This window comes from Macaca mulatta, chromosome 17, assembly GCF_049350105.2.
Source record: "Macaca mulatta isolate MMU2019108-1 chromosome 17, T2T-MMU8v2.0, whole genome shotgun sequence".
NCBI classification, from domain to species: Eukaryota; Metazoa; Chordata; class Mammalia; order Primates; family Cercopithecidae; genus Macaca; species Macaca mulatta.
In genome coordinates this window covers 7,428,740-7,558,523 of record NC_133422.1, presented here as the reverse complement: position 1 = coordinate 7,558,523, position 129,784 = coordinate 7,428,740, and the positions used below count along the sequence as shown (strand labels likewise).

Below are 129,784 nucleotides of genomic sequence, written 5' to 3'. Positions count from 1 at the left end.
GGCAGTTGAATGTCGGCGCAGGTTTTACTTCAAACGAGTGTGCTTAGAGCCCTGGGGGCTCTCCAGGAAGACTGAGGGGGCTCTTGCCTAGCGCTCCCCTGCCCTGGGCACCGTCCTCTACTCCAGCTTGGTGTGTCTCCCATACACACAAAGGCAGGATCCTTGTGTTTTCATCTTTGTATTCCCAGCACTTAGAACAGCCTGGTACATTGTAGCTGCTGAGTAAAACCGGTGACTGGAGAAATTTATTCTGGGGTCTTTAAAAATGGTCCAGAGACTTATACTCTCTTCTCATAAGGCATCCGCACAGAGCTGCCGCTGTTCTTCTAACTTTGTCTGCCAAGCCTGGGAATACCTTCGTTTGCAATTTGTCTCCTCTTGCTTTTCATTGAATTCTGTAAAGGTCATAGTAACTTGTGTGTTTATTAATCGGATATTGTTGAGCAGCTCCTGTGTGCCAGGCACTCTGCTAGGTGTTGAGGATGTGGCCTTTGAAGGGTGGCTGCGCACAGTCGTGTGGATTGTACACTGCACTGTCCCAGGGCACACCATTCACAGCACAGCCTTTCCCTAAGGCATCACTGTGTGCTCCAGGCCTGAGGACAGAGGAGCAGATCAGACATAACACCCTTCCCCCAAGCTGGGAAATGTTCACTTCCATCAAATCTGGTGCTTTCGTGCCTGGGAGGCTTATTTAGGTGAGGAACGGGGTGGGGCTTGAGTCTCTCCAGCATCATGACTCCTAAATCACCCAGCCTTGGCCTTTGAGGACCACAGTGCCTCTGGGGAGATTCCTTCCCTTCAGTTCCCCACCTGGTACTAACTTTCAGCCCCAGCCAAATTTTTCCAGATGGATTTCTAACCATGGAAATGGAGGTTTCTAATGGAAATCCCTGCAACCCTTTACTTAGAGCCACTCTGGGAGGCACCACTCTAATTATTCAATTGCCTAATTCCATTTATCTTTCATGATCCATTATGCACCACTGACAGGCTGCGTCGTCCTTAGCAGATACATAACCTAGTCTAATGGACTCTGGGTGAAGCCAACTACATTGACTAACGGATCTAGCTGGTACCTAATTCCCCTAAACTATTATTTTATAAATGAACAAGGCAGACAGACACATTTTCTGCTTTAGGATAAATATTTTATGAATTGCCCCGCTGATACATTACATTATTAGTACATTATCCTTCATCCCTCCCTGAGGTTTGAAGAGCCTGGGTACACACTCAGGAGTACATTTGGGTGATTTTATTGAATAGGCTGCTTTTAAAATCTGTTTGTATTAGTGGAAAAAGAAGAATAATTTTGTCTCATGAAAAGAAAAGTTCTTTAAACGCTGATTTGCTGTTTCAGTGTGAAAGTCGTCATCCAGGGACTTTTAGGTTGATGGAAATGTCTAAGGTCTACTTAAAAAAAAATCAGCAGTGGGGTGCGGTGGCTCACACCTGAAATCCCAGCACTTTGGGAGGCCGAGGCAGGAGGATCACTTGAGGCCAGGAGTTTGAGACCAGCCTGGGCAACATAGCAAGACCTCATCTCTTAAAAGAAAAGTAAAAAAATAGAAATAGAAATAGAAATAGCTAATCTTTCCTCCTTGGCATTCCCCAATAGGACCAGACAATACCGGGAAGAATTTTGCACAATTCCAGAAAGGAGACTCTTCCTTTTTCAGAGAGCAAGGCATCCTAAGAAAGTCAACCTTTCTTTTTTCTTTTTTCTTTTTTTTCTTTGAGATGGAGTCTTGCTCTGTCACCCAGGCTGGAATGCAATGGTGTGATTTCCACTCACTGCAAGCTCCGCCTCCTGGGTTCATGCCATTCTCCTGCCTCAGCCTCCCGAGTAGCTGGGACTACAGGTGCCTGCCACCATGCCCGGCTAATTTTTTGTATTTTTAGTAGAGACTGGGTTTCACCATATTAGCCAGGACGGTCTCCATCTCCTGACCTCATGATCCACCCGCCTCGGCCTCCCAAAGCGCTGGGATTACAGGCGTGACCCACTGCGCCCGGCCTCCTTTCTCTTAAGATGCCTATTTCTCCCCACATATGCTTGTGTTTTCTTTATACCCTAGATGGGCATTTGAACCTGGAGTGAAAGTGGGGTGGATTGTGCCAGTCTAAGAATTAATGTAGATAAGCCCTGAGCTTTCAACATCATTCTACCCAAATTGTAGAAAGAAACTGAATTTGGGTCTCAATGTCCATTCCTTTGTACAGGATAGACATTGCACACATTGTTTTCTTGTTCGTAATTTATATGTTTTACATACATTATTTAATTGACATAAAGCTGTAGTCAGCCTCTTTATTGTTTGGTAGCCTTCATAGGACAACACGAAAGAAAGTAGAGGAGATGCTTAGAAACTGCAGAAAGACTGAATCAACCGATGATGCGGCCTCTCCCAACCATAATGAATGAAAGACAAAGATGTGGAACTGAAAGTAAACATACTAAATTCTGGGGGTTTTTCTAGTAAGAAAGAGTCCTCATATTTGTTCCAGATATTATGTCAATATATCTGCTTACAGAAATGAAATTAGTCACCATATTTCTTAGGGATTAATTAGAATCAAATTTATAGAGAACGCTGAATAATAACCTTTGATAAAATGCCATGTGAAGTTGAAATAGGAGTAACATGAAAGGGAGGAATGAATGTTATTAATGCATTTACACCTTCTTTGATTCTCCCTGGAGTGTGTTTTACCTTTGCCATGAAATGAAAACATTTAAATTTCTTTAAAATTACATTTGACTTAATTATACCCAATCCCTGATACCAGTAAGCCCCATTTTGCCTGCTTTTCTCTCAGATAGAGCAACCAGGCTCATCATTTCATAAAGAGTTGTTTTTCTACAGGATGTTCGCTATGTGCAGAATGTTAATAGCCGGCTGAATATGAATAGGCTCTGTGGCTCCACTTGAAATATAGAAAAATGGCCCAGACATTAAAAAAGATAAAAGGGAAAAGGGCAGTAATGAATTTAGAGGAAAATGAACATTAATGGTACTAGCATTACTCATGTTCCACATAACAAATTATTGGAAATTTGTCAAGCACACCAAATTATCTACTCGTCGGCTGCTGTGGGGCCCTCTTCTGCCATCCAAAACCAGCAAAAGCAAGACAATTTAAGCTAATTTTACTATTTATAACAATAGAACAGGCCATTAAGATAAATTAATGTCATTATCAAGTTTCTATGAAAATGACAAATACCACTATTTCGAGCAGCTTAGAGGCTGTTGACTATAATGAAATCTGCTGCACAGGTACTAAAGAGAAACACTCCAAGTAATTATTTTCTAGTAGCCTGTTTGTTTCCTGACCATTCATTTGCTTTCACCACAATTAGTTCTGTACACAATATGGTAGTGACTAAACAGTCAACACTACGCAGCATTAGGACTAATTGGGCCATTAGGATGCAGTTTCCAGCCTTTTCCTCCCTAAAGAGAGCTGGGAGTAAACAGACCAGGGGCAACAATGAGAGCGCCACACTGGCATGGATTGTCTTAATTTAAAGGAGCTCCAAACAGGATAATAAACCATAAATCACCCAGAGGGAAAGCTCTGCATAGAACCTTCTTGAATGAGCGGGATGATCACAAGCTAGATAGTGCCGGACTGTGTGCCCTGGTCCCCCGGGGGATGCCGTGATGGGAGTGACGCCTGAGCAGCGGTTCTGGGCTTGGAGTGGTGCCATCCAAAGGTGTTAAGAATTCCTTGTTGGTCTGAATCTGGAAATTCTTCTTCCATCACTTACGTCAGTGATTTCTGAGTTGTTCATGGGAAGGCACTGTCTCCCCAACAGAGCTGTGCCTTTGATTGCTTCTGGGTTATTGTTTTAAGATCAAATTACTCAGAGACTGTTTACAGCAGCTGTCGGGTTTCTCTAACTCAGATATCGATGGGAAAGAACTGTCCCAGACAAGCCAGTGAATGATTTATAAGGAATAAATAGTCACACGATTACACTCTTTTGAGATCCTCATTTCATAAAGTAAGCGGGAAACTGCATCAGGCTGCTGCATGGCCAGGAGCTGGGTACACTCAGCTGGTAAATGGCTGGGCATGCGTGAGGCCCTCAGTGTGGCACACGGCGCTCCCAAAGCCACATCGCCTTCCACCTCTGAGGACAGCATTCACAAACTGCCCCTTGGCCAGTCCCTCCCCTCTCTCCACTTCTCCAGCTGAGACGAGATACCATTTGTATTCTCAAGGGATACAAAACTCAAGTACACACATTAGATCACCAAAAAACCCAGAGTGTGTAAGGAGTTCAGGCGACAGCAGAGCTCTCAAGAAGCAGTAAGGTGATGATGACCCCATCTGATCATTGTGACTGTTAAGATAAATTAGTTCCCATTCCACAGCCAACACAGAGCCTCTTTGACCCGGTCTGGTTGATTTCAGGGCTTCTGGTGCTGCCCGAACCGATTACTGGCTGCAAGAGTCTCATTCTGCAAAAATCACACTGGCTTTTACAGGTCTTTACGGGAAGGAAATAGGCTAATGCACTGTTTCCCATGTGTGTCAGCAGCCCAATCTCTCCCTAATGGGCTCCAATTGCAGTTTTACTATGAACTTAAACTCTCCTACACACACGCACAGGACAGGCATCCTCACTTCTTATGCTTCTAGTGAAAATCAAGACAGAGAACAACATCTGGTGCTGCCTTCCTCTGAATAGTTGGGCTGAAAAACAGTTGCATCACGGTGCATGTGACCTCAATTGAGCTTGTTCTTCCTAAAGGTGAGCAAGAGGGAAAGTTTCAGTTTAACCTTCTGATTTTAAAACCTAAAACAGCATTAAACATAAGTCTGTCTCCCCTTCACACTCCTGGCCTCCCTGTTCTGCTGCAACCCCTATCTCGATGCCTCAGGAAATGCAAAGCAGAGCCTTCGGGTCAGCCTGGGGGTCAAGGGCCACATCTGTTCACAGCAGGCTGTTGGCCACGTCGCCTTCCAGCTCTGAGGACAACTCTCGCAAACTGCCTGTTGGTCAGTCCGGTGTCACCTTCCTGCCTGACACCAGCCTCATTTTTGAACTCTGCTATTTTGTTTTTTTTTTTTTTTTTGAGTTGGAGTCTTGCTGTGTCACCCCGAGTGCAGTGCAGTGGTGCGATCTCAGCTCACTGCAACCTCCACCTCCCGGATTCAAGCAATTCTCCTGCCTCAACCTCCCAAGTAGCTGGGACTACAGGGACCCAGCTACTTTTTGTATTTTTAGTAGAGACGGGGTTTCACCATGATGCCCAGGCTGGTCTCAAACTCCTGACCTCAGGTGATCCACCCGCCTCGGCCTCCCAAAGTGCTGGGATAACAGGTGTGAGCCATCATGCCCGGCCAAACTCTGCTACTATGAATATATTCCCGTGACACACCCCAGGCCCTCTGTGCTGCTTAGATTAGTGTTATTGTTAATCTTGCTTTCAACAAACTGCATTTCTGGCCGTGAACTCTTGGTGCGCTAACAGCCAACACTCCTCATGTGCCAGGCTCTGTGTAAGAGCATCAGTTCATTGGAGGCTCACAGCAGTCCTACAAAGGAGACATTACCCTCCATTCCACAACCGCAAAGACAGACCAGGACATGCTCAGTTACCTGCCCAAGTCTCCTGCTCACAAAACTGGACAGCGACAGGGACACAACAGTGACCAGAGCGGTCTTACTCCAGAAGTCACCCTCTGAATCTCTGCTGTCTAAGCCTCCAGCCTAGATGGATTTCACTCCTGGTCTCAACTAAGCTGACCCATCCTGTTAGTGCCCACGTGGGCATATTGGCTAGATTGGCTAGGCAAGGCAAAGGGAACACTTGTCACCTAATCCATTCACTGTGGAGATGATTTTTCTTGCTCTCCACCGCTGGATTGAATGCTCCTTGAGGACAGAAATTGCATTCACTTTCTTCATCATTTTATCCCCAGCCCAAGTACCTGGCACAGAAAAGGTGGCCAGTTAAAGGCTTATGGAGTAAATGGACGAATTGCTGAAGGGTGAAAATCACCAACTGGGCACAATAATGGAGTCGTGGGCAGGGTTTGTGCATTCTCCTGGGAGTTTTGAACATGGTCCAGGAGTAGACCTGTAGTCTCCCTCTTAATGCTCATGTGTCCCAGGGACTTTTCAAAATAGACCCCATGACACTGACCACCAATGGTCCTTACTTTCTCATAACAGCAAAGCAGAGGCCACTCCTGGTTCCAGCCAGAGCCCCTGAACTTGGTATGGCTGGAGTGAGAAGGCGTCAACATGCTCCTGGCTATTCGCACACTGTTTCTTCTAACTCATAGCAAGAATTTTCTTTTTTCTTCTTCCTTTTGTTTTTTTGGTTTTTTTTTTTTTTTTTTTTTTTTGAGATGGAGTCTCACTCTTGTCACCCAGGCTGGAGTGCAATGGCACGATCTCGGCTCACTGCAACCTCTGCCTCCTGGGTTCAAGCGATTCCCCTGCCTCAGCCTCCCAAGTAGCTGGGATTACAGGCACCCGCCATCATGCCCAGCTAATTTTTGTATTTTTTTTTTAAGTAGAGACTAAAAATACAACATGGTTTCACCATGTTCATGGCCTCATGGCCATGAACCATGGCCAGGCTCCTCTCAAACTCCTGACCTCAGATGATCTGCCCGCCTTGGTCTCCCAAAGTGTTGGGATTACAGGCGTGAGCCACCGCACCTGGCCAATAATTTTCTAAACACTTTTTCAAAAATTATCCAACTCCCAGTAACCAATGTCATGGAGTGGAGACCGGCACATATTTCTCTTCTCAGCTTTATTATGAAATGAGACATGGTTTGCTGTTTCCTGCCTTCCCAGGACCGGTGAATTAGGAAGGAGTCCCCGGCAGACACAGGGATTGCATCTGGTGAAGCTGTGGTGTGTCCCGACGTGGCAATGCTGGTTCTTCATTTTGCTAGCTCTGCTCCACTTATCTGAATTTAGCAGCCTGTTGACTCCAAAGACTAGAATCCAGCCAAGCCTAGGGCGATGGTGTCAGGGCATTCATGCCCGGGTCCCAGAAGCGTGCACACCAGCAGACTGGCAAGAAAAACGCAAGCGGGCGAATCTCCCTTCCCTCTTGGGTCATGGGGCCCCTGCACGTTAGGAGCTGGGTCTGGACATCAGTCTGTTGTAGCCACCTGGCTCGGAGCAAATATCCCAACTCGTCCATGCCTGGGTTTTCTCATCTGGGAGATGAATACTTGATAATCCCAAATTTCATTCCGGTTCTTAAAAAGAAAAACAAAAATTGTGATTTTAAGACTATGTAAATTCTGTGGTTATACTGGATTTCTGTGCCGCATTTAGAATCTATCAGAATATCACACCCCATTAACTTGGTTTTTGAGTCATCATGGGCTGAGGGGGGAAATTCCACCTTATGTATAAAAAAGTGTCCCTGGAATGTGATGATTTGCCTCCCCCGAAAAGATGTTATAGGAAGATGAGGTGGGTGGGATCTGCTTTGAGAATTGTGCAATTCCTCTGAGTCATATTCTGATATCAATGCAGATTTATAAGGTACGTGATGGTGACAGAGTCCGTGGTGAGTGCGGCCGACACCCAATGAGGATGGAGTTTGCCCCAGGCACAAACAGGTCATCTTGACCTTCATCTTTGTGTCTCTTAGGCAATAGCAACAAATGTGGAGCGCGTTTCCATTTTGATTCTTAAAACATTGAGTGACAGGCCAGGGCATTTCCATTTAACTGGATTTTTCAATTATTTTGAGTCCAGCTAATACATTAGTTAGATTGAGATTTTATTGTCAAGATAATGGTTGTAATGAACCTGGACTTGATGGAATTGCTAAAGTTTGTTGATCCAGAGCAGTTTGATTTTGTTGTCACATAACTCCCCCTCAATAGGTTTGCACAAGCAAGTGCTCAATAAATCTCTTTGCACCAGGTACAAATCGATGATCTTGTCCTTTATCTCTTCTTCCCAAAGCGATAGCAACAATTGTGGTGTACTTTCCAATTTAATTCTTCAAACATCGCGATGAGCCCATCTGGAAAGCCTGGAAATATGTTTTCAAATCGCAGCCCAGCTTCTCACCCCGTCCCTTGTTCGCCTGACTCTGAAGGAGGAAGATAACACTGACCCAGAGGGTTGGTTAAAACAACAGAACTTCTCTTAGCTCCCTATCATGACTGGTGTTTTTAAAAGTCTGTAACCAGGCCGGGCACGGTGGCTCACGCCTGTAATCCCAGCACTTTGGGAGGCCGAGGCAGGCGGATCACAAGGTCAGGAGATTGAAACCATCCTGGCTAACACGGTGAAACCCCGTCTCTACTAAAAATACAAAAAAATGAGCCGGGCGTGGTGGCGGGCACCTGTAGTCCCAGCTACTCGGGAGGCTGAGGTAGGAGAATGGCGTGAACCCGGGAGGTGGAGCTTGCAGTGAGCCGAGATGGCACCACCGCACCCCAGCCTGGGGACAGAGCGAGACTCCGTCTCAAAATAAATAAATAAAAATAAAAGTCTGTAACCAACTATCAGCAAATTATTTCCCAAAGAAATGATGACTTTGGGGCATTACATTTCCTAGCGTAGAAGGCACTTTCTTTTAAACGGTGTCATTGATCTTGCTTGGGCAACATTCTGTACCTTTCTGTCTACTCAGAGAGAAAGTCGAAGGCACTCAGCTTCCCTCCGGATTAGAAACTGGTGGAGAGAGCGAGCCCCCAGTCCTCCAGAGGGAGAGGTCTTCCCATTTCGGGACAATAGGAGCAACAAAGAGCCTCAGGACACGGGGAGGTGGGGAAGGATGTGGAGTTCTTGGGCTGAGAAGAGATGAATAATACATTGGAAAGCAAACACAAGCATTATTTCTCTTCTAATCAGGATCATGAAACATTTTACAAATTAACCACTTTCCTCCGACACTTACCACGTTGAGTGGCTCTAGGTAGAGCCATCAGGGCGGACTCTGCCATCTGCATTTAGAAAATTGCCTATACATTTATTAAAGTGAAATTCACCCATTAATTAATGCTGTTCTCCCTGAAGACTCTCATTAGCACATTGAGCTAATTACTGAAAACACAGGCCCAAGGGTTGGGTGGGTTTTTTTTGGTTTTTTTTTCTATTATGGTAAAATTTGCTCCAGCCTTACCTTTGTAGGATTTAAAAAGAGAAACAGCAGAGTCAGAATAACCTTTGGATGCAGGAATTGAATCAACTTTCAGACGACTTTTCTTGCTGGTCGTCTTTTCCTTCTCCGTGGGAGGCATACGCAGCTGCTATTTCAGCAAGAAATATTTCCAGTCTAGGAAAGGCCTAAACATCTAGCCATCACCAGAGTCTTCTGATAACTCAGCTGCTGGGCGTCGATGTGTTAGGAAATACATTTGGAATGAGACCCAGGCCAGTGTCTATGTAGCGTGTCCCCTTACACATTTATTTTCTCTTCTCCGCCATCAATGTGGTTCCTGCATGGCCTTTTCCTCCAGCAGAAAACAAGAGGGACCCAATAGATATAAAAGGGTTAGAGAGATTTGTAAGACTTTCAACTGAAAGCATCTTAAACTGTTCTGGGATTGAGCCATCAGGGGAGTGGGGAGCAGGGCCTGTGTTGGGGGAAGAATTGTGGCACAGACCTGGCCCAGGAAACACAGGCACAGCCTTGTGCACATCTGTTAACCTTAGTGGGTCTTTGGTGCTTAAAGGAAGCCTCTTACATCACCCTCTTTTACATTGAAGAAAAATTTAACATGAGTTCTGAGTTGCAATTATGACTAGTTTAAAATATATGTGGGCCGGGCACAGTGCCTCACACCCGTAATCCCAGCGCTTTGGGAGACTGAGACGGGCAGATCACCAGAGGTCAGGAGTTCGAGACCAGCCTGGCCAACACGGTGAAACCCCATCTCTACTAAAAATACGAAAAAAAATATATTAGCTGGGTGCGGTGGCACGCGCCTGTAATCCCAGATACTCAGGAGGCTAAGGCAGGAGAATCATTTGAACCCAGGAGGTGGAGGTTACAGCGGGCCAAGATTGCACCACTGCGCTCCAACCTGGGTGACAGACTGAGACTCCATTAAAAAAAAAAAAAAAAGTGATATTAAGTGAAAAAAGCATAACAGAAAATTGTATTAATCCTATCATTGCAATTAGATAAAATTACCTCTGCATTTAGCCAAGAACAGGAAGGGAAACAGGAAAAATAGAAATGGTCAGTTCATTCAAGTTGCAGTGGGATGATTTTTCTCTTCTATCCTTAAACAAGTGAAATGTCGATATTTCCATTTCCAAGCGCATTCTCTTCCTGGCATTTTGGCCGTGCTCCTAGGCCTGCCCACACCAGATCCTTGTGGTGGTGCTGAAGGTGGTCGGCTGAGTGAGGGCCCCCATAGGATGCCCCTGGCCTAATCCCCAGAACTTCAAATGTTGCCTCATACAGCAAAATGGACTTTGCAGATGGGACTGAGTACAGATCCTGCGTTATCCACGTGCGCCCCCATCATCACAAGGGTCCTCTTGAGAGGGAAGCAGAGGAGATTAGACTACAGAAGTAAGAGAGGGGGCAAGGGAAGCAAGGGGTAGAAGGGTGTAAGGCAGGGGGATCAGCCAAGGAATTCAGCAGCTTCTAGAAGTTGGAATAAGCAAGGAAATGGAATCCCCCGAGAGCCTCCAGGAAATACCAGTTGGCTGACAACTGGATGTTCACTGAGCGAAACCGAGCTTGAACTTCTGGCTTCCAGAACGTAAGAGAAGACATATATGTTGTTTCCAGCCACTTGGTTGGTGTTCATTTGTGACGATGGCAATATGACACCAACACACTGGGTGTCCTTGAGTGTATGGTAAGGGGGCTACGCGTCACCCTGCAGCCTGGCCTGCAGCTCCACTTTCTTGCCTTATACAGCCTGGCTGACTGTAGGATGAAATTTTTTTGACATCCAAGAAGTAGCTGCAACATAATAGTAACTGAGCTTGGGGACAGGAGTGATTCAGTGTCCTCAATGTGCTGAGGGCTTTGGCCCTGAGGATTAGATATCTTAGTGAGGTTATACACTTTCTTATCTCCAAGCAGAACCACACTCCAAGCCTCTGTTTCCTTGTCTGTTAAATGGGGCTACTAATTCTCACTAAGTAGTTTGTGAAGGTAAAAGGAGATCATGTACATCAAAACACTAGCACATAGCATGGGGTAAACATTCTTCTGTCTCCTAGACAGTGTTATTTCAATACCCATGGGAGATACCTCCATAGCCACCGGCAAAGGGGTCCAATCCAGTCCCAGCCTGCAGTGGCTGCTGATGTTCTGCTGGGGGTCTGGAAGCACCTGCAGACCCCATGCGTGCACCACACTCAGCTGCCTCACTCCCAGACATCACCATTCCACAACAGCTATGGAGTGCTGCCCGGGTGATGGGGTTAATGGCGTGGAAAACAGTGCGAAGCTTGCCTTAACCAGGCAGGCCATTAACGGGTGGAAGATTTATATTTGTAAAAGCAATAACAACTGCAATGTATGAGGAGTGACAGTGCCCAGGGGTGCCTTAGGGGGCCTCTGCCACCCCCGCTAAGCAACTCCAAATACATCTGTGATCTAAATAAAAACCAACACAGCTTCTCGACAAGGCCCCTGAGCCCTTTCCCAGGTAGCAATTCTGAAGCTGCCCTCAGGGATGGGAAACGAGACAGAACATGGGACAGGACAGGCTCCAGGAGGCTGTATGGTCCACCTTGCTTTGAGTAACTGCCTCTCAGTAAATACAGACTGCTTAATTCCATCCTACAGTCAGCCAGGTTGCATAAGGCAAGAAAGTAGAGCTGCAGGCCGGGCTGCAGGGCGATGCGTAGCTTTCAACTGGAGACTGGTTTTCTGGAGGTACATCTCAGAATGCATTTTTTTCCTTTGAAACGATGTTACACGTTTTCACTCGAAGTAGGTCACCATATTTAGTGGCTGATCTGGAAACTTTACCACTAAGAAGAAATTCAAGAAATCCAAACAAGTGACAAATGAATCTTTGGAGCATGATCCATTTATATAAATTGGGTCCTGCCTATGATATACTTTTTTTTTTAAGTTTTTTTATAGGTTATTGCAACAATCATTTATTCGTTTCATTCTTCTGTTAATTCATAATTCATTTATTCAGTCACCAAACATTTGGTGAGCACCCACTCTGAGCAGGCTGTTGGGCTGGAGGACAGGCACACTCGAGAGTGGCCATCTCGAGTCGGATTGCACATTGAGGAGCCTGCTCTTGGGCCCCCTGTCCGATGATGGAGATGCTCACGGTTACAATACTAAGTTCTGGTCCCGTGATGCCAGAAGGCAGCAGAAGGCTGCTTTTCCAGGTCTTTCTCTGAGAAGAGCCTTGGAGAGAGGAGATGCAAACTGAAAACCCAGTGTGGCATGAAAGAGAAGGGAGAAATTCTTTTTGAACAGTTTTTAGTTGTAGAAAATCTCAAACATACAAAATAAACAGAATGAACATACAAAATAAACAGAATGAACCCCATGTTCCAAGTTCTCATCCACCAGCTCCAACAATTAGCAACATTCTGTCATTCTTGTTTCATCTCTATAGCTCCCTCATTCTCCACTTCCCGCACTCCACTATTATTGTAAAAGGTGCATACACTCAAATGCACTGACAGCTTAGCAGTATGATTTTGACACATAGACACACCCTTGTAATCCACACATTACACAAAACAGAACATTGCCCTTCTCCCAGAAAGCTTTCTTGGCTCCTTTCCCAGGTAATCTCCGCACCCCTCAGAGGTTGTGATTTTTTTTCCACCTTGGATTATTTTTGCCTGTTCTATTTATCGCCATATAAAGGCAATCATACAGTATATACTCTTTGCAGTATGCTACAAAAAAAAGTACTATGCTGGCCGTGTTCACTCAGCATGATATCATTGGTGACATTCATCCATGTTGTTTCACGTGCCAGTGATTTGTCCTTTTAGTTGCTGAGTAGTACTCCATGAGAACACATATTTTTTAATCTCCTTTTGGACAGGCCACTCTAGTGGATTCTAAGAGGGGATCATGAAGACACAGAAGACAGGACCTCTGCCACTCTAAGGAACAAGCACCAAGGAAACGGACTCAGAGCTGAGGGGACAATGGCAGGTGCTGTTGGTTTTTCTACCCAATAACCATCCTTCCTTTCTCTTGCTCTTGGAATCCCCTTTTGTCTGGTCAGTAGTATGCTCAGCCATGCGGGTTGACTTGTAATTGGTCTCAGCCATGCAGGTTGATTTGTGATTGGTCTCAGCCATACAGGCTGTTTTGTGACTGGCCTCAGCCATGCAGGTTGACTTGTAATTGGTCTCAGCCATGCAGATTGACTTGTAATTGGTCTCAGTCATGCAGGTTGATTTGTGATTGGCCTCAGCCATGCAGGTTGACTTGTAATTGGTCTCAGCCATGCAGGTTGACTTGTAATTGGTCTCAGTCATGCAGGTTGATTTGTGATTAGGCTCAGCCATACAGGTTGATTTGTGATTGGTCTCAGCCATGTGGGTTGATTTGTGATTGGTCTCAGCCATGCAGGTTGATCCATGATTGGTCTCAGCAGTGTAGGTTGATTTGGGATTGGCCAGTCCCCTCTTCTTGTTGACATCCTTTAATCTAAGGCTGGGCTGTGGCCCAATTCTGGCAGAGAGGCATATGGAGAAATATGTTGGGGGCTCCTTCTCTAAGAGAGGTGCAGGGAGAGAAAGGTTTTGACAAACATCCCTTTCCTTCATGGGTGTTGTCAGGAGAAGTCAATGCTTGTGTCCATGAAGAAAAAAGACACCTGACCTATGGAGGGTGGCAGAAAAGAGTCGGGGTCTCAGTAACATTGTGGAGTTGCCAAACTCACCCTCGGGATGCCCACCTCCCAACTTTTTGTTAAGTAAACAATACATATTCTCCTGCTTAAGGGCCACTAGCAAAGTATTCTATTATTTGCAGCCAAAGTACCTACGGGCCAGGTAGAGAGAATGGTTAAACGTGTTTCAGGGAATATACCTGGAGTTACGGCAAAGGCAGTCTAGAGACCACTGTTCCATCACACCGTATGTGTCTCAGTCACAAGAAGTAAAGCAAAGTAGAAATAGAGCATGGGCTCGAGCACAAAAGGACGGGGGAACTCGAGGGCCCAGGGAAAGCCAGAGCTGGGCCTGGGCAGAGAGAAAGCTTTGTGAGGGATTGGAAACATTTTTTAAATATCCACACTAATCCAAAAATACGGAGCTTTGTGGTTTTGGCCAGTGCTAGGGTGTCTTGTCACCCTGTCACAATTACTCACAGGATGCAAAAAGAAGCCCTTATTTTTGGTGGAGAAACTACAATTTGAAGTGTCAACTCCCACTTCCTGGGAAGTACCAGAATAAGAGTGTCACACCATGTTAAAAAAAAACATTTTAAGAATGCTCTATTTATGAAGCATTTTGCAATCAAAGTTTAGAATATGTATTTAATGAAAACCAGGTTTTCCATGGTGGCTGGGAGTTTTCATGCCATAAGAATATTAAAGATACAGTCCCTGAGTCTGTACACATGTAAAGGAGCTCGTTCTGTCCTACAACCTTCTTCCTTGCCTGTTTGACTCCAGGGTGGAGCTTTCCAATCAGTGTCTGCAAATGGGTTACAGGTGTGACCGATAAATTGCTCCCTTCCACCTTTGCGGCAGCCAGGTAGGACTTGGGCCAGCCATTGCCCCGAAGCCAGTTGGCAGTAAGTAACATCAAACATGTACCCCTATTTTCTACGCATCTCATGGCATGAAAATGTTTGGGGGGCCCTGCTCCAAAGGCTGTAAATGTTAATAGATGCTCAGACATCCAACTGTCTTTGCAGCTAGGGGTAGTCATGTGACACAGCTCTGGCCATTAAGCTTTAAGCTGAAGGTGCTGCCTCCAGCCCTTGCTTCCTCCTCCTCCTGGATATACAACAGGGATCCGCAAACTGTGGCCCACAGGCCCAGTTCCACCTGCTGCCTAGTTTCATAAATAGTGTTTTGGAATGCAGCTATGCCCATTTATATAACATGTGTGTGACTATTTCATGCTGCAATGGCAGAGGTGAGTAGCTGTAGCAAAGACCTACGGCCCACACTTCACGGATTGGAGTAGGGCTCTTAAACAAGGGCTTGGGAATGGGTTTGCCCTTTTCTGTTCTTCGCCACGTGAGGGCACAGCGTTCATCATCATTTGGCCCCTTCAAAGTCTGCTGACGCCTGATACAGAAGATGCAACAGGCAACTTATGGCCGTAAGGACAGAAGTCCCACAGGGAGGACAGCAGAGCAGGTAAGAAAGGAGCCTGAGTCCCTCATCAAACCCCTTGTACCCGCCTGGCCAGCCCAAGTCAAGGATGCCTGGAGCATGACACAAACTTTCCTTATATTTAAGACACTGCAGTCAGGTTTTCTGCAATACTGTCTTCTACAGAAAATTACTGTATCAATTGGGGGTGTTAGGTGCAAATAACAGCGGTGTTTAAGCAGAAAAGGAACTTCCGATAGGATGTTAGGTAACGCAAGGGTCTCTGGCAGGGCTGGAAATCCAGGCTCTGGAGCTACACAACCAGGGACGAGGCCCAGCGACGTCACAGGGTCTATTTTAGCAAAAGCACCACTGCTTCTTGTTCACTGATGATATCCAGAACCAGGTCCCAACTCTGCACCATTGCTGTCCCCCAAATAAATAGATGCCTCTGTCAGCATGTGGCACAGACTGTGTGGCTTAAAACACAGAGATTTAGGCCGGGCGTGGAGGCTCATGCCTGTAATCCCACCACTTTGGGAGGCTAAGGTGGGTGGATCACCTGAGGTCAGGAGTTCGAGACCAGCCTGACCAGCATGGCGAAACCCCATCTCTACTAAAAATACAAAATTAGCCAGGCATGTTGTCGCATGCCTATAATCCCAGCTACTCAGGAAGCTGAGGCAGGAAAATCGCTTGAACTTGGGAGCTGGAGGTTGCCGTGAGCTGAGATTGTGCCATTGCACTCTAGCCTGGCAACAAGAGCAAGACTCCATCTCAAAAAACAAACAACAACAACAACCCAGAAATTTATTTATCACAGTTCTGCAGGCTGGATGGCCTAGATCAAGGCACCAATAGGTTCAGTTTTCTGGTGAGGGCCTGGTCTCTCTGCCCGGTCTCCTCCGGAGGGGATTAACCCTGTGTCCTCACACAGCGGAAGAACAGAATAGGGCGAACCCATTCCCTCAACAGCCCTAGTCCAATCCATGAGAACTTTGCCCTCATGTCTTAATCACCTCCAAAAGGCCCCATTTCTTAATACTGTCACACTAGCCATGAAGTTTCAATGTATGAATCTGGGGGGAAGTGTTCAGATCACAGCAGCAGGCCTCTCTCCTTGGCTTGCAGACAGTGCGTTCTTGCCGTGTCCTCACATGGCCTTTCCTCTGTGTGTCCACATCCCTCGTGCTTCTTCCTCTTCCTGTAAGGACATTCGTCCTACTGAATTAGGCCCCATCCTTATGTTCTTGTTTAACCTTAATTGCTTACTTAAAGGCTTTATCTTTACTAGGGCTTCAACATAGATTTTTAGGGGAACACAATCAGTCCCTAACACCTTGCTTACTCAAGTCCACGTCTCATGGGAATACACCTGATTAGCAGAGACAAGGTCCCATGCCTGGAGCCTAGTTTCAGGGAATTCCTGGAATGCACATTTTCTGGTTTCTGCTATAGGAAGAAACCTAGAAATACGGAGAATTACCACAATCAGGGCAACGTGGTTGTCTTGGTCTGTTTTTCTGCAGGTATAACAGAATACAGACTGGGTAATTTACAATGAAAAAATATTTCTTTGGCTCATGGCTATGCAGGCTGGGAAGGTGAAAACCAGGGGGCCACATCTGGCAAGGGTCTTCTTGCTGCATCATAACATGGAAGGCATCACATGGCAACAGGCCAGAGCAAGCGAGACTGAGAGGGAAAGGGGGCCCAACTCTCGCAGTAACAAACCCACTCCCATGGCAATACCGTTGCTCCATTCATGAGAGCACAGCCTGCATGACTAATCACCTCTTAATAGCGTGACAGTGGCAATTACATTTCAATATGAGTTTCAGAGGCATCATTCAAACCATGGCAGTGCTCAAAACATTAAGCAGCCACAAATGACCAATGTTCACTCCAGCAGACATGCAGCTCCATACCAACAGAGTCCGGATCAGTAGCGTTCTCAACTTTGTCACACTGTTTTCTAGGCTGCTTTATGAGTGAAACAGGTTCCAGATCCCTCCCTCCAGTGGAGCTGTGCTCCAGGAGAGGTTATTCACATAGATAACAATGCATCTCTCCTGTTTTTTCTAAAGAGAAAAATAGAAATATATTTTTTAAAAACCCAGCAATGTGAATGCTGCCCCTATGGTAGTGTAATGTGGCAGCCCTGTGGCCAATTTTGCCTGCTTCTAGATCTGGAGCCCAGTAGACTTGTGGTTTTATGTAATAATGCCTTCACGTTTCTATCCTGACTCTGGTTCCCAGACATGTTTATCTTGTTTTTAAGAGTTATGTCTTTCACATGTTGCTAAAGATGTTTTGTCTATCATTGTTATGTATTCAGAGCACAAAAGGAAGTGGGGGATGACTTCCATGTGAACCAATTTTTCTACCATAACCAAAACCATATATAGCAAAGTTGTTTAACTTTGCTATATACGACGTTATTTAAATTCGTCATCTGTTCAGCTTTTATATAAAAGTAATTTTTTTAATTAACATAGATTTTTCTCATGGAACATAAGATTACATAAACATAGTGCTGATAAAATAAAAGAGAATAGAAAGCCCAGAGACTGTATACAGTAATTTAGTAGATAATAACAAACACGGTTCCATTAATTGAACATTGTCTACATGCAGGTGTTGGGAGACAATTCTCCTTGGGTCTTTCACTTTTCTGCAAGTCTTGTGGGGGACTAACCCTCCTTTGTTTTAGATTATCTTTTTATGGCTCTTCATTTAGCAAACATCCTTGGAAAATAGAAAGAGGTGCTCCCACAGAACAAAGGGCAGGCATGCTTACTGAATGCTTTAGAAAATTTGGATAAGCTAAACTCAGAGTTCCTCTCCTATAATGCAACCCACTGCATGTTTAGGTAATTATCTGTACTGATCCTTTCACCACCATGGGACTTCAGTCAAGGAAAACTGATGCACATATGGTGATACTCTTGCTGCCTGCTGTGCATTAAATAATAATAAAGTCCTTTGTTTCTGATCCAGGAGTCTCGTGTCTTCTGCCAACATCTGTGAAACTGGCAGGCTAACTTGTCAGCTGGCAAGTAGAGTAAAATCTCAGGCTCTTCACAGTTATTCAACAGGATCCTTATTAGGAATTTTGCATTTATTATATTATTTAATCATTATAACTCTACAAAGTAGCTGTTATTATCTCCATTTTACAGATGATAAAAGCAATGTTTAAAGAGATTAAGTAACTTGTCCAAGGTCAAACAAGAATTCATCTCGGCCGGGCACAATGGCTCACGCCTGTAATCCCAGCACTTTGGGAGGCTGAGGCGGATGGATCACAAGGTCAAGAGATCGAGACCATGCTGGCTAACATGGTGAAACCCCGTCTCTACTAAAAATACAAAAAAGTAGCAGGGCGTGGTGGCGGGTGCCTGTAGTCCCAGCTACTTGGGAGGCTGAGGCAGGAGAATGGCCGGAACCCGGGAGGCAGAGCTTACCGTGAGTCAAGATCACGCCACTGCACTCCAGCCTGGGAGACAGAGCAAGACTCTGTCTCCAAAAAAAAAAAAAAAAAAGAATTCATCTCTGGGCCAGGATTTGAGTTCAGGACTGTTTCAGTGTTGTACAGATTATGACTTATTAGGGGAAATAAAGTTAAATTCCTATCTCATAATATAGGTTAAAATTTCACATGGAATATAGAGTAAAATATAAACAAACAAAACCCAGCAAATATGCATATCTGATTTTTAGATGCATAAGAACTTATCTAAGCACAAATAAATTTTAAGACCAAATTGAATCATTCTGAATATGTCAAAGGGCACTATTGAAAGGCAAATGAAAAACTGGGAAAATATTTGAACGAAATAGGGTAAGGAATTAATATCTTTAACATGTGAAAAGTTTATGAAGATCAACAAGAAAAATATTAAGTCTGCCTTAGAAAAATGAGTAAAAGACTTACAAAGCAACTTATAAAGTTATATAAATAGTAAAAACAAAAACTATCTCCCCCAATTCCATATATGTTCTACAGTTTCAAATAAATTGAATCATAATGGACAAAAATAAGCATATAGAAAAAATGTTCGACTTCAACATTAATGAAGTGCTACCCCTAAATACTCTTCTTTTTAACAAATTGGCTAATTTGTTTTGTTTTGTTTTGAGACGGAGTCTCGCTCTGTTGCCCAGGCTGGGGTGCAGTGGCTGAATCTCAGCTCACTGCAAGCTCTGCCTCCCGGGTTCCTGCCATTCTCCTGCCTCAGCCTCCCAAGTAGCTGGGACTACAGGCGCCCGCCAACACACCCGGCTCATTTTTTTGTATTTTTAGTAGAGACGGGATTTCACCGTGTTAGCCAGGATGGTCTTGATCTCCTGACTTCGTGATCCACCCACCTCGGCCTCCCAAAGCGCTGGGATTACAGGCATGAGCCACCGCGCCCGGCCACTAATTTTTTTAAATTAAAATATGCTGTATTGCTGCAGTTACAATGAAATGGTTATTGTGCACGACTGATGAAAGTGTACATTATACAACTGTTCTAGAGCAGGGATCCCTGTACCGGTCCGTGACCTGTTAGGAACTGGCCCACATAGCAGGAGACTTGCTATAAACCTACTAATATAATGTTTCAGAAGAATACTTACTGATACATGCTATATAACATAATGTTAATTTTTAAAAGCAGAATTTAAAACTATACATATGTATGATCCATTTGTATTACACTTACCTATCAAAAATAGAACCATCTGAGGAACTGGGAATAAATGTAAACATGAGGCTAAATGAGGTTTATGAGAGATAAACAGATTATCTCTCAGTTGTCAGGTATGGGTAGGTTTATTTTGTCCTACTCAATTTGCTCCAGGTAGCCTTTTTTTCTATCATGACTAAAATTTCAATGCTGAGGCAGTCCCCAAATGCCTCAAGTTATCTTCACAGTTGAGGGTGGAGGTGTGGGTGGGAGGAGGCTTCCCTCCTGTTTCATTTCTTTAATTCCTGCCTTGGCTCATAAAATAGGATTTTCTATGTACATTTGTACCACTCAGAGAAATCTTATAGAAGGAGCTTCAGATGCCTCACCTCCTTTTTCACTCCTCGTCCTAATCTGTTTTCTGTTGCTTATAACAGAACACCTGAAGCTGGGTAATTTATAAAGAAAAGAAATTTCTTTTTTACACTCATGAAGGTTTAGAAGGTCAAGGTCGAGGGGCTGCATCTGATGAGGGCCTTCCTGCTGGTGGGGATTCTCTGCAGAGTCCCCAGGCAGTGCAGGGCATCACATGTCAGGGGCTGAGCAAGCTCACATGCTAGTTCAGATCTCTCTTCCACTTCCTATAAAGCAGCCAGTAGCCAGTCCTATTATCATGATAGCCCATTAATTCACTAGTCCATCAATAGTTTAATCCATTCATGAGGGTAGAGCCCTGTCATGATCCAGTCATCCTGTGAAGGCCCCACCTCTCAATACTGCCCCTTTGGGGATTAAATTTCAACATGAGTTTTGGATGGGATGGACATTCAAAGCATAGCACTCCCCTACAAGGGAGCAGTAGTAATCTAACTGGTGAGACCCTCCGTCTATTGGACCACAGTGGCAGAGGTAAGACCACTGTGCCAAAAAAGCAACACCAGCCCCAGCTCTCCTCTCCTGTTTGCCCTTGGGGATGCCCCTCCTGAGTTACAGGACTTCCCCTTCCTGCTTCTCGACCTGCTGGCAATCAGGACTTTCAGTTGATGACTTTGGGAAAGGGAGAAGAAAGCTCCTACCTTGCCAGGGGCAGCCCAGTTTTCATATGAGCTTCAGTTGTAAAGCTGATCCTCTCTGGCCCCTGAAGTTGTTCTCAGTTTGGTGGAACTTGGAAGCAAGCAAGGGCTGAGAGGGACTGCCATTCTGAAACTTCAGTTCCCTCATTTATGAAAATGACTACAAAGTCGTTTTTAACTAATGTAACATTTTCATCTTTGTAATCTGGCAGGTGATATTAGACTAGGAAAAAATTACCTGGCATGGGCCGGGCGCGGTGGCTCACGTCTGTAGTCCCAGCACTTTGGGAGGCCAAGGTGGGTGGATCACAAGGTCAGGAGATCCAGACCATCCTGGCCAACACGGTGAAACCCCGTCTCTACTAAAAATACAAAAAATTAGCCGGACGTGGTGGCAGGCGCCTGTAGTCCCAGCTACTCAGGAGGTTGAGGCAGGAGAATGGCGTGAACCCAGGAGGCGGAGCTTGCAGTGAGCCAAGATCGAGCCACTGCACTCCAGCCTGGGTGACAGAGCGAGACTCCATCTCAGAAAACAACAACAACAACAACAAATTACCTGGTATGATTCAAGTGCATCCTGCTAACAGGCAGGGGGGTAGGGTGGGAGGGAAAGGGATAAGCTGGCAGCCCACAGGCTCTTTAACCCAGTGATAGGTGGTGTCCTGTCTGTGACTTCCCTGCCCTCAGACCTACTACTCCTCCCTCCTCTGCCCTGCTTGGTATCACAGTGGGCTTCAGGGGCAGCTACTGCCAGCCGAGTTTGGTGTAGGAGGTGCTGGTACAAGACAAGAGGAAGGAAGGGAGAAGTCAGGACATTCCTCGCCACCCCTGTGGTTTCTTTAGCCTTAGATTCACCAGAAACGCTCAGTCCAAGTGTATGGAGTGGCTTCCCGCTGGTACTAATCTCTCAGTGGCTTCATGGTCCTGGTTGGCCTCTTAGCTCTTCCTTCACTTATGAAGCCAATTCCTAAATTTATTTTCCTCATTTTAAATATTTGGAGATATTTTTATTTTCCTGGTTGGACCTTGACTGCTAATATCTGCTATGATCTGAATGTGTCCCTCAAAATCCATATGTTGGAAACTTAATCCCTATGCAACAGTTTTGGGAGGTATTTGGGTCACAAGGGCTCTGTTCTTTCGGATAGATTAATACTGTTTTAAAAGGGCTTGACGACAGAAGGTGGGTTCTTTTTTGCCCTTCCATCTTTCGCCATGTGAGGACTCAGCAAGAAGGCCCTTGCCAGATGACAGTGTCTTGATCTTGAACTACTCAGCCTCCAGAGCTGTGAGAAACAAGTTTATGTTCTTTATAAATTACCCAGTGTTAGATATTCTGATATAGCAGCACAAAATGGACTAAGACAATATTAGTTTGATTGTGGCCTTAAAGCCTGGTCATGGAGGTATTCCAACTGCTTGGATTGAGGGCTGCTCAGGGCTGAGTGTCAGACCTAGGAGGTGTTAGAAGAAGAGGCTGTGTGTATGTGTGTGTCCCAGATAAGTATCAGTAAGAAAGCCATGGCACTGGTAAGATTATCCTGCATGACCATGCTCCTCTCCTCTTCCCTGTCACCATTCTATCTTTCCCTCAACCTGGAATATTAATGTCATGTTCTATTTCTCCAATGCCTTGCTCTAAGCTAGCTGTTAATTAATTCCTCTGAAAAATTTGTCTGATGACTACTTAAGAATCAGTTTCCAGGGTATTTTTATAGAGGGAAAAAAAAGATTTTATGGAAGAAACAAAATAAAAGATTACTCTTGTAACCTTTTTTGATTATAAGAGTAATAAAGGCTTCTATAGACATTTTGAAAGAAAAAATAAAAAAGCTAAAAACCAATGATAATCCCAGCCACTCAGAAGAAGCTCGCTTAACATTATGATGTATCAGCATGAAGTCTTTTTTTATTTTATTTTATTTTATTTTTTGATACGGAGTTTCACGCTGTCACCCAGGCTGGAGTGCAATGGCACGATCCTGGCTCACTGCAACCACCACTTCCTGGGTTCAAGTGATCCTCCTGCCTCAGCCTCCCAAGTAGCTGGGACTACAGGTGCATGCCACTGCACCCAGCTAATTTTTTGTATTTTTAGTAGAGATGGGGTTTCACCTTGTTGGCCAGGCTGGTCTCAAACTCCTGACCTCGTGATCCGCCCTCCTCAGCCTCCCAAAGTGCTGGGATTACAGGCGTGAGCCACCGCGCCCAGTCCGAAGTCTTTTTTTAAATTGCATATATGCACAAGCATGTGTGTGTGTGTGTGTGTGTGTGTGTGTGTGTCAGGATTGGTTGTATTCATATCTAAGATTTTGTGTTAATATGGTTCTGTACCCTGTTGTATCACATAAGAATCAAAGGCTCTTTGAAGTCAGAAAGTCCCTACCTCCCACCCCAAAACATGAAATTAATTCAGCTTAACAATATCGAGTGAGTTCTCTCCTATGTTTCCCTACTAAGCACTGGTACAAAGGAAGAATGAATTGGAAACACACTGACATCACCATATAGAGACCCCAAAAGAGCATCCTTGTATGTTTGTGTGCACAAATCAAGTGAGAAACTGTAAAAAAGTGCCATTGGGAAGAAGTGGTCAGTAGCAGAATAGGACTGTGGGGGTGCTCGCCCCATCCACCTGACCCTACCTGGCAAAGCAATGAAGCATGCTCTCCCAGAAGAGAGCGTGGTGTAGAAACCCCCACTTCAGTCCCCTCCTGCACAGAATAAATTCTCCATCAAGAGGAGATATGTCCTCAGTAATAAGTGTCTTTTGCAAAAAGCACATCCCCTGCACAATTTATTCTTAGTTTCTACCTAGTATCTGGCCCGTCTCGTAGATAACAAGCATAGTATTGTGTACTGTGTGCAGACAGGTAGAATTCACATCTCCCGTGAGATTTGGGAGCTTCTGAATCCAGGAGGAGTTCATCTCAGCTTTATTTTGTTCTTCACTGAAAAAGCATTCTGGATGTGGCTCTGGCATACAGTAATATATAGCAGGCAGAGGAGACACAAATAAAGACTACCGCCTTAACAAAGACACTGGTATCACCCCTCTTTCTGCTGAGCTCTGTTTGACTGTGAAATGTTTAAAGGAGAGAGGCTAGGGTGATGGCTCAGGAGATATTATGTTAATGAAAAGCAGGATAAATGCGCAAATGATTTGCATAGAAGGAACCTGACCCAGCTGATATTTGAAGAGGAAGTCCTGGGGGAGGTGCCTCACATAATGGGCCTTCCTTTGTCAGCCCTGGATCTGAAAGAAGTGTCTGAGCCTAGACAAACAAGTTCACAGTTTCTCTCTCACCCAGTGAACGCTTGCAAGGCTCCATACCAGTGTTTCCAATCAGAGCAATGATTCTGCAATTGTGTGTGTACTTGTACTAATGTTTGCTCTAGTAATGACTAATAATAGCCGGGGCACTGCCCCTGGAGGCCGGTGACAGGGCCAGCTGCCCATGTGTGCAGATGTTCGTGGTTTTGAGCTCAGCCTGCTCAGGACAGTGTAGGAAAAAAGGGATTCCTGAACCACTGTGATCTTACACAATCATATTGAGGCTTTCTTCTGCTGGGTGTCATTCAAGTTGTCCAGTTCTAGGGAGAATTTCACCCCCGCCCCCAAGCCTGCGCTCCTGCATCCCCAGCTAACACCAGGGCGTAAGGCTCAGGACAAGGTCAGGTGGTGGTAATGCTGACGGAGCTGAGGTAGGGTGTTCAGGTCTTGCCAGGAGGATTTCTGGACCTTATAAGGTACCCAAGGCCCCAGACCCTTTCCACCATTGTTCTCTCCAAGGGAAATGCCACCTTACGTATGAGCCAATACAATTCAGGGTACTTATGGGAGCCAATACAAATCATGGAGATACACCTGTATCTCCCTTCAGACTGGATTTAGGGTAACAGAAAAGTAGGGCAGCGATGTTGCTGAGCGTCTACTCTGTGCTGGGTGCTGTGCTAGTGCTTTATTCTCTAAATTCTTCAAGCAATGGCCAGGCGTGGTGACTCACGCTTGTAATCCCAGCACTTCAGGAGGCCAAAGTGGGCAGATCACCTGAGGTCAAGAGTTCGAGACCAGCCTGGCCAGCATGGCAAAACCCCATCTCTACTAAAAATTAAAAAATTAGCCGGGCATGGTGGTGCATGCCTGTAGTCCCAGCTACTTGGGAGGCTGAGGCAGGAGAATTGCTTGAACCCAGGAGTTGGAGGTTGCAATGAGCCAAGATTGCACCACTGCACTCCAGCCTGGGTGAGAGAGCAAGACTCTGTCAATCAATCAATCAGTCAATCAGTCAGTCAATCAATTTAGCCAGGCTCCAGCTCCGTGCTCCTCCCCACATTTATTCTTTCATCACATCCACGTCTGTGGAGCACCGCCTGGCTGCCGGGCATTCAGGACTGCCAGGGGTGAACTAAACATTGGGTTTGGAGTCCACTGGCAGAACAGGGGTCCCCCACAGAACCAGATATGTAATGACGGGTCTGAGCTGTGCTGGGAGGAAGCACGAGGGGTCCTGAGAGAGGAGGTTGTGCCCCTGACTTGGATGGGGCCCTGAGTTTGGATTGGACTGGCATGGGCAGTTAACCAGGTGAAGAGCTGTGGGAGCAGATTCCCAGGCCCAGGCCCCAGAGGAATGAGAGAACACTGGGAGCCTGGGACAAAGGGAGGCTGGTGATCCTGCAAAGGGGGCACAGCCTGATGGCTTTTTAAAGATTTGGGCCTCATGCTACCTGCAGTCATACAATCAGACAAGGGTTTTTGCAAAGAACATTCTAAAACCAGTGTCCATCAATGGATGAACAGATCCGCAAAATGTGGAATATGATTTAGCCTTAAAAACAAAGGAAATCCTGTCACATGCTATGACTGAATGAACTCTGAGAACATCATGCTATGCCAGTCACAAAGGGACAAACACTGCAAGATTCCACTTAATGTGAGGTACCGGAGCAGTCAGGTTCCTAGAGACAGAAAATAGAATGGTAGTTGCTGGGGGCTGGGGAAGGCAGGAATGGGGAGTGGTCGTTTAATGAGCACAGAGTTTCTAGTTGAGAAGATGAAGGGAGTTCTGGAGATGGATCATGGTGCTGGTTGCACAACAATGTGAATGTTCTTAATGCCGCTAAACTTCAGCTTAAAAATGGTTAAAATGGTAAATTTTATGTTATGTGTATTTTAACCAATTTTTATAAACAAAGAACATCCTAGCTGCCAGGTGGAGAACAGATTAGAAGGAAGGTTAGATCATGAAGAACAGAACCAGACATGATGCTTTCAGGAGTGCAGGTGAGAGACGTACCGTATTCATCTCCTTAGGTAGGAATCCCACCGAAAAATTCCTCAGGGGATGTTCTCTGTTTTCCACAATGTCTGATTGGTGTTTGTTCCAATGGAGGCTGCCTCCTTCAACCATGGGCTCCTGCACAAACCCAGCAGAGGGTTGGAGCTCCGTAAACTAGCGCATCTGAGCTTCCACGGCATGCTGTTGGCTGTCTTTACCTGTCAGGTGGGCTGGCGCTGAGCCTGGCTATGTTTGTCATCGTAGGCCTTTGAGGATGAAAGTAAAAGACTGTGGCTAGGATCCCCAGCGAATCACCTGGGACAAGTCCCTTCCACAGTTTTCAGGCTTCTGGCGATTTAAATATAAAAGTGACTAAGTGATGCCGGTCGTGGGTGGGTACCCAGACGTGGGCGTGTGGGAGATTCGACTTCCAGAGCTACACTAGACCTTCTTGGGTCTATGTTCCAGGAGGAGGAGGCCCTTCCCAGGCAGCACCCCCTTCGTCCTCTGTGTCCCTAACGAAGGCCTGAGGTGTGTCATGGTGGCCACGCTCTCCCGGGATGTTTTTGCTAGGGAGTATCTGAGGCTGGTCCCCGACCGTGAGGCAGTAGGTAAGTGGAAGCAAATACCGTACCAGCTTAAAAATGCATGTATGAGACTTGGTCTTATAGAAGTGTAATGTTCTGATTCATAAGCAAGTGTGTGTCGAGTCTTGGTAATTCCCTTCAGCCCTGCTGCCCTTCCCCATTCTAATGAAACCATAAGGCTATCTCTTTTTTTGAGACAGTCTTACTCTGTGGCCCAGGCGGGAGTGCAGTAGCTGGGATTATAGGCGCACACCACCACACTCAACGGATTTTAGTGTTTTTTTGTTTGTTTGTTTGTTTTTTAGTAGAGACGGGGTTTCACCGTGTTGGCCAGGCTAGTCCCGAACTCCTGACCTCAAGTGATCCGCCCACCTTGGCCTCCCAAAGTGCTGGGATTACAGGTGTGAGCCGCTGTGCCCATAAGGCTGTCTGTTATCTCAGAAGTAGATGAAGCAGCAGGAAAGCTGAGGCCTCTGTTTCAGAAGCCACACATCTGTGTATCAAATGCCATGGTCATGAAAAACTCAGGCCTTAAATCCCAGATTTGGAAGAAAAGTGAGCAGTCACAGCCAGTTGTCCATACTCTGGAAGAGATAATGATGTATTTGGTTCAGGAAAGAAGACAGTCAGAGAGTCTGAGTCCTTCACCAACTGGTTCTGGCCATTGGCAAGCCGTGTCACCTATCTGGGCCTATTTCTTCATCTGTACAAAAATCCAGAAGGTCATGCACTACCCCTAAATCCAGGGGGACACACACTACCCCCCAGATCTAAGGGGTCACAAGACACTCCCAAATCTAGGGGATCATACACTATCCATGCAAGCCAGATGGTTGTCCATGGACCGTGAAGTTGGAAAACCCTCAGTTGAATCGTTCTTTCCAGCTCTGATACCCTGAGTCTGTCCCCGACATATCTGCACTTCCTGCAAATTGCAGCCCAATTCTTGCCTCCATACGGATGCTACCTTTGCTGGAAGGACAGTGTGGGGCAGTGGGAAGGACACAGCATCAGGGGTCAGACAGAGGCAGGTTTAGAAATCTGAGCCAATCACACGTTAGCTTTGTGACATCAGGCAAGCTATTTAACATCTCTGAGCCCTGATTCCTCATCTGAAAAATCAAGATAAACAATATCTTTCAGGGCTATCTTCAGGATGAGAAATAAAACAGAAACCACCCAGCACAGTGCCAGACACACATAAATGGTAGCATTAAGGCATATTGGCTAAATCCACTTCCATCTCCCCTAGCTGTGAGATGACTGGCAAGCACTAAATAAAAATTAATATTAGCTGTTATTGGGGCAGGGTTCTAGTTCTGTGCACAGGTTAAGAGGGAGTTCTTATTTTCAAGTGGGTTTTAAGGACAGCAGCCATAAATCAAAGTGCATTATGGTGCTCCAAGTTGACAAACAGAGCACAGGAAACAATCTGAAGAGCAGATGTCACAAGTAGTCGTAATTTTATACAGACAAGACTTCTTCAGTAAGCCCAAAACTTCCTTCCCACCCAATAATCTCAGTGTCTTCTTTTGGGAAAGAATTGTTTCAGCTCTTGGGTTCTGTGCCCACAAAGCCATCTGAGAAGCAGCATGTTGTTTCCAATAAAGAAGCCCAGGTTAAAACCTGGGACTTCCCCATCCATGATGTGGCCATCCACAGGGGCTGGGTTGCTACCGGGACAGCTGGTGGTTAATGCTGTCTCGTCATTGGGGCCTATGTGGATTGGTGCTCCAGGTGCACACCACAGAGGGGTGCTACTCCAGCCAACCCCCAAAGGCCTCTGCTGGTAACCCATCAAACCAATCTGGTTCAACTTTTATTTAACAAACCTGTGAGTTTTTCAGTTGCCGCGGGCACCCAGGTTGAAGATCACATAATCTCAGCATGCTCAGATGAACCAAGCATGTAACCACTGGCGGACCTAAGTGCTTAAGGAGCTGGGATTGAGTTAAGATGCAAACATTCCATGGCAGGATCCAGTCAGATCATGCCTCCTGGCATCACCTCATTGCAAGATCCAATCAGATCACACCTCATTACCTTGTGCTTATAAAAACCCAACCCAGCACCCAGCTCAGGGAGACAGATTTGAGCATATCCCCCTGTCTCCTTGTCAGTCAACTCACACTAAACCTTTCTCACAGCCAAAACCCAGTGACTCAGTGTTTGGCTTTCTGTTGCACACAGGCAAATGGACCCACTTTGGTTTGATGACATGCTTTGCTCCCAACGAGCAGTGCACAGGCCTGGGCCAGCCTCCCAGATGAGTCCTCAGCAGAGCTGCTCACCCTTTAACACAGATTCTGACTTTGTAGTTTGGGGATTGCAGAGCCTGAGAGTCTGCAGTTCTCATGAGCTTATAGGGGGTACCCATGGACCCAGAGTCCTTATGGGGGAGATGGCTCTTTCTTGAGACTCTCTTGGATGAGTCCCAAGCAATCCAGGCAGAGGGGAGGCCCTGGAGCTGCCTTGGCCATGCTGCAGAGACGATGGGATCTCCACATTAGTACTAGCATACCGGGTATTCTCAATGAAAAAGAGAAAGGAGGCAATGGCTCACACCTGTAATCCCAGCACTTTGGGAGGCCGAGGTGGGAGGATCACTTGAGACCAGCAGTTAGAGACCAGCCTGAACAACATAGGGAGACCCTCATTTCTCCAAAAAGCAAAAAATTAGCCAGTCATGGTGGCACACCCTGTGGTCCCAGCTACTCAGGAGGCTGAGGTGGGAGGATCACTTGAGCCCAGGAGATCAAGGCTGCAGTGAGCCATGACTACACCACTGCACTCCAACCTGGATGACACAGTGAGACCCTGTCTCAAAAAAAAAAAAAAAAAAAGAAAGAAAAAAACTCAAAGGATTTAAGGAAATGGATGTGTTTTCAAGGCTAAAATAAAGCTATTTTGGAGGAAGTTCTACCTTCTAAGCATCTTTAAAGGTCACCCATTCAACTATTTTAAAAAAACAAAAAACAGAATCCCATCCTTTTCTGGTCTTTTTTTTTTTGTTACCCCTCCCAGGAGAAGAAACTGGAAGACAAGATTCCTGGCCCCCTTTTCCAGTTCTCCTGCAGTGCTTCCATCACACTGAGGGCGATGAACAATCTGTATCCAGACAGACCCCTCTCAGTCCCTGGTTAGCGGGAGGGGTGGCTACTGGGCTGAATTCAGATCTGTGTGATTCCAGAGTAGGACCGGCTTCCTTCTAAAGCCAACTGTCCTGTCTTCTTTTCTGCAACCTTTGCTCATTTTATTTTGCTTGTTCGAGACAGGTTTGTTCTGTCACCTAGGCTGAAGTGCAGTGGTGCAATCACAGCTTACACTACAGCCTTGACCTCCTGGACTGAAGTGATCCTCCCACCTCAGTCTTCTAAATATCTGGTCCACAGGCATATACCACTGAGAGGTGACAATGTGCTAGCAGCCCTCACTCTCAGCGCCTCCTCGGCCTCCGGCCTCCGGCCTCGGCGTCCACTCTGGCGGTGCTTGAGGAGCCCTTCAGCCCGCCACGGCACCATGGGTTCACTCTTGGTGTTGCACGTTATGGGTTCTGACAAATACATTACATATGTATCTACCATTAGAGTGTCCTACAGAACAGTATTACTGCAGTAAAAATTCCCTGTGCTCTGCCTATTCATCCCTCCCTTCTCCCTAACCCTAGGCAACCACTGATCCTTTCATTACCTCCATAGGTTTGCCTTTTCCAGAATGTCACATAGTAGGAAATCAACCCCATGCTATTTTGTTAACTAGTTTTCGTTACGGATGTAAGCCAGAAACGAAAATGAAATTGGCAGATCCAAGCTGGCCTGACACTGGGACAGTTGCTCATTCTCTTTACGCTTCAGTTTCCTTATCCATAAAATGAAAGGGGTGGCGAGCTGAACTCAGACTTGCCTCAGCACTCAAGGTTGGTACAAATTAGTTTAACTCTTGAAGGCAGGACCGGTAACATTCTTCTAATCCCAGCTGCCAAAACAGGATTTGAAACATAGTGGGTGCTCAGTAACTGAATAGTGAATGAATTTTATTTACATTTTTAGTTTAATGGTCATAATTTATCCAAACATTAAAGAAATTGATATTGCAATCTATATGAATTGATATCTCCAGAGAGTTTGACTGTAAATTTCAACATGACCCCTTATTCTAATCGTAAATATAAATTAAACTCTACTAAATTTCTCTACCAAAAAGTGCAAAAATTATCAAAAAAGGTACAAATGCATCACAAGAATAATCTATGTGATTAATACTTCAAGTGATTAAATGCCAGAAAGATGTGGATTTTGTTTAGGGGCTACTAAACCATTACCATTTTACAAAGAAAACTGGATAAAACTCACTTAGCTCATCCCTGGGATTACAGACATAATTATATAAATAAATCCCACATCACTGATGTTTCACAAAATTAAGATTCACTAAGTAAGTACTTTCCACAACCTTTATAAGTTATTTTCATAAGTTTTTAATAGGATTGGTGGACACAGTTCTTTCTTAGCCCTGCCCTAAACCATATAATGAATCTATCATAGACAACTGGTATACTTGAGGTTTGAGCATGTATTTGCATTGCCATAGGAAACAGCCCTTTCTTTGTCAGTTTTTGGAACTAGGTTCCTGAGATAAACCATCACGGTCTTTGTCTACATGGTTATGAAACCGACCCAATCGTCCCAGAGACAGTTCTTTTGGATAAACATAGAAATGGACCTTTCTGGCTGGGTGCAGTGGCTCACACCTGTAATCCCAGCACTTTGGGAGGCCGAGGTGGGAGAATTTCTTGAGTTCGAGAGTTTGAGACCACCCTGGGCCACATGGCAAGACCCCACCCCTACTAAAAATACAAAAAAAAAAAAAAAATTAGCTGGGTGTAGTGATGTGTACCTGTGGTCGCAGCTACTCAGGAGGCTGAGGTGAGAGGATAGCTTGAGCCCCGGGGCCGGAGGCTGCATTGAGCCAAGATCCTGCCACTGCACTCCAGCCTGTGTGACAGGGTGGGTCTTTAAAGCTTGAAATTTACATTTGCTTTATCTTAGTTCCTTCCTCAGGAAAGAACCCCCAGGCTTCTCAAAAAGTATCAAAGATCTCAACCTCAGCAGATCACTGCATCCAAACAATGAGAGCTAGGCCCCTCCTTAGTTCCTGTTTTCTAACACATTGTTACATTTCTTCCCTGCTACATAAACTCCTAATTTTAGTAGGTCAGGGAGATGGATTTGAGACTGATCTCCCATCTCCCTCCTGTCTCCTTGCCTACAGCACCCAATTAAAGCCTTCTTTTTTTGGCAGTAATCGTCTCAGTCATTGGCTTTCTGTGCAGCCAGCAGCAGGCCCTAAACAGAACCCCAGACATTTCAGTAAGTTACTCTTTTTTTTACTACTTTTTGCCATCACATTCTTGCATTTTGTATTTCTTCACTTAACATTATAACATAACGCTTCTATATTACACAGTGTTCACGTTTAGAGAAGAAGGCCTTTTTACTGCCTTCTACTGAACCAGCCACTCATGGTACTTGCCAATCTCCACGGCCTCTGCTGAACATTCTCTCTGATGGCCCCAGTCAGGGACACTGGAGGACGGGAGGCTGTGCTCTGTTGCACACCCTCACACTTCTGCTTTCACCTGTTGGACTGTCTTCTAACCAAAAGTCTGTTGTGTTTGTCCCCATGCCTGTTCTTGCCATCATATTTGACTTTATAATTGCTAAATTTAATTAAATATTACATAAACCATTAAAATGTGAGTGCAAAAAAAACTATAAAGACTAAGTTGTAAATTTCAATAACAATGAGTCACTGAAAATTAAGGCTACTGAAATGGATATAGTGAGATAACTATAAAAGCCTGGGGGGAGGGGAATCTAGGTGATTCTGCATTCATATAGGTCCCCAAATGTCTTTAATTTCTTATACCATGGTAATGTATAGATGTGATTATGCACAAGATAATGTGGAAGTCCGGGCAGCAGACTTACTCTGGAAGAAAAGTTTGATTCTAAATTGAAAGACAGGAAAGTAAATGTAACTGTATTCTCAAAGTAAAAATAAATATTTAAAATGTTTTTTTTTTAAATCACTGGTTTCAAGTTAGTTGCACAAGAGAGATTTATTTTAAAAAGTATGTTAACATTCCCATGTGTGGATGTATCATAATTTAGTAAACCTGTAATTAATTTTTGCTCCATTATACTATTTGTAAGTTTTTTAAAAATAGTACTACACCGAACACTTTTCATACATGCGGTTTTTTGCTTGTTGAATTTTAGGATAATATTAGAGTAGGCACGATTTCTTCTTCCAAGGATATAAATACCTTTCTAGATTGTGGTAAGTACTACCTTTTTGCTTTCCAAAAGAGTAATAGTTTCATCTTCTTAACAGTAGTCTAGTGGGTTATGTTTTGGTTATCTATTATTACATAACAATCTAACTTTATAGCTTAAAGCAACCACTGACTGGTCAAGGTGGCTCGCACTTGTCATCTCAGTACTTTGGGAGGCCAAGGCAGGAAGATGGCTTGAGGCTAGCCCTAGTAACATCGTGAGACCTCGTCTCTATTTTTTTAAAAAGCGACCACCGTTCCATTAATTCTTATGTTTACAAAGATTGATCAGGGCTCAGCTTGGAAGGTTGGTTCTTCTGCTGCATCTTAGGCTGGGCTTGCTTGGCACTGCTCATTCAGCTGCAGGCTGAAAGCACTTGGGCACATCCTGAGTCTCTGGCATGACATCTCCAGGCTCTGACAAGCTTCCAGCCTTCTGGTAAATAAACTGCCAAGGTAAGAATGGGAGGGAGGCAGAGAATTCAGGAGTGTGAGAAGGACAGATTGCCTTTAAGATCAAACCTTTCAGTCTACATAGCTCTGCTCCCCTCCCACCTCACCCTCACCCTGGTCTCATTCCACCTGAAGGAGGGGAGATGAAACCATCACAGTGCAAAAGTCAGAAGATGGACCTGAAAACCCAAGATAGACTTACTGGATTTCAGGGGCATGGAAGCCCTTATTTATTTCAAGAACCTTGCTTTAGGAGTCCAGATTCCCCTTGAAGCAGTGGGAGTAGAATACTTCTCTGCAAGCCTTTGTCTGCATTCATTCTGATCCCCACATTTGAGTGTGCAATCAATAATTACTACTTTCTTTTTTAAACACGACTTCGGCAAAGCTGGAGTGTCACCAGTATAAGAGGCGACTCGAAACAAAGACCAAAATGTATAAATAGCCCCTCTGAAAGCACAACAAAGGCTGGGCTGTGACCTCCACAGAGGAATCAATATTTCAAATGAGGCTCTGTGCTTCTGGGAGCACAATTTGAATCACCCAGCCCATCTCCACCCTCCTCCTCATCAGCTTCCTCTCCACTTCCCCACTCAACACAAAAGAACAGTGCCAGAAAGCTCAACTATCACCAAATAAGGTCTCTGGCAGCACTGCCACGCTGTGGCTCTCAGCTGAGACCTTCTGGAAGGAACATGACCCTCAGCAGAGGACCATGGCATCAGGCCTACATTTAGGAAGTTGGCAATGTCTTCAGAATGTAATTGGAAGAGTTCCAAATGATTAACCTGTCAAAAACTATCTCCCCAGGTGCTGACCTGAAATTTTTCCTGGGTGTAGAATGCAGACAGAAGAGAAGATAGGGGCGAGTTATGGGTGAGAAGACATTAAATTGTGAGAGAGGAAAGACAGCCCTTTGTAGGGAGGCAATTTCAGGGGCCATCAAACATAAACTTCACCTTCCTCTCAGCCTCGTCCATTCTGGCCTCCGCTGTGGTCCTGCTGAAGGCTTTCTTACAGGTCAGACTCAAGGTTCATGGTTCTTTTGTAGCAGTTCCAACATCACCAGTTTATAGAAACCCTGAACCTGTCCCCCCGACAGCACTTCATGTAATATTGTATCATAAAGCAATAATAATAATAACATGGTATCTAACATTTAGGAGACACCCTAGCTATATGTTAAAATCACTATCTTCATTTTACAGACAAGTGTGAAACATTTGATAACTTGCCCAAGGTAACAGCCAGTGAATGTCCCAAGTCCAGTTTTCCCTGATAGCAAAGCCCAAGCTCTTTCCCATGTTGTCAGGGAGCTGCTGTTCAGGAAACATGCCGACGGGAGGCAGGCCGGGAGGACCCTCAGGCCTGGGAGAGCTGCTTAGTGTCCACCCCTCTAAGAACGCCATATGCACATCCTGTTGTTTGAGTTTGTCTGTTTTCCTAGGGAAGAGCAGCAGAAATGGCAGCCACTTGGCAGTGCAAGTAGGTGCCACCTAGGGCATACTGCCAAAACTTGAGCTTTCTTGAAGCAATATTCTACAAGGAATGTTGTGTACTTCATTTTCCTCCTCATGTGCTTCAGACTCTGGACAGCAGTGATCAGAGATGGACCATCAGTTTCAGTTGTGGATTACTACTGATACTCCGCAGACTCTGGACAGCAGTGATCAGAGCTGGACCATCAGTTTCAGTTGTGGATTACCACTGATACTCAACAGACTCCGGACAGCAGTGATCAGAGCTGGACCATCAGTTTCAGTTGTGGATTACCACTGATACTCCGCAGACTCCAGACAGCAGTGATCAGAGCTGGACCATCAATTTCAGTTGTGGATTACCACTGATACTCCGCAGAGATCTTTAGCCGTCACCCTAGATCAATCATGTTCAACCAAAGCTTTCATTATCCTAATCATAAAAGTCACAGAGCCCTTTTTCCCTTTTTATTTTTTTGAGACAGGGTCTTGCTGTCACCCGGGCTGAAGTGCAGTGGCACCATCATAGCTCACTGCAGCCTCCACCTCCTGTGCTCAAACGATCCTCCTATCTCAGCCTCCCAAAGTGTGTGGGCTGGGCATTATCCTAATAATGAAAGCTTTGGTTGAACATGATTAAATCTGCTTTCTGGATTGAGAATTTTATACCATTTATTACATAGTCTACTTAAATATAATTTTATACAACAAACTACAGTGATAGGTGTTGCGAGGTTCATTATTATTTCTCTTTTCAGGAAGGCTGGGTGGAAACTCTTTGCAGCCTGGACTCTTCAGTGTACACATAGAAGTCAAAAACCCTCAGATTAAGTATTTTAGAGAGATCTGGGATCAAGAGATTAATACTCTCTTACATGTGTGTATGCCTTTATAGTTTCCAAAAGAGTTTATCTTTTTGACCGTTGCAATTCCGTGACATTATTATCTCATTTTATGGATGAAAAAGCAGGGGACCAGACCATCAAAATTACTTGCTCAAGGACCCACAGCAGGTGAAATACGGAGTTGGAAAATAAATCCAGGTCCTCTGACTCCCACTGTGAAGTTCTTTCCTCCACACTAGACACAATTTTGAGAATAAAGGAAACACCAGTGTAAATATTCCTTCATAGTAGGTGATTTCCAGGATCACCTTTCTAGCAGTATTTTTGAGATGTCAAGGAAGTTCTGGGATTATACTCACTTTAAGAAATATCTAGGTATATATTCAGTTGAATAAGAACATATTATTATTACTTAGATAACATAGGACACTATTATTTTAGCTACCGTTTATAGAGCAGTAGCTAAGAGCATAGACTCTGGAGACAGATTCCCTAAATCCTGATCCCAGCTCTGCCACCTCTTAGTTGGGTGACCTTGGACAAGTTACTTAATCTTTCTGGCCTCAGTTTCCTTACCAATGAAAGGATACATAACAAGAACAATACTACTAAATTACAGACCTTTTAATGAGAACTAAATGAGTCAGTATATGTAAAGTGCTTGCAAGAGTGACTGGCACACATGGTACATACTGTATGCATTGCGTGTGCATGGATGTGTAATATTTATTTATTTACTTATTTACTTTTTTGAGACAGAGTCTCGCTCTGTCGCCCAGGCTGGAGTGCGGTGGTGCAATCTCGGCTCACTGCAAGCTCCGCCTCCCGGGTTCACGCCATTCTCCTGCCCCACATTCCCAGGTAGCTGGGACTACAGGCGCCGGCCACCTTGCCCGGCTGATTTTTTGTATTTTGTTTAGTAGAGACGGGGTTTTACCGTGTCAGCCAGGATGGTCTTGATACTGACGTCGTGATCCGCCCGCCTCGGCGTCCCAAAGTGCTGGGATTACAGGCGTGAGCCACCGCGCCCGGCCCCTGCTATTTATTAATATACGCCCTGAAGCCGTTTTGCTTTTAGGCTGAGGCCAAGTGGGATCCGGAGGAGGCCTTAATTTAGAGCGGGACCCCTGGGTGTTGAAGCCCAGTTTTCTGATCCAGAATTCTCTTCCCACAAACAAGGCAGAATTCCTCCATCAGAAAGACCAGAGAGCTAGTGCCCCTGACGAGGAGTGGGCTGACCTAGCCCTTGTCTTAGAGGCAGGACAAGGCCAAAGGCCCCCGGGGGAGCGGACATGGGGGAGCTATGCAGGTGGGGCAAGGCCAGGCAGTTCCCGCTAGCTGAGCACCGTAATCTGCTGCCGCTCACTTCCCTCCAATGTGTACACGTTGCTGGGTCACGGGAGGTATGTGGCTAAGTGACAGTATCACTTCCAAGAAAGCGCTGAAGCTGAAAATCAGCCAGCCAGCAAATGTGGCACAGAGTATACAATGCTACCACCCAGAGCACCACGCGGTTCTGGGCGGTGTGTGGCTCCAACCACAGGCTGCTGGGCTCAGACAGCTGCTTCCCCGGGTTGATGGAACCGGGGTGTCCCCTGTTCCAGGGCCTTTTGCTAACTGTTGGTGCCAGCTGACGAGTCCTTTCCGTTGGCAGTTCCTCTCCTGCACAGATTTCTGATCTGTAGCTTTCCTACGGCTGCGTGTGCTGCCCCCTCAGGAAAGCCATGGGTCATTTGTCATGGAATTAGGGACAAAAGTCACCAAATCATTTCGCTTCTTTCCTCAGAAGCCTAATTCCCATTTAGTACAGTATCTTATGGACAAGTGAGAATTATTCAGTAGTAGCATGTGCACCCCCCCACCCTAAACTAGAGAAACAGGACGTTTACTAAAGAGTTGAATGGAAGAAAAGAAATTCTAGAGGATTCTAGGACAAATTTCCAGACCCAGCTTCTACAGAGCACTTCAGACACTCCAACACTTCGCTTAGGAGTAATTTGTATAGAAAGTGTTAGCGCTAGTCCAGCCCCTCTCATGAGAATATTTTAGACAACTGTCAGTAAAAAACAGAAATCTGTATTCTTGTGAGATAGTAAGTTGTATTGTGTGTGTTAATGAATAAAACAAATTCTATTTGCACACAGACTGAATTTATAAAATCTCTCTCACCAAAATGGATTGATACACAATCTAATGCAATATTAGCTATGTTTTCATTTTCATTTTCTGTAATATATCAGCAGTAAGCAAAATAAAGTTATGACATCTTTGAACATAAATGTCGTGAGGATCCTGCTGTAACTGTTTTTCTAATTGCTAAGGCCAAAGTATAAAATCTGAGCACCCTCAATCCCCTGAGATATGGACTCGCTAGGGAAAACACACAGCAGATGAGCCAGCCAAAGCGTGGCTCCAGGTCCAGCAGGCTGCCATGTGGCTCCGCAGACCTCTCCACATGTTTAGAATTCTCCACTGCCCTGTGTTTTGTCTTTGAGTTTGTTACATAACAGTGCTAATGTTTCTCAGCCCCAGTTTTGTTTTTTTGTCCATACTTAATGCCTTTGCCTGTGAAAGCGGTTCTTACCCCGTAGGAGCAGACACACACACACACACACGTACACGCACACGCACACGCTCACACACATGGCAAAGCTCATGTGTGGGCCCTCCTGCCACGCTCCAGGTGTCCAGGAAGCAATCAAAGGTCTCGCCTAACCAGGTTGGGGGTAAGATACAGCTCCTGTGATGCCAACTGTCACTCAGCAGTTCTCTCACCCATTCAAGAAGCAAGTGGGCCAGGCAAAGTGGCGCACTTCTATAATCTCAGTGCTTTGGGAGGGTGAGGTGGAAGGATGGCTTGAGCCCAGGAGTTTGAGACCAGCCTTCTGGTGAGACCTCTTCTCTACAAAAAAAATTTAAAAATTAGCAGGACGTAGTGGCATGCACCTGTAGTTCCAGCTATCGGGAGGCTGAGGCAGGAAGATTGCTTGAGCCCAGGAAGTCAAAGCTGCTGTGAGCTATGATTGCGCCACTGCACTCCAGCCTGGGCAACAGAGCAAAGCCCTGTCTCTAAAAAAATAAAAAGGAAAAAAAGAAGTGAACGAGAGGCCAACTATAGACAGAATAACTTCAAATCCATTCTAATTTGCAAAAAACAAAAGTAAAATCAGTGGCAACTTCAATCATGTAAACTATTAACACAAATGACACACACCAGTGTGTGATGACATGATGGTTGAGTGTGAAAGGAGGCGTGATGAATTGCCAGTGATTATAGATTATAACCTTTAAGTGATGCATCATCATGTGTGGCACACTTTTTTTTCATTAGGCCACATTATTCAGTTACAAGCTGTCCTAGTAATAATTTGAAGTTGCAGTTTTAATTACTAAAATAAATCCATTTTATGGTATCTGGTTTTGACTGTGAGTGTTAATACCAAAACATTTGTCCAAGTCAGTCATCAAATCTGCCTATTATATACAGAAAATGAAAGATGTGGCTAGACTGGATTTTATTTTTTGAGACAGAGTCAAGGGGAATCTGGTATTTTTAGTAGAGATGGTCAGGCTGGTCTTGAACTTCTGACCTCAAATGATCTGCCTACCTCAGCCTCTCAAAGTGCTAGGATTACAGGCATGAGCCATCATGCCCAACCTGATACTCCTAGTTCTTAAAAAATATCACACCATACTTTAGAAAGCAAGAATGTCTGTAATACATTATATAAAATACTTTCATTCATAAAGGTAAAAATATAGAAGTTTGTATTCATTGGGGAGGTAAGCTTAGGGTATCTGGAAGATTCCCTTATATAAAACATCTTATTTCCCAAATAACACTTAAATGAGTCCTCACCATACCTGAAACAAACATGTTGTCAAATGTGGATTATAGTTCAGCACTCAGATGTGTAGATTACGTTTTCCTTGCTGACCATCAGGTAGAAACATGGCTCTGAAAACCCAAGTTCGGCATTTGATAATCTCAACTAAATGAATGATTAAACTCATTCAAAAACAAGGCCTCGTATTTATTAGAGAAATGCAGCTGAAAAACACATAAGGCCTTAGTATGATGTCGGACACTGAATATCAGTCCTAGGTAATCATACATTTCCAGTTGAAGAGCTAGAATTTACATGACTCTCTTTTGAAAGCTCAATTTCCCTAACAGTTCAGTTGTTGAACAGAAAATGCAGAGTAACAGAGTTTTAAGAGCGAGCATAAAGGACATACACAGAAATCTATGGCCATTTTTCTTTGCTTACATAGAAATGCAATAAACAACTAGTCCTGCCCAGTATTATGTCCTAAATTTGAAGAAATGCACCTTCAGAGAAGGCCGCTTTGATAATTTTGAATAACTGGGAAAAGTCTACTAGGACGGCTGAGAGAAAAATTCACACAAAGAATCTTCTAGAAGTAGGAGCTCTGCATCTGACTACTGGAGCATTCCTCCATTTCCAATAGGGATTTTTTTTTCACAGATTATTTTTGACTTAGCCAAGCAGGGAGCCTATTTCAAAGCTCCCAATTTGGAAATCATGGAAGCTTTATAAAGTTTTCCACCTGCATCTCTTTTTAGGAACACAGTTCTTTATTCTCTAAGGGATGAAAACCTTTAGCATATAAAAACTTTGTTAAGCTGTCACTATCAATAGTGGGAAAAAAATAACAGTGGACAAAGAAGAAACAAATTGCATCTTCGAATAAGTTTTCTTGTAGCTCTTGTTAAAAGCTATAACCTCTGATGTTAACTAAATTTAACCCATTCTGACCCTCTTGGCGGCCCTTAACCTCTTCTTTCTTCTGTTTCCTGTGTCTGCTGGAGAGAACTAGCCCAGTCATTGGAAAAGCGTTCTCTGTACCACACAAAGGCCCAGCCTTCCTGCTACCCCATCAGGAGGCCCCGAGTCGACCGAGGGGTCAGCACCTGTGCCGAGAAGCAGGTGACAGTGAACTGCCTGTATCCTTCTTGGCAAGTTGTAAGAGTGTCTACCCTTCAAATATCACACTGCAGTTTCAGGCATTCAAGCCACTGAAGTTTAGATTTTCTTTGTGAATGCAGACTTTACACAAATTAATCTATTGCTGTTCAACTGACTGTAAAATTAGTAGATTTACTGTTGCAAAAAAAAAAAAAAAAAAGAAGAAGAAGAAGAAGAAAAACTAAGAGCTTTCACTTTCACTTTGGTAAGGTCAGGGATGTGTCCTAGGCTGCTAACAAAGCAGGCTTTAAAAATCTTGGCAGCAGAACCTAGCAACTTGCAAGGTGAAAAAGCAGCAAAACAATGATTCCAATGTACAGTGGAAAGTCTACTTCCCTATACAGTAAACATCTGAAACGCCACATTTGAGGAACTTTCCAAAATGGAATAATTTGCCTTTAATTCCATTTGCCTCAAAGATGGGAAACAGCACAAATTTATTTTATCACAAACATTCTATTTGCTGTCAGTCCTCCCCTCCTTAAATAGCCTTGTAACTACAACGTTTCACGTAAATGTTTAAAAATAGTATAGGGTTGCATCCTTTTTTTTTTTTTTTTTTTTTTTTTTTTGAGATGGAGTCTCCCTCTATCATCCAGGCTGGAGTGTAATGGTGCAATTTTGGCTCACTGTAACCTCCACCTCCCTGGTTCAAGGGATTCTCCTGTCTCTGCCTCCCGAGTAGCTGGGACTACAGGTGCGCACCACCATGCCCAGCTAAATTTTTTTTTTGTACTTTTAGTAGAGGTGGGGTTTCGTCATGTTGGCCACACTGGTCTCGAACTCCTGACCTCATGATCTGCTCGCCTCAGCCTCCCAAAATGCTGGGATTACAAGCATGAGACACTGTGCCCGGCTGGGTTGCATTCTAAATGTAAAATGCTAACTAATCATTTCGTCCTGTTTTGCTTTATCTACACAGTAGTCAGCATGGTACATTTCGCGCTAGCTCTCTGTTGTTCTGCATGATGTCCTATGATGGTAATAGAAATTATTTTCATTGTTTCAAAACGATGAAAGTTAACTGAATCACCCCAAAACTCAATACCTCTGAAATGGAAAGACATGTCTCTGTTGTGTTCCAAATGAAACTTTTGAACCTATTTTCTGCTTCTGCGGTTGCACAAGAGACTCTTCACAGAAGATAAGTGGATCTTCCATATACAAATATTTTTATTTGGCAAATATGAAAGCTTTTTAAAAATTTATTACAATGTCATTAATTTTAGACAAATTTATTTTGCTGATTCACAACCACCACCTTTTAATAACTGAGGCCATCATATTCTGACAAGAGAAATGATTAATCCGGAGTCTAATGTTACGGGAAATCTCACAGTAAGGAAATTTATTTTGAATCTAGTAGTCTGAGAGCACATAAAGGGTTATAACACAGATGTGGTCACCAGATGTTCTCCAGCTCTACTGCAGAACCAGACTAAGTAGCAACATGATGGATTTAGGTTATGTAAAGGAAAAGACTCCCGTCTTATAAAACATTGAAATGAGAAGCTAAATCTCCTAGCCTCGAGTTTTTTCATTTTGTTTTGTTTTGTCTTGTTTTAAATATAGAGATGTTTACATGTTTGAAATGGATTAATTATAGTCGCCTGAGGAAAATGGTAGAGATTCCGTAAGAATGCTTTCGGCTTTAATAGTTTCTAACAGACAATAATAGACACACAATATTGGACTGAGAGTATCTTCAGGAAGTTTTCAACGAGTTATCTAATACTCAGCCAAAGCCTCTTGCCTGCCTTGTTTCTATCTTTTGACAAGTCTGTAAACATCAGCTAAGGAGAGCATGGGCCCTCTTGGCTATTAAACTGGCCTTGTAATGACAGAGTTGCTGCCGTTTAAGATAACTGCTCTCAGCTACATTTACTTGGCACTACATAGGATCTCACACATAATAGACTTAAATTCCCCCAGTTTTAGCAAAACTGCCCAGGTGAGAGTTTATAATCTGGGGAGGGAGGAGTATATAATCTATGAACAATTATTTGTTGAAGAATATGCTGAATATCTGAACCCACATGGGCGTTAAAGTTTGAAGATGCTTCGTATCTTCAAAATAAACCCAGAATTTTGGCTGGGCAGGGTGGCTCACACCTGTAATCCCAGCACTTTGGGGGGCCAAGGTGGGTGGATCACCTGAGGTCAGGAGTTCCAGACCAGCCTGGTCAATATGGTGAAACCCCATCTCTACTAAAAATATAAAAACTAACCAGGCGTGGTGGTGGGTGCCTGTAATCCCAGCTACTTGGGAGGCTGAGGCAGGAGAATTGCTTGAACCCAGGAGATGGAGGTTGCAGTGAGCCAACACAGTGCCACTGCACTCCAGCCTCGGCAGCAGAGTGAGACCTCATCTCAAAAAAAAAAAACAAACACAGGATTTTTATTAGTATTAGATTTTTAAATGAATTGTTACAGTCATTGTGGCACTATAAAGATGCAGCCCAGTGTTCAAAACTTTTTAAAGAAATCACCCACATACTGATTATTTTGTGGATCAGATATGTTGTACCTCAATGACTTTGGGCTAAGCAAGTAAATCTCACATATAATCCTATTTTGGAAGGTCCCCTCGGCGTTGGGGAAAAGTGGGAGGACTTGGAAAGCTAACAGGCAAAGAGAGGGACAGGATATTTCCATTATTCCTTCATCAGAGCAAATCACCAATATATTAATTGCAAGAGAAAGTTCACGGGCATGCTATGGAAATTAACGTAGAAATTACCATGTGGTAGAAAACACAGGCATTTTTAGAGTCACTGTGATTTGAGTCTTACTGAGTTTCATTTTTGAGGGGGTTAAATTATGTGTAGAAACGATAACATAATTGGGAAAGCGCTACGCATTTCTCAGAGTCCTCTTCTATGTACATAATGGAGCAGTTTACAAAAGATCTGTGGCATAGTAATATCACTTCCCCAAACCAAAGTCATCTTTATTCAAGGATCTTCAAAGTCTGTCCCCACGAAGCAGAGTTCAAGGCTCTCAATGACCCCTTAAAAGCTGCCAAGTGGCCTGGCGTGGTGGCTCACACTCGTAATCCTATCACTTTGGGAGGCCGAGTGGGGTGGATCACCTGAGGTCAGGAGTTCGAGATCGGCCTGGCCAACATGGTGAAACCCCGTCTCTACTAAAAATACAAAAATTAGCCGGACCCAGTGGCACGCGCCTGTAATCCCAGCTACTTGGGAGGCTGAGGCAGAAGAATGGCGTGAACCCGGGAGGCGGAGGTTGCAGTGAGCCGAGATTGCGCCACTGCACTCCAGCCTGGGCGACAGAGCGACACTCCGTCTCAAAAAAAAAAAAAAAAAAAAAAAAAAAAAAAAAAAAAAGCTGCCAAGCTCCATTTCGGCTGGAGGTCAAAGGAGAGTTCAAGGGAAAAGACGAAAAAAAAGGCTTCTGTCCATCTGTGAGCATGTCTGTAATGGTCATCCCATTTCTGCATGTCTCCTAAACACTAAAGCTCCATCTTCTAGGTGTGGAGACAGCTGACAATGTAAGTCTAGAAAGCTTCCTAAACCACCTGCTCTGGACACAGCTGCCTTCAAAGAGGGACTGCAAATGGATGCTGGGCGGTAGCTTCAGTTACCAGCGATTACTTGGTGTCAATCTATCTGTACTATTACCTTAGCATATTTTAAGTCTTTAGTTTGGGCATTAAATGTTTCAGTTACTTGTACATACTTCACATCCTTTAATGTTTTCATGGACTCGTAACTTTACTGTTTCACTACTTCAGTCTAGCGATGCAAGGAACATTTAGTTTGCCTGGGCTTTGGGTTTTTTGGCTTTTTTTTTTTTTTTTTCCTTGATTCTGCTACTAGTTGTGTGTGACCTTGGGCAAATTTGTCTCAGTGCCCTCATCTGTAAAATGGGTAATAATACTAATTGGCTCATAAGGCTGTCCTTAAGATTAAATAACTTGAGATATGTTCAGTGCGTAGAACAGTTTCTGGCACATAGGTAAAAGCACTCCTAAGTGTGGACAATTATAATTGCTGAGCACCTAACTCTCCCCAGGTATTGTGCTACTCTGTCCCCGAATCTACATCACGCAAAATATCTTGGCATTGAGAAGTAATTTTGATACAATGAAATGAATCCTTAATTCTTCTTGATTAACTTGGAAACAGCCAAGATGCACACCTGGACTTTCGGTCTCACACAAGAGTTGTTTCATCACCTCCCTATTTTAACAGTGAGCGTCGAGCTACCAGCAGCTGAGGAGGAAATGGAGATTTCGTCTTTGCTCTCAAAGAACTAAAGCTGAAATCGTTTAGTCATCTGTAATAAAAGAGGTAATGCTGATTCAAGGAGTTAATGAGAAATAAGACAACGCCTTCCAGTGGACAAGTAGCCAATAAATGTTAATTTCTCTTCATAGCAGGAATCCAAACATTCCAGGTATGACGCCAGATTAGGCGGCTTCACGACTGTGGATTCGCAGTCTGCCCTTGAGGAATTTCTTATTGAAGACGGAGGGGGGAAGGGCGGCCCACACCCCCAGCACCCGGCTTTCGAGCGGGCTCCACGGGTCCGGGTCCGGGTCCGTTTTCCCCTTCGCCAGCTGAGGCCCCGTTCGAACCTCTCCCAACTACAACGCGGAGGCTCTGACGCCCCGGCCCCAGCTGGCTTCGTTTTGCCTCCGGGAGCCGCGCTCCACCGGGGACCCAAGGGGAGCCGTTCGCACTCCGAAGCTGTCTGCTCACCTGCAAATCGGAGATAGCGCCCTTTCACTCACAATCCTTATAAAAGAAGCTTATAAAACACTTTATTCAGTGTTACATTAAAAAGACGTTTATAAAAGCTATTTATAAAGCCCTAGTGGGAGACCGAGATTGGTGTGAATGTAATATAACTGGAGGAAGGGCTGCTCCGATTGCCGCAGAAATGTGACATTAGATTCACCGCACCTGCGGAGCGGCAGGAGCCAGGTGAGCAGCAATTTCCCCTCAAACACTTCCTCCGCGCCCTCCGCATTTTCTGTCGGCGGAACGGCATCCCAACTGTAGAAAACCGTGGCTCCACCCATCACCTCTCCTTTAAAGGACGCGGGATGAAGCCCCGCCCACTACGGAGAGCGAAGGGGACTCGCCGCGGAGCCGCTGTACGTGCGCCCGCCAGAGTGTAACAGTCGCTTGCCCCGGCACAGGTAATGCTAAATATGAGGCGTGCGGAGCGGTGTGCGGACCAGCACCGGGAGGACGTGATCTTAGGGGGCGCCCCTGTAGAGGAGGCACCTGGAAGGTCACGGTCACCCCGTCCTGCCGGTACCGAGGGCGGAGAGGCCCCGCAGGTCCTGCCGCAGAGTCGGGGGGTTTTCTGCCGGGCTGTAATGCCATTTTCAGGGAGGCCGCTGCACGAACTTTCCAAGGATGCTAGACCTAGAGTCGGCGCCGGCCCCGGCCCTACTGAGCTTACCTAGTTCTGCCCCGCCATGCGCGCTCACTTTTGTGCGCACGCACGCACGCAGTACGTCCCTACGTCCCGTTTCTAACCCGGACGCGCCGCCGGTGGCCTTCTCCAGGTGGGCGTGGCCGCCGTGTTACCCACGACCGGATCAGGGGCTCCCGGAAGTGCTCCTGCCCCTTACTGCCTGGCACCTCTGGGGCAGAACAAGCCAGGCGAAGGGCGCCTGCGCAGGGAAGCCTGAAGAAATGCGTTGTTCTTGCTGCCTGCTGCTGCGGGAGGAGACCTTATGGGGGAAGGTCGCTAAGTGACTGGGATTTATTTTCTCATTTATCATTTAGTAGGCTCCGTGGCTTAAGACTTGAACGAAGTAAACCAAGTTCTCTTACTGAGAAGTCTCAGTTTCAAGTACGTGTTGTGAAAGGCCTAAGTCTAAGAAAAGTAGAGGGAGGAGAGAAAAATCTGGAAAATCGACTACTATTTATTGTGCCAGGCACAACACAGTAATAAGTCGATTTTGTTTCTTGCTTCGTAGAGTTTACGGTCTAGTGATGGAGAGCAGTAGTACTAAGATCATCACGAAACTGTAATTGTAATGAATGTTTTAAAGGAAAGATAAACTGGACTGTAGAAGCATTCAGTGTTAGGCTCAGTAAATTGCGGGAGGGTTGGGAGACCTGGCTTAGTTTGGGAGGTAATCAGAAGAATGCGCTAGGCATTAATCTGGCTTTTCCTAAACCAAGGACAAGAGTACTGTATTTCAAAAGCCGAATGGCCAGTGTGGCCTAGGCATGAAGGAGAAACTGGACAGGTGGGAAAGGCTTTTTGGCCTGGTGAAGGTGTAGATCCTTAATCTCGGGGCAGTTTTATTTAAGATGAGGAGGGTCCTGACGGGTGTAGTGACCGCAGTGCAGTGGGAACTGGTTGCCAGGGCTCAAGCCGAGTTGGGAGACTGGCAGGAATCCAAACTAGGTGGTCGATGTTTTAAACTGACGGTGGTGACAGTGGATACGGAGAAAACTGGATGGATTCGAGCGGGATTTAGGAAATGAAGTCGATGAGCTTGGTGTTGGGTTGACTGTGAAAGTGAAGGAAAGTGGAGGCGTCAAAGGTGTCTTGGAGGTGACTGGAGGTTGTGGATGGGTGGTGACCCCATCACTAGAGTTCTGGAAGAAGACTAACATAGGGTTAACATAGGAGAATAAGTTCCTTTTTTTTTTTTTTTTTTGAGAGAGAGTCTCACCCTGTTGCCTAGGCTGCATGCCTAAGCTGGAGTGCAGTGGCACGATCTCAGCTCACTGCAACCTCTGCTTCCCGGGTTCAAGTGATTCTCCTGCCTCAGTCACCCAAATAGCTGGGATTACAGGCTCGTGCCACCAGGCCTGGCTAGTTTTTTTGTATTTTTAGTAGAGGGGTTTCACCATGTTGGCCAGGCTGGTCTTGAACCCTTGACCTCAAGTGATCTGCCCTCCTCAGCCTCCCCAAAGTGCTGGGATTACAGGTGTGAGCCACTGCGCCCGGCCATAAGTCCAGTTTTTAATACTGAGTCTTTAGCTCTGGGTTTAAAAGCTTTTTAAAAACATATGGTTATTATTTCAACTTAATAGCTAAAGAAATATGGTTAAATAATTGGCCAAAGATATATGTTGGCTTTTTCCAGTGTTCTGAGTGGGAGTTCTAGCACGTAAACAGCTCAGCCTCATTATGGAGAGTACACTTTGTGTTTCCTATGGAAGAGCAAAACCAGAGCCAAGGGAGGGCAGCATGAAGGCCCAGTAAGGTAGTGCTGGTCCTCTCGGATTAAGGCTGCACTGCTCAGGCTAGAATGGGACAACCGAAACAGTTTGCAGGCAGAAACAAGGACTTTATGAAACTTCTTTGGAAGGTGTAAAAGAGTTCTTAGGGTCGTGAGAATTGGCAAAATTAATTTCACAAATATTTAGTCTGCTAGAGTCTATGCAACTTTGATCCAGTCTCCCAGGAAAGAACAGATAACAGTATGAGCTTGTGAATATCAGCTATATGAGAAAAGCAGTGAGTGAACAAATAATAGAAGTTATTTTCGTCTCTTCAGTCCACATGATTTCAAATGTATGCAAGTGATTTAATTTTTTATTGGACAAGAATGCCCACCCTTGACCGGGCGCGGTGGCTCAAGCCTGTAATCCCAGCACTTTGGGAGGCCGAGACGGGCGGATCACGAGGTCAGGAGATCGAGACCATCCTGGCTAACGCAGTGAAACCCCGTCTCTACTAAAAAATACAAAAAAAAAAAATAGCCGGGCGAGGTGGCGGGCGCCTGTAGTCCCAGCTACTCGGGAGGCTGAGGCGGAGAATGGCGTAAACCCGGGAGGCGGAGCTCGCAGTGAGCTGAGATCCGGCCACTACACTCCAGCCCGGGCGACAGCGCGAGACTCCCTCTCAAAAAAAAAAAAAAAAAAAAAGAATGCCCACCCACACACCCCTCATATCTCCTAAACCACATATTTAAATTATGTTCCAGGAAGTTTCCTTGCAAATATTTTATCAGTACTTCCAGTGGAATGCAAAATAATACAGGGAATACAGCTGTCCTTTGGAGCAGTAATAATTGTCTTTTTTTTTTTTTTTTTTTGGTACAAGAATGTTCACAGCAGCTATTCGTAAGGGCCAAAAAAAAAACAAAAAAACAAAAACAAAGGGAACAGCCTAGGTGTTCATTAACAGAAAACTAGATTTTAAAACTGCGATATATTCATATACTTGGAGGACACTTCTTAGAAATAAAAAGGAACAAAGTAATGATCCGTACAACGTGAATTAATCTCGAAACATGCTGAGATGCCTTACAACAAAGAGTAGATACTGTTTGATTCCGTTTATATGAAGTCTTAGGACAGACTGTGATGGGAAAAGATCAGAACAATAGTTGCCTCTTGGGGATGGAGATCGACATGGAAATGGCAAGAGGGAACTTTCTGGGATGATGGTGATGTTTTGTCGATAGGAGTTTTGGTTACAAAGGTGTATGCACTTGTCAAAACTCAGATAAAGTCTGAGTAATCGAATTAAAAATGGATATCATACTATAAAGTTATGTATTATAAGTAATTGACATTAAGATAATTGACTTTTAGAATATTGTGGATGTCTCGGAGAGTGTAGTTGTGGGAGTGAGTGCAGCAGATGCACCAGGATTATCAGGAGAATGTAAGCGTTTGTTTCTATTTTGAGGCCTATTCAGCCTAGTGTTGTTTACGTCACAGAGGCATCAGAGATTTTCATCAGAGAACGTGGCTTCCTATTTTTCATCAACCTTGAAAGGTTAGGGGCAGTCTCAGGCATCCTAGCTCAAACTACCCTTGACCCCAGTTATAGTGTTTTCTTACTCTTAGTTCATCTTTTTTTCTTTTTTCTTTTTTTTTTTTTTTTGGCCTAACCCAGTAGTTCTGAACAGGATAGGGAAGAGGAAACATCTGTGTTTTGAAAAGCATCCCCAGGTGATGCGGACAGGCCCTGGTTTCTGAGAAACACCGCCCCATTGTAGACCAGTTGACTTTTAACCGTTCACTAGCAAAAAATTGTACCAGTTCTGCCTCAAACTGAAACCATCACCATTTATTTTATTCTTCTAAAATTTTTATTTCAGTAGCTTTTGGACTGCAAATGGCTTTTCATTACATGGACGAATTATATAGTGGTGAATTCTGAGACTTTAGTGCACCGTCACCCGAATTGTGTACATTGTACCTAATGTGTACTTTTTTTTATGCCAGCCTTCCTCCCATCCTGCCCCATCACCATTTTATGATAAGGCTTTTACACTTGAGTTTAGGGAAAACTAAATGAAGAAATAAAGGCAGTATGCATTACCAAAAAATCAGAATTTTAAGTTTATAAAGTTCCTTATTTATGGGTCACTTAGATATAGGCTTGAAACAAATAAAGGGAATATTTTTTAAAATTATGTACAAAGCCAGAATGCCAATGTATTAAATTACAGTGAAATTTAGAACTTACACAGACTGGAATAGTTACATTGGCATTACTAATGAACTGTTCCTCCCTCTAGGCTATTGATTTGTTCTTTAAAAATGTATTAATTATTGAACACCCATATAACCATAACCTAGATTCAGCAAATGCTGCCATAAGTGCATTGTTTATCTTTTCTGCTGAATGGTTTCAAAGCAAGTGATAGATGTCATGACACTCTCCTCAATACTTCAGCATTTGTTTCTTAAGAATTCCATTTTCACACCTAAGAAAATTAACAGGCTGGGTGCCCTGGCTCACGCCTGTAATCCCAACACTTTGGGAGGCCAAGGCAGGTGGATCATTTGAGGTCAGGAGATCGAGACCAGCCTGGCCAACATGGTAAAACCCCATCTCTACTAAAAATGCAAAAATTAGCTGGGCAGTAGTGGTGCACACCTGTACTCCCGGCTACTTGGGAAGCTGAGGCAGGAGAATCGCTTGAACCTGGGAGGCAGAGGTTGCAGTGAGCCAAGATTGCCCCACTGCACTCCAGTCTGGGTGACAGAGTGAGAACCTGTCTCAAAGAAAATTAACAATACGTCTCTAATAGTATCTAATACCTAGTCTCTATTCAGATTTTCCCCTCATCCCCAACATGTCTTTTCAGCATAATTATGTCTCCTTGATTTTTTTTTCCACTCAAGAATAGCTTTCCCCTTCCCTTTTCATTCCCAATAACATTGGCTTTTTTAGACACTAACCAGGTGTCTTGTTCCATCTGGATTTGTCAGATTGTTTCCTTGTGGCATCTTCTGTTGTTCCTCTGAGTCTGGCCCTTGTATCCCCTGGAAACTGGAAGCTAGACCCTGCATCAGGTTCAGGTCAAACCTTTTTTCAAAGCTGCTTCATAGAAGGCGCCATGCACTTCAGTAGCTTCCCATCCGGAGATGTGGCAAGGATGGCAGGTTGTCCCACTGTTGGAGATGCTGAGTCTGACGTTTGCTTGGGATGACAGACAGCTGTCTCCTCAGCAGAGTGTGCTTTTCCCTCTCAGTCTGAAAGTCATCTGTGGTGACCCTTCGGCATCAGCTCTCTTGCATCCATCCCTGTCTGAATCCGTGGTTTCACTGGGGTTGGAAAAATGGTGATTTTCTTTTTTTTTTTGGAAACAGGGTCTTGCTCTGTTGTCCAGACTGGAGTGCAGTGGTGTGATCAGAGCTCACTGCAGCCTCAACCTCCTGGGCTCAAGTGAACCTCCTTCCTCAGCCTCAGCAGTAGCTGGGAGTACAGCTGCATGTCAACACATCCGGCTAATTTTTTGTAGAGACTGGGTCTTGCTATGTGGCCCAGGCTGGTCTCAAACTCCTGGCCTTAAGTGATCCTCTTGCCTTGGCCTCCCAAAGTGCTGGAATTACAGGTGTGAGACATCGTGCATGGCATGATTTTCTAATTACTTTTGCTTTTCTTTTGTGTTTATTAGCTATCATTCTTCTCTACAGAAGAGCTGTTTCTCATCAATCGGGGGTGATTACAGTTCTTCCTAAAAAGGTAGGATAAATGCTTAGTTCTTTTTACTTAATTACCAATTTTCAAAGTAAAGAATCAAGATAATAGTCCCATGCAGTTGTGGCAAATTATCATTTTCATAGATTTTTGCATATTCAGTGTATTGACATGAATGACAGTAATTATGCCTTACTGTTTAAATTACACCAAAATTGACCAGTGGGAGTCTCTTCATGCTGCCAAACTGTAAATGACATGTAAACAAACAAAATAATAATACCATCATGGAAATCTGAAAGCTAAATATTTGACGACATAAAGGAACATTTTTTAATTGGGATAATGTTATTGTGAGTATTAAAAAGATTAAGGAGTACCTCTTAGAGATACATACTATTTCCTGAAAAAGTAGGATTTACTTTGAAAGTCTTCCTAGATGGCTGCGGGGAGATAGTTGAGGGGTAAAGACGAAACGCAGGTGCTGTTTATTATCCAGTTTTTTCTGTATGAGGTTGAAAGGTTCCCTAATAAAAAGTTTTTAAATTATGAATTTATGTTGATAGCTGCAATTTAAATGTAATATTACAGGTTGTTTTAACTTCGTATTTATATTTTTATCTATAAGGGCCTATTTTGAAGAAACGTATATTTTCAATTTTGCTGATTTAAAGCAAGTACTGAGTTAGTATTAAAGCTTAATTGCAATGAATTGCATTGTTTGCTTTAGACATCAAAAAAAATGGAAGCTTCTTAAAAATTTAAACTTAAATTTCAATAATGGCAAAGGACTTTAAAAGTTATATACTTCCAGTGTTTTTCTGCTCTTTCCCTTTCCTTCGTTTCCTTCTTGGAAAGTGTTTTTAAAGCTTTTTTAAAAAAAACCTACATCATTTTTCTGAAATAGTCTTTGTTTTGTAAATAAATAAAGTTTATTTTCAAGTATAAAAATAATACTTATAAAAATTTGAGAAATACTGGCAATTAGGAAAAATAGGGGAAAGAATTGCTTTTGTCTTCAACATTTTTATTTTTTTCCATCTTTTCCTATATCTAGTTATTTTGTTTGCTTGTTTGAAAAAAATCCTACATTTTGAAATTTTTTTTAATTTTAATATGTTGATAATTTATTAAACAAGGCACTTTAGCTTTTATTCATAATTACTAAGGGAAAAAGATAGCCAATATTGAGTTAGTATTAAAGCTTCATTGCAGTGGACTGTTTCATCTGTGTACATCAAGATTATTTAAATTTATATATATCTAGTAACATGATTTTACATGTGGTAACTTCTACATCCTTCTTGCTGATACAGACTTTGGAAAGAAACAACACTGATTTTAGACATAAAGTTTATAGAGCAGGCTTGTGAGCAGGAACTTAAGCGTCCCCTAGCAGAATACTGGTGACATTTGGGACTGGATGCTGTTGCTGGTTTTCTGATGATAAGTGAAAAAAAATTCTTGTCTGATCTCTTCAGATTTTTCTTTTTTGGTTTGGAAGCTTCTTCCATTCACAAAAGAAACCGTATGTCAGTGATTTAAAATCACTTTGCTCCCACCTTAGAGCCTTGACCGCATCTACAGCTGGAGCCGCCAGCTGGGTAATAACCATAAATCAATGCGTGTCATGCACTGTGGATGGAGCATCTGGCCACAGATCCTCACGAATGCTGACGGTGTCTGAAATGCCAGCTAGAAATGTGAAGGGTGTAGCTTGCAGGCATTCGTGTGCATTGGCAGGGAGTGATGCATCCGAAGGCTTGGAGGTTAAATGCCAGCAGCCCCGCCGTAGCTCCTTGGCTGTTTCCTTTGGCCCATGCATTCGTTCGACATGTACACGCTGAGCCAGGGTCTGGGCTGTAGTGCCAGGGAACGTAGCAGTGAACAAAATGGACAAAGTCCATATTCTCATGAAGCTTTCATTCCAGTGAGGAAAGATGATGAATGTATATGCAAATAAATATATAATGTGTCCAGCAGTGATAAATGCAGTAAAGTTTTTAAAAGGCAAGAGAATAGGTTTGAGAGTGTTGGGGTTTGCTCTTTTATGGAGGGGTCAGGGAAGGACTTGCTGAGAGGTAGCATTTGAGCAGAGACGAGGTAAATGAACCATGAGGCTGTCTGAGGGAAGAGTATTGCAGGGAGAGAATTTCTGGGTGCCAGGACTCAGAGGATGGGTGTGTTCACTGTTTACAAGGAACAGCAAGGAGGCTGGAACAGAGTGAGCCAGAAGAAGCACAGTCGGCACAGACCAGTGGGCATGGTAGAGGGCTTGGCTTTTACTTGGAGAGATACTAGCCAGGGGAGGGTTGTGGGCAGAGGAGGAACGTGATCCGACCTACGCATTTTTAAGGATTGCTCTATGTGCCCTGGCAGTAATAAACTCTAGGGCGTGAGGGCAGAGGCAGGAAGACCAGTCAGGAAGCTGTCACTGTGATACAGTTTTACTGTGTTGCAGTCGAGCAGCGGTTTGGGAGTGGGATGATAGCAGTGGAGGAGGTGAGAAGTGGTTATACTGGTTGAACGGTAGGTTTTGCAGATGGGTTGCTGAGAGAAAATAAAGAGTCAAGGGTAACGTTGGTATTTTTGGCCTGAGCAACCAGAAGAATGTGTTGCCATTACATGAGACAGGGAAGACTGAGAGAGGAGCAAGCATTGAACTTTGGACTCGTTAATCCTCAATGACTATTACATATCTAAGTGGAGAGGTTGGGTAGGCAGTTAACCCTACAGGTGTGGAACTCAGAGAAGAGCTTGGCACCAGAGCTGTAAATTAGTGTTGGGTGTTACCATACTAGGTAAGGAGGGTGTTGAGAATATGCATGTCCATCACTTTCTGTTTAATTTGCCATATTTTTTGCATATCACTCTTGAACACGAGGGGTGAGAGATCAGTGGGTTGGACAGCCCGGTGGGCTCAAAGCCAGGGACCAGAGGGAACCTCCAGTTTTAAACACCCCAGGAGATTCTGGGACCATTCTTTGAGAAGCACCCTGAGACACCTTCTGTTTTCCTCTTTCATCTTGACAAGTCACACCTCTCGGAGTTTGTGATTCTCTAATGATTCCTAGCATGCCCTAGATGAGATTAATGGGTCCTCTCGGCACTCTTTCAGCCTGTACTTCTAAGATTTACCAAATGCACGAATGGAAGGACAGAAAAGCAATTAAAAAATCAATGTGCGATTTGTAAGTGCTTCAAATTCAGTCTCATAGAAATGAAGTAAAGGCGCTGTCACCATACATGCCTCTGTTAACGTTTGGTAATAATACCTGCCTTACCTTGAGAATGATCTTTATAGTTTATGCGGTCAGTCAGCACTTTGATTTATGTCACAGTGTTTTCCGACAGTCTCAGTTATTCTTGCAGTGGGCTGGCTTCCTTCCTGGAGAGGTCCCTTTCCCATAACGTGTTCCTATCTGCTATGTACCATCAGATGTATTGAAAAATTGTTAACAGTTCATTATATTAAAAGTTTATCAATTGGTGTTTATGAATCACCAAGCATATTATGTATTGCATCCTCATAAATAAACCCCTAAGATGATATTTGCTTTTGGAGTTGGCACTGCATGAGAAATACAATTGACCCTGGAACAACACACGTTTGAACTGCATGGGGTCCACATATATGTGGATTTTCCTCTGCCTCTGCCACCTCTGAGAGAGCAAGACCAACCCCTCCCCTTGTTCCTCCTCCTCAGCCTGCTCGATGTGAAGACGGTGAGGATGAAGACCTTTCTGGTGATCCATGTTCACTTTATGAATAGTAAATATATTTCTCTTCATGATTTTAATGACATTTCTTTTCTCTAGCTTGCTCTGTTGTAAGAATACAGCATATAATACGCATGGCATACAAAATATGTGTTCATCAACTGCTTATGTTATTCGTAAGGCTTTCAGTCAGCAGCAGGCTATTTTAAGTTTTTGAGGAGTCAGAGTTATACACAGATTTTCAACTGCACTGGGAGTCTGTTTCCCTAACTCCCAAGTTGTTCAGGGGCCAACTTAAGTAGTCAAATGAGATCATGGGTACAGGAAAAGAAAAAAAAAAGTGAAAGTGCTCTGCAAATCCGGTTTATTCTAATCGCCACTTGTCTTGGGGACAGTACCACCATGAGTGAGTTAGTCTGGCCAGAGTCACCTGCTAGTCCACTTTATCAGTGTAGACTTCCTGTGTGTGGATCTGAAAGTCTAGAGAACAGCAGTTTCCTTCACACTTGAAATTACAGCCTCCACAGCCTCACACATGCCCTGCCGTGTACCACAATGTCAGACCAAGGGAATAAGTGATTGAATTTTAATGAACTCTTCTTACTACGTTCTTAGGATGGCTGCTCTTTTTCTAAAGAGATTAACACTACAAACTGTAAAGTCTGAAAATAGTTGCGTCAGATGTTTTGGTAAACACATCGTGCAAAAGACAGCACCAGCACAGTCGTTCCCTATTGCTTCTGCCCCGAGACTCTCCTTCCTAATTCATGCAGAAGCCTTTAGTACCGTTGAAGACACCCAGAATGAAGGAAAAAAGAAAAAAAAGAGTCAAACAGCTTTTGGTAACATTGGAAGAAAAATTAGTCAGCGAATTGTTCACTTATTTGATGAGAAGGGCAATGATATGGGAAACATGCACCGAGCAGATGTGATTAGACTTATGGATGAGCGAGACCTGCGACTGGTTCAAAGGAACGCCAGCACAGAGCCTGCAGAGTACCAGCTCATGACAGGAATGCAGATCCTCCAGGAGCGGCAGAGGCTGAGGGAGATGAAGAAGGCTAGCCCCAAAACTGGTAGGTATTTTGCTGTTGGCTCCCTGAATCCTTTAAGGGCTACAAATCAGCAGTTTAAATTCTAGCATTTGTCAAGGTGCCTGTGACAATAGGGAAATGAGAAACTGGAAAATTCACGATTCCACCACCATTCCTAGTGTCTGTCTTTCCTCCTTCCTGCACTTACTTCTGTTCCCAGTATTCCATAATACCCTGCCCATTGTCTCTTCCTTTTAAACCTGTGTAAAATGTAGGAGAAAGCAGGCAGACAGACCAAAGTGAAGAGAACTCTTTCTCCCATCCTGTGGCCGCCTCCCAGTGCCGCGGCAAGCTGAGTAGCTGATGGGTGAAACGGAATGAGATTGGGAGGGGTATGTTCAAGTTTCCTGTCCTCTGCCCTCTGCCCTCTGCCAGGCCAGTCACTTAGTTTTCTTCCCCTTCTTCATCTCTAAAGTGGAGGTGTTTGGTTAATTATCCGGAAGCACCTTTTTATTTTTTTTGAGACAGAGTCTCTGCCTCCCGCCCAGGCTGGAGTTCAGTGGTGCGATGTGTGCTCACTGCAACCTCCGCCTCCCAGGCTCAAGCAATTCTCCTGCCTCAGCGTCCCCAGTGGCTGGGATTACAGGTGCCCGCCACCACGCCCAGCTAATTTTTGTATTTTTAAGAGAGACGGGGGTTTCACCATGTTGGCCAGGCTGGTCTTGAACTCCTGGCCTCAAGTGATCCACCCGCCTCAGCCTCCCAAAGTGCTGGAATTACAGGCGTGAGCCACCGCGCCCAGCCTGGAAGTACCTTTTAAACTCTGAAGTGATTCACAGAGCATCTCCCATGCCAAAGCGTTTTGTTACAGTATCAGTAGCAACACTCTTTTATATATACAACCAGTCACTTCACAAGGCACTTGCCATTTAAGCCTCACAGAAGTCATGAATTGGGTATTAAGCAAAGATGTTTTTCATAGTTCCTAAAAAGTGCTAATCATTATGAAAGTTCAGTGGATGGCGCACGGGGACAGGTGTCAGATGACTGCTCCCAGGACTGCGTCGTGAGGTTGTGTGCCTTCAGAAAATCACGTTATCTGCAGCTCAGTTTTGTAACACCACATTTAACAAGGACGTTGACTGGAAAACAAAAAAAAATTCAGAAGAGACCAACTAGGGAGAATAAGGACATCAAACTATGTCACTTTAAAAAAAAAAAAAAAAAAAGTCACTGGGCATGTTGGCTCAGGCCTGTAATCCCAGCACTTTGGGAGGCCAAGGCAGGTGGATAGCTTGAGCTCAGGAGTTCAATACCAGCCTGGGCAATATAGTAAAACCCTATCTCTACAAAAAATTTAAAAATTAGCCAGGTGTGGTGGTGCAAACCTGTGATCCCAGCTACTCGGGAGGCTGAGGTGGGAGGATCACTTGAGCCCGGGAGGCGAAGGCTGCAGTGAAGAACCATGATCACACCACTGCACTTCAGCCTGGGTGACAGAGTGAGACCCTGTGTTAAAAAAAAAAAAAAACAGGGTCTTGCTCTGTTACCCAAACTGGAGTGCAGTGGTGTGATTTCGGCTCACTGCAGACTCCATCTCCTGGGATCCAGCAATCCTTCCACCTCCACCTCCCATGCAGCTGGGACCACAGGCACACACCACCATCCCTGGCTTTTTTATTTTTTGTAGAGATGGGGTCTTGCTATGTTGCTCAGGTCTTGAACTCCTGAGCTCTAACGATCTGCCCACCTTAGCCTCCCGAAGTGCTGGGATTACAGGCGTGAGCCAGCACATCTGGCCCCCAATCTTTATGATGAACACTGTTGCATACTCTAGGGTCTGTGAACCCAAATGCATCAAACTGCTGTCAGCAGCAGTGTATGCAATTTCTCTACCTCCTCCCTCATTCTGTCAGACTCTAGTTTTTGTCATTTTAATGGTGAGAAATTAATGTGTATTTCACTATTTTTTCTCGTCTGTGAATGCCTGTTTGTATTAATTTTTCTATGTAGATGGTTTTTCTTCCTGATTTACAGGGTTCTCTGTTGTGTATGACAAAAAAAACTTTATCCCAGTTAGATTTTTCACTTTTTACCTTTTTTTCCTAATGAATTCCTTCCCTATCCTGAGATCACAAACCATTTTATCTTTTCTTCTATTTGTTTTAAAGTTGTATTTTTCACCTATAGAACATTAGTACATCTGAGGAGACCTAACTTTTTGTCATCTATAAACTTCTCAATTGTCCCAACACCTTTATTGAGTAGCCTGTTCCTTCTCTGTAATTTTCCAGTAGGCAGGATTTCTGGAGACAGAGGGCATGAACACAGGACGTAGGGACCCTTACCTGTCCAACAGTCTGGCTGACCCCTTAGTAGCAAGGAGAGCATCTCAAAAGGAGTGGGTAGAGCACTCCCAGATGCCAACCCACAGCTGAAAGATGAGGATATTAAGTGTACCATAAAGCCAAACTTAATCCTTTAAATGACTATCTTTTGGTGTTCTTTCAACAAATGATGGTTAACAATAAATGGAAGCATTTCAGATTTTAAGTACCCTTCCAGGGCAGGTAAAAAATTGGTACCTTTATGTTTATCTCCCCCATTTGAAAAGACATGTACTGGTGTGTGAATCTGAAAGCCAGACGAGAAGACTGTCAGGTGGCAACCTAAGATTTTATGATGGGCATGTTGGGAAGTTCGGGGTTCACGGTGGACTAGTCAGTAGTCCTTGCACCCTGTTTCAAACCAGGACCAACCCTGACAAAGGAACTGACTTTTTCTTCAAATATTGGACAACATGATTTGGACACAAAGACTAAACAGATTCAACAGTGGATTAAGAAAGAACGCCAAGTCCGGATTACTATAAAGAAAGGAAAAAATGTAGACGTGTCAGAAAATAAAATGGTAAGTAAAGAAGGTACAAGCCATTGCTTGTGCTTTTGGTCTTCTGATCTAAAAATACAATTGTAGGCCGGGCGCGGTGCTCACGCCTGTAGTCCCAGCACTTTGGGAGGCCGAGGCGGGTGAATCACGAGGTCAGATCAAGACCATCCTGGCTAACATGGTGAAACCCCGTCTGTATTCAAAATACAAAAAAAATTAGCCGGGCGTGGTGGCAGGCGCCTGTAGTCCCAGCTACTCTGGAGGCTGAGGCGGGAGAATGGTGTGAACCAGGGAGGCGGAGCTTGCAGTGAGCTGAGATCGCCCCACTGCACTCCAGCCTGGGCGACAGAGCGAGACTCAGTCTCAAAAAAAAAAAAAAAAAATGTAGAAAATCTGAAATATAAAGACAAAGTGACTGGTAATTCTTCCACCCAGTGATGTTAACAGCTTTCTAGTTTGCTTTTCAAAACTAAGCATACTGTAGATATAGCTTCCATTACATTTAGCCATATGAAAACGTTTCATACTTTAAAAGCAATATACTATTGTTTTATATATTGTAGAATAACCCTTAAACAGGACAATTAGAAACTTTACAGATTGATCTTTTGTTTCCTCTTTGCACTTATGAAGGGTATTAATTATGTAGACTGTCTTCTAGAAAGTGCGTAGTTTCCAATCCCCGAAGTGTATGGAATACCTGTTTTGCTTTTTTTTTTTTAAGTTAGATAACTTTAGCATCCACTAAGGGCATCCTTAGTAATCCAGCTCCACAGTAGAGTCACTTAGCATAGGTCCCAACCCAGCTGATTCAGACTTTGAGTCCAGGTATCCATTTGTTTCAGCCACTGAGAGTGACTCTGTTAGGGGCAGTAGAGCGTGCTGAGAACTGCTCAGCTGACATCTTGGGGATGAGGAGGTATTTTGCCAGTGCCCAAACCCAGTGCTTTCTGTTTGGGGGAGAGGGTAATCTGAGCCAAACGGAGCCTCTTAGTGCCATGACAAAGTGGAGATTTAAAATTAGGAAGCATTCAGCATGTCAGTTTAGTTACATGGTGTTATTGTACAGATTTCAGTCAGCCTAACCAGATCTATATGAACTCATTAGCTAATCAAGGGTGCCGGGTTTTGTGAATGTTCGAGCAGAACACTAGAAGGCACCAAAGCCTCTGATTTTAAATTAATCTCTGGCTGTTTCCCTTTTTTAGGAGGAGATATTTCATCAAATACTCCAGACTATGCCTGGAATGGCTACATTCTTATCTAGGCCACAAGCTGTTCAAGGAGGAAAAGCTTTAATGTGTGTTCTTCGTCCTTTAAGCAAAAATGAAGAAAAGGCATATGGAGAAACTCAAAAGACCCAGAAAAGAGACACTTTGAACCAAGACCAAGGAAATGATAAGGAATCAAATGTTCTGCATCAGTAATTTTAATAAAGAAAAGCATGCTCTGAGAGAAAGTAAGCTCCTTCGTCTACCGTCCTTGAAACAAAGCAGTGCAGTTCTTAGCTGAGGGTAAGTACTGCAACCGTCGAGAGCACCTTGTCTTCCACACACTTGGGTGACTCTCCGTTTTGACACAAAGATAAGCCTTGCCCTTGTTTCCTTTTGGGAGGGATATATCCACTGAGATGAGAGGCCAAACTCCGTTTTTCACGAGATTTTTTTACCTTTGGGAATAAGGAAGACACACGATTAGAATTCAAACTCAAAATTATCTGAGTTAATTTTACGACAGTCATATGTACCAGCAGGTATAGTATACAACACTGCTTTATGAGGAAGTCAAGTCTTCAGCAGTCGTGCAGACTCACACAATAAAGCAGCTGAAAAGAATTCCAGACTCCTTCTGGCTTTAAACAATTTCTGTTTGAAAAATAAGCTGCCTAAGTAGTTTCAACTTACTTTGAGCTTCATTTTCTTCTTGTCAGGATCATGTACAACAGCATGCCTAGTGAGACTTTGCTAAAATGAAAGAAAGTTATTAATGAAATATTAATATGAAAACTGTGTTGTGAACGCATAGACTACAGGACCGCGACTGTGAGGGTGAGTGCTTACTTTCATTGCAAATGTTTTGCCACAGCCGGCGTGTTCACACACAAAAGGGCGCCTTTCCTCGTGGAAGGAGAGGATATGGCTTTGGAGATTAAATACAGTTGTGTAGGTTCTTCCACAGCCTTCTCTTGGACAGCGACATACCTCCCTCTCTGGGGCATGAGTTTTCATGTGTTGCTTAAGGTAATCTTTGCGTTTAAATGTTTTCTGGCATACTTCACATAGTATTTCCTCTGGTGGGACAGACAGACAAATTTCACCAATTTCCCCAGATACCACCATTTAGAAAAAATTAATACATAAGTAACATTCAGTGCCTGTAAATACAATCTGATTTGCAAATACAAATCAGAAATTCCCAAGGAACCCCTGTTCTTATCACCTAGGAAGTTTGTCTCAACTCTCTGAAGTTCTTAAATGCCACAAAGTCATTGCTCACTTGCCAAAAGGCAGGGCTCTCAGGAAGGTGACTGCGGGGAGGTATAGAACATGAAGCAGACCAAACGGTGTCCTTCCTTGTCCCCCAGTATGCTGGGTACTATTTACCAGGCTGTCCCACAGAACAGCAGTGCCTCCTGAAATTCTTCACTACACACCTGCCACCGCCTTCAGCATGCTAATTGTGCATGGAGGGGATGGCTCAGAGACCTAGCACAGCTCTGCTCCCCTTTCCAACATCATACCCAGCACTTCACAAAATATCATATAGAAACCCTTTTACTTTAAAGCGCACAGCATTTCACTCTTGAAAAGCATAAAACGAGTTCTGTGGGGACAAACATTTACACCATGCCTGCCATTCATGCCTGCCTTACCTTTATGGGTTTCTCTCACATGTTTCAGAAGTTCTGTCCATGTTTTTGCCACAAAGGAACATCCTTTTTGACATACATAGCCTATGTAAAAAAATTGGTGCATTGTCTGTCATGAATATTCAGTGTAAACACTGACCATAACTACAAAGAAAACTTAGGTGCCCATATAATTTTCTATTCCCCTCCTAATAGTATTCAACTCAGCCTCCTGAGGTGGGAATAAAAACTAAAAAAGATTTACGTTATAGTAAAACTGAACAGTGGCACAGCAAGGTGCCTCCCTCTAAGGATTTCACCTTCCTGTGAAGCAAACTTCACAGAGTTCCCGTCTTCTCAGCATGATCATGGAATAGGCAGACTTCACAGGAAGGATGCCTTTCCCTCTCATCCGCACATTCATCAGTGTAACGTGCACCCAGGCACTTGTGAACAAACACCACATTACATGTGAACAGCAATGACATGGTAGTGGAAAAACAGACACATACAGTGCCTCTTTGGACAAGAATGTAAGACCCAAATAAGCAGGATGGTGTCCCCTGCCCCCAGAGTTCCCTTCTTGTCAGCGTGATCACGGAACAGATTCAAAGGCACCCAGGATTTGGCATCCCCCTCAGAGGAGCACACCCAGGCTGTCCGTACACACCCTCGTGGGTCTTGGCGTGTCGTTTCAGCTTGCTGGGTGATGCAAAGTGTTTCCCACATCCTTCCTGGGTACACCTGCATTGGCAACACATGAGGTATTAGCCAATCCATTTTCACTGAGAACTCCACTCAGGGTCAATGGCGCTTTGTCCTGTTTCTCCCACTGAAGTCTCTCCTCTTCCCATAACCAAACCCATGTTAAAATGTAGGCCTCATCACAAGTGAGATTCAAGTTACTTGACCAGCTTTAGGGCAAAACAAACTGTTGGAAGAAAAAAGTCACGTTACTTTTTTTTAACCCAATTAAACAGTTTTCATCTTTATACCTCCGAAAATACACTCTGCTTTCATGGCTACAAAAAGATACTTTGAGAGGTTATCTGACTTGGCTTAGGTAAACCCCTAAGCCATTCTGAATCACTTGTGACTAGCTTTCCTAATGATGGTGCACAGGGGGTGTGCAAGAGAGCACAGCAGTAGATGCATCTGCCTCTGGTGAGCAATAAAAAGCACGTGCCCCCTCTGTGCTAAAGCTATCAGCAGCAAAGCAGCAGCAGACCCACAAGCAAGGAGAAGCAGGGTCACTGCAGCAACTCCAAGGCACAAGGCAGCCTGTGCAAGCTGAGGGAAAGTGCCAGATAGCCAGAGCCATGCAGAGAGCCGCTGGCCCTTTTGCAGGTCTACCCAACTTGTCCAGCCACCCTCATGTTCCTCAAAAAACCCTCTCTAACTGCAGATAAACCCAATTACTTGTTTTGTTCTACAGGAAAAGCATAATGAATGTCTCCATAATGACATTTCATATAGTTGCACAGGCTCTATCTGAATAGTTAAGTAATTTCGCAGCCTTTAAGCTTAACCACAGCTAGAATAATCTCAAAAATTATTTTCAAACACATTAAATATTTCTTTTAGAGCAAAGTAAACCTTTAAAATGCTCCCAATATGTAAATGTACATATGCAGTACATATTAACAGAAAAATGTTGATTAGGAAGCTTTCAGAAGATTTGTCCCACTGTTGCTTTAAATGTCAATGGCTTTTTGGGTTACAGGTGTTTTTTCATTACATGGATAAACCCTATAGTGGTGCTGAGATTTTAGTGCACCAGTCCCTCAAGCAGCATACACTGTACCCAGCGTGTAGTCTTTCATCCTTCACCCCCTCCCCGAACTCCCCACTCCAAATCCCCAAAGTGCATTAAATCACTCTATGTCTTTTTGGGTTCATAGCTTAGCACCCACTTGGTGAAAACTATGGTATTTGGTTTTCCATTCCTGAGCGACTTCACTGAGAATAATGGCCTCCAGCTCCATCCAAGCTGCTGCAAAAGACATCATTTCGTTCCCTTTTATGGCTATGTAGTATTCCATGGTGTATATACGCCACATTTTCTTTACTCATTGGTCAGTGGGCACTTAAATTGGCTCCATGTGTTTGCAGTTGTGAACTGTGCTGCTATAAACATATGTGCATGTATCTTTTTCATATAGTGACTTCTTTTCCTTTGACTAGACTTCAGATTATACTATGAGGCTACAGTTGCCAAAACAGGGTGGTACCGGTATAAAAATAGGCACTTAGACCAATGGAACAAAATAGAAAACCCAGAAATAAAGCCAAATGCTTACAGCCAGCTGATCTTGAACAAAGCATATAAAAACAAACTGGGGAAAGGACTCCCTATTCAATAAATGGTGCTGGAAAAACTGGGTCCCTATCTCTCACCTTATACAAAAATCAGCTCAAATTAAATTTATGACCTGAAACCATAAATATAATTCAAGAAAAAACATTGGAAAAAACTCCTCTGGACATCAGCCTAGGCAAAGAATTCTTACTAACACCCTGACAGCAAATGCAACAAAAATAGAAATAAATGGGACCTAATTAAACTCAAAAGCTTCTGCACTGCAAAAGAAATAATCAGCAGAGTAAACAGACAACCACAGAGTGGGAGAAAATATTGGCACATTATGCATCCAGTAAGAACGTATATCCAGAATCTACAGAGAACTCAAATCAGCAAGAGAAACAAATAATCCATTAAAAATTGGGCAAAGGATATGAACAGACATTTCTCAAAAGATATATAAATAGCCAAAAAACATGAAACAATGCTCAACACCACCCTTGCATTTCCAATCTTATTCACACCTAGAATCCAAGGGATTTTCAGCCACGTGAAGTACCTACTTGAACAGAGGTTCACTGGTATGCTGGCACTGATGGATTTTCAGCTGCTGATGTTTCTTAAAGGCCTTCCTACAGTCTTCAAAACTGCACTGTTAATTTTAAATTGTAAAGGCTCGTTAGTCTTATGGAAAGTCAAAAAAATCAACAGTTCATAACAGAATCCTCAAGATAAAACTATTTTGGAGATTATATAATTGTTACTTTCACCCTTTTTGTTACTGTAAAATTCTGCTTTATCTCAAAAAGATTTGAAGAACCATATGACATTTAAAAAAGGAAAAATGTTTCCATTGGACTAGTCTCCCAATACACTTTAATTTGTACAATGTTTGCTTCCAAAATAAAGCCTTTATCATTATGATGGCATTAAGTAAATTCAGACATTTGACACAAAATTTGGTTGACGAAAACTGTGTTTTTCACTTTTATTTTTTAGAGACAGGGTATCTCTCTGTTACCCCAAAATTTTTTGTTTTGTTTTCTGTTTTTGTTTTTTTTCAGAGACAGCATTTCACTATGTTTCCCAGGCTGGTCTCAATTTCCTGGCCTCAAGCTATGATTATAGGCTTGAGCCACTGCACCTGGCTGAAAATGTCAGCAACACAGGCAGTAAGTGTAAAAATAAATTTAAGGCCGGGCGCGGTGGCTCAAGCCTGTAATCCCAGCACTTTGGGAGGCCGAGGCGGGTGGATCACGAGGTCAGGAGATCGAGACTATCCTGGCTAACATGGTGAAACCCCGTCTCTACTAAAAATACAAAAAACTAGCTGGGCGTGGTGGCGGGCACCTGTAGTCTCAGCTACTTGGGAGGCTGAGGCGGGAGAATGGCGTGAACCCGGGAGGCGGAGCTTGCAGTGAGCCGAGATCACGCCACTGCACTCCAGCCTGGGAGACAAAGCGAGACTCCGTCTCAAAATAAATAAATAATAAATTTAAGCATATAAAATCATACTTACTATGTATTGTTTTTGTTGATTTTCATGTTTGCGTTCAAAATGTTTCTTCAAGTTTGATTTTGTGTTGAATTTTTGACCACAGCCATTAGCTGCACAACTGTAAGAAGTTGTATAAACCAAAATATTAATAAACCAAGGGAAAAGAAGTTTTAAGACACACATATCCTCCTGCTTTATAAAAGCGAATTATTCCAAAGAACAGTAATACTATAAAATAGTCTTAGCAAATTCCAGAGTGTTAAGCCATACCACATAGACCTTTCACCCTGATGACTATCATGTAACAAGAGGCTTCTTCATATTAGGCTTCTGAAATTATACACACTACATCAGTCATCTTTTATACACACTGGGCAAAAGCCTACACCAGGCCTAAATCATGCTTAAGATAAATTATTCTCAGCTTAGAATCTGACAGCCTTAATGGTGCTTGAGATGTCATTATAAACTGCATTTCCAGAAAGGCCTCAATAAAACTTGTCTTGGCTTATCATTAGAGGTGAAACAGATACTTAGAGCAGAACCAGAACCATTACGTTCCCTGGCTTATCAAGCCATTCTAGTTCTTATCTTGGCATCTTGGCTTCGAATGATCTAAGTCCCTGCAAAGCCTTTTTTTTTTTTTTTTTCCCCAAAAGAAAATTTGTGCCTCTTGTGATGAGCCTTTGTAAAGCTTGAGGGATGAAGCAGGACTCCCTTCCCAGCATCAGTCTTAGCCATCACTCACTGATAACCCTAGGGCAGGCACTGTCCCATTCCTAGGGCCAAGCAGAGACAAGCCAGCAGTGACCACGGGAGGCACAGCGCAGAGGCCCACAAATGGGAGAGACCCTAGAAGCCCCCACTAACTGCAGGGACAGAATGCTGAGTGTTAGCTGGGCAGGCAGCCAACAGTAAGCGCGCTCTCCGGCCTCCCCTGCAATTAGGGCGGCTCATGGCTAAGTCCAGCCCACCTCTCTAAATAAGGGGGGGGGCGTGCCTCTTACGTCCTTTCCTCCTTCCTGCCCGCGGCATGCTTATGCAACAGCTGGGCCCTAACAGCACAGTGAGGTTGAAACCCAAGATGAAGATAGCAGAGACCAGTCAGAAGGGGCTCCAGAGCTCCTGCCTCTGTATTTCTGCATTTCAGTCACACAAGACAAAAAGCCCATCTTGTTTAAGCGTCTCTTATGCTGGGTTTCTTGCCATTCTTCACTCTAAACCTGACACAGGCACCTAACCCAACCGAGTGTGGGGCAGGAGGACAGGCGGGGAAGAGTCCTGACAGGAACCAAATGGGCGTGAGAGACCCCGGCACACTTGGAGAGAGGGCTGGTTAGTTAGCAGAGCTGGACCACAACTTCATGCCTGCAAGTCAAGCAAATGGGGCAAGAGAAGCAGAAAAGGGCCAAATCACACAGGTCACTGTAGGACACACTTGGAACCTGGACTTCATATGTAGGCCGTGCTTGAAAGCACTGCACAGCTTTAAGGGAAGCGCGCGGGAGGGCACTGGGGGAGAGGGCTGGCCCACAGACAAAGGAAGGGACCGAGATAAGACGGTGGCTGCTGGATCTGACAGGTCAGTTACACGACCTGGCAACCCACCTGTTGCAAGGGATGGGAGAAAGAATGGAGAGTCCAGGGAGCTGCCTTATCTTTGCTATGGGTCACTGGACAGACAGCGAGGCCACCTCTCCAGACAAGACCATGAGAGAAGATCAAAGAGAAAAGTGAGTTCAGTTTGACTGTGACAAATATGGGCCACATGGAATTTTTTATTTTTTTTAATAGAGATTGACCTGACCATCTTGCCTAGCCTGAACTCTTGGCCTCATAGCAATCCTCCCTCCTCAGCCTCTCAAAGTGATGGGATTACAGGCTTGCGCCACCACACCCAGCCTACCACATGGAATTTAAGAAGACACAGAGACAGCCAAGTAGCGCTGTCCCGAGCAGTGGGAAACGGGGATCTACAGCTAAAGAGGGGCACGGTCTGGGCTAGAGCACAAGCTGGAAGAGTCACTGTCCAGTAGTTCCTGGTTGCATGGCATTTCCTACCATATCCACCCCCTACTTGGCCAGGACCCCCCACTGCTGCCAAAACAGATGACATTTTTAGTTTTGTTATGTAACTTTTAAGACTTCTTTACAAATAAGAACAAATACAAATATAGTTGCTTCCTGCCTACCCAACACCCACTGCTCACCCCTCCCTCCACCCCCTAGCTTTTTTACACACATAAAGGTAGGCTACGGAGCACTCTTCTGCACGTTGGGTTTTCAATTAAAGTGCCCTGGTGATTTTCTCATGGCTTTGCAGAGAGCATCTGCATTCATTTTCCTGGCTGTAGGGTATCCCATTGTGTTGATACACTTTAACTTGTCCTCACTCATGAGCATTTTAGCTGCTAAGATTACAGGCCACAAACCACCCCTGACTAATTTTTGTACTTTCGTAGATACGGGGTTTCGCCATGTTGCCCAGGTTTGTCTCAAACTCCTGGGTTCAAGTGATCTGCCCATCTCCGCCTCCCAAAGTGCTGGGATTACACGCATGAGCCACCGCACCCTGCCAGGCTTCACATTCCTGATCTCATGAGTTAACAATCAGTCTTCTTACCAGGTCTATATGCCCAACACAGCCCACTTCAAAGCCTAAAACCAGGTCTCTACTTACACAAACGGCTTTTCTCCAGTGTGAGTCAGAATGTGGCGGCTCAGATGGTAATCCCTGATGAAGGCCTTGCCACACCCTTCGTAGTCACAAACAAATGGTCTCTAGCAGGAAAAAAGAAAAAGCATGTAACTCCTGCACTAGTAAGTAACTCTGGTATTATTTAAAAGCTTAAACTGCCTAGTGTTAAGGCCACAGGCTTCCTATGCAGAGGTGGTTTCTACTCATAAGAGCTGTGCACCTGCTGCAAGACACAGCGTTCCTGCACGAAGTTACACAACATAAACGCCACAACTTCTCACAAAGTCACTACACAGATTTTTGTTCTATGAACAGCATTTAAAATAAGCAGGCATAGCATTTTTAACCTGCTCCCAACCTGGCAGCAGGCTTTCACAGGGCATCTTAAAGATGCCCTGGCTCTTAGCATGGCTTGTCTGCACAGATGCCCACCGCCGCATGATTTAACATGTAAAAAGCAAGCCTAGGGCAGAGGAATGAGGGAGGCCTGTCTCATCCCAGCCAAGCCCAGTGTCTAAGAGAATGCCAAGCACAGCTATAGGAAAGTGTGTCACACCTGAAAAAGCTCACAGGTGCCAGGGCGAAGCAAACAGCTCAACACCCTAAATGCAACCACCTGTTGTGATTCAGGGGTTGGGAGGGGGTGACTCATTTTGAATCTACAGTAAAAGCCAAACACACACCCAAATAACCAGTTTGGTGCATCTAACTATGAAAAGCGTACCACCAAGGTGTCCAGGAGGGAGGCACCCAGGCCTCCATAAGAGTACTAGGAGCAAAGCGAGCAAACAGGTACACAGTGAGCTGTATCACCAGGGGCAGAGCCACAGAACTTTGCAGTGGCAGGCGTGGAGTAGGCTCAATAAACATTTGTCAAATTAATCTACATGAGAGATTTGGGACAACAAAGATGACTCCAAGTTTTTCAACCTGTATTAAGGAAACTGGTAGTGCCAGTATCCAAAATACAGCACACAGGTCTAAAAGGAAAGGCAAACTCTTATTTGGATCTACTGGTAATACAGAGCCCAGAATTTAGAGACTAGAACGGGCAAGAAGAACGGCAGAGGAGCAAAGCATAAAGAATGTTATGAGTGATGCCAGTGGCTACATAAGACTGCAAGAGGGAGTGGGTGGGGTGGAAATGCAGAGGGCAGAAGAGGATCCAATGAAAAGGGCACACGAGGAAGAGGAAAAGAACCAGAGAAGGTCTCAAGTAGGAAGCCGTCCACCTTCCAGTGCTGGAGAGGGTAAGGAATGAGGCCCATGAGGACACCTGGAGGAGGTGGCCCATAAATTAGAGGAGGTGCAAGGGTCAAAGGTATGGACTGCAGCCCAGTGGTTAAAAATTAAGAGCCTTAAGCTGAGGCAGTGTGAAGCCCAGCTCTGCCAAAAACTGGGAAGATGGGCAGATTCCTTGACCTCCATGACCCTCGTTTTCCTCACCTGTGTGTGACATGGGCTGCCACGTCATATCATGGTATCTGACATTCTCCTGCCCTCAAAATAAAATCCAAACTCCTACTAGACCTACTTCTCAGAACTCATATCGTGATCTCCGCACCTAAATACACCCACCTGCCTCCCACCCCGAGGGCCACAGGCTCCCTTTGCGTTCTCTCTGCCCAACTCAAATGTCTGCATAGCTAGATCCTTCTTATTCGGCTCACACAGAGAGGCCTTTCCTGACCACAACACTGCAAGTCATTCCCACCTATGCTCTGGTCGGCTCGACCCAGGAACGAAGGCCCATGGCAGCAGAAACCCTGGGTTTGCCTGTATTGCTCACTGCTCTCTCCAGTGTGGAGTTATTAAGAAATGAGCACATGCTGCTTTCACGACCCCCGGTACACGTAACCCATCTTCTGTACCAACCCCAGGTGCCAGTATTTGGCAGGTGTCTAGTAGTGGTGGGCCACCTCAAACCTCGCACTTATTTGCAGATTACCAGAGGCACTTGGCTGGCCGAGACTCACGATCAAAGAAGGGGAAATGATTGCTTAGCCCCAAGCCAAGGTCGCAGAACGAAGGTCCTAGAACTTCTTGTCTACTTCCTCAGCTCCTTCCCCAAGTCCAGGATGTCAAAGCTGAACGCCTGGCACAGCGGGGCCTGAGGCCCTGGCCATGACTGCAGTGGCTGCCGGGGGGCCACGCGCCCTTCCCAGGCCGCTGGGCAGAGCCCACTGGCGAGCCACCGCCATCCCTAGGTTCAGGGTTGGCCGCCTCGCCCCCCTCACCTCCCCCGTGTGCTTGCACAGGTGCGCGTCAAGCTTCCAGGCCTTGCTGTAATTGGCGCTGCAGTCGGGGAAGGAGCAGATGAACCTCCTGGGAAGCGCGGGGCACGGCGGGGTCGGAGCTGAGCTTTCGCCGGCTGCGATGAACGCTTCAGCGATGGTCAGGGACGACACCGACTCCGCGACCACAGCCGGCGGATCCAGGGCGCTGGCGCCTCCACGCCCCGGGCCAGGCGCGCTGCCATGTGCCGAGACACGTGCCGGGAACCGGCGCGCCCGGCCCACTGCTCCAGGCTGAACCTTCGCGCGACGCCGGCACACTTCCGGGAGCGCGGGGTCGGGGGTGGGGGGGCACCAGGCCCCGCCCCGCGCCGGCGCCACGGCTGCGCATGCTCCGGGAGATTGCGCATGCGCCAGAAAGCGCCGCCGCCGCCCGCGCCACGCGCCCCGCCCGCCCTGGATAAGAGGCGGGGCTTCTGCGTCCTTTGCAAAAGGCTATTGCGTTTCACAGGCAACTCAAATCCCGAGGCACTGCTTAAATGGGACTTGTTTCCCGTCCTCCAGTACACTCTGGAAAGCACTAGCCTTACATAATTTGTTAGCCTGTTGCCACATTGCTAATGTGTCCTCTTTGTGGATTCGTTTCCTTGCATGCTCTACGTGCTTCTGCTGCAAGCCCCAGCTCAGAGGTTCCTAAGCTCAGATGCACGTGGAGAGCTTTACAAAATTCCGAAGCCTAGAGCATACTTGGACCAATTAAATCACAATTTCTGGGGGTGGGAAACAGGTGTCAGTATTTTTGGAAACTTCCCAGGTGATTTCAATTCGCAGAAAAGTTTGGGAACCACTGTCCTGGCACAGTGGTGCGCACCTGTAGTCCCAGCTACGAGGGCGAATCGCTTGAGCCCAGAGTGAGACCCGGACCTCTAAAAGAATAAATACAGATGTCTCCCCATCCTACCCTTCCCCACCCCCCGCAAACTGACCAGGTGGTTGGAAAAAAAAGGAAAAATTTGGGAACACTGCCCTGGAGTCTTGATGACCTACTTGAAACAAATCTCCAGGTGACTCAGTGCATATTAAAACCTGAGAAGCCCTTTTGAGACGCCTGAATGAATATGAGTATCTTAGTTTATGAGGACCACGTGCCTAAAAAATGTCCTTGGGTACAGATAACTGGCAGGATGATTTGTGGGATGATCGCCAGATGCGTATTTTTCACATCCTGCATTATTCCAAATCATTAAGCCCTTGTCGGAATCTGATGAACAGGTCCCCGCACAGCAGCGCAGTTCTGGAAACAAGCCGGGGCTTAACATCAGCGCTTATGAACTGAGTATTCCAATTCACGAACACTCCTTTGCCTCGGTCTCCTCATCTTGAAAGTGGGAAAGGTGATAACGCCTATCTCGTCCTCCGTCTCAAGATAACGGGGCTGTGAGAGAGTGTCTATGTCGTGGGTCCACCTGTTCCTTTCTTTATTTGCCACTCCAGCCCCCGTCCATGGATGAGAGAATTCTACACCCATCCCTCCTACAACTCCGGAAGTCAAAAATGGTTTCCCTTGCGCGAGTTCTGGTTTTCTCCTCCCCATGCCTCATGCCCAGGGCCAGGGTGCACGGTAAATCTCTGAGATCCTCCTTTATTTTGGCCTTTCTTGGCCACTGACTCCATGCAGCATGGCCACACTCATGGCTTCCCCCTGCCTTCCTGACTTGTCCTGCCTCCTTGGACAATCGTTCTTCCACCTTTTTAGCTTGATTCTTAGCCCTGTGCGCTGACGTATTATATAGCAGGCGAGCTCTGGCTTTCAGCGTCAATCCCTGACATTGAATTCCAACTCTAAATTTAGTAACTGTAGGATTTTGGATAAGGGCTCTTTGAGTTTCTTTTCTTATCTCTAGACTGAGACTGTTAATACCCACCAGTTAGAGCCATTTTAAAAATTAAATGAGATTCTATTAACCAATAGTTGTATTTCTTAGGTGCCATCCCCTGTGCTAGACACATTTACCACCAACCTACAGCTCTTCCAACAACTCTCCACGTAAAGCAGCTAATAGGATCCGGGTCATTCTGTATACTCAACAACTGTTGGTCTTTTTTCTTTGTTCTTTCTCACCGTGTGATCCACAGCTCCACCTCCTTTCTCTCTGCAGTTTACTTCCCAATGTGTTTTTCTTTTTTTTCTTTTTCTTTCTTTTTTTTTTCTTTTTAGATAAAGTCTTGCTCTGTTGTCCAGGTTGAAGTGCAGTGGTGGAATTTCGGCAATCTCAGCTCACTGCAAGCTCTGCCTCCCGGGCTCAAATGATTCTCCTGCCTCAGCCTCCTGAGTAACTGGGACTACAGGAGCACACCACCACACCTGGATAATTTTTGTATTTTTAGTAGAGACGGGGTTTTACCATGTTGGCCAAGCTGGTCTTGAACTCCTGACCTCAAGGGATCCATCCACCTTGGCCTCCCAAAGGGTTGGAATTACAGGCGTGAGCCACCGTGCCTGGCCCCCAATGTGGTTTTCTAATTTTTCTAATATCCCACATTTCTAGATGACAACTGGGGTTTGTGGTTTTTGTTTTTTTCTTTTTTCTTTGTTTTACTTGAATGTCAGGCAGTCACCTTAAACTCAATATTCTTTGTAAGTCAATCTCATTGCCTTTATCTGCCACACCTCTTTTTGCCCTTTTTCTCTCTGTCAATGGTGGCATAATTCTGTCTCCAGTCATGAAAACTTACAACAGTGGGCCGGGCGCGGTGGCTCACGCCTGTAATCCCAGCACTTTGGGAGGCCGAGGCGGGCGGATCACAAGGTCAGGAGATCGAGACCACAGTGAAACCCCGTCTCTACTAAAAATACAAAAAATTAGCCGGGCGCGGTTGTGGGCGCCTGTAGTCCCAGCTACTCGGGAGGCTGAGGCAGGAGAATGGCGTGAACCCGGGAGGCGGAGCTTGCAGTGAGCCGAGATCGCGCCACTGCACTCCAGCCTGGGCGACAGAGCGAGACTCCGTCTCAAAAAAAAAAAAAAAAAAAAAAAGAAAACTTACAACAGTGGTTCTCAACCCTGGCTGCACGTTAGCCACCTGGAAGCTTTTGAAAATGCTGATGCCACCATACCAGTGAAATGAGTCTCTGATTCAGGGTTGGAAACCACTGACAGTATCACCTGCTCTCTCATCTGCACTTCCCTAGCTGGCTCCTGCACCTGTCCTATCCATTTTCCTTGGATAGAAAGCTAGGCTTTTCTTTGCCCGAAGCTATTTGGGCCTGGGGAAGAGCTTGAACCCCAATTGGGCTGAAGGTTCTCTTTCAGGAGTCATTAGCCATGGGGAGTTAAGGGAATAGATTACGTAAGGTCTGGGCTGCTTGGGTGGAGTCTGCATTATGAGAGAGTGTCTATGCCGTGGGTCCACCTGTAACAGCCTGTCAACAGATTTTCCTGCCTTTACACTCTCCTACCTTTAGTCTCTCTTGCATAATATAGCTGCCGTGTCATCTCCCTAAAACACCTGAGCCAATAGCTCTAGGGTAGTTTCGTTATAGGTTTAAATTTACAAGACTAATACTTGCAAAGCATTTTTATTCCTGCTTGCAATTATTCCTACAAACCAGGTAACAGTGCTCAGGTGGGACACAGAAGCCTAGGGTGCAGGCCTCCTCCAGGCCCCTTCCTACTTGAGGCTCAATTCCAGGCCCAGATCAAGTTCTGCCTCCTCTAGATAAGCTTCCCCTGGTGACTACAACCCTCACCTGCCTTCTCTTCCTTTGAACTTTTGTGGCCCTTTCTTTCTATAGTAATCCTCAAATGTGTTGGGTTATTTTTAATTATTCAGGCACATAATTTCTTATTTCCCTGATCTTGGTTTAACCTCTATAAGGCTAGGGACTGGAAGATACTCTTTTCAAGTCCTCAATAGCAAGATGACATGCATACATGAAGGGATAACCTTATTATTTGTTAGTCGAATGAACAACTATGAACTCATTGTGCGAAGCCTTAAAGATTGTACATGAATGTCTTCAGCAAGTAATCTTGTGTGTGCAGGGAACATAATTCCATTCAAACTAATCTAATGAAAAGGGAGTTATTCTAAGGATACAAGGGGATCTCATGGGACCAACTGTAGAAAGGCCTCAGGGTGGAGAGTTGTCTGCAAACGCTTGGGTCTCAGTCTGTCATCATTGGAATCTGCTGTTCTCCTTAGTCTCGCTCCCCCTTTGCTCTCCAGGCATCTCTTAGACTGCTGCATTCATGTCCTGTGTGCACATACGTGTGTGTTGCTCAGCTGTCCCTCCCCTGACCTTCTCTTTCCTCCCTCCTGCCCACCTACCCTCCCAGGTTTCAAGTCCTCACAGGCCCAGGCCTTTCCTCACCTCTGCCTGTCTCTCCACTCTTTTCTCTGCAGATCAGCTTCATCCATAAGGCTGAGTTTCTGCCTCTGCGAGTGTAGTTTTCCGAGGGCTTTGACTCCACCCAAACAGCCTAGACCTTATGTAATCTATTCCCTTAACTCCCCATGGCTAATGACCCCTGAAAGAGAACCTTTGGCCCGACTGGGGTTCAAGCTCTCCCCCAGGCCCAGAGCTTCGGTCTGGAGGTGATAAAACTGTGGGTCATGAAGGTCAACCTCGAAGGTGAACTTAAACAGAACTATGGTGTGCCTGCCCAAGCGAGTAAATGTCATGTACTAGCCACCCTTTACCATGTGGCTTTGTTTTGCCCATAAAGGGGGCTGGAGATATTTTCTCACCCATTGTCTATGAGTCCATCCACACGACGTGCTTCAGTTCTGTAAGTTGGAACTGACAGTGTGCAGGTTCCAAGCCTAGGCCTCAAGAGACCTCACGTATTGCTCCCTGTGCTCTGCCATTGCCACAAGGACCACATTTCTGCATTAGTCTGTCTCAGGAAGAAGAGAGATGTGAGGGGGCAAAGCCGAGCCATCCCAGCTGAGCCTGGCCTCCCATCAGCTGACCCATCAGCCAATCCACAGATCTGTGACCATAAATGACCATAAGCCAATAGCTCTAGGGTAGTTTTGTCATGCAGCAATTTTGTGGCAATAGCTAGCTGATAGACCCTCTTTGCTGGTGCTTCCCCTCAGCCAATATACATGCTCAGGTCTCTTTGTCTTAGCCTATTTTTGATATAAAGGAATACCTGAGGCTGGGTAGTTTATTAACAAAAAAAAAAAAAAAAAAAGGTTTATTTGACTGATGGTTCTGCAGGCTGTACAAGAAGCATGGTGCCAGCATCTGCTTCTATTGATGGCCTCATAGTGGGAGGGAAGGGGAGCTGACATCACATGGTAAGAGGAAGGGAGCAAGAGAGAGAAGAGGAGATGCCAGGCTCTCTTAAACCAGCTCTCGCATGAACTAACAGAGCAAGAACTCTGAACTTGCTTCTGAATTCACAGCCTACCTCGGGATGGCACCAAGCCATTCATGAGGAATCTGCCCCCACTAACCAAACACTTCCCGTGAGGCCCTACCTTTAACAATTTGATCCCTATGAATTTGAATTTGGGGGTCAAATTTCAACCTGAGATTTGGAGGGGAGAAATATTCAAACTATATTACTCTCTCTTCTCTTAATCAGACAACTCCCTTTTATGCCTCTCAGTCATTGCTGGATCTCACTCCTTCCCTTCATGGCCAAATTCACTGAAAAGATTAGTCCATGATCTTCTAATTTGCCTGTTCACACTTTCATCATCATCACAGAAATTTTAAATAGAGTAGTACAAAGAACCCCTTTGGACCTATTATCCAGTTTCAACAGCCAATTTTTTGCCATTCTTGTTTCATCTAACTGCCTCCAGGCCCAATCTACGACTCACAGATCTCAACGTCTGCATATTCAAAACTGCTCTCCCCACTGACCTCAGGGTTTCCCTGTCTCCATGAGCAGTGCCACCATCCACCCAGCTGAATGAACCCACAGCTCCTTCCCTTCTCTCACCCTTGCATTTATGAAATGATCTGTCACTGTTGATTTTATGTCCCCATCTTCAGTGACACCGAAGGGGGGCTCTGATCCTCTAGTTCCCATAGTCAGCTGTGATTCCATCAGAAAAGGAGTGTCCAGAGAGCAAACCAGCCATCCCCTAGTCATGTGGAAAGAGTCCTGCTCAGGGGCCATTCTCCCCCAAATGGTTCCACATCTCCCCAGTTCTCCCATTAGTCTGCCAAGACTGGGCCTTCTTTCTATACCATCTGAGTGAGTGTGATTTTATCATGGGCATAGCATGTGGAAATCCACATTAGCCTCCCCGCTTGCCACTATCCAACTTATGAATGAATTTGCATCAAATAGAAAGCCAAGATCCCTTCCGGCTCTGACATTCTGATTCTTTGACAGGAAATAGGGAGATGGTAAGACTTTTTTGAGCTAGAGGTTGGCAAGATAAATGTGATACTTCCAGCTCTAACGTTCTATGATTCTATGATAAGAAAGAGGGAGGTAGTGATAACTTTTTGAGTCAGGGCTTGACAGGATAAATATGGTACTAAAGCAAATAAGGATGTAGAATAGGATTAGGAGAGAGTCGTAGAGTAGGAAGGCACACTACTCTCCTGACAGTATCATCATTATCATCACCAGAGTAGGAGGTCTGGACTCCAGGGTGTGACCATGGAACCAAAAAGAAGGGGACAGGTAGAAGAAATTTGAGTGTTTAGGTTAAATGGCAATTCAGCAATGGTGGTGGTTGGAGGCACAGGCTTTGGAGGTTGGTAGACTTGACTGAATCCTGGCTCTGGCATTTACTATTTGACCTTGAGACAGATATTTAATCCCTCTGGAGTTCAGGTTTTCTGTACAATGGAGATAATATTTATGTCACATCATGGTCGTGAGAATTATATGAGATAATTCATGCGAGGTGTTTAACACAGAGCCCAGCACATAGTAAGCAATCAAAAAATAGTAGTCTTTTTTTGTTTTTGTTTTTTTGCAATTAGATTACAGAAGGTTGAGACTTGCATCTCGCTAGCAGACTCTCCTCCTTGCCTCCTTGACCTTCTTGGCTTCCACATTTTGCTTTAACCAGCTACCCTGTTGGAGAAGTCTACAAGGAAAATAATTGATGGTGGCCTCTGAGTAACAGCCAACTAGGAACAGAGGCCCTCAGTCAGGAGCCCAGAAGGAACTGAATTCTGCCAGCAATCCTGCAAGCTTAGAATTGGCTTCTGCTGCAGTCAAACCTTCAGGTGAGACCCTAACCTGGCTGATTTCTTCACTGCATCCTGGGAGAGGCCCTGAAAGAGAATTCATTTAAACCATACCTTGATTCTGGGCCCACAGAAACTGTGAGATAATAAACGTGTATTTGGTTTCAGCCACTGCGTTTTAGGGTAACTTGTTATGCTGCATAACTAATACACAGAGTCCAGGCTTTTCATGCCACAAAATGACTCTAGGCCTGGTGGCTCTGAACTCACATGGAGGAGGGAGCATTTGAACAAAGGGGGTTCTGGCAGGGCGTGGGGCTCTGACACAAAATCCAGCCATTTTACAAAATGTCTTCCTAACCATAAATCAGATACAGTAAGTCCTCACTTAATAATGTCAGAGGGGCCAGGCGTGGTGGCTCATGCCTGTAATCCCAGCACTTTGGGAGGCCGAGGCGGGCAGATCATTTGAGGTCAGGAGTTCAAGACCAGTCTGGCCAACATGGCGAAACCCCATCTCTACTAAAAATACAAAAATTAGCTGGGTGTGGTGGCGGGCACCTGTAATCCCAGCTACTCAGGAGGCTGAGGCAGGAGAATCACTTGAACCCGGGAGGCGGAGGTTGCAGTGAGCCGAGATCGTGCCACTGCACTCCAGCCTGGGCGACAGAGCGAAATTCTGTCTCTAAATAAAGAAATAAATAAAATAATGTCAGTAGGTTCTTGGAAACTGCAACTCTTAAAGTAAATGACTTTGAATGAAAACATTTTCTTTTTGCCATCAACATTAGAGAAATGGCCTTCTGCAAGGATCAAACGGATGTCATTTCACTTTGAAGTCGTGGTTTTCAAAAACCCATTGACAACATTAAGTGAGGACTTACTGTACACAGCGTGACAAGAATGAGTGTAGTTATGATGATAACTGCACAAACTGTCTCAAATGTGGACTGTCCTGGAAAATTCTTCAATGGGTGGTCCCTTGTATGCCAATTTTCCTGTTATCTCCAACATTATCTCCTCCCAGATGGACGCAGCACAGCCAAGGTGGTTAGTGAGAGCCACTGTCCATGCAGGTCAGGCAAGGAACCAGGACGTCACCATAGAAACACACCTTTAACTAAAGAAGCAGACCACATGCTCTGTTTCTCCTCTTACCGGCCACACGGCGTGGTAGAAAGACCTTCAGATTGGACCCTAATTGCCATTCATGACTTGAGTCTGACTTCAGGCGACTCTATCCAGCCTGCATGACCTCTTCTAAAGAATGGAGGAGACCCTGCCTGCCTCACTCACAGGGGTGTTACAAGCATCCCATGAGGTCTTGGCAAGTTAACCTCTGTCTGCCTCATCAATCAATGATAATGGTACCTACCTCCCAGTTTGTAAGGATTCAACAAGAAAATACATGTAAAGCACATAGCAAAAGACACAGCAGAGAGGAATTGCTCAGGAAATGTTAGCTCTTCGCATTGTTATCATTATGATCTGCTGGAACACGTGTCAGTGACAAAGTGCCACCATCTGACAATAGTGTCTGACAATAGGTTCTCAAATATTGGCCCAGACAGACAGTGAACGAGTGGATGAGCACCATTATGTTGGCAAGGTGAGCTGGAAGACAAGGGATTTAAAAAGTGCTCTCCACTTTGCCTCTGGATTGAACAAGAAAGATTCTCACTTCTAGACTACTTTCCTGCTATATCTCAGTCTCTGAGGAAGCCTCAAGGAGCCACTGACTGTCTAATCGCCCAGTTAGGACAGGTCCCCCAGGCTGTCACCAGTGCCTTTGTCCTGGCTCCCAGCTGAACTCATCAGCAGATTTCTCACCCTCTCTCAGGGTCAGCTTTTTGAATGCTCCCCACCACTTCCCTTGGATGTTTGCTTCTCTGGAATCATCTAGCGGGTGGTGTTTAGACACAGGACCGTCTTGCCTTCTCGATGATGGGCTCATCTGCGATTCCGGCCCGGCTTCTCTAATTAGCCCTCCTCTCACTTGGTTGGAGCATCACGTTTTCCTGCAGCTGTAATTGACCCTGCAGGGTACCGCCACAGGCCTGGGCTTAATCACTGCCATCCACTTCAAATCCATTTCAGTCTGTGGTGGCCAGATTCCATCTAGTAAGCGAGGCCTAATTGCTCTCTGATTACCCACAGGGTCAGGTGCTTGAATGTGCACAGTTCCATCCACAGCACATGCAAGATCCTTGTGTTCGCTAATTTCCTCTGATAGCTTTTTACTCTGAGCTACCAGAGATGCCCCTGGCAGAGGTGAGCAGTCACCATTAGGGAGCCTTCACCCCATTTCTGGATGACTCCTTGGCTTACTTTAGGGGTAGAATCCATCCATCTCCCCTCACCTCCTGAAGAGGACGGGGAAGCCCAGGCTCTCAGCCCAGACTACCAGGTGCCTGGTGGCCTCCAGCCCCTGCAGGGGGAGACTTAAAACTTGCGGCAAGTTCTCTCCCTCTTGGAACTTTCAAACTAACGGGTTTGTTCATGTTTGCTCAAAAAAGTTCATGTTGAGGAGATTCCAGCCTCTATGTTGACCTCAACAGGAATGTAAGACAAAAGAGATGAGGAAAGCACAGGCGGGTGCAGTCCTTTCTTGCTTGTCGCTGGGGCCAGCTTCAGAGATAGGAACCATCTCTCTTGCGGTGCAGGGCTGGACTGAGAAGGGATAGAAGAGGAAGGGTTTCTGTTCTCTGGGGACATCTGGGGTCCTGTCTGAGAACTTGCAGGATATATCCTGGAAAACCGCTATTCTACTTGACGTGATGATACAAACTTGCCCCAGAATCTCAATAGGACTTCTATAAATACTCTCTTACCCATGGAGAAGAGAAAACAGCTGGTCTCAAATGTTCCTTCTTCTAAAAATAGGGATTAGAGCAGATGTACGCACAGTTGTGAATTCTCCTGACTGCGCTGCCCCGCCCCGTCCAGAGGGAGGAAAGAATGGAAAAAGGGAACATGCCCCCATCCGCTTGCAGCTGGAATGGGTTGGGATGATGTGTTTCCATTCAGCTTTTCTCCTTTCCAGGCCCTTTGTCATTCTCTTCCCCAATGGAGATAGGGTTAAAGACACTGAATTATGTGGGCGTTTCCTTTAGCAAATGTAGAAAAAAAATACAGCACCCGAAAGCTCTTCCTTAGTCACCCTTACACCCTTACACACCCTTACCACTCTATCACTACAACTGGAGGACCATCCCACGGCTGCCTCCCCAGAATATACACACAGAAGCAAAACATATGTCATGCAGTTTCATGGACTTCGGACCCCAGGTTCAGAATTCCTGTTCCTGAGGTGCGTAGAAAAGGATCTTTCTTTCACCCTTCCTTTCCTTTCCTCTCCTTTCTCCTCTCCCTTCTCCCCTCTTTCAAGACAGGCTCTAGCACAGTAGTGATCATGGCTCCCTGCAGCCTTGAACTCCCAGATTCAAGCAATCTTCCTGCCTCAGCCTCCCCAGTAGCTGGGACTACAGCTGCATGGTTGTCTTTTAAATATTTTTGTGGAGATGGGGGTCACATTATGTTCCTCAGGCCGACCTCAAACTCCTGGGTTCAAATGATCCTCCCACCTCGGCCTCCCATAGTGCTGGGACTACAGGCATGAGCCATGGCACTCAGAAGAAAAAAAATTTTCGAAAGTAACTTAGGGCAGCTGAGATTGAATGGGGACAGCAACATGGTTTGAAATTTTAGATCTTGCCGGGGGTGGTGGCTCATGTCTATAATCCCAGCACTTTGGGAGGCCAAGGCGGGTGGATCACAAGGTCAGGAGTTCGAGACCAGCCTGACCAGCATGGTGAAACACCCGTCTCTACTAAAAATACAAAAAAAAAAAAGAAAGAAAGAAATTAGCCGGGCATGGTGACACATGCCTGTAGTCCCAGTTACTTGGGAGGCTGAGGCAGGAGAATTGCTTGAACCCGGCAGGCGGAGGTTGCAGTGAGCCGAGATCGTGCCACTGCACTCCAGCCTGGGCGACAGAGTGAGATTCCATCTCAAAAAAAAAAAAAAAAAAAAAAAATTAGATCCTTCAGTTGGTCTTCATTGTCACAGTTTAAGTCCTGGAGCTGTTGACTGTTTCCAGCTCAGTACCCTCCTCCAGCATCCCAAAGGTGGGTGGCCAGGATCCTCCGGAAGGGAGCCTGTCCTCCCATGGGATCGTTTGTGACAAGGAATCCTGCGTGTAAGCAGGTGGTTTTCTTACCCGTGACTTCACCTTCCTCAGCAACTGCCACAGAAAGACATTTGCTTATGGTAGCAGTGACAATGGAGTAAACCCGCACATAAGGGCTTCAGGTTGGTTCTTTCAGTTTTGTTTTGTGTTTTTGAGACGGAGTCTCGCTCTGTGGCTCAGGCTGGAGTGCAATGACACTATCTTGGCTCACTGCAACTTCTGCCTCCCAGGTTCAAATGATTCTCCTGCCTTAGCCTCCCGAGTAGCTGGGATTACAGGCGCGCACCACCACACCCAGCTAATTTTTTGTATTTTTAGTAGAGATGGGGTTTTGCCATGTTGGCCAGGCTGGTCTCAAACTCCTGACCTCAGGTGATCTGCCCACCTCGGCCTCCCAAAGTGGTGGGATTATGGGCGTGAGCCACCTTGCCCGGCTGTCTGTCAGATGTTTTTTGGGCATCTCCGTGTGGCATGCTGTGCCAGCCCCAAGGTGATGCTCAGGGCATGTGCCACAGAACCTTCCGGCTCCTCGCTGTCTTGAGACAACTGGGGCCAGTGCCACATTCGTGGTAAAAAGTATTTAAAACATTAGAGTGTGAGGTCACTCATTTATAGCAGGATTGGTAAAGAGAGATTTCCTGTGAGCTTTGTTCATATCGCATACAACCTTTTAATTAAGCTTCTGTTTAGTTTATTTTGCTTAATAAATGAAAGCATGTAAAACTGGGAGAAATCTAGGTTATAGTCCTCTGGAGAAAATTAAAGGGCCAGTTTTTCTCTTTCAAAGTTATTTTGAGCAACAAGGAGTTTTTTGTTGCTGTCTGTATTTGTAAAAAAAAAATACTTTCTGAATATTATCATTGTTCTAAAATAGACTTTACTGAAACACTACTGTTTTTACTTGAATAAATTATACAGGAGTGGTAATAAACAGCAAGAATTAATCTCCAGAGTGTAGCCCACTCATCACATTAATGCCCACCTAGAAGTAAGTGACTGTCTCCATGGAATGAATCTGGGGTTTGAGAAAGAACCCTACCCCATAATCGTTCCTCTCCTTCAAGCTTGAAGGCACACAAGGTGTTGGGTACCTGGAAATGCAAAGCAAATCTTCCTGGAAAGCTGCTCATTAGCACCCACCAGCACAGATCTCTGGGACCCCCTGAGCTTGAACAAGTTGGGTTTATTGCCTGTCCCATGTGATGTACAAATCTGGAAAAGTCTGGCTGGGAGATGCAGATTGCAGCATATTGAACTATATTTTAGGACTCGTAGGTATTTCGAGGTCATCACCCAAATCCTCTCAGATCCTCTTACATCTCAGAGGTATGTCACCAGCCTTCTGGGTGCCCTGGGGTGCAGGAGCCTCTCCACCTGTGGCCCTTGGTGCCCTTGGCCCTCTCCATCTCAGTGCCTGGCTCTCCAGAGGTGCTGGAGGGAGTGAAAAAGCCCAGCAGCCTTGCCTGGAGCTTCAGCAGGGTCTGGTGCAGTCTGGGATGTGCTTCTCCTGCCCTTACCAGTTTCCCCTGGGAGCACTTTCTTAATAAATCACTTGCACACCAATCTCCATCTCTGGGTCTGCTTCTGGGGAACTCAGAGTCAAATCATTTTATAAAGCTTATTGTGAAAACAATGTGCCATCATCACCTGGATTCCGTTCAGTTTCTTGTTCTCCGGAAGCAACCGGAGCTTTCCAGGAAGCAGCTTTCCAGGAAGATTTGCTTTGCATTTCCAGGTACCCAACACCTTGTGTGCCTTCAAGCTTGAAGGAGAGGAACGATTATGGGGTAGGGTTCTTTCTCAAACCCCAGATTCATTCCATGGAGACAGTTTTAGCTTTTTTTTACATTTGTTTTGGCTTTTTTTCTCCTATGTTCCTTCAGATCTCTAAATAACATTCCTATAGTACTGCTTCCTGATTTTTCAGTTTTAGGCATTTCTATTGATTTTCCTCTATGGAATATGACAGACAATTAAGTTCCCACCCTCCATCCCCACCCCTACCCTCAGCTCACCTCTTTCTCTCCATTTTCCTAACATGATTATGAAACAATACTAGGGGCCAGGCTCAGTGGCTCATGCCTGTAATCCTAGCACTTTGGGAGGCTGAGGCGGGTGGATCGTAAGGTCAGAGGATCAATACCATCCTGGTCAACATGGTGAAACCCCGTCTCTGCTACAAATACAAAAATTACAGGTGGCTCACGCCTGTAATCCCAGCTACTCAGGAGGCTGAGGCAGGAGAATCGCTTGAACCCAGGAGGCAGAGGTTGCAGTGAGCAGAGATCGCGCCATTGCACTCCAGCCTGGGCAGCAGAGAGAGACTCCATCTCAAAAAAAAAAACAAAAACAAAAAAAACAAAACAAAAGAATACTAGGTTACTGTTATATAGAACTTACTACATTCCAGGCATTGTTCTAGGCATTTTACATGTGTTAATTCACTCAATACTCCCCCAAGCCCTAGATAATAAGTTCTGTGATGATCCCCATTTTACAGATAAGGAAACTGGGTCACCGAGTGATTACGTGAATGGCCCAGTCAGACAGCTAGCAGGTGATGGATACAGATTTGAATATAAACAGTATGGTTTCAGAGTCTATGCTCTCAATTACACATCATATGCTGGGATTATGCCATAATTTTAGTTAGACCAGTCTTCAGTATTTATACTAATATGATTACATCAGTGCTATGTAGGTGGTAAACTGTGTTTTCTCTTTCTTTCTTGCAAGACGTTTTATTTTACCCAGAGTTTAAAATTATTTTTTTGTTTGTTTATCTGTTCTTCTGTGTCTTATAAATTTATCACAAATTCAACTTATCTGAATCGCAGCTCAATGTTGCATCAGATATTTGACTAATTTTAGCTTTGGGAGAAATTTCTCCTGGAGCACTTCTCAGACTCCTGACCTCAAGGGATCCGCCTGTCTCAGCCTCTCAAAGTGCTTGGATTACAGGCATGAGCCACCATGCCTGGCCTCTCCTGGAGCACTTCTGACCTATTCCCATGTGGACTGGGAGCTCCCAGAACCTGCTACAGAGCCCTCATCCTGGGATCCCCTCTCCTCATTTTCCATGGGCTTCCCTTTGCCCATCTCCTATTTCTCGGATCTCAGGTCTTCGTCTTTCCTGGTTTACTATTTTGTCTTGATGGAATGCTCTGTAGCTTCCTGGGGATGAGAGGAGTCAACACAGGAAGGAAAATTTGGGAAACCTTGGTATATCTAAAAATATCTTTTGGTAAGGCACAGTGGCTCATGTCTATAATCTCTGTACTTTGGGAGGCCGAGGTGGGCAGTTTGCTTGAGCCCAGGAGTTTGGGACCAGCCTGGGCAACATGGCAAAACCCCTCTCTACAAAAAAAAAAAAAAAAAAAATTACCTGGGTGTGGTGGCACCCACCTGTAGTCCCAGTTACTTGGGAGGCTGAGGAGGGAGAATCGCCTGAGCCTGGGGGGTCAAGGCTGTAGTGAGCCATGATCACACCACTGCACTCCAGCCTGGTGATGGAGGTCTTGTCTCAAAACTAAATAAATAAATAAATAAATAAAAATAAAAATGTATTTTGTCTGCTTACCCTCATAATTCATTGATTGCTTGACTGACTATAGAATTCTAAGTTTGAAATATCTTTTCCTCAGGATTTTGAAGGCATTGCTTCATTGCCACCTAGCTTCCAGCATTCTGCTGGAAAGTCTGAAAACGAAATATATTTTGACTCCTGATCATTTATATATGCCTCTACTGGCTTTGTTTTGCCTCGACCACTCTAGAAATGTTTAGGATCTTCTCCTTCTACTTAGTGTTCTGAAATTTCACAATGATGTGCAATGATGTGTCTTGGTGTGGTCTATTTCATCTATTGAGGTGAGTACAAAGTGGGTTCTCATGATCTAGAAATCTATATCTGTAGTTTTAGGATATATTCTTGAATTACTTCTTGGATGATGCTCTCTAATCCTCTAGTGTTCTCATCTTTTCATTAGAAAATGTTTCATTTCTTTTTCTTTTTTCTTTTTTCTTTTTTTTTTTTTGCTCTATTTTCTAGGAGATTTCTCCAGCTTTATTTTCTAACCCTTTTATTAAGTTTTTAAAATATTGTATAATATTCTATCATATTTTTGTGTTTTAAAATTTCTGCTATGTTTTAAATTAAAAAATTTTAAGTTTAATCTCTGCTTGTTACTTTTTCATAGCATCCTGTTCCTGTGTCATGCATGTGCTATCTTCTCATCTGAGGGTATTAATAGTAGTGATTTTGAAATTTGAAACTCCCAAATGATCTGTTTCCTCCACTTTGCATTCTTCTCTTCATATTGGTCCCTGTCTTACATGAGATAATTCTTCAGCTATTTGGTGATCTTCTGGAACTCAGAACACACCACGCCAAAATACATAGGGGATTAGAAGATACCCCCCCCCCAAAATATACTACTTTGGCACGTTTTGAACTGATTATTCTGAGAAACTGCAGACACAGGAGTAGTTCTGAAAAGCTGTCCTTTTGTAAATGGAGGTAACATCTAGAAAGAAAATCTAGTAGAAGTATCTGTATCAGGCCTGGTGTGGTGGTACACACTTATAGTCCCAACTACTCAGGAGGCTGAGGTGGGAGGATCATTTGAGCCCAGGAGGTTGAGGCTGCAGTAAGCTATGATCACGTCACAGCACTCCAGCCTGAGTGACAGAGCAAGAACCTGTCTCAGATAAACAAACAAACAAAAACTTCTGTCTCTTATAATGTCATAACTTCCTTTAAAAATGAAAACAAAAAAGTACCTGTATCAGAAAGACGGATGCTCCAGACAACTTTTATTACCTGAAAGACCTTTTATCTGCACAAGACAACTTTGTTCACCATGCATTTCCACCCCTCTTCCTCCCATACCTTGTTGCCATCTCCTGCTAGAAGCCCCAAGGCCCTATTTCTTTCTGTAGCTCAGGATAGGATATAAGCTTCGGTCGTCTGGCCCTCCGTCAAGTCTCATATATTGTGGGACTGCTGTGCATATGCACATAATTAACCATGGTTTTTGTCCTGATAATCTGTCTTATGTCCATTTAATTATTTGTAGCCCAGCTGAAGGGTGGAGGGAAGCCCTTTTTCCCTCCCCTACAGATCCCTGGCTGCTTTCTCATATTTAATTAAAAACTGATTGAAGCCCTGGACTCATGAGTGATGACCAAGAGCTGGGCCATTTCACTGGGAGCCCTGGTGTCTGTAGGGCTTTCCTCTTGGGGTGGTCACAGCCCTCAAGTCCCCGCACATTGCGTTCTTCTGGCTGCTCGTTGTGGGGAAAGAGAGTGGGGGTTGCCCTGTTCATTATATAAACTTCTCCTTAGTTTCTGTACCCTCAACTGTACCATTCCCATCAATCCAGAGACCCGGTGCTTTTACATCTTCATTGGGTATAACTATCTCCAGGCGTCTTCTGGAAAGAGAAAGGGGAAATTGCCCCCAGTGAGGAGTGAGTGCATTTGTGTGTGTGTTGTTGCATGTTGTAAGACCTCAAATGTCCTGTACTGCGTGATGTCTTAGAGCCTCACAGGGCCCCAAAGGCCTATGAGTTTCCCTGCTCTGGTTAGATATGCTCCCCCAAGCAACAAATCTCCCCCACCGGGCCAGTTCCCCTCTCAGCCACACCAGCGGCACTCCACCTGATCCTCCACCTAACGGGCTTCGGGCTTCACCTTCTTGCCAGTCTGTGGAATTATTCAAACAAACCAATCACATCCTACTGTGGAAACCAGGGAGCACCTCATGCTCCTATTACTACAAAGCCTCCTCCCACAGCCCCTACTGGTTGATTTCAGTGCAGCTGCTGTGTGGCCCTGCACGGTGTGTGGCGTCCTCCTCCCCTGCCTGTGAGTGTGTGTGACTGATGAACTGTTGTCATCTCATCAGCCCAGTGCTGGGTGTCATGTGTTCAGCCATCTTATACTGTTTAGGGCAGATCACCCCTCACTAACATGGTAAATAGGAGAGAATCGGTACAGTGTGTGTCTCTGTGTGTATGTATGCATGCATACATGTGTGTGCAGTGTGCTTAGGGGTCTAACTACTTCTTAAACAGACCTTCAGTCAGTTTTCTATTTCTACCACCTCCCCTCTTCTAGGGAAAAGATGATAAATGCTGGAGTCAGACTGCCTGGAATTGGATTCTAGTTCTGTCCCGCTTCCTGACGGTGTGGTCTTGGCAAGTTATTAAACTTTTCAATACCTGAGTTTCCTCATCTGGGAAATGAGGATAATAACAGTGCAGGATTATTGTGATGAGTCCATGATACTACATGCAAAGGGCTCACTTTGGGCTCCTTATTAAAGATGTTGGATTGAATATGAGCATTTACTTCTGCTTCCTCTGAACCCTCAAATAAGTAATGGTGAGGTCCTTTCTCAAAAAAGCATATTACCCCAGAAGGACAAATGAACCAGAGACAAGAGACTGTAGCAACAACATTTTTGGATGCTGGAAAGCAAAAGTTGGATGGTAACTGATTGAGCAGAGGCAAGAAGCCATGGAGAGAATTGAATAAGTTAACACGTGCTAAGCACTGCAAACAGTCAAGTGCGGTAAAACTATTGTGGAAAGCTTTAGGCTTTTTTAGGTAGAAAAAGAAAATACTTTGAAGAAGCTAAGTCCACAGACTTCCTGAGAAAAGAACTGACAGCAATTGGTCCTGCCTGGGAATGGTAGGTGAAGAAATGTGAATAAGGCTGACTTATTCTCGACTGGAAGTAAGTTTTGAACTGCACAGGGTTGGGGAGTTTGGAAGGGAATTATCTTAATATAAACAGGCAAAGGAAATAATTTGTGTATTAAAATTATATAAAGCTTGACCACCCTTCCATGCAGGGAGTGAATTTTGGGCAGTGCACCCTGAAATGGAGGTAGCTACAACCTGGAATCGACACTGACTCACACAGGTGCTGCAGCCTCCACCGGCACACCCCAAATTTCTAAGCACAATTTCAGGCACTGCTGTAAGCACTGGGAAGACAGTGATGAACAAAATAGGCAAAGTCCCTGCCAACACAGAAGGATCCAGATGCTGGGTATTTTGTTGTTGGTTTTATTTTATTTTGTTTGAGAGATAGGGTCTCACTCTGCCGCCTGGCTGGAGTGCAGTGGTGTGATTTTGGCTCACAGCAACCGCTGCCTCCTGGATTCAAGTGATTCTCCTGCCTCAGCCTCCTGAGTAGCTGGGATTACAGATGCGTGCCACCACGCCTGGCTCATTTTTATATTTTTAGTAGAGACGGGATTTTGCCACATTGACCAGGCTGGTCTCAAACTCCCGACCTCAGGTGATCCACTTGCCTCCCAGAGTGCTGGGATTACAGGTGTGAACCACTGCAGCCACCCCAGATGTTGTTTTAACCTTCGATAGAGGAAAGTCAAAGGCACTAGGTGGTTGGGGGACACAGTGGGAAGGAGAGGGTTTTCTCAGCAAGGAAGGGAGGTTGAAGTTACTGGTTCAAACCAAATGCCCAGTTTCGACAACACCATTGCCCAGAGTGTGTGTGCTATTTCACAACCATGAATTTGTCCTGCCACCCATGTGGTTTCTGAGAAGAAACCACCACAGAGCCATCTTGTGGTGGAAAAAAGACACACAGGTTTCACCATGAACACTATTGGATTTTATATGGTATTAGCAGGTGTAAATACATCTGCATGCTATTGTACCCTTGAATCCTCCCATATGGTCCAGCAGCATTTTAAAGTGGTCAGCAAATGTTTACAGCAATCTATACTTGTCCCACTAACACATTTACCACAGGTAATTAACTTAACTACCTGATAAAAATGTAATTGTCGTGTTGTAATGCGAGCTATTGTCTGAGAAGACTTTGACTGACAGTTACTTACATTTGCTTCTTGGTTATCTTTATAGGCACATAATCAAATCCAAATTTGATCATTATTTTGTGATTTGATTAAAGTAAACAGTCAAACTGGGTAATCGTGGTCCAGAAAGATTTATTATTTGCTTCAATTATGTGGTTTGGATTTTTATATTGTTAGAACATAATAAGAAATTAGTCTGATTGCTCTCTCATGCTATCAAATACTGTGCAGCCACACCCTCCACATCAGGGAGAAACCTGATTCAGCAGAGATGATTTCGCGAGGCCGTGGAATATCAATTTGTATAATTCAAGGACTCATGTTGCTTCTCCTGGAAGCATCCATCATTGCATCTGAGCCATTTAGCACATTGCAAACCGCAACAACACACACTGAGTTCAATGGCACCATAGAGAGCATCCCCACCCAGCACAGGGGACAGAATTTCAGGGCATGGATTGCAAAGCAGCTGCTGCCCAAGCATGGCTCCTCTGCTGCTCCAAGCAGTAGTGTCACCTGCAGATACACAGCTGTTATAAACAGCTTGAACAACAGTGAAAAGCCTCCTCAAGTTGCTTTGGCTATGACTGGTGATACACAAGCACCACCAGTCTGCATATAAACTTCAGCCCTCAAATAAGCAAACAGCCTCCTGCATAAGCTCAGCAAGACACCCCTGTCATCAACACTCATAAGAGACACTTCAAAAATGTGACTTTTAAGGCTTCTTCTCACTCTGCTTAGAGAGTAGTCAGGATTCACCAGGCGCTTCCACCGATTTGGGCAACTTCGCAGTGGCCTGCCCAAGAGCGAGGCCTCTGCTGAGCTGTGTTTATGAAGACCAAGTCTCAAGACCACAAACAATGGAACCATAAGAGCCTCAGCTTGGTGCCAATGTTTGCAGGCACTAAGTCACAGCCCCAGACCCAGTCCATGGGGACACTGTGCTACAGATGACTTTGGCCATGCTCTGGAAGTTGGCTAAGACAGAATTCAGTTCAATTTTTCCAGGCAGTGGAGGTTGCAGTGAGCCGAGATCACACCACAGCACTCCAGCCTTGGTGACAGAGCAAGACTCCATCTCAAAAAAAAAAAAAAATTCAGTTCCTTTTTTAAAACAACTAGTTTTTCCCATTTCCTTAGGGAAACCTGGAATGTGCTTCCTGCTTCTCCACACCTGTCCAGCCTCCCACCCCCAGTGCCAACCTGATCTTTGCCCAGCAGACACGGAGGCGCCTGCCCAACCTCAGCGCTGTGCCCACAAGGGCCTCGGAGCCCACAGACTTCCTGCCGGGACCTGCTGGCCTTGCCCATGTTTTAGCTCCTGGATCTGCTAGTCTTTTCCTGCTGTCTCATGGTCTCACGTGTAACACCCACATCACCCCAGCGAGACGGTAAGTGACGTGGAGGCAGCAAGCAACAGGTGTAGAGCAGGTCATACGATCCATGTGTTCGCTCAGCAAATACGGAATGCCTGCTCCATGCCAGACCCTGCTCTATACCCGAGGAAGACAGCGACGACCAAATAAACCCATCACGCCCTAGATGCACAATCTGAAGCATGCTCCCAGGTCATCCAGGACGGGAATAAAATCAGAGCCTTCAATGATGCAAGTTAATCAGACCCCTGGCTTTCGGTTTTACTGTGCATCACTGTGAACTGATGTGCATGCCTTAGATGGCACATTTCCTGATGAGGGACAGCCTCTGAGAAGTCCATGGGACTGCTAACACCTCAGTAATCCAGTGGTTCTCAAAAGATATGCGGCATTTGTCCCCCTGGGGGGACCTGATGACCATGAGCCCTGCAGCGCTCACCCCAACACAGTGCCCAACAGCAGGAGGAAGTCAGGGGGCCATTTGCACTGCTGATTTCAAATTACCCTTAGCAAATATGGTTCACTTTATAGAGCAAACAGAATCAGCCAGTTAATCTATGGCGCAAGAGAGAAAGAACTTTACCCATAATTAATGTTTTACTACCTTTCTCAAAAAGTGTAATCTTTAACCTCCAAATCAACTCTAAACTGAGGCGAAGGAGGAGCAGCTCCTGGTCAGTCCCGGTGCTGGCTCTGTCCCTCCGCCAATGCTGTTTCGATGTGGAGAAACAAATAAACAGAAAGATAAGCTCTTTACAGCACACAGTGGAGCAGACCCGCAATTTCCAGACCAGAGGCAGCCTCGAGTGCAGTGATGTGTGGCTATCTTCCCGAGCGCTGCCCTGCCTGAGACCGAGCTAGGCCCCAGGAGTAAACTGGTGGTGAGGGAAACCCCTCCATGTGCCTAGAGAGCAGTGTGGCAGGAGGTGGGCCTGCCTAGAGCTGACTGCAGAAATTCTGTCGTGGGCTTAGTAGCTCCAGCAGCAACTAACTGACTATCTCAAGGAGTTAATGCTTCCACAAATATGCTAGACAGTGCCAGTAACTACCAGCAAGGATCTCATTTAGCACAAGGATTGCATTGACTCCAAAGTTGAAATCAAGGTTGGTGGTGATTGGAAATGACCTTAGTGAAGCCCGAGCCAGGAAGACAGCTGTTCTGTGTAAGGTATCAGGGATGCGGTAGAATTCTCTAGAGCCAGTACTGCTAACCCAACGCCCAGCCTGCCTCCTGCTAGGCAGATGACTGATACAACCACTCAGGTTCTTTTTGCATGTCTACTGTGTCAATGACAGGCAGTTCCAGACACTTTCATTTTTATAAAAGCCTCATTATTTGTGACCTAAGGAGTGAGTCATTAGGAGTCGGTACAGTTTATTATTCACACACTAAAACTAGCACAGAACTAGCATTTACCAAGAGTTTAACTTCAGTTCCTTCCCAGAGGTCTGGACGCTGTGCAAGGCTTAAGGCTCTGTGGCCCACACATGCAGCATAGTAGGAATTCCTGGAGTTTGGAAGAGGAACACTGTGCTATTAGTGCTGTCTTGAGGTTGTCATGCTTTACAATTGCTGCTTTTCTTGCTTTTGTTTTGTTTTTTGTTTGTTTGTTTGTTTGTTTTTTGAGACAGAGTCTTGCTCAGTTGCCCAGGCTGGAGTGCAGTGGCGCAATCTTGCCTCACTGCAAGCTCCGCCTCCGGGGTTCTCGCCATTCTCTTGCCTCAGCCTCCCAAGTAGCTGGGACTACAGGCGCCCGCCACCATGCCCGGCTAGTTTTTTTTTGTATTTTTAGTAGAGACGGGGTTTCACCGTGTTAGCCAGGATGGTCTCGATCTCCTGACCTCGTGATCCGCCCGTCTCGGCCTCCCAAAGTGCTGGGATTACAGGCATGAGCCACTGCGCCCGGCCTTTTTCTTGCTTTTGAATTACAACTTACAGTTGGTTTTGTGTCTTTATTGCCAACTTAGTTCACTGTGGGTTGTTTGGTTAGTGTGCGATGGTATATTCTAGCATCTGCCTATGCTGTTCTGGTAACTACACTTGAACACATAAACGCACTGGGTTCAAATACGAAGCACCCGTGCTGCTATTTCTAAATAAAAAATGTTTATGACTCTGCGAGATGTATGTGGGGATCCCTTTTCCTATGCCATATGGAAAGTGAATGAGGGAGGTAGGCCATGAGGTTTCTGGCTTGTCAAAGTAGGGTGCTGTCAAAAAAGTTTGGCAGGCTCCAGTCCCAGAAGTCTGGAATTACATTACACCAGTGTATGCAGTGGTGTGCTAGTACAGGTGTTTGCAGCCAGCTTTCAGGGGTAAAAAGTGTGTCTGTGTGTGCATGTTTAATATATGTTTATTATAAATGTTGATACAGATGTGCGATGTGCAACTTACAAATAAATATACAATTAAATATATAATACTCTTAATCATAAATCCCATATAACCGACTGTCACTAAATGCTTGCAGTTGATTTTTGTTGAATCTTGTATCCATAGCCAAACTGTAGTTGCAATTGATGAACAAGTGTAGTTCCAACATAAATGTTAGTTGTCATTTTGTTTAAGAGTAAGACAAAAGTGGCTGGTCTGAAAGTAGTGAGTTATCTCAACTGATGGTTCATAGTTAGTTACAGATCCAACTCTTTATTCTACACTTTCCTCCTCCTCACTCCTGCACTTGACTAGTCAAAAAAAAAAAAAAAAAAAAAAGCCAGGTGTGGTGGCGGGCAACCATAATCTCAGCTACTTGAGAGGCTAAGGCAGGAGAATTCTTTGAACCTGGGAGGCTGAGGTTGCAGTGAGCCGAGATCATGCCATTGCACTCCAGCCTGGGCAATAAGAGCAAATCTCTTCTCAAACAACAACAAAAAATTGTGAAATAACAAAGACTATGTCAAAATTTCAGTCCTTTATCAATGATGTGACTGTTTTGTCAAATCAGATAGTATTTTCAAAAGCTAGAAGAAAGTATTTTCAATGTTTAAGCAATTTGCAATTTAATGGCTATGCACATTACACAGTTGCAAGTTTAATCTGCATCATTAACATTTTCTCCATCACTTTCTTAAGTTCTGGCAATCAACTAAACAATGAAGCCCTGGCTTGTGGTGTTTGCCCTTGTTCTGGTAAACATTCCCACCATGGCCGATTTCAATCTACTGACGGGCATCACTGACCGCAGAGTTGGGGAAAGAGTCACAGTAATACACCTTTCTATAGTATTCCTACCATACACCTTCAGTAGCCTAAGTAATCTCAAGAACGTAAACCGTAATACAATGAAGCAAAAAAATTAGGAAGTAATGAGCTTTGAGCATTTTTACCTTTGTTTTTTATACACCTTATTTCAGCGTACCTTTATAAAACTTAATTATCCATAGTGGCTATATTTAATAACTGGGAAGTTATTAAATATAACAGATTCGTGAAGATGCTCGCCAGCCTATGCCAGCCAGCCTCGGCACAACATTGAGTGCAGCAGTGGTTTAGGAAAGTCTGTTTTTTCCTTGTGTTTCCCATTCCTACTCCCCTTGTCACAGCCACTGCCAGTGCCCCGCTCTGGGCCGAGCAGTCTGTCTACAGCCAAGATGGGATGGGCAAGTCTGCACTTCTGGAGGTGCCGGAAGCCCAGCCCCACCATAAAGAGGAAGTGCTGGAAGCATTTTGAGAATTAGGAAGGAAGTGCTAGCCAGTGACTAAAAGCCTAGTGCAGTCATAAAACTCTGCCACGGGCTATGTCCTGAGAAACAAGCTGTTGGCTTTGGGAGTGTTTCATTTTCTCTCCCTTAAAAACTTAACTGGAAACTTTAATTATAAGCAGATCATAAAACTCGAATCGCAATACCAAAGGACATTTCCAAGGACATGTATACATGATTCACACATTTTATAATACCGATCCAATGACTAAAAATGCTTTTTTCCTCCATGTGAGTAACTGTATTAGTCCTTTTATTGGCCAAATGTGAATTTTAAAAGTTTTTTCTTTTCATGTTTTTTGTTTTTGAGACGGGGTCTTGCTCTGTCATCCAGGCCGGAGAGCAATGGCTTGATCTTGGCTCACTGCAATCTCCACCTCCCGAGTTCAACCAATTCTCAAGCAATTCTCCTGCCTCAGCCTCCCAAATAGCTGGGATTACAGGTATCCACCACCACACTGTGTCCAGAGTTGGAGTTTCTTCCTTCTGGTGGGTTCCTGATATTGCTGACTTCAAGAATGAAGCTATGGAGGCAACAAGTGTTACAGATCTTAAAAGTGACGGGGCCCCAAAGAGTAAGCAGCAGCAAGATTTATTGTGAAGAGCAAAAGAACAAAGCTTCTACAAGAAACAACACGCCCAGAACTGATTGCTGCCACGGACTGAAGGTGGCTGGCCTGCTTTTATGCCCTTATTTGTCCCTGCCCACATCCTGCTCATTGGCCCATTTTACAGCGTGCTGATTGGTCCATTTTACAGAGTGCTGAATGGTCCATTTTACAGAGTGCTGATTGGTCCATTTTACAGAGTGTTGATTGGTTTATTTTACAAACCTCTAGCTAGCTGAAGAGCACCGATTGATGCGTTTTTACAGAGCACTGATTGGTGCATTTTACAAACCTCTAGCTAGCTACAGAGCGCTGATTTGTGTGTTTTACAGTCCTAGCTATAGAATGCTGATTGGTGCATTTTACAATCCTTTTGTAAGACAGAAAAGTTCTCCAAGTCCCCACTTGACCCAGGAAGTCCAGCTATCTTCACCTGTCAACACCTGGGTAATTTCTGTATTTTTAGTAGAGACGGGGTTTTACCATATTGGCCAGGCTGGTCTCAAACTCCTGACCTCAGGTGACCCACCTGCCTCAGCTTCCCAAAATGCTGGGATTACAGGCATGAGCCACTGTGCCTGGCCCATGTTATCTGATTTTTAATGACAATGGATCTGAATTTCTTTCAAAAAGGATCCATTCATTTAGAAATAAGCCAAAATATTCCCTCCATCTTTTGCTTTGTTGGAATGAGTGAGGGTGCTGGAGGTGGATGGGCCCTGTTTCCTTGCCCTGCTTCCATTAAGGGCTGTTTCTGACCTGTCCCAGGTTCCAATTCATATAGACTTTGAAACTATTCTTTTCTCAGAGGAGCTCTCATCTGGGATCTCCTTGTGAGAAAAAATGCTTATAAATTTGGAAGCCATCTTGAAGTTTTGAGTGCTAAAATCTGCCCTTTGGAAAACGCTACAGAAAAAATATATTTAAATAAGCACCATCTATTCAATAATATTTAATAAGTTGAACAACAAACAAACAAACAATTCTTGACTTAAGAAGCCTGAACAAAGTGGGCAGAGGCCTAACTTCCTTTCTTTAAGTCAGGGAAAATGGCAACATTTTGAGATCCACCAGTTTGCTTTAGGAAGAATGCAGACAGCACTGGCAGGAATGGAACTATCACTTACAGTCTGAATAACGTCGACACTGATAGCCTTCGTGTACTTCCAAATAGATTCGTGTCTTTGTGCCCAGATGGCGCCTTGACACAACTGCTTTAATGAAAAGGTCTTTTAATAGGAAATGCATTTTGGTTTTTGAGCTGCTTCTGCATTTCTTGCCGGCTGGGCTTCCTTGATGAGTTTTAAATGTTCCTTTGTTTCCAGTAAGCCTAGCTCTCAACTTGACTCATTTTGGTAGTGACCAGGGGGCAGGGAGCAATGGACTGATGGGTTTTGTGATTTGCCTACACCTCCCAGTGGCTCACTGAATCCTGCTTTCTGGGGTCTGCTTCCTCTGCACCTCCCTACCCATGTGTGTTTTATGGGTATCCTAACAGGACAGTCACTTCTCCCCTGTTTCTGGAGAGGCTGTGAGCCCAGTAAGACAAGACATGTGAACATGCTTTATCTGGAATATGCTTCAGTCCTTCATCCCTGCACCAGCCCAGGTGGGGGCAGAGGTCTCCAATGGCCCAAGAATATAAAACTGGTTGTTTGAACGAGACTCTTTTACGAGCTTAGGCAGGTGTCTCCTGTTGGGCCACAATGAGTACATTTGTCTTAAAAACTAGAAGTCCTGAGACTAGTGGATGAGGAGGATGAGACGTGACCCCTTCCCAGACCTCCTTCCTGAATAAAATGACAGCTCTCACAGCAGCATTTTGAGGAGACTAGCTGTGAATCTAGAACATCATTCATAGTGCTTAAATAGTGCTTAACCCAAAGTAGAAAATGATTCTCTGGATGTATGCCAAAAATACATATGGGCAGGTGACTAAAGTAGTTGAAATAAAAATCTTGTTTAAATAGTCCCATCTATATATTGACCAAATTTCAATATCTGAGGATAAAGTTAGATGTTATAGCAACATCAGCCTAAATTGACAAAAGCACAGGACAAAACTTTAATAGAAACTGGACATTTCTGTCACATTTGCCCAATCCAGAAATGTGGGGCAATGTAGTCACCTACAGGAGCTGGCACTGACAGCATCTCCTAGGACATTAGTCATAGGTTCAGCCAAATGCGTTTCCACTTTTGGCCACATGGCTCCTCACTGTACTCAAAGACAAACTGTCACCTTTGCTGCTGGGCCCAGCACACCACGAAAGTGAAAACTGGATTTTTAATAAATACTCTCGATGCTAATGAGAAGTATTTTACAAGTTTGGATCAGTATAGTAAAATACCTATATGTCTATATCAGCCATATATTTTACACTTTCTTGTCTAAAGTGCAAAGAATAATACTTCATCTCAATGTGTGTACAATATCTAATATGAGGCTCTCACATTCTGTGGACGTGGGCATATGCTGCACCTCATGCTTTTAAAGCACAAACTCATATATTTGAACTCGACGAAAGGAAGAAGACCTATAAGAAAATGTGTTGTTATTCCCAAGTGATTGATACATAAATTAGAACATGGAAGTTTTTCCAATGTTGAATGAATATGGGGGAAATGATTTGCCCAAAGTTACGTAATTCTGTAGTTGAGCTGAAATGATACTCAAGTCTCTGGGCTCCTGGGTCACTGAACCTTCGAGTCCCCTTCAGAGCACTGTCCAGAGAACCTTCACAGGTTGGCAAAGGCCTGAAAAAAACATGGTCCTGTCATCTGCCCTTTCTGGCTCACGCTTTGTCTGGCGTTCTGGGGCTGCAACGTCAGGAGGGTTATAAGGTTTGATTTGAGAAGATATTTGGATTCCCCTAACTACTTGATAAGGGAAACACACAAAAGATTTGTTTTTGCAAGGGGATGATGTTGATCATTGTAAGTGGAATAAAGAAAAATGTTTTCACTCGAATGATTGAGAATTATTTGCAAATATTTGTATATACACAAAAATTAAAAACAGAGGACAAGCAATGGGTGGGAAGAGGAAAGAGAACAGGGAGGAAGAAGTGCTCTGGGAAGCAGGGAAGAGCAAAAGGAGACGAGGTGAGAACATAAATAAACATTCTTTCCTGGTTTCCAGACATCGAATGAGGACAACTCTGATAGCAACTCTTCAATTCTTTCAACCAACATATTAATTCTCTCTAATACATGCTTATGTTGTCATCACCAAATGAAATAATACAAGTGAAGCTCTTATAAGAATACATTTTAGCCTGGGTACAGTGGCTCAAGCCTGTAATCCCAACACTTTGTTAGGTCAAGGTCGGTGGATTACTTGAGGTCAGGAATTCAACACCAGCCTGGCCAACATGGCGAAACTCTGTCTCTATTAAAAATACAAAAAAAAAAAAAAAAAAATGACCCTGGCATGATGGCATACACCTGTAATCCCAGCTGTTCAGATGGCTGAGGCATGAGAATCGCTTGAACCCAGGAGGCAGAGGTTGAGGTGAGCAGAGATCGCACCAGTGCACTCCAGTCTGGGCAACAGAGTGAGACTCTTGCCTCAAAAACCAACAAATAAACAAAAGTAAATTTTAGTCAATAAATATTAACTAACAATACTAACAACTGCAACGATAAAAGTAGTATAGTGATGCAATTGAGTGACAATTTATGGGGGACTTTGTATTCTGGGGCACTGTGCCTGGCACTGTGAATGATGCAGGGACTAGAGGACACTCCCTTTGCCTTCACCATGCTTACAGTCTCCCTGAAAGAACAAGCGTGTAGGCATCAAACCCATGATTTAAGCAGAAAAAAGCAGAAGTGTATGCAGAGAACCAGTGCCCACATCTCTTCCCAACCCCAGGTTCAGCAACGTCACGGTGGTGGCTTGAAATCAGCCACGGGGGAACGTTTACACCACAGGAATGGCAAACACGACAAAGCAGGGCTTATTCTTTTTCTCCCCAAAGAGCTAGTTGTTAAACATTTACCATTACTGTTCAAAGGTGAGAAGACATTTGCACTGGGCTCACAGGCGGACAGTGATCTCTGTTCTTGGGAAGCGTGTTCTCCAGCACTCTGCCCCGTCTTGCCATTTTTCTCTCAGTTATGGCTTTGCTTCTCAGCTGCAGGCTCTGAAGGAGAGAAGTAACGATGGACGCAGGTCTGTGGAGCACCCAGTACCCTCCTACACATCCCTCCCAAGTCAAGGCTGAGGTGCACAATGCTGACCCGTGTGCTGGGATCACATCTAGTGGGAGAGTGTTTGAGCAGAACGTCTCTAAAGTGAGAGGCCAAAAGCCGATGAAAATACAGCATTGTGGACAGGAAAACTCTCACTGTCCTGGACATTTTCCTGTTCAATTTAACCTAAATTATCAAAATCACTGAAATCAAATTTGTCCTTCAGAGATAACTGGATGTATTGATTTGCATTAAAAGAAAATAAGTAGAGGTCCCCAATCTCCATTAATTTCATTTTCTTCTTGCTGTAATTATATAAATTGCCTTTAAAACAATTATTGAACCATTAAGGATTTATGGAAAAACGTTCATTGTCCAAGTAAGATGCTATCGCTTTTTGTAGCTACACACACAGTCTTAAATATAAACAGGAGGAAACCACAGTTATATCCATGAAGTGGGAAAGGGATGTATGCTTATTATATATCCTCTGATGGAGGGTTTTGAGCTAGCTGGAGTGTCCGGTGAGATTACTAAAACGTTCTCAGTAACTACCTATATTTGACTTTGGCACCTTTTTAAAAGTCAAAAGAGGCATTTGCAAGCAGCCATAAAAAGTCATTACATAAGCAGAACAATTGAGGCTCCTCAGCATCTGGGGAAGGCAACACATCTGTCTTCTGTCTATTTCTTCCCTAAATGTCTCCCTGAATCAACTTTTATGGTGGTGGGGGAGGTAGGAGGGTGTCGTAAATATCCCATTCTATTTGAATCCCAGAGTTAACAATACCCCCTGCGACTATAAACACAAGATGTTGCATTCAGGAGTGAGGTGCACTCAAGTAAGCAGAGATCTTTGTGACAGTGGTTTCGGTGTGGGCCACAGGCCAGCTAATCACATTACCATGAGAGCCAAGAGGTGGCCCGCAGACAGTGAAATAAAGAGGAGGGGAAAAGCAAGACTAATCTCGTTAAAAGGAAAGCCATGATAGACGCTACTTTTACACAGCTGCTTAAAACTCCCCGTTTTCCCAGGACTGGATCACCTGGGCGTCCTCCGCGGCCGGGCTAGTTTCAGAGCATTGTTCAGTCCCGCCAAATGCTGGAGCCTCCTGAGCGCAGGCAGACCTTGTCTTCAGAGTCTTGTTTATAAGAAAAAAAGAAAACTTCACCGCCTCCTCCGAAGAAAAGCCTTCTGGAGACGCTCTGTTCCCTCATTATCCCATTTTCAGTTGACTATTCCCCAAATTTTTTAAAAAGACCGCATTGCCCAAAGACTAGAATAAAAAAGTCCAGCTTTGCATATCTACTGCAACCTAGAGGAAAGAAGATTAAACCAAACCTGAGGAAATCCGCTAGATCAGCCATTCTCAAAGTGTGGTCCAAGGATCCCTGGGAGACCCAAGACGCTTTCAGAGGTCCCCAGGCTTCTCCCTTTCCCAGCAGCGTATCTAGTGATGCTAGGTGTTCTTAATATCCTGCAGCTCAACAGCCTATTACAACAAATGGAAACACACGTGAGAGCCAGCTGTTAAAGGGATTTGCAAACTACAAAGCAAGACACTAAAGAGATTTGCGGCCGGGCGCGGTGGCTCAAGCCTGTAATCCCAGCACTTTGGGAGGCCGAGACGGGCGGATCACGAGGTCAGGAGATCGAGACCATCCTGGCTAACACGGTGAAACCCCGTCTCTACTAAAAAATACAAAAAAGTAGCCGGGTGAGGTGGCGGGCGCCTGTAGTCCCAGCTACTCGGGAGGCTGAGGCAGGAGAATGGCGTAAACCCGGGAGGCGGAGCTTGCAGTGAGCTGAGATCCGGCCACTGCACCCCAGCCTGGGCGGCAGAGCAAGACTCCGTCTCAAAAAAAAAAAAAAAAAAAGAGATTTGCAAAAATGAAAAGCAATGCTACTCTTTCCACTTAATGTTTTGTTTTGAAAACTATAATTATTTTTGATAAGAATATGTATGTTGACATGTAAAGGATTTACTACTGTTATTTTAAGTGAATTAACAAATCAGTTTTATTTTTTTCTCTCACTATCACGCAGGCTGCAGTGGAGTGGCACAATCTTGGCTCACTGCAACCTCGGCCTCCAGGGTTCAAGCGATTCTTGTGCCTCAGCCTCCTGAGTAGCTGGGATTACAGACGTGCGCCACCACACCCAGCTAATTTTTGTACTTTTAATAGAGACGGGGTTTCGCCATGTTGCCCAGGCTGGTCTCGAACTCCTGACCTCAACTGATCCACCCGCCTTGGCCTCCGAAAGTGCTGGGATTACAGGTGTGAGTCACCACGCCAGTCTCAAATCATTATTTTTACGTTCCTCTGTTCATGGTAAATAGGAGTAGATGTATAACCCACACAAACAAAAGCTCTTTGGCCGTGTAAAGAGGTCCGAAGACCAAAAAAATCAGAACTCTTGCATTAGAAAGACATCAGCCTGAGAAACATACCAAGACCTCATTTCTAAAAAAAAATTAATTAAAGACAGAAACACATGAAAATGTTCACGTGTACGTATTGCTCATTGCTCTAGACCTTAATTGTGAAGATTATGGCTGACCTGAACCTTTGGACGACAACAGGAATTTTCCTCAGTCTGCTCATCAGGCCTTCTAAGACCAAAGCCTTAAATTAGCCTTTGATCAAAGACACACGTGTTCAAAGAATAAACTGTAGAAATCCAGTGAAGTCGGGAAAATGACAAATAGGCAAGCTAAGTTGTTTACCAAAAGCAGCCCTTTTTATTAATACCACTTCCCACCAGTCCCCACCACTACTTAAGTTCTAGCAACCACTAATCTGTTCTCCATTTCTATAATTTCAAGAACGTAATGTGAGTGGAATCCGATAGTATATAACCTTCTAGGATTGGTTTCTTTCAGTCAGCACAATTCCCAGAAGACTCATGCACGTTGTTGTGTGTGTTCACTGTCTATTCCTTTTTGTTGCTGTTATTCCATGGTCTAGATGTTCCACAACCTCACACATTCGCCCACTGAAGGGCATCAATGTTGGTTGCAAATTTTTGTTATTAAGAACAAAGCTGCTATAAACATTTGTGTACCAGTTTTTCTGTGGACATAAATCTTCCTTGTTCTGGGATAAATGTCCAGGAGTGCAATTGCTGGATCATGCAGTAATTGCATATTTAGTTTTTAAAGAAACTGCCAAAATGTTTCCTACACTGGTGACATCGTTTTACATGCCCTCAGCAGTGTGTAAGTGATCCAGCTCCTCTGCATGTTTGCCAGCATTTGGTGCTGCCACATTTATTCATTCATTTAGTTAGTTAGTTAGTTCGTTAATTTATTTTTTGAGACAGTCTCTCTTGTTGCCCAGGCTGAAGCGCAGCGGTGAAATCACAGCTTACTGCAGCCTCAAACTCCTGGACTCAAGCAATTCTCCAATCTCAGCCTCCTGAGTAGCTGGGACTATAGGCACCGGCCACTATGGCCAGCTAATTTTTGTACTTTTCTTTTTTTTGTAGAGATGGGGTCTCGCTGTGTTGCCCAGGCTGGTCGTAAACTGCTAGACTAAAGTCATCTTCCCGTCTCAGCCTCCCACAGTTCTGGGGTTACAGGTATGAGCTACTATGTCTGATTTTGTCACTGTTTTTAATTTTAGCCATTCTAAAAATTTCACAGTTCTACATTTTACATTTCTGTATGTCACTCATTTAAAGTTAATTTTTGTATTAAGGTGTGAGGATCAGGTTAGGTTCTTTTTGAAAAGGGGATCCTTCCTTCCTCCACTGCATCTTTTTCAAAAATTAGTTGTGCATATTCATATGAGTCTATCTTTGGGTTCTCTATTTTGTTCCATTGATCTGGATGTCTATCCCTCCACCGATACCACCTACTCTTGATAATTGTGACTACTTAATAAGTCCTGAAATCAGGTAGACTGCAATGGATTACCTGTTGAATATTTATTTTACTTAAGCTAAGTGCTTAGTCTTGATTTATAACAAATATATTAGTTAAAGCATCTACATTTTCTTAATATCTTTTTTTTTCTTTTTTGAGGCAGAGTCTCACTCTGTCACCAGGCTGGAGTGCAGTGGCACCATCTCGGCTCACTGCAACCTCTGCCTCCCAGGTTGAAGCAATTCTCCTGCCTCAGCCTCCTGAATAGCTAGGATTACAGGTGCACCTCACCACGCCTGGCTAATTTTAGTATTTAAAATTAAATTTAGTATTTTTGTATTTTTAGCAGAGAAGAGTTTCACCATGTTGGCCAGGATGGTCTCGATCTAACCCTAAGGACAAAAAGAGCTGCAAACAGAGCCTTCCATGGTTTTCAGTCATGTTGCTGATGGGCACATTGATATTGTTGTTCTGAGACTGTTGTCTGTGTATTTGTGGAGCAAATCAAATGAGTAATTGTGCTCGCGTCTCTGAGAACTTTTCTCTATGGTTGTGAGGAGATAGGGTGTAAGATTGATGAAGTACAGTCCTTGTAATACTGGGTTTACACTGAAGTATCAAAATAATACTTTATGGGGAGTTCTATCTTTAATAAAGTACACATATTTTCTACATGTGTTCACAGAAAAGGCCTAGAAACCATGATCCCCCTGGGGATCATTAACACTCCCGGTACCCAGATCATGATCCCTACGCAGCATTTCCCATGAAACACAACCAGGAGTCCTTGGAGAAACAGCCCATTGCATGTCTGGGGCAGAAAAAGTACCATATTTTCTCACACCAGAAAGCAAGCAAGCTCTCAAGGCTATTCCGGTGGCACCAAAAGACTTGGAGCCAAGCCATCCTGACACAGCATGGTGGAACCTCATCTCTGCTAAAAAAATACAAAAATTACCAGGGCGTGGTGGCGCTACAGTAGATTAGCTACTGGGGAGGCTGAGGCAGGAGAATTGCTTGAACCCAGAAGGTGGAGGTTGCAGTTAGTCAAGATTGTGCCACTGCACCACTGCACTCCAGCCTGGTGACAGAGCAAGACTCCATCTCAAAAAAACAAAAACAAAAAACAGAAAAAAAAAAAACAAGACTTGGAGCCAAGCTTGAAGAGGCCAAAGAAGACAATGTAAACATTTTTTTTGAGATGGAGTCTCGCTCTGTCGCCCAGGCTGGAGTGCAGTGGTGCTTTCTCGGCTCACTGCTACCTCCGCCTCCTGGGTTCAAGCGATTCTCCAGCCTCAGCCTCCTGAGTAGCTTGGATTACAGGCGCATGCCACCACACCCGGCTAATTTTTGCATTTTTATTAGAGACAGGGTTTCACCATGTTGGTCAGGCTGGTCTCAAACTGCTGATCTCAAATGATCTGCCCGCCTCGGCCTCCCAAAGTGCTGGGATTACAGGCGTGTGTCACCATGCCCGGCCAAACATTTTTAATAAGGATGAAAATTACAGTGGATTGAAACAGGTCAAATATGTTTAAGTCCCCAAGTTCACAGTAATATAAACACCACCACAACATGACAGCAGCTTATCTGGTACCTTTGGATGATTTTAAGGAATCAAATCTTTATTTTTGAACTGGTAAATCAAGGGGAAAAAATCAGGCATTTGTCCTTTATTTTCTATAAGATCTGGACCTCAGGGTAACCAAAGAGTTGATGAGGGAAGCTTTGCTTTATAATATACAGCATTGCTAATAGATAAAGAAGGATTGCTAGAATTAGAAGGCCGGATGTGGTGGCTCGTGCTTGTAATCCCAGCACCGTGGGAGGCTGAGATGGGCAGATCACTTGAGGTTAGGAGTTCAAGACCTGTCTGGCCATCATAGTGAAACCCTGTCTCTACTGAAAATTCAAAAATTAGCTGGGCCTGGTAGTGGGTGCCTGTAATCCCAGCTACTTGGGAGGCTGAGGCACAAGAATTGCTTGAAGGTTACAGTGAGTGGAGATGGCACCACTGCACTCCAGCCTGGGCGACAGAGTGAGATTTTGTCTCAAAAGAAAAGAAAAGAAAGAATTAGAATATCATCATTTTGCAATCCAAATAAATGAATGGCCCTAGGCAATGCCCGACAATAGCTAGTAACATTACACAAGGGGAGACAAATAGTCATTGTGTACTTCCCAGTAAGGACACACACCACCCATGAAGCAATCTTGCAGACACACACCTGACCAAGCCTCTAGTTCTGGGAATACAAGGAATAGAGCACCCATTAAAGACCCCTAGAGGAATTTCAGCAGCAAAACTTATCCTATAGGCAGTCTACAGGGGAAACAATTCAGTTTCTGAGGGGTGGGGGGGGCGGGTATCTACACAGAATAAAAGATAGTCAAGAGACATATCCCAATGCACAGACCTTCTATGGATCCCAATTCAAACAAGGAAACTTTAAAATAATTAATAAGCAATAGACAATTAAAGAAATGCGAACATTGACTGGATAATTGAATGATATTGAGGGGTTATTGTTAATGTTTTAGATGAGATAATACTGTGGTTATATTTTTTAGAGTTTTAGCATTTAGAAATACTTATCAAAATATTTATCAGTGATGAGCTATATGGGATATAATTAATAATAAAATATATTTTGAATAAAATGTATTTCAAAAGAGTAGGGGTGGGGAAACAAACTTGGCCATGAGCTGAGCACTGGAGTTGGGGATGGGTACATGGAGGTCATTATGCTGTGCTCTCTGTTGAAGACTATCTAGCCTCTCCATAACTCCAGCAAGGCAGGCAGTAGTAATTGCTGGGGCCTACGAGGTTGGGAACAGGAACAGGATCGTCCATACGCTTCTGTGGGTTGGAGGCAGCAGGCTCCCCGGCCACCCAGCAAGTCCCTGGCCCTCACACAGATGAGTGTATGTTAAGCAAAGGAGAGGGCCAAGGGCTGTGAGGTGTGGCAGGGTGTGAAGAATGGGAAGACAGTTAGCATCTCCCTGTCAGGAGATAACAGATCTTCAAATAACTGGATAGTAATCTGAACTCAGTGGCTGGGAAGCCTTATTTAGATACCAAAGCAGATGACAGAGGAGACAAAGTAGGTCAAACTTGCCTGGAGAATAAAGAGATGCCAAAGGACAATTTTTGTTTTTATCTGCACTTTCTCTCTCTGCATCCCACCCATTCCCGCCTACAACTCTCCCTTCCCCCTCTCTAAACCTTCCCTCTCCCTGTCCCATGCTTCCCATGCTCCCCTCCTCTCTCTCTCTCCCTGCTTCCCTGTGCCTCTCACCCTGACTCCTGGTCTGTGCGAGGAGGGCTCAGGGCACGTACCCACAACAGAGCAGCGTTCAGGCATCTTTTCCACAAACCCGAGGCCTGTGTAGCGTCTGCTGTGTGCCTCTGCCTGTTCCTCCCTGCGTCTGTTTCTCCTTAGAATGTGTCACTGAGAACCCAAAGTGAAATCAGAACTCTTCTGCTCAGATGCGCCAGCATCTGTTTGTTAATGTATCTTAAGAGACCATAGCTCTGAGCTCTATTTCCAAGCCACCCCACAGAAAGGGAACATCCCTTTTCTTTTATTTTCTCTCCCTTTAAAAAAAAAAAGGGGGGGGGGGAAGGGGGGTCGTTGCTGATGTTTCTGCAGCTGGAGCATGCACATTACACGTTTTCAGAAAATCAGACTCAGAAAAGTTGCTGTGTAGCGTCTCAAAGACTCGAGCACCGGACTGTGGGCTCTGGGCGCCCCAGCCTGCCCACCCCTCTGCAGCCTCCTACGGCCACACACAGCTGAGCCAGAGGGGAGCTGCCAGTCCGAGGCCACAGGAAGTGGACATTAGCACCTGGTGCAGTCCTCACCCCTCGCCTCCTCCCCAGCTCCTCAGCCCTTTGCACACTGGTGGTGCTGCCAGTTACCAATCGCACGAGACTTAGGGACTAAAATGAAGCAAGTAGATGGCCTGCCACAGAATTTAGGCTAAATTGAAAAAGCAGGCCAGGCGTGATGGCTTATGCCTGTAATCTCAGCACTTTGGGGAGGCCAAGGCAGGAGGATCCTTTGAGCCTTGGAGTTTGAGACCAGCCTGGGCAACATAGTAAGGCCCTGTCTCTACCAAAAATACAAAAAAAATTAGCTGGGCTTAGTGCCATGCACCTGTAGTCCCAGCTACTCAGGAGGCTGAGATGGGACGATCGCTTGAACCCAGGATTTCGAGGCTGCAATCAGCTGTGATCACTTCACTGCACTCCAGCCTGGGTGACAGAGCAAGACCCTGTCTCAAAAATGAATAATTAAATAAATAAAAAGAAGTCTGTAGACTTCCAGCCGCCTCCTCCCTCCAGTCTCTCCTGTGCTGACAGCCCACCTCCTGCTTCCAGCACCACAAAGTGTCACGAACCCACAAGCAAAAGTCTCATAGCAAACCCAAGACTGATGTCCTTTAACAAATGGATCCCCATCTTGCCATTAGCAGTTCATTTCCTCCCCAGCAGTCCTCCTTACTGTCCAGCCTCCCGGTGTCCACACACTACACACCAGAGTACCACCTCCAGGATTCAGGGTTCTCAGAATGTCACCCCTCCTCTGCACCCAGCCACACCCGCCTCTCCTGAGAGGTGCTCCCCTGGCTTTGCCAGCCCTCCAGACCTCTGGCCCTCTGAATCCCTGTTGTATTCTAATGCTCATCACAGCATTCAGCACTCAATCAAAGCACTTTCCATGTGAATCACGGCAGATGTGTGCATATCCTGTGATGTACAAGGCAGGCTGAATCAATGGGCTCTGACTCAGAGTTCCCAGGGAGATGGAATGATGCAGGTACTTTGGGTGCAGGGAAGGGCACAACGGGGTACAGACTGATAATAAACTTCAAATGTCTTTGAATATCATGTTTTGTTTTATTTTATTTTATTTTATTTTTGAGACAGAGTCTCACTCTGTCGCCAGGGTGGAGTACAGTGGCATGATCTCGATTCGCTGCAACCTCCGCCTTCCGGGTTCAAGCAATTCTCCTGCCTCAACCTCCCGAGTAACTGGGACTACAGACGAGCGCCACCACGCCCAGCTAATTTTTGCATTTTTAGTTGAGATGGGGTTTCACCATGTTGGCCCAGATGGCCTCGATCTCTTGACCCTTAACACACACATACAGGTTGCGTTCTACTCCGTCATATGTTCACATCTGACAGAGTTTAAAACTGAAGTTTATATCATGTGCCGTAATGAAGAGAAAGTAACTGAGATTTGGCGCTCATCTGCCAGCTCCCCACTAAGCACATATGGTGAGGAGTAGCAGTGTTCTGGTTTAGGAAGCACAGGTGTGCAAAGACTGTGGAGTGCACAGGTGGAGCTCAGGCTTGGCTCCGAGGCTCACTGGGTCCTGGGACAGGTTTCTCCAAGCCCTAGCTCCCCGAACTGTAAGAGGGACCGTGCCCATCTCCAGAACCCATGTCACCATTCAATGGATCGTGCCTGGCTTGCAATAGATGTTCACTAAATATTGGGTTTCCTTTCCCTCTTTCCATCTGGAGCCCACCTCTCAAGCACCATCAGGCTGGGACTCTGGGAGGAGGCTTAAGAAAAGAAATCAGCATGCAGAAGTCGGGGGAGGTGGCCAACTTGACCAGATGCCTCTGATCCTGCATCTCCTTTGCCCTATCTAAAGTCCTCCCCAGCACTGCCTGGCCTGGACCCACTCCCCAGCGAATTCTGTAAGATGAGTGCCTCACTTCTCTGATAAGCGTTACTGCAAAACGCTTTACAAAGAGATAGGCTGTTGCTGCCCAGCCAAGAGCAAATTCTGAGGTTCCAACCACCTACATGCAGGGCCAAGAAAGGAACACAGACCTGCAAAGAGTGGCCCCTAAAGTAATGTAGTGGCTGAAAACTAGAACTTTACAAATGAGAAGCCACTCAGTTTCAATATACTTTTTATGCACTTCTAGCAAAGAATCAGCTATGCTGATCATAGTGTTTTTTACTTGCTTATTAGAATGCAAGCTCCTTGGAGAACGGGTCCTTTCTTTCTTTCTTTCTTTCTTTCTTTCTTTCTTTCTTTCTTTCTTTCTTTCTTTCTTTCTTTCTTTCTTTCTTTCTCTCTCTCTCTCTCTCTCTCTCTCTCTCTCTCTCTTTCTTTCTTTCTTTCTTTCTTTCTTTTTTTTTTTTTTGACAGAGTCTCACTCAGTTGCCCAGGCTGGGGTGCGGTGGCGCGATCTCAGCTCACTGCAAGCTCCGCCTCCCGGGTTCACACCATTCTCCTGCCTCAGCCTCCCGAGTAGCTGGGACTACAGGCGCCCGCCACAACGCCCAGCTAATTTTTTGTATTTTTAGTAGAGATGGGGTTTCACAGTGTTAGCCAGGATGGTCTCCATCTCCTGACCTCGTGATCCGCCTGCCTTGGCCTCCCAAAGTGCTGGGATTACAGGCGTGAGCCACCGCGCCCCGCCCGGGTCATTTCTTATTCATTTTTATACATTGTATCTGCACAACTGTGCAGTTTCACGAGTAGACACCCAGGAGCTGTTTGTCAGGAGACCTTATACAGAGCAAATCCTTATTCCTATTGAATCCACCACTAATCATTTCTAAATCAATTTTGTTGATACTTAGTTGACATATCTTGAAAGTTCAGAAATTTGTTTTCTACAAAAGACATCACTTTCTCCGGAAGAGTAACACCAGAACCCCATTCTCCCAGCTCCTACTCCAAGTCAGGCAGGGCACTCCACCGTCTTCCCCCAAAATCCATCATGCCTTTGAAATTATCTGCTTCTGTGTTCCTTTGCATTGTGCTTAACGATCGATCATTCCATTCATTTTTATACCTCCATTGTCTGTTCCAGTGCATGAACCGGAAGTACCACCCCAACACTATTCCATGTATAGGGACAGTGAAACTGCATTCCTTTTGATGAAGGAATTTGAAATGTTTCATACACAGGAAGGGCTCATCTATAGGGTTTAGTATTTTTGTTATATTTCATTTTTCAGAATATGTGGGGAGTGATGCTAAATTTTGTTTCACAGGAAGAAAGGGAGGAGGGAAAAAGGAAGAAAGGGAGAGAAGAAGGGAGGAAGGGAGGAAGGGAGGGAGGCAGGGAGGGACTCATAACGCCGGGAAGTTTTATAGACATCATCTCATGTAATCCTCATAACAAGATCCTGGGAGGTGGTACTTATTATCCCCATTTTGCAGATGAGAAAACTGAGGTATAGAGATGTTAAATAAATTGTCCAATTACTAAGTTGCAGAGATGGGATTCAAAACTGACTCGGATTTGAAAGTTCATGCCTTTTCTCTATACTGTTTTCTCCTCTCACCAAACAGATCCTTCAGGACGCAAGAGCATGATCTCCGTGTACTCGCTTCTCTCAGGATCTTCCGAGCTGGCTGAGCTGACTCTCCTGATGCTGAAACGGAAAAGTTCCCCTGTCCCCCTGGCAGGGCGTGCGATGGAGGGTGCGGCTCGCCTTTTCAGTGCCCAGCTGCTCAAACCTCTAGAAGACGGGCAGGTTGTGAGGCTCCAACCCCACAGCAGTGCCTAGGGGTGAATGTTGACAGCTCCTGACGCCTCCGTGGGCATGTGTTACACGGTGCTCTTGTAAAAGTTTAGCTGTCTGCAGGCAGCTTGTGTTAGCTCAGTTAGATGCCCTTCCATATTTCTGTATTTCTGTATCCCGGGGTTTCCTGCCTTGGTGTACTGGAAGAACTGGATCACACGTGAGCCTGGAGAATGAGTGCAAGGTTTTATTGAGTAAAAGTAGCTCTCGTCAAAGGGAGGAGCCAGAAGGGAGATGGTTTTCCTTGTGGAGTTGGGCCACTTGGCAGTCCAGGCTCTCCTCAGACTGCCCCGTCCAAACTCCGCCTCCGTCCGCCGGTCAAGGGCCTGCGGCCTGCCGGCATCTGTCCAGTGCTCTTCTGCCAGCATGCTCCCCTTGATGTCTCTCGATGTCCGGCCGCTTGTTTTCTTTCATCGATGTGTTTCTCTCCACGTCCAGCTGCTTGTGTGTCTGCCTGCTGGCATCGCGGGTTTTTATAGGCCCAGGATGAGGGCGTGGCAGGTCGGCCAGGGTGGTCTTGGGAAATGTAACAGAAACGCCTGTCCTCACCCAGGTCCATAGGGTGGAGCCTTAGCCAGGGACCACGCCCTCCTCTACCCAGCACTTCCCTTCCCCGCTTCTGTATCGTTTAAAGGGACCACCCTCTTCCCTTTCCAGCACCCCCGTATCAAGGGTTGGTCCTCCTCCAGCAGCTTTGCATCTGAGAGGCGCCTGGTGCAGTGGCTGAGTACCACAGTCGAAGGACACACACTCCTGCCTTAGAGCAATGGGGAGGCCCACAGGAACCGGTTCAGCAAAGGCAGCAAGATGCCAGCCATCAGAGATAAAGCCTGCTGCCACCTTTTGGACCTCACAGTGCACAGTGCACAGTCTCCAGACTTCTCCCCCAGGGAGCTGAGCTTTGGGAGAGTAGAGAATTTGCATCAGTCACTGAAAGAGACAGAGCGGCCAGTGCCTCTCCCACCAGTAAACGGTATATATATTACCAAATGCTGGAGGGCGCAAACTGCTTCCTAACTGTGTGATTAGGAATGTGATTCCCACCAGCGCAAATGATCAGGCCACTTTGCTACTTAGAATCTTATCTGGGTTTTGTTGTTGTTGCTCTTGTTGTTAACTAAGCAGGAATGCAGAGATTATAAATATGCTTATTTTACAAATAAGGAAATGGTCCTAGGGAGGTCACCAGAGTGGCCAGGCTTAGACTAGAATAATGTATTTGAAATCAATTTATAAGAAATGAAGTCATTTTAAAGATAAAACTGGCATCTCCGCTTATTTTCTGAACTGTTCTAATGAAGAAAACATATTGAGTATTACAGAACAAAGCTCACCTCTTTAACTGGCCAGGCTGATCCAAGAATTGAATACATGAGTGTCAGAAGGGACATTTTCACGGGGACTTTTCTCTTTAAGAGGCCCCCACATAGTTGCCCCACTTCCACAAATGTTGCAAGCTAAAGAGCCACACAAATGTCTTAAGGGGCAAGAGGGACCTGATCCATCTCGTGCCTCTGACTATTCATTTTCCTTATTAGTATGGGTGTGACCTAGTGTGAATTTTTGCAGAAAAGTCTGGCAGGCTTTCCTGATGAGCACAAACAACAAATTACGTGGGGAGGACATCGGCACGACATTCTTCCAAGGACCATGTTAGCTTTACTTGGTACTGCCATTCTCCAAAGGTATCACGTTGCACTGACACATATATTCTTGGGGAGCATTAAAACATGAGTATTATGTTAAAAACATGAGTATATGCCAGCTGACATGTCCCGAGAATGTTATTGCTAGTCATCCCCAAACTGCCCTACTTTCAGGACAGAGTCTGTGTCCTGTACCTCTGTCGCCCCGTCCTGGTTGCCTGCCCTACCAGAGGTGCTCATTAAACTTACGGAATGACTGACTGACTGTGTGACGTTTATGTATTCAGCGTTGCTAAACAGAGCAGAGGACAGAAATGGTGGTAGGTGTGGGGGGCTCAGGGCTGGGGACATGTCAGATATAACCAGATTACTCCCTCGAGCTGTAACCCTAGCTTTCGCAGCCTGATAAGTGGGGACTAAGAGGTGTGTCTGTGAGGAACAACTGTCCTCACACCCTCTTATTACACCCTCTTATTAGTGTAACTCCCTCAGGTCTATTCTGAAGGAATTGTAGACAAGCAGAGAAGCTGACTGTAAGCTCTGCAGCCCCAGGCAATTCATCTCTTGACGGTGCAGACCCGGGCTCCCTGCCCCATGTCCCCAGGTTGGAATGTGAGATTGCCCCTCGACCGCCGGTGTGGGTGGGGAGGGCCGCCCCTGGTCGGGTTGGAGTCTGTGATGTTGGAGCCGTCCGGTACTAAGAGGAAGCCCATTCTCCAAGCCCAGGCCAGGCCAGGCCGCACCGGCCCCGCTCCCACATTGATCCTGGCCAAACGAATCCCCCGGCACCTGGGTCTCCCTTGCTGTAAACACTTTTATTTCCCCCCTCGGTTTATGGCCTCCCCTTCCAAAGGATCACAACTTGTTTAAACCGGCTCTAAACAAAGGGCTCTCGTGATTACAGACCTGCTGCTGGTTTTATGGTGAGCTTCCTTTGTCTAATTCTCTCCCACTCCCTTCCTTCCTCCCCACCCCCCACGGCCAGGTACCCGGGCCTTTTAAGAGAGGCCTTCTAGCCAGCTGCTGGGAAGGGAGGGTGAGGGTGCGCTTCCGGCTCTCACATCTGGTTCCCCTCAGCTGGGGCTGGCTGCCCTGACAGGAGGGGGGATAGGACAGGTAGGAATCCCAGTGTTCCTGGGGTCAGGCTGCAGCACGTCTCCTGCCCCTAGAAACGAGAAGGGGGTCTGAGGGTGTCCTCAGGGGGTTCACCTGCCACACTGCCTCATAGGGGCCGGGTCCAGTGGGATAAAGAAGTGCACCACAGGGCCTGTTCTGTTCCTTCAGCCATCCTGGCAAAGCCCACACGCCCCTCAGCACTCAGGGAACAGTGGAGGCAGGTAGGACTCCTCACCAAGCCAGCACTGCTCTGCCCAGTGTGGGGCTCTGCCCCATTGCAGGGACATCCAGACTCCGCTGCACACACTGAGGACCCTCCCCAGGCACCTGGGCTGAGCAGACTACATCCAGCATCCTTCTCTCCTTTGCTGCCTGGCTGCTGCTTTTCTCAAGAGGGTGCTAACTCCCCTACTGCCCCTCCCCCACCCGCCCCCGACTGGGCTTCCTCCAGGAGGCTAGATGGGCAGCAGTGCTCAGGGATCCTGGGGCACCTGAAAACAGGAAGGTTCTCCAAGGTTTGTTTGGCGCTCACTCAGCACTCAGGAGAGTGGGCCGTGGCTTTGGATAGAGGCACCACCTCTGCTAGACACTGGCCACTGCAGACACAGGTTTCCCTCCCAGGGGCTCCCTGAAGACCAGGACAGGACAAAGACCAGGACAGGATGAAGGAGGCAGAATGACTTGTGGGAGGCAGTACAGTGGGGTCACATTTACTTCCCCTTGTTTCAGCCTGGGGACGCCTCTTGGGAAAAAAGTATTTGTTCAGGGGACTGCCGTGAAAGCTCTGAAAGAAACCACTGGGACTGGAAGGCTGAGGCCGGCAGTGTGGAGAGAGGATGTGTCAGACCCTCGCATTTCCTAAATGGGCTGACTCCGGAGAAAGACGGTTGTGTCCCCTTTATGCCCTGGTCACATAAACACACAAATGGCCTTAGGTCGGCTCAGGACATGCTCCAGGGAACAGAAGGGGGGTCGTAGAGGCAGTGGGGGGTCACGAGGGACTGTCTTGATGCCCTTTCCCCACTGGCACGTCTGGTCCTCTCTCCAAGTGTGCCATTCTGTACAGAATAAGAGAGGAAGTGAATCCATGCAGAGCTGGGCCTGACACACAGTGGACACATTTGAAAAATAAAGGTAATGTGACTGCTCTGCAGTTTCCAGTCTACAAAGAAAAAGTTGCGGGAAGGCAAACACACAATCATCAGAAGGAATGTGGCGCCCCCTGGAGGTGGAATGGGAACAACGGTGCAGGAAAAAGCCACGACCTCTTCTTCCTGCACCCGAGCCTGTGAGTTAGAAGCCAGCCTGACTCTTAACCAGCTGCAGCCTGACAGCCCGTACTCCAGCAGCCTCGGCCAGTGCCGCTGGAGAGCAACCAGTTTCCAGAGTCACTTCGACCTTCTGGAAATCCACCATAGGCTGACTTTGCCCCAGTCCTTGCCTGTGTTCCTTCTCGCTTTATAATACAAATCCAGCATTTCTACAGTGATTTTTTCCAGTTTAAAAATTGCTCAGTGAGCATTTTTTCTTTTTTTTTTTTCAGAAGAGAAATGTAGGACTTAGAAAAGTTAAATTACTTATTTTCCAAACTGAACTACAGATTCAATATAATGCAAATAAAAATGCCAGCTTTTTTTTTTTTTTTAAGAAATTGACAACCTGTTTCCAAAATATATATGGAAATACAAAAGCCCAAGAATAGGTAAGACATTCATCAAGAAGATTGCAATTGAAGTTTTTATATTACTGGAAATCAAGACTTATTATAAACATACAGTAATTAAGACCAAGAGGTATTGATGTAAGGATAGAAAAATAACAGGTCAGTTACAGTGGCTCATGCCTGTAATCCTAGCACTTTGGGAGGTTGAGGCAGGAAGATAATTTGAGCCTGGGAATTCAAGATCAGCCTGGGCAACATGACGAAACCCTGTCTCTACAAAAAAAAAAAAAAAAAAAAAAAAATGCAGGCGTGGTGGCATGTGCCTGTAAGTCCTAGCTACTTGGGAGGCTGAGATGGGAGACTCACTTGAGCACAGGTCAAGGCTGCTGTGCGCCACCGTCACACCACTGCATTCCAGCCTGGGTGTGCAGCCAGATTCTGTCTCAAAAAACAAAAAACAAAAACAAAAACAAACAAAAACCCAAAGAGTCCAGAAATAAATCCACACACACATTGACAAAACTGGATTTATGCCAAAACTTGAAGCTCAGAGGACAGAGGAAATAATGGTCTTCATAACTGGTATTAGGGCAATTGGCTCTCTATTTCTTTTTTTAAAATAAATTTTGACCCCATCTCATACCATATACAAAAAAGTCAGTTGCAGATGGATTGGTCATCTAAATATGAAAGGTAAATGTATAAAGTTTCTAGAAGAAAACAGGAAAATATCTTCCTGGTCCTGAGGTAGAGAAAACTCTTCTTAGAAAACAGGACGCTGAAATCCCTCACCATAAAAAAAAAATAGATAGGTTGAACTATATTAACATTAAGAAATTTTGTTCATCAAAAACACAATTAAGAGAGTGAAAAGGCAGGCTAGGTGCAGAGGCTCACGCCTGTAATCCCAGCACTTTGGGAGGCCGAGGCGAGTGGATTGCCTGAGGTCAGGAGTTTGAGACCAGCCTGGTCAACATGGTGAAATCCTGTCTCTACTAAAAATACAAAAAAATTAGCTGAGCATGGTAGCAGGCATCTGTAATCCCAGCTACTCGGGAGGCTGAGGTGGAAGAATCGCTTGAACCCGCGAGGCGGAGGTTGCAGTGAGCCGAGATTGTGCCACTGCACTCCAGCCTGGGCAACAAGAGCAAAACTTCATCTCAAAAGAAAAAAAGAGTGAAAAGGCAAGCCACACAGTTCAACACTATATTTGTAATACATAAAAATGATAAAGGACTTATATTTGTAATATATAAAGAACAGCCACAGGTCAATAAGTAAAAAAAACACATACATTGCCCGTAGTATTGGGTGGCATTGGAATGGGCACAGGCATTTTTAGGATCTTGCTAAGAGAAAGTTGAATAGGGATACACATAATTTGGGTTAGTGAGACGTATCTGTGTGGTTTGCAGCCACTTCTGTGTACAGTTGTCGCCAGCTGTTCTGCTATAAGAATGGGTTCCAGAATGTGCTTGCTCCCCCTGCACACTATTCCCAGCATCAAGGCACACGGTACAACATTCTTCTAATCACAGGCATAAAATTTTTAGTGGAGAAGCCAGTCCTTAATGACGCTGGGTCTAAACAGAAGGTTTCTCCCTCAGGGATATACTCAATAATGCAATGATTATAAATCGAATGCATCGTATTTTGATTTATTTAATCATTTTTTTTACTTTGAGACATGGTCTCACTCTGTTGCCCAGGCTGGAGTGCAGTGTCTTGATCACAGCTCATTGCAGCCTTGACCTCCTTGGCTCCAGTAATCCTCCTGTCTCAGCCTGCTGAGTAGCTGGGACTATAGGCATGTGCCACCATGCCCAGGTAATTTTTTAATTTTTTTTTTTTTTTTTTTTTGTAGAAATAAGGTCTCACTATGTTGTCCAGGCTGGTTTTAAACTCCTGGGCTCAAGAGATCCTCCCACCTAAGCCTCCCAAAGTGCTGGGATTACAGGTGTGAGTCACCGTGCCTGGACTATTTTTATTTTTTATGAGAATCAAGTGTTTATCAGGATTTCTGAGTTTGTAGGACAGAAGTCTATAGTAGTGCTATACATGGTAAATATGTCTGTGTGAAGTCACGTGTTTCTAAATCCCAACCATTGTGCTAGAAGAAATACTGAATTGACATTCTATAGAAGATGATATTACAAAACCATTGACATACAAAAAGGAAACCGAAAAGGATGAAGTCACAAAATGAAGGAACTACTTCGCCCATTAGAATGGCTATCTATTATCCAAAGACAGAAAATAACAGTGTTGCTGAGGAGCTGTTAAAATTGGAACACTTGTGCATTACTGGTGTGAATGTAAAATGGTATAGCCACTGTGGAAAATGGTATGATGATTCTTCAAAAAATTAAACTTAAAATTACCATGTGATCCAGCAATTCCACTTTGAGGTATACACTCAAAAGAACTGAAAGCACAGACTCGAATAGATGTTTGTGCACCCATGTGTATAGCAGCATTATTCACAACAGTGAAAAGGTGAAAGCAACTTAAGCGTCCATCAGTGGATGAATGAATAAACAACATGTGGAATATCCATACAATGGAATATTATTCAGCCTGAAAAGGGAAGGAAATTCCGATACGTGCTAAAATATGAAGAACCTGTATGCTAAGTGACGCAAGCCAGTCAGAAAAGGACAAATAAGTGTATTATTCCACTTGCACAAGGTAGTAAGGCTTTGGGGAGAAACACAGCAAAATCAGCACAGCCCACCAACTCCACTGCATTGAAACTGCTTCTGCACCTGTCAACCTGACTGCCTGGCACAGTGTGGCAAATCCCTGGCATTCAACAAATATCGTGGACCACCACTGTGCTGGAGCCACTGAAGAAATATGATCAAAGCTGCATGAAGCAGTCAGGGCATTGAAGATTGACTGCTGATGAGTTTGGCTCATTTAATACTTAGAGTAGTTACATTCATAGGGATGGAAAGTAGAGTGGTGGTTGCCAGGGACTGAAGAATGGGGAGTCGTTTCATGGCTACAGAGTTTCCATTCCACAGAGTGAACAGAGTCCTGGAAATGGATGGTGGTGATGGTTGCACAACAGCGGGAATCTACCTAATACTACAGAACTGGACACTAGAAAATGGTTTCAGTGCGTGGGTTTTTTGTTTGTTTGTTTTGTTTTCTGACAGAATCATGCTCTGTCGCCCAGGCTGGAGTGCAGTGACTCGATCTCAGCTCACTGCAATCTCCCAGGTTCAAGCGATTCTCCCGGCTCAGCCTCCTGAGTAGCTGGGATTACAGGCACGTGCCACCACCCTCAGCTAATTTTTGTATTTTTAGTAGAGACAGGGTTTCACCATATTGGCCAGGCTGGTCTCGAACTCCTGACCTCGTGATCCACCCGCCTTGGCCTCCCAAAGTGCTGGGACTATAGGCGTGAGCCACCGTTCCCGGCCTTGAGCCACCGTGCCCAGCCTGTGACTTTTAAATTTTCCAAATTCATTAGCAGTGGATCCTCAGTGCAGTGCTTCTTGCAGCCTTGATCATATTTCTTTGGTGGTTCTAGTGTAGTGGTGGTCCACAATATTTGTTGAACGCCGGGATTTGCCACACTGTGGAAAGCAGTCGGGCCGACAGACGCAGAAGCAGTTTCAAGGCAGTGGAGTTGGTTGGCTGTGCTGATTTTCATATGTTTCTCCCCGAAGTCTTAATGGCTAGATCGTAGACCAGCTGGGAAACAAGAAGGGAAATGGAGAGAGTGGAGGGAATCTACTGGGGGATGGGTGAGTGGAGTGGGGGACCGGTGGAGGATGTAAAGAGAATCCAAGCGGAAAAGAGTGAAGCCCCCTGGTGGGCAGAGGTGGTAGGGGTTGTGAGGGGCAGCCAGGGCCGTTGTCCAATTCTAAATACCCAGGAAACCACCCATAGCCATTGATCATTTCAATCAGAAAAGATCCTGCTAAATGCGTCCCCTGACTTTGTGAAGATGTGGTGAGACAGCCGTTTCATCCAGGTGTTCTGGTCCAGGCTGGAGGTAGGTGGAGTTAGATTTCTGGAGCCTCGTGGAGTCGCTCTGTGGTTACACAGTGACCCCTACTGCTCATTGCGGGAGTGAGGAAAGCCTAGAGCGAAATCAGGAAAAGAAAGTGCTGATTCCTGAGCCTCAGAAAACTGAGAAGTAGGTGGGGCTGTACCATTTTCTCTGCACTTTATGAGTATAATAATTCCTCAAAGGACTGGCTGCATCTACCAATACCTACTAAATGGAAACCATCAAATAAAATGGGAGGCTCACGGCAGATGCCAGCTCCACCGAGTGGGTCTGGGCCAGGGTGAGTCCAGGAGAACACCTGGTTGTCGCTGCAGAGGCTGGGCACGTGTTTGCTCTGTGGGACAAGAGCTGATGGAATCAGGAACAGCAGGGAGAAACTGACCCTCCCTTTACCTTTGCCAGGAAGTGACACTTCTTGGCACCAGAATGTCTGGGGCTGGGTTTCGGAACCGGGGTGTGACATGTCTATCGCTCACCGGCAGATCTTCCACTCCTTTCCAGAAGAGTCACCGGAGATGTGTCAAAGTCTCCTTCTCTGGTCCCCGTTGCCAAGTCAGGACTTTGCTGGGCATTCCTAGAGTAGGCGTGGCAGCTCATAGGACACCTTCGGAGCCAAGGGAAAGATGGCAACTTGGTCCGACTAAGGAGGAATCCACAGATGCGGCTCGTCTGCACAGCAGGCAATGCAAACCCAGGCAGGAGCTCATCATTTTTGTAAGCCTTATTCAGTGAGCCCCATTTTATTTTGCTGCTGATTAAAGCTATGTGTTGTAGAAGCATTGCCTGATGTTCAGAGGGCAGGGCCGCTGGGAGCCTGGCATGAAGGACCCAAGGACAACCAGTTTAGCAGTCAAGTATCCATGTGGTACCTGCAAGATGGAACAAGAGAATGTATGAGGAGACCCTTGGAGCTGCACAAACGCAGGAACAGTGGCATATACAGACACATACTGTCTTGCTGGGTCTGGAAATGGTTCCTGGGATGTGGTGGGGAGGGGTGGGGTAAATTCAACTGGCATAAATACAACAGAAGTGAGTGCAGAGCCAGAGGCCAGGGGCAGCCAGTTGCTATCACTCCTCAGCCTCTCTCTGAAGAAACCGTCTTCCTTTTCCAGCCAAAGTCTCTGCTACGTCTGTGAAGTAGAGATACTGACAAGCATTTCACCCTGCTGATGTTCTGCCTGGAAGGACCCTTACTCTGGAAATAACATACCACCACCAATGCCAACAACCTCATCTCTCAGTGCTTTTGGCCAGCAGAGAGACAAATAAAATTCTACTATTTAGAGAGAGTCTGTCGTGCACCAAGTACTCTATACCTCTTAGCTTATTTAATTCTTCCAACAGAATTCTTATCCCTGTTTTACAGGTGAAGAAACCGAACTGCAGAGAGGTGAAGCCACCTGGGGCAGGAACCAGGATGGAAATCCAGGCAGTCGTGTTGCTGAGACCATCTCCATAATCCTCTGCTGAACTTCTTCCTACCGAGAAGGACACGTTCTGGCAGAGCAAGGGCCAAGAGGCTGCTCCTCGGTGGGCATATTGTTCTTTCCACTCTCCGTGACCTCTTTGTACATGTTTGCATGAGTGCTTTATTCCTTGCTATCATTTTTTGAAATGATGAAGCAAGGTAGCCGTCTGTTAAGGAAAAGCGGGAGAGTTTTCCATGTGCCTGCTGCTCCAGTCCCGAGTGAGGAGCGTTCCCAAGTGGCTTGTTCAAGGCGGTCTGTTTGCTGACAACATACAGTGCAAACAAGGGCTCTGGTGGGGACGTCAGAGGAGCAGCTGCTCGGTGTCTAGGAGAGCTTGAGTGTGGTTTGTAAAGCAAACTGACTCTAATTAGGACAAATACTGTGGTGGCCTGGGACCTCTGAAAGATAAAGCAGCAAGGAAGTGTTGACCAGGACGTTTCCAAGGGCCGAAGTGCAGAAATAGAGAAGCAGTCCGGGGCTGTAAGCGTTGCTCTCTCACTGACCCTAGGTCTACCTGTGTCAAGGACTCTGTCTGTGGGGACCCAAGAGGAAGTCAACTTGCAGCCATTTGACACCTCTGGTATTTAAGGGGACAGCTTTGCAGAAGGAAAGGCAAAGCCTACTTGGGAGGAGGCGTCACTTGATCAAGGTGTTGTTTAAATGATTTTACCAGTTTAACAACCTTGCAGGTTACCACAGGCCCACGTTGCACAGAAGCAAGCTGGCAAAAGGAAATTAACATGAGCAAAAGTTTTCAGAGAGAGACGAAGGGAAAAAGTCTCAATGTCCTTTGCCCTACAGTGCTTCCTGGACTTTAACATGCGTGCCTATCATCTGGGATCAAGGCGAGGAGATTTAGGTTTGAGCCTGGGCATTGCCAGCCCTTAGCTGTGCATCTTGGGCAAGTCACTCAGCTCTGTGGGACATCAGTTTCCTCATACAACTGGCAACTACCTCATAGGGTGGTGGTAGAGACTGAATGAAACAGTGTAAGCAAAAGAGCACAGGGGCTGGCACAGAGTGAACATTAGCAGCTAATTTTGTTTTCATCATTACTATTGACAAGCATTCATTGGACCTGTGCTGTGGTAGATGCTCCTGGTTCCCACCACCTCCATGAGAGTGTGTGAGTGCCAGCTGCAGATACAGCTGCCGCCTTCCCAGAGAGCTGCCCTCTGCAAATGGCATCGCACCACCTGGCTATGCCTGGAAGGGGGTACCCAGTGACTGACTAATACAGGTGCAAAAACCTGGCCCCCAACACACGGCGTGGCAACTCTGTGGTGCATTCAGGTACCGGAACTCTTCAGGGAAATCAGGTCAGGTTACACTCATCTGAAGCCACACTTTTGCTTAGCTTTTCCCTGGATAACTTCCCTCTCCTCCCTGTGGATTCCCCCTGAGTGCCCCCCCTCCAGCCCTCACTCCAGAGAGGGGCCTGACCTGAAACAGCTGTCCGCCCTTGCCAGGCTCAGAGATGAGCAATGAAGAAGCAGTTGCCCCTGCCCAAAATGAGCTTATGCTCTGCTGGGGGAGACTGATCAGTAAAGGGGCAATTTTTTATCATAAGGAATTCCATGGAGGTAACTCTGAGGTGACACCAAACTCATAGGATGCTACTGCGGGAAGCAACAGCTAAATCAGGCCTTCCTGGGTGGGGAGGACTGGCCGGGCAAGCAGGGGTGAAGGGTATGGGCAGAGAGAGGGCCACCTGCAAGGCTCAGAGAGGGCAAGATGGGTTTTCAGATGTGAAGGGGCCCCTTAGAGGCCCCAGGACTAAGGAAAGGGTTTGCTGCCAGAACCTTTTCCTTCCGTGGACCACAGAGGTTGACCACTGGGCAGAATCTCCATGGCAACAACCCACATTCCCTGAGGCTGACTTTTGGGTTGATGCTGTTGGGATAACATAAGGCAGCAATCTTCACACAGATTAATTCCTTCCCCATGGATGGTTTGGTCCAGTGGGAGCCTCAGTTGCAGGTGGACTCAGCCCTCCTTCCCACCCTCAGCAGAGGAACACAGCTACCATCACAGCATGACAAATACTGTATAATTCCGCTCATGGCAAATACTACGTGATTCCACTCATGGCAAATACTATACAAATCTGCTCATGACAAATACTATGCGATTCCGCTCATGACAAATACTATGCAAATCCATTCACGACAAACACTATACAATTCCAGTCACGGCAAACACTGTGCGAATCCACTCATGACAAATATGATGCAATTCCATTCATGACAAATACTACGCAAATCTTCTCAGGACAAATACTACATGATTCTGCTCATGACAAATACTATGCAATTCCGCTCACGGCAAACGCTATGTGATTCTGCTAATGGCAAACACTATGTGATTCCACTCATGGCAAACACTATGCGATTCCGCTCATGGCAAACATTATGCAAATCCACTCATGACAAATACAATGCAATTCTGCTCATGACAAATACTATGCGATTCCGCTCATGACAAATACTATGCAAATCCATTCACGACAAACACTATGCAATTCCAGTCACGGCAAACACTATGCGAATCCACTCATGACAAATATAATGTGATTCCACTCATGACAAATACTACGCAAATCTTCTCAGGACAAATACTACACGATTCTGCTCATGACAAATACTATGCAATTCTGCTCACGGCAAACACCATGTGATTCCACTAACGGCAAACACTACGTGATTCTGCTCATGGCAAACATTATGCAAATCCACTCATGACAAATACAATGCAATTCCGCGCATGACAAATACTATGCAAATTGGCTCACAACAAACACTATGTGAATCTGCTCATGACAAACACTATGCAATTATGCTTATGACAGACACTATGTGATTCTGCTCATGACAAATACTATTCAAATCCACTCATAACAAACTCCATGCGATTCCGCTCACGACAAACACTATAGGAATCTGCTCATATGAGGCATCTAGCAACAGATTCACAGACAGGAAGTGGGACGGTGGTGACCAGGGGCAGAGGGGCGAGGGTTGTTGTTTAATGCGTGCAGAGTTTCAGTTTGGGAAGATATAAAAAATTCTGGAGGTGGATGGTGGTGATGCTTGCACAACAATGCCAATGTCCTTAATGCCACTTTAAAATGATTAAGATGGTGTAAAATATACATAACACATGTATTACCTTTATGTTATGTATATTTTACCACAATTAAAAAAAAAAAAGAATATGTCTATTGTGGTGCTGACACTTGCCCGGCAATGTGACCCTAGCTGTATCTGATGATTCTTCTGCCCCAGGAAGCTCTTTGTGGCATCTCTGTCCACCTCATCGTTTTTTGTTTTGTTTTGGTTTGGTTTTTTGGGGGGTTTTTTTGTTTTGTTTTGTTACAATAGAACAGAACTGAAAGCCATAAGAAAAACACCAACAGCGATTCCTGGTCCTAGTTTGGGTTCACAGAACAGTGGTATCATTTTGGGAGCTTCCTATACTACAGCCAGAACAGAAATGACAATGCAGCATCCACATGTGTCTTCCCCGCCTCGCCCCTGATGTGAGTTCTGCTGTGGACCAGTCACTTCCACAGTGACCAGTCACTTCCACAGTGGGCCAGTCTTACTGGCCTCGGTTTCACAGGAGTTACTCAGGGGGATATTCTGGAAAGAGGAAAGTGGGGAAGGGATGGATGGCTCTTAGACCTTCCAGCACCTTAGAACCCCTCCTTGTTCAGATAAAGAGAAGTTTGCAAGAGCCAGGGAGGTGAAGTCCAAAGTCACTCTCTTTGCTTTTATAAGTAAGTGGTGACCCAGGTCTGCTGGTTCCTAACACAAGACTGCTCCCACTGAGTTACCCTAAAACTTGACAGTCCAGACGCCGTTTGATGACTTTAGTTGTCTAATTAACTCCCACCTGGAATAACTGAACTTTTGTGTTTCTCTTATTTGTTTCTTTGATACCTAGTGTTTGCCCAGCTAAAGTAAACTTTTCAAAGATATGGAGCGGGGTGAGAGGACTTGCTTTTTATACCCTGTAAGAGTATAAAAAGTGTAAGAGGGTGCCTAGGTCTCCACAAAGTCCATTTGACTAACAAATTGAGGGTTCATGAATCTACATTAGACTCCCAAACTGCCTCCCTTGTGTTGGGCCCAAAGGTAAAAAGAAACAAAAATGTATTGAGCACTGCCGGGTGCCGGCCCTGTGACAGTTTTTATTAAGCCCTCACAGAATCCCAGAGGTGGCATTGTCTGCCTTGTTTCAGATGAGGCAGCTGTGGCTTAGGGCTTAAGGAACCAGTCCAAACCCACCCCATGGCCGCTGTTGGGTGAGTGGCACAGCTAAGAGGCAGCACAATGCCTGGCATTCAGCAGGCCCCCAATGAAGGTTTGTTGAATGAATAAATGAACTCATATCCATCTGTCAATAACACCCCTACTCTTGCCCCTTCCCCGTTGTCATTATTTGGATAGTGGACCCTAGACAGTGTCCTCAGGCTCAACCACTAGGGTGACAACATAGTCAAATAGGAGACAAAAACATCTCAAAGAGGATAAAACAAGTAAGGTTATTCTTGCTTTATTAATCAGTTTTATTAATCATTGAAACACATGGAGGTGACGTGAAGGGTTGAAGAGGATGTTGCACAATTAGAGAGTTAATTTGTGTTGGAACAAAACATTTTATGCATGCATGTGTGTATGTATGTATGTATGTATGTATGTATGTATGTATGTATTACAGACAGTCTCACTATGTTGCCCAGGCTGGTCTCAAATTCTTGGGCTCAAGCAATCCTCCCGTGTCGGCCTCCCAAAGTGCTGGGATTACAGGTGTGCGCCAGCATGCCCAGCCGGGAACATCACATTTTAAAACAATGAAGAGAGGGGGAAATTGATGTCTGTGTGTCACCAGGTTGTCATTGTTTCTGTCACTATGAGTAAGGAGCAAAACCTGTTTTTCTTTTTTTTGAAATGGAGTCTCACACTGTCACCAGGCTGGCATGTAGTGGCACAATCTTGACTCACTGCAACTTCCACCTCGTGGGTTCAAGCAATTCTCCTGCCTCAGCCTCCCTAGTAGCTGGGAGTAGAGGCGTGCGCCACTACGCCCAGCTAATTTTTTGTATCTTTAGTAGAGACAGGGTTTCACCGTGTTGGCCAGGATGGTCTCCATCTCTTAACCTCGTGATCTGCCTGCCTCAGCCTCCCAAAGTGCTGGGATCATAGGCGTGAGCCACCATGCCCGGTCCTAAAACTTTTTTTTTTTAAAGTTGGCAGGGCAGCAAGCCCAGGGTATAGATTGGTGAGACAAGATCCCTCTGAAATAGCTCTCATGGTTCTCCCTGTCTTTCCCACAAACAGAACCGAAGCTAAAGCAGAAAGAAGTTTAATGGAGATACCTGGAAGCCTCTCCGTAAAGACTCTGGGGCAGGAATGGGGTCTGTTTGCAGGGCTCAGGGAGGACCCACGGCTGCTGTGGAGGTTTACGTGGCACCTGAGAAGTGATCAGTCAGGAAGAGGTACCTGGAGGACCTGAGCCCAACCGGATATTCCTTTCCCTGCTGCCTTCCCTGGGATCCAGCCATTTCTATTCCTGGCCTCAGGAAATCTTGAAAAAGTTATTTCAGCAGAATGAAGCAATGTACTATTCCGGCCGAACATAGTCAGGACCTGGTTACGTGGGGGTTTGGCGATGATCAGCGACCCCGGTGTCATACTCTAAATTTGTTTCAAAAGTGGCAGCAGGGGAGAAGGAGGTGGTGAAATCAATACTTGAAGTTTGTCTTGATTGGATGGGGTGTGTGTTTTCTTTTCCACCCTAGTTGTTGTTGAAGCTGTTTACTGAAAGGCTGTGCAAATATGATTAGTCAGCTCCAGGGCCATTAATAACCCGCTGGACAGAGCTGGCTCCATTCCAATTGATTTTTGAATTTTTGAAACTGTCCATTTTTTTTTGGAGCAGAGATGAAAGCACCAGAGGGGTTGGTATGAAAGCATGAGATTTTTGCCTGTACTGGGGCTGATCCCACAAACTCAGGAGATGAAACGTTCTTCCAGTGCCATTTGCTTTCCGTCTGAATGAGACGGGGTCCTGCGGCAGCTCTGAAGAGGCAGAGACCATCACAGACGAATATTGCAGCAGGTCAAGGGGACAGTGCTGTTGTCTGCACACTGATGGAGACCCAGAGTAAAACGTGGCCCGACGTTTGCCAGAATGTGCTTAAGAAGCAAACCTCACATACCTGAAACTCTCTGTGCCCTCTTGTCCTTCCAAAAACTATCAGCTCGAATAGCCTGAGAAATGTCACATAGGTAAGCTGTGGGAGCACCCATGAGAGGTGGCTGACGGTAAAAACCACTGGGGCCAGAAAACATGAATTTATATCCCAGCACTCTGGGCCATAACTTTGAGCAAATTAACCTCTTTGATATTCTATTACAGCAGTTGTGAATTGGCGATGTCATTATAACCCATATCTTATTTCTGAAAAAGTACTTTTTCTGGATCTCATTCACTTAAGAACTCAAATTCTAAACATGGAGACCATCAGAGCCAAGGTCCTTGTTAAAAGAAATGTATGTTTTATACATTAAAGTTTGAAAGAAATACACATATACATTGATTTTAGAGTCATTTGTGCTATTCTACTTAGCTTTTTTTTTTTTTTTTTGAGACGGAGTCTTGCTCTGTCGCCCAGGCTGGAGTGCAGTGGCCGGATCTCAGCTCACTGCAAGCTCCGCCTCCCGGGTTTACGCCATTCTCCTGCCTCGGCCTCCCGAGTAGCTGGGACTACAGGCGCCCGCCACCTCGCCCGGCTAGTTTTTTTTTTTTGTATTTTTTAGTAGAGACGGGGTTTCACCGTGTTCGCCAGGATGGTCTCGATCTCCTGACCTCGTGATCCGCCCGCCTCGGCCTCCCAAAGTGCTGGGATTACAGGCTTGAGCCACCGCGCCCGGCCCAGCATTTTATTTGAAAAAGCAAACTTTGTTTTTCATGTGTCTCTCAAGCTACCCAAGACGTGAGGAGAAAAATGTCTTTTAAATGAAGGGAAGAAAACTGAGGATAGCTTGCAGAAATCTACCCATACTATTCATGTTGACCGTTTCTGCTTTGTGCTGTGAATAGCTGCACCCTGGGATAGCAATCACTCTCTAGCTCTTTACAAAAGCAGATTCACTGTAAGAACCGAGACTGGAATTGTTGCACAGAGGTAGCAATTTAGACGTTTTTCCTCTCCAGCAACTTTAATAATTCTACACTTCTTGATTCATTCAAAACACAATTGAAAGGGGAAGGAAGGGTCGGGTGCAGTGGCTCATGCTTGTCATCCCAGCACTTTGGAAGGCTGAGGTGGCTGGATCACCTCAGGAGGTCAGGAGTTTGAGACCAGCCTGGCCAACATGGTGAAACCTCATCTCTACTAAAAATACAAAAAAATTAGCTGGGCGTGGTGGTGCATGCCTGTATTCCCAGCTACTCAGGAGGCGAAGGCAGAAGAGAATCACTTGAACCCGGGAGGTGGAGGGTGCAGTGAGCCAAGATTGTGCCACTACACTCCAGCCTGGCCAACACAGTGAAACCCCATCTCTACTAAAAATACAAAAATTAGCCAGGTGTGCTGGCATGCACCTGTAATCCCAGCTACTCAGGAGGCTGAGGCAGGAGAATCGCTTAAACCCAGGAGGTAGAGGTTGGAGTGAGCCAAGATTGTGCCACTACGCTCCAGCCTGTGCAACAAGAGCTAGAATCCATCTCAAAATAAATAAATCAAATAAAGATTTGAGGAAATTTGAAAAATTAACAAACTCCAGGAGGAAGACAGAAAGCCACTCAACTACCCGATGATTTTGCCTCGTTTTCTCTCTTCAAGGAGAGAATAAACTCAAACAGGCAAGGACAGAAGGAACACGACGGAGCGGGACAGGAGAGAGTGCGCGTCCCCCCAGCTCATGCCAGGTGCGTCCCATCACACCCGGTCAGGGCCAGGGCCGTCAGAATCCCGGAAGTGAGGGGGCATGGGGGACGCACTGGGACCTGGAAGAGGTTGTTGCTGGCGTTTCCTGCACTCCCTGCACTGTCATTTAGCATCTCTGCCACTTACCTGTGTCAAAGCTTAGGAGGGATGACAAGCAAATAGGGGGACCACAGTGGTCATCAGGAGACCAGGCCAGGCAAACTCACCTCACTCCTTTTGTGAAGAGGAAGTCAGCAGGACATGTGGATAAAATAAATCCAAGAATCGTGGAAAATGGCACCTTAGACTCATGCACGGGTGGGAA

General features: G+C 45.2%; 2 protein-coding genes and 5 long non-coding RNA genes across 11 annotated transcripts; 2 read left to right on the top strand and 5 right to left on the bottom strand.

The window, feature by feature from the left end:
• Window positions 1-32,958: 32,958 nt before the first annotated feature.
• Window positions 32,959-36,236, bottom strand: LOC144336314 (uncharacterized). The gene is made up of 2 exons (XR_013407960.1): window positions 33,848-36,236; window positions 32,959-33,640 (listed from the first exon to the last, which is right to left on the bottom strand). It is a non-coding gene; the product is annotated as an uncharacterized LOC144336314 (long non-coding RNA).
• Window positions 36,237-42,114: 5,878 nt separating this feature from the next.
• Window positions 42,115-46,431, bottom strand: LOC114673543 (uncharacterized). The gene is made up of 2 exons (XR_003724293.2): window positions 46,396-46,431; window positions 42,115-45,683 (listed from the first exon to the last, which is right to left on the bottom strand). It is a non-coding gene; the product is annotated as an uncharacterized LOC114673543 (long non-coding RNA).
• On the top strand, window positions 46,061-60,945 carry MTIF3 (mitochondrial translational initiation factor 3). Of its 4 annotated transcripts, none has more exons than XM_015120795.3 (5): window positions 46,061-46,126; window positions 51,821-51,888; window positions 56,179-56,639; window positions 59,350-59,507; window positions 60,695-60,945. In XM_015120795.3, the coding sequence occupies exons 3-5, from the start codon at window positions 56,180-56,182 to the stop codon at window positions 60,911-60,913; spliced, it is 837 nt and encodes a 278-aa protein (XP_014976281.2). In that variant the 5' UTR covers window positions 46,061-46,126; window positions 51,821-51,888; window position 56,179; the 3' UTR covers window positions 60,914-60,945. The 4 variants fall into 4 exon arrangements, with proteins under 4 accessions (XP_014976281.2, XP_001095868.2, XP_077830437.1 ...); XM_001095868.5 differs by having other exon boundaries at window positions 46,061-46,682; XM_077974311.1 differs by having other exon boundaries at window positions 46,061-46,791.
• On the bottom strand, window positions 60,898-71,389 carry GTF3A (general transcription factor IIIA). Its single transcript, NM_001435676.1, is given in 9 exon segments — window positions 60,898-61,155; window positions 61,391-61,450; window positions 61,547-61,776; window positions 62,359-62,439; window positions 63,005-63,078; window positions 65,200-65,288; window positions 66,156-66,252; window positions 68,815-68,915; window positions 71,070-71,389. Coding segments are annotated over 9 exon segments (1,098 nt in total). The 5' UTR covers window positions 71,271-71,389; the 3' UTR covers window positions 60,898-60,990.
• A 21,000-nt stretch (window positions 71,390-92,389) lies between these two features.
• Window positions 92,390-111,375, bottom strand: LOC144336311 (uncharacterized). Of its 2 annotated transcripts, XR_013407957.1 has the most exons (4): window positions 101,511-111,375; window positions 101,215-101,310; window positions 99,976-100,119; window positions 92,390-93,169 (listed from the first exon to the last, which is right to left on the bottom strand). It is a non-coding gene; the product is annotated as an uncharacterized LOC144336311 (long non-coding RNA). The 2 variants fall into 2 exon arrangements; XR_013407956.1 differs by having other exon boundaries at window positions 101,215-111,375.
• Window positions 103,657-113,506, top strand: LOC144336315 (uncharacterized). Its single transcript, XR_013407961.1, has 2 exons — window positions 103,657-103,751; window positions 111,370-113,506. It is a non-coding gene; the product is annotated as an uncharacterized LOC144336315 (long non-coding RNA).
• A 4,502-nt stretch (window positions 113,507-118,008) lies between these two features.
• LOC144336313 (uncharacterized) lies at window positions 118,009-126,869 on the bottom strand. Its single transcript, XR_013407959.1, has 2 exons — window positions 121,371-126,869; window positions 118,009-120,920 (listed from the first exon to the last, which is right to left on the bottom strand). It is a non-coding gene; the product is annotated as an uncharacterized LOC144336313 (long non-coding RNA).
• Window positions 126,870-129,784: the final 2,915 nt, after the last annotated feature.

What these genes read in the sequence shown, in the direction of transcription:
- MTIF3 (XM_028837502.2), top strand. Translation starts at nt 56,180, where the DNA reads ATGGCTGCTCTTTTTCTAAAGAGATTAACACTACAAACTGTAAAGTCT. An exon ending in GAAGGCTAGCCCCAAAACTG is followed by an intron (nt 56,640 to 59,349) that starts GTAGGTATTTTG and finishes GTTTCAAACCAG; the next exon opens with GACCAACCCTGACAAAGGAA. An exon ending in ACGTGTCAGAAAATAAAATG is followed by an intron (nt 59,508 to 60,694) that starts GTAAGTAAAGAA and finishes TCCCTTTTTTAG; the next exon opens with GAGGAGATATTTCATCAAAT.